A 118,593-nucleotide genomic window follows, 5' to 3' on the forward strand; every position below is an offset into this window, starting at 1 on the left:
TATAACTCTAATTCAAAGAATTATTTATATACAATATATCTTGGGGATATTCAAGTGTTGGTTTATGACCAAAATGTAGCTCACATGTAATTGTTTCTAACAAATTGTTCAAGGAATGTTGAAATTAAAACAAATTAAAAAATTAAAGGATAAAGCATAACAAGTTTGATAAGTTAATGGCAATAAAGTGACAATGACCTATAATTGAGAGAGTTAAAACATTTTTTTTATAATTGATGGATTCAAAAATTAGACCAAGACACTATTTCATATGTACACATGTTTATAATAATGTATTAAGCATGAGAATTTATCCGGTTCCTATCTTGCTCTTACATTTTCACCCTATTTTGTACCTATTTTTCCCGTCCCGATAAGAAATAGGGATGGGTTTTGCTTTCCCAACCCCGTTTTACTTAGCTTACCAAAATTACATTAATTAAATTCCTTTTAGCAACCCTAAAAAAGCATTAGATAAAAAAAAATAAAAATAAAAAAAAACAATGTATGTTTCAAACAAACTAAGCTTTTAACTAACTGAACAAAATGTTGAGGGGGAAAAATTGCATGTCCTTATCATAGTGTTGTAATAGCTTTCAAGTATGTTGTGGTTTCATTTTAATTTTATTTGATATTAAAAGCTTATAAGATACGATATAATTTTTTTTTAAACAAGAAAAAAGTATACTGTGAAGTGTCATCACGGTATCTGTCGGTTCAAGCTCTGAGGTAACCGGTTGTCTGCCTGATTTAATCTAATCCACAAGAAGAGACCCACCACCAAGACACCCAATAGAGCTCATCAACCACTCCTTAGCAGGACCAAGGTTCAATCGAAATATAACGCGAGGTCTCAGAAGAGAGTCACTGAAAAAATTCAACATTTTCACGCCCTTAGGGATCAAACTTGACTCACTACTATAAGAAGATAATGCCTTCACCATTGGGCTACCAACCTCCATGGTAAGTTACAATACAACTTTTAGTACACTCAGGGTGTGTTTGATTGGACGGACTGGAAAATAGGAGATTAGAATCCATTGGACTTGAGTCTTGGGACTGTAAATCCCCCGGACTATTTGGTCGGATTGGATATGTATCATGTGTTTGTTTTTTCATGGGATTAGATATCTGGATAGGACTATTTTCAGTGAATACAACGTTTGGTTGGACGGACTGGATATGATAAATGAACAAAAGACTATTTTACCCTTTTTCAATTGTTTACTAAGTAACAGAAATATTAAACATATCTTTAATATTTTAATTATTTTTAGTAAACATTAAACATACTAATGGTTAAATTTTGTTTAAAGATATTTAAACATACTAATATTGATAAAAAATTTTTGACTGGTACAGATTATTTTTATTTAAACAAATAAAAATTTATTGTTGAAATTAAACATACTAATGGTTAAATGTTTAAATTTTTATTTAAACAATTAACATTGAAATTATTTTGATGTACAGATTATGTTTAAACAATTAACAATTAACAATTAAATAAATGTTGATGTACATATTATGTTTAAACAATTAACAAATGTTGATGTAATTAACAATTAACAAATGTAAATGTAATCAAATGTTGACGAATTAAAACATAATTTAATAGATGTTAAATAAATATACATGTTGATGTACAGATGTTGAAATAATTTAATAAACATGTTGATGTACAAATGCTTAAATGTTTAAATAAAACATAATTTAAATAAATGAAATTATTTATTGTTGAAATTAAACATTTAACTGTTTAAATAAAACATCTATTAAAACATCTATTAAATTTAAATAATGAAATTAAATAAAACATAAACAAAATTTTAAAATAAAACATCAATAAAATATCTATAAAAAATTATTTAAAAAAATTAAATAAATAAAACATTAATAAAAAGTTAAATAAAATTATTTTATTTTTAAATTGAGACATTTAAATTTTATTAAATATAATACATAATTAAATAGTAGAGGGTCAAAATTGTCATTTTCCCATCTAATCCAAACAGTGATTAGTCCCTCCAAAACAATCCCACCCCCCAGGACAGGATAGTCCCCCATATGGGGGACATGGAGTCCGGCCGGACATGGAGTCCGCCGGATTAAAAAAAAAATCAAACGACGGATAAGGAACACTATTTGGATTGTAATCCAAATAGTGGATAGTCCCCTCCCAATCCCCCAATCAAACACGCCCTCAGGGTGCGTTTGTTTGGACGGACTGGATAAGGGGGGATTGTAATTCATTGGACTATTAGTCCTAGGATACATTGTCCCGGGACTATTTGGTTGGACTAAATTTGTATCCTATGTTTGTTTAGTCATGGGATAAAATGTTTGGATTGAACTATTTTTAATTATCCAATGTTTGTTTGGGATATTATGGAGTACGATAAATGTTCAAATGACTATTTTATCCTTTTCAATTATTTACTAAGTAATAGCAATATTAAACATAACTTTAATAGTTTAATTATTTTTAACTAGATTAAATAGAATTTTGTTTTATTCTATTTTTTGTACAATATTTTAATTTTTTAATTTATTATTTTCAATTAAATTAAATTTATAATTTATAATTTATATTTTTTATTTAATATATAATTTTAAATTAACGACAATAAAAAAATTTTATTTAATATATAAATTAAATTTTCAACAACACTAAAAAAACTTAATTTATAGGGCCATAATTTATAATTTATTATTTTTAAATAAATTTAATTTATAATTTATATTTTTTATTTAATATATAATTTTAAATTAACACTAAAAAAATAATTTAATTTAATATGTAAATTTAATTTTTTAACAACACTAAAAAAATTTAATTTATAAGGCCATAATTTATGATTTATTATTTTTAATTAAATTTAATTTATAATTTATAATTTATAATTTATAATTACAATTTTTTATTTAATATATAATTTGAAATTAACAACACTAAAAAAATAATTTATAAATGTTCAAAAGACTATTTTATCATTTTTTAATTGTTTGCTAAGTAATAACATGGAGGGTAAAATGGACAATTCACAAAATAATCTCATGGATACCAATCCTGTGGTTTCTATCCCACCCTCCCCCATGGGATAGGATAGTCTCATATTTGTGGGACTAATAATCCAGGGGGACTATTAATCTAGAATTAAGAAATGAAACAAACAATGGACTATTAGTCCGATGGAACTAATAGTCCAATCCCACCCTCTAATCCTTCAAAACAAACACACCCTCAGGGTAATTTGGGAACTTGGTAAAAAGTAATTTTTTAGCTTTTTTTCAAGTTCTTCCAAAAAAGTCACTAAAACAGTTAAAAAATCAAAAAATTAGTTTTTTACAAATTTCCCAAAACACCCTTCAAATGGAATGCGCACACAAAGCATATGGTTGATATAAAAAGAGGAAGTCTAACAGCAATTAGGTGCAAGGAAAGTATATATTATTTTCTTTTAGTGAGTGTATATAAATTGTTTATAAAAATATCAACTTAATTTAATAATCATAACATAATTTTTTGTATTATTTAAAATTAAATAAATGATAAGCATGATTTAAACCATGTTGTCTATTTATTTACAAATAAATACAATAAAATCATTGGGTACTATATAAAATTAATTTTATTTCTTTCATAGAAGATCTATTAATAGGAGCTTAAAAATTAAACGACACGTCATTAAATTGGACTATTTGATGACCGATCAAACCAGAACTCTTCAAATGAAGAGAAACCAATTTCATGTACTAATAAGTTTCTTGAAACAAAATAATGATCTATTATAAAGAAGTTCAGTAATTGTTTATTCATTTATTTTTATTTATTTATACTATTTAAAATGAAGTTCCTGTTAAAAAAAATTAATGTGTTGAGTAAACTAAACAAATTATAGAAAAATTTGAATGGTCTTTTTTAATTTTTTGTTAACGGGTACTTTTTGAAAACCAATATATTTAAAAATTAAAATGAATTAGTTAAAAAAATAACTTAAAAAGTGACAAACCAAACACAACTTAAAAGGAATGCATTTTTTTTTTTGGAAGGAAGGCATTGAGGGTGATATAAATCATTAAATTCTTGCATGCTAGGTGGTGCAAAGTATTGTATTGCATCCTAGCCAAGGCACGTGTGGATTCAGCACCACAACATGCAATTGCCCACTCTTGAAGCTCTGAGATTGCTTTTTTATTTTATTTTAATATTCTTATAAAGATTTCAAAATTAAGAAAATTGCAATTCAATGAAGCAATGACCAAAAAATTATATTTTTATGACAGTGTAATTTTTTTTTGTGTATATATGGTGCAAATTCATTTATGCTATTAGCGTAACTTTTCATGTGCGTCAAAGTTGTAACAAAAATATCCTTATTTGTAATGTAATTATTTTGTGACTTTTTCGTCTATTTGTAATTTGTTCTTAACAATTCATAATATTACTTAAAAATGATATTTTAGACATTTTGTATTGTTACATTAAATTTACGGAAGTGATTGAGACCCCCTTTCCCCATCACCTCACAAACACGTGGGAGTTAGTGATTGGAGAGAGAAAAAAAAAACTGGCCAATCATAAGCCAGAGGGGGTCGTGGGGGTGACCCCTGAGGGAGTCCGGATTATTTTTCATGATTAAAATATATATATTTTTTTAATGAATAAATTACAAATACATTTCATGAGGTTTGTTTAAAATATGAATTGCTCCCTGTGGTTTGACAAATTACAAATACCTCTCTGTCAGAATGTTTTATTTAACAAAATTAATTAAAAAAGTAAAATTTCTGACTATCCACCTATATAATAATAAAATTATCTGGATTATTAATTAAAATAAAATTTTAATATTATTAAAAATTGTTAATTAGCTTGATAATTTATTAATAAAATGACCTATTTGTTATGAAATTAAAAATTTTAAGGAACATAATATAATTTTTAGAATCACATGGGATAATTTATAATTTAAGTAAATCTCAGGGTGTGTATTTATAATTTACCCTTTTTTAATCTATTTTACTTAACAAAAACAAACAGATAGTTTAATTGAAAAAAAAAATCAAACAATCAAAGTTTAAATTGATAAAATTAAAATTTTATGATTTATTTTGTTGTAAGGTTTTAAATTTTTATTTTTTGTTTTTTTAATTTCCCAAAGAATAAAAATCGTCCTCTGTTTTGTTAGGACGCGTTTGGCTCAAGAAAGAGATATATGGCATTGGCTTCCCTACATACAACGTCCATTTTTTGGTAAATAACTTCCAACTTCCATTACAGGGACCAACTTTCATTTCGCTCTCTCTCTCTGTCTACAATAAACTCGGAGATCCACACGTTCCTTTCAACTATGATGTCCTCCAACAGATTCAATTTCATGGTAATCATTATTTCACAAACCCATATCATATATATATATATATATACGTTTCATACACCAAAAATGTCCTTCTTGTGCCTTTTCACCTTGAAAACAGATCAATTTTGTATAAAAAAATTGAAATTTGTTGTTTTTGATTGGTTATAAAACGTGGGTATTGTGTTGTTGGTTGATTGCGAACACGAGAACTGTGCTGTGAGTGTGTTTTGCGTGTTTTTGGTTTCTGGGTTTTGCTGAGCTTTCTCTCTATTCGCAGAGACGAGTTCTGGGTGTGTTTCAGTGTCGAGGAAGAGGAGGAGAGAGAGAGATTAGGGTTGTGATGGAGAGCACATTGAGGAATGGTGAATCGGTGGCTGACATGGAAGATAAATCTGGTGTTGGTGGTGGTGTTCTGGACGCGTATGGTGAGGATAGTGCCACGGAGGACCAGCTCGTCACCCCCTGGACTGTCACTATCGCTAGGTGATGATACTACAATTCAATAGTTAATGTAAATTTTTTTTTTTTGGTTGTTTTTTTGGCTTTATTTTTCACTGTTCTGATCTGCGTTTTGTTTGTTTTTCTCAATTTGAGGCTATTGCTAATGGGTTTTTCTTAATACACTATTTTGAAGAATGGGTTTGTGTTAGGTAGTGTGGATATGCTAACCATTCGGCTATCTCTTGTAACATTTTTTATCATGGTAAAAATTATAATAATTATGGATGTATCTTATTTTAAGGTGAATCACGTAAATATATATATATATATATATTGTGCGTATATGCATGTGATTTATCTTTCTTGTGCGTTTGTTTGTTTATGTGTTTCGTGATTTATCGATCCTGCTTAAGGGTTATGATTCCAGTTTGAGAGTTCAATGTATCTTCAATATACTCTGTCTTTTTGTAGCTATGTCTTTGTTTTGTAGTTAAGGGCCTCAGCTTTATATCTTTTATTTTTGTCTATTGTGCTGATTTTTGCTTTTGTTTTTGCTTAATTTAATTCTATTGTTTGATGAGCATTTGTCCTTCTCACATTGTTGTATCTTTATTTTACTAGTTTGTGAATGTGTGTATAAGGAAATTAATTCAATATCATTCTATAATTTTAGACGCTTAGGATAATTTTGAATTTCATCGTTTAGATCTGTCAATACAAGTGATATTTTGGCAAGTTGTTCATTATGTTCCATATTAGTTCTTATTTTTTTCTTTCCAAGTTTCTACCATTTCTGTAGAAACTATTTGTTCTGTTCTTGATGCCTTTTGCGTCCAAGTATTTCTTCGTCAGAGTTTTTATATATGTCATTTATTTTCTAAGATTAGTTCCTTTCCTTAATTTTAATCATGTCAGTCTAGAAATTTTAAAATGAGACACTTTTTCATAAATTCTTTTTCACCTACTTACGTTTATTTAGATCACATTCCTTTTTTATATTCCAATAAGTTTTATTAGTGATATAGTTACCAAAGTATCCCTAGTAATATTCATATTTATAATGTGGATATTTCGTGATGTAAATGTTCACGCCATCAATGTGAATGTTAACATGTGTGAATATTCACACTGCCAATGTAAACATTCACACGTTAATATGAATATTCACATTGTAAAATATGAATGTTCACATTATTAAAATGAGAATTAGGATTTGGTAGATCAAATATTTAAATAATAAGACTTATTGAAATACAAGAATATCTTATAAATTAATTGGGATACAAATACTTGAAAAAAGATTTTCTAATAAAACTCTCATTTAAATTTAGGTATATTTTAGCTTAAGATTTAGTTGTCATGGAAATCTTGATTCAGATTTGATTTAAAATGGCCAAAAAGATCATTCTTGAAACCATCATTTATCTTGATATTTTTGTTCCACAATAGATTCTATACCTGCATATTAAATATAAGTAGCCTATGTAACTGTGTATAAAAAGCCAATTATCTTACTCTATATTTTATTATTTTCTCTCTTTTCAAGATAATCTTGGTGTGGAGATCATCGAATCTATGGCTGCATTAGTATTGGGGAAATGTATCTAGTTAAATTCTTCTATATAATAAATCAAACGATAATGCTACGTAGCTCAAATTTTGTGGCTCAAAAGTGGCTCAAATGGCCAAAACGACGTCGTTTTGAGTACAAAACAACATAAAAATGGCCAAAACGACGTCGTTTTGGCCATTTGAGCCACTTTTGAGCCACAAAATTTGAGCTATGAGACATTTTCCTAAATCAAAATACTATTCTGACACATTTATATAAATCAAAATACTACTCTAGCACATTTATACAAATTTGTATAATATAATATAATGAACTGATTGACAAATTGATTATGTTAGATTAGAACTTGCAAAACACTCAGACATGCAACTTGTCTATTTATCTCTGGTCATTTAAGGCCATTGCAGTTCATTCATTAGATTTTCAAGAATTATACAGTCTTTCATGGTTTTATTTTTTTACTTCGAATGTTGTACTTTTTAACATTTTTAATATGCTAATTGTACTAAAACATTTATTTCTATAAGTTTGCTGATTGAGTTTTTATTTACTTGTGTGCAGTGGCTATACTTTGTTGCGCGATCCTCACCACAACAAAGGGCTTGCCTTCTCCGAGAAAGAGAGGGATGCCCACTACATACGCGGCCTACTACCCCCATCAATTTTAACTCAAGAGCTTCAGGTTACCTAATAAACATTGCCTTAATAGCTCAAGCTGAGTCTAATTTTGTTCACACGGCTGACAATGTCCGCATGTATTTTGATTGGTTCAAGTTTAACTGTGTGGAGCCTACAAGTTTAAGTAAAAAATATGGAGTCCATAGTTTTGGACCAATTAGAGTGTATTGTATTGTTTACAAACTCTGTCAATGTGTGAACAAATTCATTTTCTCTCAAGCTTTCTAATACTTTTGATTAAATCACTCCATGTTTACTAGCCCAAAAAAAAATACTCCATGTTTATGATTTTCCGAATCTGGTAATCAGGAGAAGAAAGTGATGCAAAATCTACGCAGTTATGATGTTCCACTGCATAGATATGTTGCCATGATGGATCTTCAGGAGAGAAATGAACGGCTATTTTTCAAGCTTCTCATTGATAATGTCGAAGAACTGCTCCCAATTGTGTACACCCCAGTAGTTGGTGAGGCTTGCCAGAAATACGGGAACGTTTTCAGGCGTCCTCAGGGTCTTTTCATCAGTTTGAAAGAGAAGTATGACCATCCAATACCTATTCAATTCCATACTCTTTTAGGAAAAAGTCTAGGATAACAGAAACTGATCACAGAATCGGACACAACCCTCTCATGTGAAAGGCTTGTATTCGGTTCTGTGATTGGTTTCTGTGCAAGTAGAAGAACTGCTCTGTTAATGGAAGTTAGATCAAATGTGTAATCTTTTTCATTTTTTCCCCTCCCTCCTCCTGCTTAGGCATGTTTTGGGCTGGGCATCCTTTGTTTTTATTTGAGTAGAACACACAACGGTAGTGACTATTGGCTGGGCATCCTTTGTTAATGGAAGTTAGATCAAATGTGCTATCTTTCTCATTTTTTCCCCTCCGTTCTCCTGCTTAGGCATGTTTTGGGCTGGGCATCCTTTGTTTTTATTTGAGTAGAACTCACAAGGTAGTGACTATTGGAGTTTGCAGAGGGAGGATTCTTGAAGTGCTGAAAAACTGGCCCGAGAAAAATATTCAAGTTATCGTTGTAACTGATGGTGAGAGAATTTTAGGACTTGGGGATCTCGGATGCCAGGTAAATGTGCCCTATCCCATTTGCTTAAATATTCATGATCAATCTTTGAATGATGAGTTTGAAAAACTTGTGTGTGTGTGTGTGTGTGTGTGATTGATTGAAACATTTGAATGTTGCAGGGAATGGGGATCCCTGTTGGTAAACTCTCTCTCTATACAGCACTTGGAGGAGTCCGTCCTTCAGCAGTAAGTGCTACTTAAAATTTTCATTTCTTTGTTTGATTAATCTTCAGTAATAGTTTTAGTTTGTCCTGTTATAGTTTAATGATTAGTGAATTCTTCGGATTTGGCTCAAATACTGCGAATAACTCCGAATGAACTTTCTATATGTGTATCAAATAATCAGGAATGACAGGATATGATTCATTTTGATTATCAAGACACAGTTTTCTTCATGGTATTTTGAGTGTAGATATTAACCATATGAATTCGTCGTATGCAGTGCTTGCCTATAACCCTTGATGTTGGCACGAACAATCAGAAGTTGCTGGACAATGAGTTTTATATTGGGCTCAGGCAAAAGAGGGCAAGAGGGCAGGTTTAACAATTATCTTTTCTTTTCTTCCCCCTTTCCTTTTTAGGCAATGTTACGTCTTATGTCTGTAGATTTTGTAATTTTCTGTCACATTGAGTTGGGTTTCATTATTGAAATTTAGGAATATTACGATTTTCTGCACGAGTTCATGTGTGCAGTTAAGCAGAACTATGGGGAAAAAATCCTCATACAGGTCAGTTTTCAGTACCGTCATATTTGAGTTTTGCTTATGTGCTTTATAATTCTTCTAATATTTTTAACCATAATATTCAGTTTGAAGATTTTGCAAACCACAGTGCATTTGAGCTTCTGGCAAAATATCGCACAACCCATCTGGTCTTTAATGATGACATACAGGTAGCATAGTGAGAGGTTTTGACACCTGGAAATTGTGTTTGTTTTGTGAGAGATTTTGTAACTTTGCTCAATTTCCTTCATTGCAGGGTACAGCAGTGGTGGTGCTAGCAGGGGTTGTTTCAGCTCTGAAATTAGTTGGTGGAACCTTAGCTGACCATACATTCTTGTTCTTGGGTGCTGGAGAGGTAAACTTCTTGTATCCTTAGCCTCAAGAGACGTAAACTGATGTCTTTGTTGATTAGGATGAAAGTAGTGTAAAATAAGGGTAAGAGAAGAAAATGAAAACTTTTTTGAGTTTGTTTAGCATGAAGTGCCGGAAACTACAAGTTACTTTCCTGTACAACACATATTAGCATGGTAATTAAATTTTAAATTTCTTGCAAAAACACAAGAAAATTTGAATTTATCCATATAATTAATATTTCAAATTTCTCACTTTTTCTAGCAAATTTTCCATCCTAATCAAATGCTTGTAAAAAGATATAGTTTCATTTCTATTTCTTTTCCTTTTCTTTCACTTCACTTTCTATGACTTTCACTTTCTACCATTTTCTTCTCTTTACTCAGTTTATATTACGTACTTTGTCACCTCCTTACCTGAGGGTTTACCTAGTTTAGACTTCATAGTCTGCAATATCTCTAAATCCACCATTTTCCTGCCTAGTATGAAGCATTTCTTATCATTTTTCATGATCATTTTCAGAGAGAAACGATACTATACATGCTTTTCTTTCCCCTAATTTGTCATTCTATTAACTAGTCTTCACAAATTGGACACCTGTTTTCTCGCTGTCGAGAAACTACATGTATTGACGTTTATGGACACATATACACACACGAGTGTGTGTGTGTGTGTGAACAATGTATTCATTATTTGTGACGCTATATCTAACTTTTCTCCCTTGGCAACTGAAGGCTGGAACTGGTATAGCGGAGCTTATAGCTCTCGAGATATCGAAAAAGGTATTAGCAGACTACACTATCTATCATCTCTTATTTTCTCAGCTAAGATTTCTGATCAGACTCTCAGACTGACCGTCATTTTGGCAGACAAGCACTCCAGTAGAGGAGACACGCAAAAAGATTTGGCTAGTGGATTCAAAGGTAATACGAATCTAATCTGAAATTCCTGCTAGCCAAACAACATTGTTAGTCTTTTGTTGCATCTGTCTGTGTTCTTTTTCTAGTTTTTTTTTCCCCAATTGGAATGTGTGCAAATTTTCTTTCAGGGACTGGTAGTCAGCTCTCGTGTGGAGTCCCTTCAACACTTCAAGCAACCTTGGGCTCATGACCATGAACCTGTTAAGGAACTCTTAGATGCTGTAAAGGTGAGAAAATGTTGACTTAAAAATTTCAGTGAAGATTTTTTCCTGTTAGCTCACTCTATTTTCTGCATCTCAGGCAATCAAGCCGACAGTGTTGATAGGAACGTCTGGAGTTGGGAAAACATTTACAAAGGAGGTCATCGAGGCCATGGCATCGTTCAACAAGGTCCTCTCTCTCTCTCCCTCTCACAAATATATGCATTGATGCACACCTAGCCATGTATAAGTATGTGTCATCTAATGAGAAGATTCTGACATTGATGTGGATGAATTGCGTGTAGAAACCTGTTATTCTTGCTCTGTCCAACCCAACATCACAGTCTGAGTGCACAGCTGAAGAAGCTTATACATGGAGCGAGGTAAGATGACATGCAACCTCGGCTTATTTATTATTTATTTAAATAATATGATAAATATTTTATTTATATATTAAATAATATAAAATGTGTTATATATGCATATTTAATATATAATTATATATGATAAGCTGAGCTTGATTATGGAGCCGAACTGTTTCTTCATTATCGAGCTTCAAGTTGAGCTTGAGCATGATTACTATAAATGAGTCAAGCTGAGCCAAACTGAGCTTGAGCTAGACTAATTTTCGAGCTCAATAAACAAATGAGACGAGCTCAAGCCTTGCAAAGCATGATTGGGCTCGGCTCGTTTGCAGCCCTAGTATACGAGTGCAATTGGTTGAATTGAGGTTTTGATGTGTCATACCCCATAAATCTTGAGCACCGTGTTTAAGATGAACTAAAAGAAACTTTCTTTCTGCTGCTCCATTATCTAAATCTGCAGGGTCGTGCAATTTTTGCTAGTGGAAGCCCATTTGACCCCGTTGAATATAATGGAAAAGTTTTTGTGCCCGGGCAGGTCCTAACTTGTCCCTGGAAATCTATTATTGTTATTTTGAATCATGGCTCTGTCCTTATATCTATTGGAGGCTCATTTCTACATGTGTCGTGCAGTCAAACAATGCATACATTTTCCCCGGATTGGGTTTGGGCTTGATCATGTCCGGTACAATTCGCGTGCACGAAGATATGCTTTTAGCAGCCTGTAAGTAGAAAAAATGATTTACAAAGCTATCTATTGAGTTGCATATGATATGACAAGTAAAACATCCTCACACATGGTTGTTAAGTCTTACAATTCACAATTCAATTTATACTATTGACGACAATATCCACACATAAAAACCATCAACTCTAGGAAATCTTAGGTATTGGAAAGTTGAGAAGCTCATTGTTGATACAGGCGTTGGCAAAGAATACCAATTTCTATTAGCGAAGAACAAACAGCGTGCATAATTTGACACAAAAACACAGGATTTGATTTTTTTTTTTCTTCAAATTTTTGGGCATGGGTTGGATTCAATTTACTTTGAATGGTTTACGGTTCAAGGTTTAGGGGTTTAACTACTTTTTAACTGTTTTACCTTCTCGAAACAGCGGAAGCGTTGGCGGCTCAAGTGACCGAGGAGAACTATGAAAAGGGACTAATCTTCCCACCCTTCACCAGTATCAGAAATATATCAGCTCAGATTGCTGCTAATGTAGCAGCCAAGTCATATGAACTAGGTTAGTACCTCTCTTAATGACTCAGTTGGATTTAGCAATTGCTTTTTTGGCAACTTTTTTTGTTGACTATTTTTCGTCTTCAGTAAAAATAAAAATAAAAATAAAAATTAACTTTTCAAAAAGCTTTCGACTTTTAAGTTCTACTAGACTAAACAGACCAAAAAAGTAAAAAGAATATTTTAAACACTCCACGAAAGGCAAAAAAAAAACCAAAAAAGTTTTTAAAAAATGGATTTTTAGTTGTTGCCAATGGCATGGAAAAAAACTCTCTGGTAATATTTATCAACTACACATGATTTTGTTTTTTATTTCTAGGTCTGGCTACTCATCTCCCTCGCCCCAGAAATCTTATCAAGTTTGCAGAGAGTTGCATGTACAGCCCAATCTACCGCAACTACCTCTGAGTTAGGGCATATGCACCGTGCTGTTCTTTAATCTGTCGTTGGCTTGTAGCTTTCTCCGATGGTAAAGTAGATATTTGTTTGCCGCCCGTGTGGCCATTCTTTCCACATGTCTTTCTCATTGCCAAATAGTATCAATTGTAGTAGATTAGGGGATACTGGTCTTGATATCAGGTCTCATGATGATTGTATTCATTTTTTATAGATCAAATTATAAGATGTTGTCATTGTTATAATGTCTTACATTCATATTTATGGAAGAATTTAATTGTTGTTACTGTCCAATACGTGTATGCTTTACACCTAGTTTCGGTCAGGGATGTTTGGCAAAACAGACTGCAGCTAAATCATAGCTGTAGAAAATTTAGAACCAACAAAAACTAACTCACTCACTCCATCTCATTTCTTTCCAAATTTGTCCAATTTTGAAAATTTTCAAAAACATATAATAATAATAATATAAAAGTGGATTTTTTTTGGAGATTAGCAAGGTAAAACAAACCTCCCATATTATTGGCAATTTCAAGGTTATGGGATTAATCATATCACTTCATTTAATGATAAAAACTAATCACTTCTTATTTTATGTTTATATTATACTATAGCTAATCAAACATAATACAAATATTTTTACAATATATGTATATATATATCATCCAATAATGTTAAAAAATCTGTAGCAGTTATCAAACAAGGTTTACGAGAGCTCTCCGTTTTATGATTAGGAAGTAGTGACTCTTTTGCTGATGCGTACGAAAGTAAATTAAATCTCTACAAACAAATCAATTTTTTTTGTTTGCATTAAAAACAAAACAATCCATTTATTTCAGCATAAAAATTTTATGATAAATATATTGCACATTTTCCTATACTCAGGGATGATTTGGATATGACTTATTTAATAATTTATTGACATATTACAAAAATACGCGAAAAAAAAATAAAGAAATGATGGTATAACTTATAACAAATAATAAATCAGTAATAAACAACTTATTTAGGTGATACCCAAACCAAACCACCCCTCAGTACAATGGAAAACAAAGAGTCAACAAAAAATTAATAAAAATAAAAATAAAAATAGAAAATAGAAAATTCCATGATCAATCAAGTCCTAATCCAAGTTTATTTGGACGAAAAAGCATTTCACCATTAAAATGTGAAAAGGGGAAAAAAAAATTCAGACAACCGTTACCAACACCAACGAGACCACCACCTCCACCATTCTCTCACACGTCGGCACCACTGCTTCCCCACCACCACCACTGCTTCAGGTCAAACAGTAAGTACACACAACCATTGAATCAAACAAATTAGTATCCAGGGAACAACCTAACAATGAAGGATCAGCTTCTGAACAGAATATACACGAACAAAGCCACGAGTTCAACCACTACTCCACATAAGCTAAGAAAATGAATGATGCTGGAAAAAAGGAAAATCCCGCACTCAAGTTTTAAGCCAAAAATAGCTTCTGATATATTAACAAATCCCAAAACTTCCACCACGTCTACTTCTCTAACATGTGATCTACACCTCTCGACAGATGAAAATGATTTTAATGAGAAATTGGTTATTACAATAAATGCAACTAGACATACACAGATCAACCTCACCAGAATAGGCAACTGACAGAGAATTGAGAAGGCATTTGAAAATTAAAAAGCTGTCATCAGCGCATGTCATCAGCAACTTGGGAACATCGAATGCCCCAAAATGATCTGGGTTTCAATTTCTTATTCGTAGCTGTAAAAAGCCACCCCATTTGGCTCTCACAAGTGCCGCAGTCCGCAATGGTCCATGCATACCTGCAAAACAAGTTTTTTTTTTTTTTCAAGTTACTTGACACTTCATAATAACCATGACACCAGAGCATTACACCACAAAGTTCCCCAAATATCTTTTTTTCAGCAATAATCAGCAAAGAATGAAAGAATAGAAGCAAAATCAAATGGAGAATAATAATCTTAATATCTCTCACAAATGCTGATCAAATTCTAAATATTCTCTGAAGTCCTTGACCATAATTTGTCATCAGCCACTTATATCCCAATTGTATCACAAATATCTGAATAGTTGCAATTTACTTGGGGATATTGGAAGCAATAACTAATAATTGGGCATATGCCCAAGAGTACTTGATGCAACATCTATTGCATGTTTAAACAAGTACGATAGGCTGTGGAAGCCTAACACAAAGTCTAAGGGTCCTATGTTCGTCAAGAAGCCTTTTTGGTCCAAAGAAAAGTGTCCATGATAGTGTTTAGTAGTTAAGGGTATTATGGTAACTTCAGTTTTGCTAGACATGAGTTGTAGGGTTACCTATGGGTTTTATTTTGGGTCAAGTTATTAAATGGGTCATTATATATGTGTTTTATTATATCTAAAATAATCTTAGTGATTAAAAGCTCAAGTTTCTTATTTTGAAATTGAAGTAGAATTAGAATTCATTAAAGTTTCCTATTATGATTGAAGTAGAATTAGAAGTCTTAGTTGGTATAAAATATTAGTAATTGCTAAATATTTTTAGTTCCTAAATTTGAGTGAAGTCCTTATAAAGTTATGAGAGTCTTTACCCTATAAATATGTGTAATCTCAATGATTCAAGGGAGAGTTAATATTATGAAAATTTGAGATTGTTTTTGTGTGATTGGCCTCCCTTGTGAGGGTGAAGCACCTCTTTCTCTTCGTCTTCTTCTTCTTCTTCTTCTTCTTCTTCTTCTATTCAGCAAGGTTACTGTTCATGTCATTGTTCACAGTGCTTAGAACAGCCACCCAACACTTGTGTTTTCATTTCCAAAACACTACCTTTTTACAAACCCTTAAACTCCTATTTTTAAATACTTTTACAGCTATAAACTCCCACCAAATCTAGCCCTGTAAGTCTATTGTTGCTGCTGCCAGTATACTTAACTCGGGCTCACTACTTGTAGGAAAGTAATTCTTATTCCTCATACATCAGTTTGGTATCAAAGCTTCAAAATCCTACTTTTATTCTCTACTGTTTTCGGTTTTTTTTTGACAAAGTTGTTTTATTGAATACCATAGTGACAAACGCTGAATTGAATTCCAAGTTCGAAGCCTCCTCAAAATATTATGAGGCTACCAAGGAAGATGTTGCAATGTTGGAGAGTGACGTTGCAATGTTACAAAGTGTCGTACCATCACTACAACTTTGGAAGAGATGAAAGTATTAATGGAGAGGTTGTCAACTGCTACCTTAGGCAAAAGACCTATTGTAGAAAGCACGGGTCAAGAATTTGGTGCCTCAAACATCTATGTTTCTTCATCCCCTAATCATCAACGAAGTTTTGAACAAATTCCTCCACAACCAGCACCAGCCCGCTTGCAAGAAAATCCTAGATTAGTGGATGTTGATAGAAGTGCTAAGCTTGAAGTTGGAGATTTTCATGGAGACAACAACCCGAAATTATTTCTTGATTAGTTGCATAGCCTAGAGAGTTTCTTTAGGTGGTATCGTTTGACGGATGAAAGAAAACTCTTCTTTGCATAGGCTAAATTGAAGGGGATAGCATGAGTTTGATGGGCAAAATACCAACAAACGCATTATGCTACCATTAGATCATGGGAAGATATGAAGATTGCAATGACTCAATACTTTGTACCAATAAACTACAAACGTGTCCACCTACAATTCGCACAATTGGTACAAGGAAGTATGTCTGTCAAGGAATACACCGGAAAATTCTATAATTTGACTACAAGATCGGAATTTCCATGGAACGAAGATGTGATGATTTCAATGTATTGACAAGGTTAAACTCACAAATCTCTTGTGGGCTAGCTGCTAGTCGACTTTATGCCATGACAGACGCGGTTCAAGTAGCTTACCAGATGGAAGAAGAATTAAAAAAGAAGACCTCCATGAGAGCTTCAACAAAAAATTTTACTCGGAGTGAAAGGACTTTCGTTGATGCAAGTTGAAGCAAGTCTATTGACAAGCCGCAAGGAAGTTCTTATGTTTCCAACAAGCCACCACGTCCTAGTGCCTCATCTTCGTCTCAGGCAAGTAGTAATTCTAATTCTTAAAAAAGATGTTTCACTTGTCATGGTTATGGTCATCTATCTTTCCAATGTCCCACAAAGTCAGTTGCTATGGTTGAAAGGGAAATTCCAAAAGAGGCAAAGGAGTCTAATAAATCACCACTTGAAGAAGAGGTTTGTGATCCACTTGATGCTAATTACGAGACAAGTTTTGATGATTTAGATGACTGGATGAGCATTATCCGTCCTCTTATGGTAACTACTAAACAAGTTTCCAAGAGTGATGAAGATCTTATCATAGAGAGAAAAATATTCAAATAAGAGTCAATTGCGAAGGGTAAATCTGTTCATTGGTGATTGATACATGGAGTTGTACTAATGTGGTATCCGAAGACACTGTTAAGAAGTTAGGGTTAATGATTGAGCCACATCCAAAGCCATATCATGTGGGTTGGATTAGTAACACAAAGTTAAAGGTTGACAAGCAATGTCCAGTCACATTCACCATTGGGAACCTTAAGGAGACAATCATGTGATGTTTTGCCACTCAAGCTTTGTCACATACTTTTGGGTAGAACATGGATATGGAATTGTGATGCACATCATGCCGAACGTGCCAACACCTACTCCTTTATTGATGGAAAAAGAAGTATACTCTTACTTGTGCTACAAATGAGCAAACATTGAAGTTGAAGAAGAGTTCTTTCCTGATTCAATGAATTTCTCCATGTGATGGCAATCTTAGACACGTTCCTAACTCATTGGAATCGAGTTCTTTTCAGAGGGGGAGAATTGATGCAACATCTATTGCATGGTTAAACAAGTACGATAGGCTGTGGAAGCCCAACACAGAGTCTAAGGGTCCTATGTTCATCAAGAAGCCTTTTTGGTCCAAAGAGAAGTGTCCATGGTAGTGTTTAGTAGTTAAGGGTATCATGGTAACTTCAGTTTTGCTAGACATGGGTTGTAAGGTTACCTATAGGTTTTATTTTAGGTCAAATTATTAAATGAGTCATTCTATATGTGTTTTATTATATTTAGAATAATCTTAGTGGTCAAAAGTCCAAATTTCCTATTTTGATATTGAAGTAAAATTAGAAGTCATTAAAGTTTCCTATTATGATTGAAGTAGAATTGGAAATCATAGTTGGTATATAATATTAGTAGTTGCTAAATGTTTTTAATTTATAAATTTGAGTAATAGTCCTTATAAAATTAGGAGAGTCTCTAGCCTACAAATATGTATGTAATCTCAATGATTCAAGGGAGAACAGTTAATATTATGAAAATTTGAGATTGTGTTTGTGTGATTAGCCTATCCCTGGTGAGGGTGAAGCACCTCTTCTTCTTCTTCTTCTTCTTCTATTTAGCAAAGTCGCTGTTCACTTCACTGTTCACACTGCTTAGAACAGCCACCCAACAGTCCCTAGAAACTTGTGTTTTCATTCACAAAACACTACCCTTTTACAAACCCTTGAACTCCTATTTTTTAAACACTTTTGTAGCTACAAGCTCCCACCAAATCTAGCCCTATGAGCTTATCGTTACTGCTGCCAGTATACTTAACTTGGGCTCACTACTTGTAGGAAAATAATCCCTACTCGTCCTACATCAGTACTTGATAGTTAAAAAATGATAATTTAAAGTTTCCAAATAATATGTGCTCAGGAGGCATGGGGCATCTACACAACCTCAAACTAAAAAATAACACAAACAACACACATTCAGATCAGCATTATATGAACAGTTCAAGATTGATCTAGCCTAACCAAAGGCGGTCTAAAAGGTCTCACAAGCGCCGAATCAGTCCACTATTATTTGAGATCACATTTGAAATAGAAACTGAGGTAACTTAACAAATCCAGCCGTGCCCTTATTTCTTGCATGCACTAACAGGTAATGCACAACTTTAAATGTTCTGTAAAGCAACAGGGGAGTTAATTGAAATCAATGTAAAATACAACTCACTGATACAAATTCTAATTGTCCTCTGAATTACCCCATAGTGCAGTTTCATTCTCCAAATATAAATGCCCAACTAAAAGCCTTTAATGAAAGCATCCAGAAACTAGAAGTAGGCTACCGGAAATGATCCCAATTATTTTTTAAGAATAATTACTTTTACATATATAAATAAATAAAATAAATAAATAAAACTAAAATTTTTAAGAGAAGGCAAAATAAATAAAACCTGCCCAGGTTTTTGGCATACCTTTTTCAACCTTAAATAAATATGGTAAAAAGTAGCATAAGTTATTCTCAAGAGTAGGTTCAGGGAAAAAATAGAGGTTAGTTAGATCCATACCCAGGGAACCAGCTGTATTCTTTAGTTGGACCTCCACGGAGCAACAAGCTATTTGCTTCATACAGCGTAATTATTTCATGGACATAGCCTTGTGGATTCACATAAGCACCCAGAGGACCTTCACTAGACATCACCAACATATCACTACGCTTCCCAATCACAGTCTACATGAGGGGAAAAAAGAAAAAGAAAAAAAATTAAAGAAATAAACAGCTGGGGAAAACATACATAAAGAAAGCGAGCTTTTATGTTACAAAACCTTGTATTACCTGACAATTTTTACACCGAACACGATCAAAACTCTCAAGTAACTCAATTTCCCGGCGCAGTCTATAAGAAATTCCATCAATTTCCAGAAGCTCCTGCCTCATGGATTCAGACACAGGAATTTTACTGGCAATATAAAATGAGAGAAGATCCGGTTTCTTCACAAATCCATCCATGCTTGGCGACCCAACAATCTGCTTCCACTTATCTGCAATATTTAGATAGAGAAACATTACTGATATCTGACAGAAAAAATAAAACAAAATAAAATACCATCAACATCCACACTAAATTAATGAACAAAACTGCAAAGAAGAAGAAATAATGTTCTCCAATATACAAATTCTGACTTTCTATATAGTCATCCCAGTTTCCCCTTGACCTAACTAAGAAATTATATGAAAGGTTATGAAAAGAGCTTCACTAATAACCGGGAATTATACAAATATATAGGAGTTTAACAAGCACGGACACTTTTAAGAAAGTGACGTATCCGTGTAGTGTCTATGTTGGACACCGACACTCTTTGGACACTTCCCCGACACCTGTTCGACACTCTTCAAAACATGTCCTATTTTTTAATTTTTTTTACAGACCCGGACACTTGAAGGACACACATTTCTATCACTTAAACACACGTGTCTATCAATTAGACATAGGTGAAACCAATTATAAGTTTGAACAAAACAACTTAAGATACAATAATAAAATAAAATCATATAAATTTATAAGAATTAGTATCATATTGTATTTTTTATTATCTTTGAATGATATATTCATATATATATATAACATATAATACATATATAAAATTATATATTTCATGTGTCCCCTACGTGTCGTGTCCATAGTTGTCAAATCGGGATTCGTATCGTGAATCGAAATGGTCTTGTACCGAATCGCGAATCGAATCGAATCGTGAATCGTAAAGATTCGGTCACTTTTTCTAAATTATTTAAAAACATATATCTGCACATTTAGATGTTAAATATATCTTATGAATATAAAATATTTAGACTTAAATCAATAAAAATGTTATTTTGAATAATAATCACGTAGTTTAATAGGTAAGAAGTTAACAAAGGTTCCTATGTAAGATCACTATATTACCTTTTTTCTTTTTTAGATATTTTTTATTAACCATTCTTAATAAAGATGTAATATCACCATCTTGCCTTTTTTCTTTTTTAGATATTTCTTATCAGCCATTCTTAATAAAGATAGTAACCAAATAGACAAACTATCAATTTCCAAAGTAACAATAATTAACAACAATGTTGATATTTTGACAATAAGTATATATACTTTTCTAAGTAACAGTGAGCAAATAATAAGAAGGAATTATTTAGAATCTTTTATTTCAAAGCCTAAAACATTTTAAAAAGTATAACTGACCTCACACATGTAATATTCAATTTAATAAAATAATAATAGATAATTCATAATGTGACTTTAATCTTAAACATCTTTAGAAGATATATTATGATTTTTTAAAAAGAAAAAAAATGGAAAGAAAGGTTAAAAATATGTTGAGTCTGATTGAATCTAACTGGATCTTATTAAAAACTCCATGATCACTAAAATAACAATAAATCATGTATATATGTTGGTTATTTTGGTATTAAACGCTATTAAAAGTTGTATTATGCCATTTTCACTAAAAAGATGGAGAAAAAAGAGTCAAAAATATGTCGTATACAATAATTTCAAAAATTGCATGAATCGTAAAAAGTGAATCGAATCGTGAATCGATTATGAATCATGCGATTCACTAGAGATTCACTTCCAAAATAGATTCACCCATAGATTCGTATCGATTTTGCAAAAATTGCGAATCGAATCGTGAATCGAATCGTGAATCGTAAGATTCTGATAACAAAGGTCGTGTCCTGCATTTTTTTAAAATTGGCGTGTCGGCATGTCCGTGTCTGTGCTTCTTAGGGAGTTTCAAGGGCTCGTCTCCATTATTGAAGTCACCAGGGATCAATGTCTTGAAACTATGTTTTAACACTAATGTTTCAGAGGTCTATAGAATGGCCAAAGGTGAATTATTGGAGCATCTTGTAATTTGGAATTCTATATATGAGATATAAGAAATTAGAAGTAAATCAAGATGTACAAAATGTGTTAGAATGTATTAGGAATGGTTGGATATATTAGGAATATTTCCTATTTCATCTTTATGTATATTTGGTATCTTTATTTTTGCCTTAGAGAGCTCTTGTATTTTGGCTAATGATCTAATATAAAAGGGGATGAGATAGGACTCATACCTCTAACTTTTCTTTTCTCAAAACTAACATGGTATCAGAACCTCTATAAAAATAAAGGAAAAAAAACCCTAGCCAAACACAGCACTTCCACCACAACACCGCCACCCCAGCCACAGCCCCCCTTCGGGCTTCGCCAACACTAGCGATCTTTCCTAGAGCTCCGACAGTCCCAGTCAAAGCCACCTAGGGCTCTGTCAGGCACAGTCGGCTCATCGGAGCCTTCCTTCTCCAGCCTAGGTCTGTCGGCTGGCTTGGCGACCAAAGGTATGCACTGACCTACCTCGTTCGTCTTCATCTCTTAGTCCTCGTACATCTCTCTCTGTCTTCGTCATACATCGTGATGTAAATCTTTCTTCTTAATCTCTCTTCTTCTTCTTAATCTCTCTGTCTGTCTTTGATTATCTGTCTGTCTTCGTAAACAACAACAAAAACAAAAACAAAAAAAAAATTGTTCGCTTTTCATTCGTTTAAATTCCTTGGTATATTTTCCCATCTTCCGGGTTTGTGATTCACCCAGTGTTTGTTTGTGAGGGTTCTGTCGCAAAGTCTTCATGGTCGAATTGACTAGTGAGTCAACCACTTCGCTGCTTGCTACACAGGGCGCGAGTCCTGTTTTGACTACTCCTATGACCGATTCTCTCCACCCTAGCCAGAATATCACCACCTCTCTCTTTAATGGTCAGAACTATCTAGCGTGGTCGCAGAGTTTGACTATATTTTTGAAGAGCAAAGGGAAGATGGGATATGTTGATGGGCAAGTTCAGACTCCCAGTATTACCATGCAGGGTATGATCAATGAGAGATTACTAATTCTCTTATCATAGGCTGGTTGATACACTCCATGGTTCCGGAGATTGGTGAGGGATACTTGTCTATAGACATAGCACAGGATATTTGAGAGGCTGTGGCTGCTACGTATTCCCGCAAAGACAATTTCTCACAGACTTTTGAGTTGCAACGCTCCATTAACTGATCAGTTCAGGGTGAGATGACTATTCTCCAATATTTTACTTTCCTTAGCAATGGGTGGAAGAGACTCGATCATCTTCAGGACTACAAGCCTGTCTGTCCCACAGATTCTGCTGGATACCAAAAATTTGTTGAACAAGTGCGGGTCTTCAAGTTTTTGGAAGGTTTGAATGGAGAGTTTAATCCTGTTCGGAGTCGTGTGCTTGGTATGGATGCGCTTCCTTCTCTCCAAGAAGCGTTTGCTTATGTGCAGAATGAAGAGAGTCGGTATTCTGCTATGCTTCCAACTGCCTCTTCTGATCGATCTGCCCTAATTTCTGCCCCCCACTGGAGATGGGGATCGTGGTTCCTGTCCTCATTCTGAGAAGGATACCCTTTTCTGTGATTTTTGTTGTCGCCCCTGCCACACTCATGAGACTTGTTGGAAGTTGCATGAGCAGCCATTTTGGGGTCGTGGCGACCATTCTAGTTCTCTAGAGGGTAGCTCCGGTCAGTCTCGAGGCCGATGGCCCAATGCCCGAGCCCATCATTCTGATACTGTTGAGCCACAGTCCACCGCTCCAGTTGATCCATCTACTGATATCTTTGGGTTTTCTACTTCTGAGTTGGAGGTTGCTCTTTGCTACTTGCTAGATTGTCAGACATCTAGTTCCTCTTCAGATAACATTACACATTCAGGTAACTTAGGGGTTGTTTGGGATGTTCTAAAAAAGTGCACTTTTTGACTTTTTATGAAATATGGGTTGGGTTTGAAGTTATGTGCTAAAGAGGTGATGTGATTTCAATAAGATGCTATGACTTAAATAGAATAGTGACTTTTTGACTTTTTGGCTTATTTAGGTTATGACAAACAAGGCCTTAGCGTCTTCTACAAGTGTTTTCCTCTCTCATCAAGCATTGCCTTGGATTATTGATTCTGATGCTTCTGACCACATATATGGGTCTTCTAATTTGTTATCTGCATATACCCCTTCTTCAGGACAGGATAAAGTTCATATTGCTAATGGTAGTATTTCTTCTGTGTCTGGAAAAAGTTTAATTCATGCCACTGCTTCTCTTCCTTTATCTTCCGTCCTACATGTTCTCAATTTTAGTGTTAATCTTTTATCTTTGAGTCGTATTACTCGGGACTTAAATTGTAGTATGACCTTTTTTCCCGATCATTGTCTGTTTCAGGACCTTATCACGAGGAAGATGATTGGCAGTGGTAGAAACGTGAATGGTCTCTATATCCTGGATCAAGCAGACAAGCTGGCTCATTCCACCATTCAATTACCATCTACCAAGGAAGACCTATGGTTGTGGCACCTTCGTCTAAGGCATCTATCTTTTTTGTTACTTAAACATCTTTTTCCTTCAGTTGTTTTGAAAAACAATGTTTCTGAGTTTCACTGTGAGTCATGTCAACTTGGAAAACAACACAGAGCTTCTTTTGCTCCTTCTATTAATAAAAGTTTAGTCCCTTTATTCATTCATTCCGATTTATAGGGTCCCTCTCGTTTTATGTCTTTAAAGGGTCAAAGATGGTTTGTTACCTTTATTAATGATTTGTTATAGGACCACCTGGGTATATCTTATGAAGGGCAAGGTTTTTTCTGTGTTTCAAAATTTTCATAAAATGATTTGCACTCAATTTGGGGCGGTTATCAAAATTCTGCGTTCTAATAATGGAGGGGAATACATTGACTCTAGTCGTGCCAGTTATATTGCCAGTTATGGTATTATTCACCAAACTTCTTATACCAATACCCTTCAACAGAATGGTGTTGCCGAACATAAAAACTGCCATTTTCTTGATATTACACGTCTGTCCTTTGAAATACGTGTTTCTCGATCCTATTAAAGGGAAGTTGTTCTCACTGCAGCCTTTCTCATCATTCGTTTACCTACCCAAGTTCTCCACAAACACATTCCTTTTCAGGTTTTGTTAGGGTCCTCCTCTTCTGGTTTCTCCATTCCTCCCAAAACTTTTGGGTGTGTATGCTTTGTTCATAACGATTCTCCTACCCATGGTAAGTTGGATCCTAGGTCTCTTCGGTGTGTCTTCCTGGGTTACTCTGCCACCCAAAAAGGCTACAAATGTTATCATCCACCCTCTCAAAAATGGTTTGTCTCTATGGATGTGTCGTTCTTTGAGTCTCAGTCCTACTTCCTGTCCTCACTGGTGTCCCAGTCATCCTTTCAGGGGGAACCTTAGTGTGAAGCGTTTCCTGTATCACTACCATCAGTGATTGACCAGGATATTAAGGGTGACTCAACTATTGAGACTATTGAGTCTGAATCTGAATCCACAGTAAAAGATGGCAAAGTGTATGTCAGGGACAAGAATAGAAAACAAATTACTTGGGTACAAGAGACCAATGCGGATTCTCCACTGCTATCTTCTCCTTTTGATGAGTGTCCAGAATCCTCTTTTGCTGATGAACCTCCAAGTAACTCTATTCTTTCTGATCTAGATGTTCCCATTGCTCATAGAAAGGGGGCTAGGTCTTGCACTCAACATCCTATTTCTCATTTTGTCTCCTATACTAATCTGTCTTCTTCCTATAAAGCTTTCCTGTCTAAAGTTTCTTCTATGAGTCTTCCTTCTCATTTTCAAGATACTCTTTCTACTCCTGAGTGGAAGCATGCCATGATGGAGGAGATGGGAGCTCTTGCAAAAAATGGCACTTGGGAATTGGCTGAGTTACCTAAGGGCAAACAACCTGTTGAATGTAAGTGGGTGTACATTGTGAAACACAAAGCCAATGGTTCAATTGAACGTTACAAGGCAAGATTGGTGGCCAAGGACTTTACTCAGACTTATAGAGTAGACTACCAGGGGACATTTGCACATGTTGCTAAGATGAACTCTGTTAAAGTCCTTCTCTCCCTTGCCTCTAATCTCGACTGGCCTCTCCATCAATTTGATGTGAAAAATGCTTTCCTCCATGGAGATCTGGAAGAAAAAGTGTACATGGACATTCCTCCAGGCTTTGAGGATGTCAAAACCAAAGGCAAGGTGTGCCGATTACGTGAGTCACTTTATGGTCTTAAGCAATCTCCTAAGGCTTGGTTTAAGAGGTTTACTCAGGCCATGCTGAGATATGGTTTCAAACATAGTCAAGCTGATCATAATTTGTTTGTGAAACACTCCTCACATGGTAAGACAACAACTCTTATTGTCTATGTGGATGATATTGTACTCACAGGGGACGATGTTGAGGAAATTCCTCAGTTAAAGGAGTATTTGGCTAATGAGTTTGAAATCAAAGACTTAGGCAGCTTGAAGTACTTTCTAGGGATTCAAGTCGCTTGGTCCAAAGATGGCATCTTCATTATGTCAACGGAAGTATGTACTTGATTTGCTAAAAGAAACGGGAATGCTTAGAAGTAAAGTCTGTGATACACCACTAGAGCCTGGATTAAAACTTGGTGAGGATCCAAACGGCGAGCCTATAGACAGGAGGAGATACTAGAGACTAGTGGGTAAGTTGATCTACTTATCCCATTCGCGTCCTGATATTGATATTGATATTGATATTGATATTGATATTGATATTGCAGTAAGTATGGTTAGTCAGTTTATGCATGCTCCACGTGCAACTCACTTAGAGGCGGTTATGCAGATTCTGAGGTACTTGAAATCTTCTCCGAGAAAGGGTCTCTATTTCTCAAAGCATGGCCATCTTAGTGTGGAGGCATATACAGATGCTGATTGGACTGGATCAGTCACTGATAGAAGATCCACCTTTGGCTATTGTACCTTTGTCGGAGAAAATCTAGTTACTTGGAGAAGCAAGAAACAAAATGTTGTTGCGAGGTCTAGTACAGAGCCAAGATGAAATGAAAGAAAACCAGGATTTAGTTGTCAATTGCCTATGACATCCATTCAACGATAAGCTCCTAAGATTCTTCAGTAGTCCAATAGAGAAAGGTAATTGTTTAATGGCTGTTCCATCTGCAAGAAGCTCTGTTAAGCTTTCCATATGTTCCGAGTGCTCTGGAAACTCCTCTAGTTTTGCGCAACCAGTGAGATTTAGATGTTCAACAGACTTCAACTTGTAGAGACTGTATTATTCTCACAGAGATAGCTTGGAAGATACTTGAGGTTCATGCAATCTTTCAAATTCAAGTAAACAAGTTTTTCTAAAAGTCTGATTGATTCGTAGAGCTCCACTAAACTTGTACAACGTTCAAGCCGTAATTCCTCAAGCAGGTGTGAGCTTTTATGGATTCGATTGTTCTTGCGGGACTTGGGGACTCATCAGACAGATTCTATGAGCCTATACTGTGACAATAAGGCCGCCATCAATATAGCCCACAATCTGGTTCAGCATGATAGGACCAAGTATGTGGAGATTGATCGGCATTTTATCAAGAAAAAGCTTACTAGTGGCACTATATGTACGCCATTTGTGCAGGTCTGGGAATCAACTGGCTGATGTTCTTACCAAAGGATTAGGGACTAAACCATTCTGTGACATTTTCAACAAGCGGGACTGAGAGATATCTTCGCACCCGCTTGAGGGAGAGTGTGAGAATGTATTAGGAATGGTAGGGTATATTAGGAATATTTCCTATTTCATCTTTATGTATATTTGGTATCTTTATTTCTGCCTTAGAGAGCTCCTGTATTTTGGTTAATGATCTAATATAAAAGGGGATGAGATAGTACTCATACCTCTAACTTTTCTCTTCTCAAAACTAACAAAATGTGCATTAAAAAATATAAAGAAGATCAAGAAAAAGAAAAAAAAAAAAAAAAAACTATTGCATACAATGATGCTTCCATTAATATCTACGTTCACCAAGTAAATTAAACAAAATAACACAGCACAGAACTCGGCCATTGTATAGTTCATAATCAATTGAAAAGAAAAGGACAAATACACAGAAACATTATCATTTCCAGATAAACACCAGATAAGACCACAAACTGATGGCACTGTACAATGATTATGAATTGCATAATTTCACAGCTCGCTTTGTGGTCTTTAGTCTTTACAGACACGCAAAATAATTCTTGTATCTAGGAGAACCGGATATCAAAGATATAAACTTCTTTATAACATTTTTGCATCTTCTTTAACAACTAATTTTTCTACAATGAAGGTGGGCAATATACCCGTAGCTAGCAGCAGTATTTGACTCAATGCATGTAACTAAGTAGAAAACATAATCAGTTCTAATTAAGGCAAAATCACATCCAAACCCAGTAATCACCTCAACAATAGCCCAGAAAGATTTATGCACTGGCAAAAGATTATTAATACACAGAGAAAAGAAGAAAAAAACAAAAATACCTGCTGCTTGCTGAGCAAGACAATATGAGTCATACAAACGGTAAACCCAACAAGGCCAGAAAGCTCTTGGCCCTTCACGCAACCTGCTTACAGAATCCTTTTTCCACCCATATCCTTTATGAGATTGTCTTCCTGAAGTCAACTTTTTCCCCATTGCCAGGCTATTATTTTCACTTCGTTTGCCACCTTCTGCATGCTCCTCATTTAATTGAGATTTTTCCAACTGGAATTCTGACTCACATGCATATTTCTCATCATCACTACTAGTTGCCATGTCAACCATATCATAACCATAACAGGAAACAACTGCAGACTGATGCAATCTCCTCTCTGTCAGTGAAAGCTCACATTCAAAACTTTCCTCTGATATTCCATCTGAATCATTGTCTTCATCTCCACGTCCACAGCGGTTAGCATTTGAAGTTTTCAGAGGTGGTTCTCGTAAATTCCTCAAAGGTGCCAGTTGTCCTACGGCATCTCGTGGAGTCCTCAAGGGCAAATCTTCCTGGATGATTTGGACCTCTCCATACGGCTAAACGGAAGAAAATCATACACAAAATCAGCATTTTACCATGCTAGTATAAAAAAAGAAACAATTACATAAACATATAAATTCAGCATTTAATTAAACTTACTGCCCCTTCCACATCAATCCACCGGCGTTTCAGACGAAAACGCTGTTGGCCACGGGTAACCACATTCAGTGAACCATCCTCTAACCGTCTGTATTGCCGAATCTAAAATTGAAAATGTAACTAGACAGTTAAGCCGTCAGAACTGAGGAGACCAAAAAAGGACGGTCCAATAGTAAATTGATACGTCATATATAAAAGAACATTCACATAGTTCAAGGGGAGATGCCTTCCCTGTATATAGCAGAATTTACACAGAATCAAAGAAATCAGAAACAATAAAATCTAAGATACATAGAGCAGTACAAGGGTGATATTGGTAGATCTCTTTTTTTATGCTAGAGGCAATAACATTTTCGATATATATGAATGAAGCATTTGCGTCTATAATTATATCCATTACAACAGAAATTTATCTATACAATGTCTGTTCAAAGATCTTCAATATCATTTTAGCAACATATGGTACATTTGGACAGCGGTAGACACTTTCCTCATCATTTCAGGGAAGGAATTATCATTCAGCTTCAGACGAACCCAATTTGTGATGTGTTCACCAACTTCCAAATTGATCTCATACAGGACGTAAATGAAAAAAATTACTCTAATAGTGAGGTAAGACATCAATTTATGGGTATACTATATGAGACTGGATTGAGCATTGTTGTTACAACACGCAGCCTTGAGTCAAGAAGCCTACCCAACATCTTTTTGGGGCATGACGCCTACCCCATAGAAATCACAACTTGAGTCACTTATCAGACAAAATCCCAAGTAAAGTACCCAAGAAGATAAAGCAATGACCATTTAGAGCCTTCATTTTTTTGATAATCAACAACAAAAACTTTATTGATAATTCAAAAAAAGCAAGCAAGGATGAGGCATCCTCTTACAAAAGGACAATGGTAATACAAAAAAAATACGAAAAAATGAAACCCGTAACAAGCTAAACCCTAGCAAAAGCCTACATATCACACACCGCCAACCAATCCCTAGCTAACAAAAAAAGTGGGACTCCCTTAAATAAAGAGCTCCCCGACACCCAAAATGAAGTTAAGTGACAAACATTATCCCACAAACAGCCCACATCCCGGAATTTATATTCAAACAACCTCGCATTTCTTTCCATCCATAGAACCTAAAAAGTTGCGAAGACGGCACAAGACCATAGCACTTTGGCTCTCTTAGATCCTCCGAAAGTGAAAAAATCAACTAGGAGTATATGCGCACTCCCTTTTGGGGCTACCCACATAACATTTTCACAGGCCAGTTAAAGAGGAGTTCTCTCACATAAAAGCAACTGTAATTTTATAAGAGAATGCTCCTAAGTCTTGACATGCTTAAAAAATGGCAGCATAAAATCATGCACTCTACATGGCAAACCGCAATAACAAACATTAAATTGTAAACCAACACAATATTTTACAAAAGGAGCAAGTTTTTGCAACTGAAGGTATATAACTCCTCTGTGAAATAACATAATTCAGCACAGGGATTCTACTTTGACACTAATAATCATTGTCCATTTTACTGTTAATTACATATTAAAAGAAATACATATGAATAAATACACCTTGCATCTTGAATTGAGTCTAACATTTGATAAGCATCTAACAAGACTGAATTTGATGTTGTCAATACTTTAGAGGTGCTAAAATTTTGTTCTAAACTAAGGCTCCGTTTGGGAAGAAAAAAGCCAGGCTTTTTTGGCTAAAATAGCCACAAAAAACAAAATAGGCTATTTTAGCCACAAAAAACAAAACATCAAATCCAATCCATAATCATTACAATCCTCTCTCACAAAAAAAGTCAAAAAAGCCAAAAAGCCCTTCCCAAACCAGGCTAAAATAGCCAAAAAGCCAACCCACTTCCCAAACGGAGGCTAAATATGCCCACATAAAAGCCATAAAACTTTATAACATAAAAATAAAATAAGCAGTAAAAGACCTGAGTGGCAGATTCTTGACTCATACCTCTGCAGTTGTCCCAACGGTTGCAAATCTCATCCTCCCATTATCAGGATCCCTATAAATCCGAACCTGAACAAAATTTTACAAGTAATGCTACTTTGAGATAAAAGGCTAGTCAAACAAATCCTGGGCACGGAGGAAATAACTATGAGCTGTCAATGAGTTCACATACCACACCAATGGTATAAGGAGAATCAACTTGGCACAAAGCTCTTTCAACAGCAGCTATAAAGTTAGGTTGTACAACTCTTAGAGGAAGGGTAGCCTCTGGAAACAGAACCCCTGGAAAAAAATTATAAAAATATATATATATATATATAAATTAATAAAAATAAAGAAAAGGAATTAAAGTAATGAAGATAAGACTGAGACAAAAGAAGCTACTTAAATTGTTCCTAAGCCATGCGCATATGATACTAGGTCAATAAGCTACACCAAGACCTGGGAATCACTGTCCCTCAACTCTATGGCATTTCATGCTACTTGGTTAAGCTAAATCTTGAATTCATGAACTCATAGGCCCATACAAGAGTCACAAACCTCTGGTTTTGAAGAACCAAATTAAAAAAGAAATCTATAATTAGGAACCACCACAACTCAAAATTCACATAAAATCTTGAAATATGCAAAGGGAAAAGGGTACTCACTGCTTGCTCTAACACTTGGGTTGTGAAGAAAATTGAAGTCATTTAAAAAATGATTTGTAATCTCTTTCTAGGCATTTAACTTTGCAGTGGTGTTTAAGAATTAAAAGAGTGTATTTAAGAAACTTAAAACTGACAGAATATTCATCAAATGCAATGATGGACCCCAACTTTCTTTAGTAGCCGCGACTACAGATTTTCACCTATATGCCATGTGAAATATAAGGAAACCATTCAAATTTACATAACGTAGTCTAAATATATACCTTCAAGATAGAATAGTGGCAGATTTGATATGGCACCACCGTCCAAGAAAGCCATCCTATGATGGGTCTCCTCAACCTCTGATACATGAAAACTAAAATATAAAACCTCCAATAGCTCAGATTGGCAAAGAGATGGAAAACAAGCAAAAGCCAGCACAGTACGCTTACCACCGAGGTATGTATGTAAGGATGCCAAACCGGTGTCAAAAGTAAAATCACCAGATGCTGAAGCCCCACCATGGCCACGGTTACTTTAATCCACAACATGATGTGCACAATGGCATGATCAGTCACAACCAAATCCACGAAAAGAATCACAACTTGTTTGAAAATGATAAAATAAAACCTCACCAGGCCTAGAACAATTATTTTAGCTTTGTGAGAAATTTATATTCTTTGAAACACCAAACAACATATAAGATACTAATATTTATATTTGGGATTTCAATTTCTCTTCTTTTTTTTTTCCGTCAGTCAACTCAACGCCCAAACTATTGACAGATTTTTTTGGTATAAGAGCAATCAAACTTTCAGTGACATGGTTAAATTAGGTGGTTCACAACTATAAAAAGTGTTTTTAAAACGAAACGGGCACCGAGGCGGCCTTGCACAAGACAACAAAGTGAGGTGATGATTTCAGCAAAGCAAGGCGAATGTTAAAAATATCTTTATAAAATAAATAACATCAACAAAACAAAATAATTTTAAAGAACATGATGCATCTAACATTCCAAATACTAATTATCCATAAAATACACACACACCCCAAAAAAAAAAAAAAAAACAGTCCAACATACCAAATGCTAATATTTGACAAAAAGCTATGACATCCAACAAAGATAACATTTTAACATTTAGAAACATAAATAAGCCAAAGAATTGATTGACTGCTCAGCATTAGCAAATAATTTCATTTCTAACAGTGGCTAAAATTTAGTTGCTCAACCAAAGCGGACAAAGAAAGTTCTTAGCTTTACCCAACGAAAAAAGTAAATAACTCAATATAAAATAAAAAACAGACTTGCAGTAATTCTAGGGTTAGCTAAATTGACAATGCTTTTAGGCTCCATTTGGATTGATGGATTTTAAATGAAGTGATTTTGAGGTGAAATTTTACAAAAGGAAATGATAGTTGAAAATATTAAATCTAACTTTGAACTATCCTCTTTAGTGATTAGTGCCTAATCCTTAAATTCAAATCTATAAATCTAGTCACAACCTTTGAGCAGAGAAGTGAGTGTAGGGATAACTTTAGGATTCGGGTACCGGAGCTAGATTTTGAATGTTTAAGATTGTTCATACCTGTAAAATCTCTACAATAGGTAACCAAGTTTGTGCCAAAGCCATATAAATTATGGGTGTTTCTTGCTTTTTTCCTTTGAATTATGCGTGTGAATTGTTGGTTAACTTCAACATGTCTTACACTGTTAAAGAAATGTGAAGAAACTCAAAGTTGATTCTCAATCGAGTGCGATTATGAAACCCTAAATTTCAAAAAAAAATAAACGAGCGACAATCAAATTGATTGTGTATGAAATGAACAATTAATGAATGATGAGGAATGATTTTACTTGGTATCATCGGCATCGGATGAGTCGGCAAGGTCATCGACTTCTTCAATCTGCAATTCCTCGGAATCGAGCTCACGAATTTGCTCCATTTGGTACCTCTCTCTCTGGAATAGATGATCATTATCATCGTCGTCCATTTTCTTCCTTTAATTTGGTCTTTGCTTTGCTTGCTACAATCTTCTATTCTCTACCTCAAAGCCCTATGCCCTATGTATTTATACGTTTTAGTTAAACTACCAATTAGGTCTAATAGTTTTAGTTAATTTTTATTAAATTCTATTAAAAATAAATTTTTATAAAATTATTATTAAAATTAATTTTTTAATAATTTTTTATATATATCACTAAAAATTAATAATTAATAATTTCTTTTAACATAAATTTTATAAATTATTATTAAAATTTATAATTGATAATATTTTTTATAATAAATATTTTTATAAAATTTATTAAATAATAAATTCACTTATTAACATTTATCCCTAATTATAATTTTTTTTTTTTTTGGGTTTCTATTTGGCGCTTGGGATACCCGCCATAAAAATGAAATGTGCAGAAGAGGCATGAACGTAAGTTATAACACGAAACCTCGAGGTGGTGCAGGAAAACTCTCATGCACCCGCGATGCAGGCGAATAGATTTGGGGCCTCTTTGTAAAAGGTTTGTTTTTAGTTCATCCCAAACAAATTCTAGTAACTTTTTTTTCTTTTTTTTGGTTTAAGAATTAAGACATTATTTAAGTCTCGTTTGTAAATAGAATTTATAGAATTTTTTTTAGTAATTTTTTAATTTTTTAATTAAAATATAATGTAAAAAAATTAGAGTTCCGTTTAATAAAATTTTGTAAATATAATTTAAGAGTATGAGTTATATTTCGAGTTTGTGAGTTATGAAATTATAATTTGAGTGTAAAAAATTTGTTTGGTTATGATTTTTTAATAGAGTGTTGAATTGAGTTTTAAAAATTTAATTTGACATGTGAAGTAAGAAAATTTGTTTGGTTATGAGTTTTGGAAAGAGTTTTCAAAACTTATTTCAAAGGGCAAATTACAAACACCCCTCGAGGTTTGGTAAAAATATAGATTCTCTTCTGAGATTTGAGAAATTACATCTCGCCCGTTGAGGTTTATATTTTCATAACAAATTGTCCCCTGAAGTTTTTATTTTCATACAGATTTCTCCCTAATTTCCCCTAATTTGTTATGAAAATTTGACCCTCAATGGGCAATTTGTAATTTCTCAAACCTCATGGAGGAATCTGTATTTTTATCAAACCTCGAGGGGTGTTTGTAATTTGCCCTAATTCAAATTGTTACAACTCATAACAAAACACACTAATTTCACACTATTGAAAATTCTAATCAACACTAATAACCAAACTCTTTTTAAAATTCAATTAAAAAAAAAATTATTATTAACAGAAAATAACATTAATCAAAATTTTAATTGAAAATACTACAAAGGAAATAATTTTTTTTTAAAATAAATATTCAAAAAATTTAAATCATAAATATTTAAATAATCTAAAAAATTTAATAAGTAAAAAATTAAAATAAAGGGCAAATTACAAACACCCCCACGAGGTTTGATAAAAATACAGATTCCCCCTGAGATTTGAGAAATTACAAATTACCCCTTGAGGGTCAAAATCATAACAAATTAGGAAAAATTAGGGGGAATCTGTATGAACATAAAAATCTCTGGGGACAATTTGTTATGAAAACATAAACCTCAGGGGGCGGGATGTAATTTCTCAATCCTCAGGGAAGAATCTGTATTTTCACCAAACCTCGAAGGGGTGTTTGTAATTTGCCCTAAAATAAATATTCAAAAAATTTAAATCGTAAAATTTAAATATTCAAAAAATTTAAATAATTTAAAATTTTAATATTTTAAATTTAAAAACAACTCTACACTTAAATCGTAACCAAACATATAAAACAAAACTCAATTAATAAATTATTTTTAAAACTCATAACCAAACACATAACTCGAAACTTCATACTACTTTCACAACTCTACACTCAAATCGTAATTAAATGCATAACAAAAAAATTAAAATATTTAAAAATATTTTTATAAAATAGAGTTTGAATTTATTTTTATAAAATATTTTAAAATTTTAAAAATTAAAATATTTAAAAATATTCAAAAAAATAAAAATTAAAAAAATCGTAACATATTTAAATATTAAAATATTTAAAATCTTAACAAAATTAAAATATTTAAAAAATTAAAATATTGATTTGAATTGAGTTTTGAAAAGTTTTTTAAATTATGTGTTTCGTTATGAGTTTCGAAAAGTAATAATTATGTTTTGAATTGAGTTTTGAAAAATGGATGTAGAATTATGATTTGCAAGCTCAAAACAAACACCACATTCAAATCAATTGCTGGAACTATAATTTGAGAGGCTTATCAAACAGAACCTAGTATGTGTCCGAACAATTTTTTGACTTTTTACACAAAAATATAAAAAGAAATAATATAAATAAAATGAGCATGAGTAAAATGACAATTTTGCCCTTCCAAAATTTGTTGTGCAAGCTGTGAGTGACTTTGCTGACAAGTAATGCAGAAACGGTACAAGTCACTTGACCAAGCCTCTTTTTATTCACTTGACCTCACTCTCTCTTATTTTCTAATAAAAAAAGATAAAAACTATTTTAATCTTTTTTATTTTAGTTTTTTATTTTATTTTCATAATATATATATATATAATTTTTAATACAATATTTTAATTTTATAAAATTAATATCATTGACAATATATCGTTAGAATGAGACTAATATTAAATATATTTAATAAAAAATTAAAATAAATAAAAACTAATTATTATGTTCAGTTATATTTTTAAATTATTATTTTTTAAATATAAAAATTAATTTGATGAAATAAACACACCAAAATTATATTTAAATTTATGTGTTTTCAAAAATCATTTGAAAACATAATAATTTGTGTGTTTATTTTATTAAATTAATTTTTATATTTAAAAAATAATAATTTGAAATGTGAGAAAGAGAGAAAAAAAAGTGTGTGTGTGAGTGAGGAAGAGAGAGAGTGTGTGTGTGACAGTGGTGTGCGTTTTGACATAAAGACCGGTCCGGACAGAAATATATAATTAAAAAAATGAAAATGAGGGGTAAAAAGGTAATTTCACCTCTGCTAAGGGCACAAATGACGTGATTGCAATATGGGATAGGTATGTAGGATAAAATTATAAACTTTTTAATTTTTTTAATAATTTTTTGACTTTTAAGTTGAAATAAATACTTGTCAACCGGGGTCTTAGTATGTCTTATATTATATTTTTTTAGGTCATATTACTTTCTTATTTTTTTTACACATATTTTCGTAAAGAGTAAAAAAATATATATTTATTTATAAGTTATTTAAGATAATCTAAATAAGTATATTTTTTGATTTTTTATAAAAAATATGTGTATAAAAATAAAGTATTGATGTGATTCAAATAAATATACTTATCTAAATAATTATTTAGTTTATGCCAAATAATACCTTAGATCATTTCAAAAACCCTCTAATTATTTTAATTGATTTTTAAATTTTTTATGAAAAACATTACAAAGAGCATAGAGAATGAGCATGAAAATTTGTTATCTTTATTCATTTTTATGCCTTAAACAAATCATTGCATTTTTCAATACACATAACCCTACTATGATGCCAACCACCCTAGCATTCCTAACTCTGACTTTATTTTTGACAATTGAATTATTTTTGATTCCTAACTCTGACTTCTTTTTTTGACAATTGAATTAAAAGTTAATATTTTTGATTTTTTAAATTATACTATCGCTTTATTTTTTTATATTTTTTTGAATTGAAAAAATTTTAAAAATTAATTTTTAATTTACTTTTTAAAATATACTTTTATCCACCACTACATGTCGCTACTAGGGGTGCTCAGCGAATATTTCAATCAACTCGAAACGGAACCGTCGCATTTTTTATAGATGCATAATGTGTAACAATTCAGATTTTTAATTATTCTGTAAAATTTATACTGATATTATTTAATCATAGTTAGGAAAATATACGATTTATTTTGTATTATTATGTGTAACTTTGTAAAATAATATAATTAATAAAAAAATTTAGGGGTCAAAGTATAAATAAATAATAATAAATGAATATATAAATCTAATTTGGCATTGGATTATCAAATATAAAATTATAATATAGTTGGGCTAAATTAAAGTTAAATATAGTAAATAAATAAATATAAAAGAAATAATAAATAAATAATAATATTGATAATAATAATAATAGGCAGGGCAGTAAAATATATAATTAATTTTCTGTTAATATATAATAGAACGTAATTTAATTAGAGATTAATTTATTTATATAATTATATTAGAAAATTTGATCAAAATATAATTATTTTTAATATTTATTAAAGATAAATATAAATTTAATCGAATCTGTCGGAAGATTCGCGTCTGACCCCGTGTTGGCCAAATGAAGCCTTTACCTCCCTATGGATGGGGAAGAGTTGATCAACTCGGCAAAAGAAAGAAAGAAAGAAATGAAGGAAAAGGAAAAGGAAAAAAATAGAGGAATGAGAAGGGAAATGAAGGAAGAAAAGGAATAAAAAAATAATGGAAATTGGAAGGGTTTTTGATAGTGGAAAAAAAGATTAAGGTATTAAAGTTAAGGTGAGTTATATTATATTTTGAGTCACTATAATATATTTTATGCATATTTTGACTTACCATAATTTATTTTATGTAAGTTGTATTTAATTTATTATATTAATACGAGTTATGTTTTATAAATATTTCAGTTACGTGGATTAATTTCTGAATTCTATTTGTTAAAATGAAACCCATAGATGTGATTGTTTATATTTTAAAGAATATTTGATTATAGCCTTATAAGCAATTATATTTTGTAAGTACCACCACGGGAGTCCCACGCCTTGGGGGACTTAAATAACCATCGATTTCTGTTTGGTCACTTTGTGGCCTTCTATTGTCATGGATCTATTGACCTTTGTTCTGTGCGGAACAAAGTGTTGTGCAGAGATAAGTGTTACACTATTGTGAGAACCACCTCCATAATCCGTACGAGTTACCTATTGAATCCGTATCTCTGTTCTGACTGTCACTTCTATGACCTGTATTCTATTCTGTTTGGTACCGTGGTTATAGTTATTTATTTACATAATCTTAATTTTGCTACTTAAATAATTATTTGTTCATACTAAGTTATCTTAAATATTTTAATTACATAACTATCTATGGTTATTTTGTGTCCCTTTATACTCTTTGTATAATATTTCTCACTCTGCCATGTACTTATAGCTGTTTACTAATTTTCAAGAAACAATATAATTCAGAAATAGCTTTTAGAAAGTTGGGTTGCGGAATAGACACACGCAACACTTTTATGATATTTTTTTTATATATAAATATTGGTCCTTTTTGTCAATAAATTTTGTAATAAAAATAGAAGTTCCAATGATTATTTTGGTACCCTCACTTAAATATTATTTTCGCTCGCATTTATTAATTTGTTCAAGAATTGGCCGAAGGTAACTTCGGTTACTGGCCATCACGATACCTAACTCTTAGGTACATGGTGTGGGTCATGACATAATGACGAGTGGATAGCTGTGGATTGATTTTTCCCAATCTGCCTAGTTTTGGATAGATTGTGGATTTGAGATTTCTTTGGCGGATCCGAACTATTAAACCGTGAGTATAGTAATTTGTAAGATTTGTATTTTCAATTTGCTTAAATATTCTGTTTGTGTTTTTAATTGAAAAATAATTTAGATATTCTGTTGTATTTTCAATTTAGAAATCCTTTTATCAAATGACAAGTGTTGATATTTGCTATTTTTGTATGATAAATATAAGGCTTCACTTTGTCATTTTTTTAAAAAAAAATCAAATTAAATAGTTTTTGAAAAAAAAAAAAGGTAATGAAATAGTTTTGATAATGCATAGTTTTCTTATAGGGTAAATTATAAACACACCCCTTAAGGTTTATTTAAATTACAGATTACTCCTCGTGGTTCTAGAAATTACATTATGTCCCATGAGGTTTTTAATTTTATAACAAATAGGTCCTTTTATTAATAATTTATCAAGTTGATTAATAATTTTTAATAATGTTAAATTTTTATTTCAATTAATAATTCAGATAATTTATTATTGTATAGGTGAACAATTAGAAATTTCACTTTTTTAATTAATTCTGTTAAACAAAAAATTATAATAGAGAGGTATTTGCAATTTTTCAAACCATATAGAACAATTCGTATTTTAAGCAAACTTTAGGGGATGTATTTGTAATTTACCCTTTCTTATATGTACTTATTATTGGTATTTAATAATTTACTTGATAATCTTTTGGTTATGCTGAGTTTAATTGTTATCTAAAAAAAATGTTGACAAGTTGTTATATTATGTTCAAAATTTGTAAAAGTTTAAAATGTCAAACTAATTCGCATTCATTTACCAATCCACTCAATCCGTATCCAGCAATCCAACAGACGAATACGGATTGATTTTGTCTAATCTACCAATCCGACCGACAAATAGCAAATTAAAGATTTCCCGACTACAACCGAACCACGAGCATCCTTAATCGCTACTGATTCTCATTCTTATAGTTCGTCGTCAGTGTTAAAGAAATATATATATATAATTATTTTATTTTATTTTTTTTTAAAAAAAGCAACAACGTGATCCTGTGTAATATATAGTCGATCTAGTTCTCAAAATTGATCAAGTTGATAAGGGAAAAATGAGCATCGATGATGGAATAGGAAATGAAAGGTGGCAAGATAAATAAAAATGGCTAATCTATTATAGTGACAACTACAATTAACTTAAAATAATGAATAAACGAATACATGATTTTCTTTGGGAAAAAATAGCCTAACATCCCCTTATAATTTTTAGTAATGGGAGATATTCATAATATTTTTTTTGTAATCTAAGATCTACTACCCACACTCATATATTACACCCACTCTCTCATTCTCTCTCCTCTCTCTCGTCATAGCCTCCTCATCCGCCTTCTACATCGCCGCCTCCTTTGCCACCGTGACTCTCTCTGAATTTAGAACGATAACAAAATTGAAGTAAATAATAATGGCTTATTCAATCTCATGATTTTTATCTCTGAATTCGATTTGCTCATCCAAATCTCGCATCATTTATTCTCTTTCTTCGAACTTTTCACTTGGGTTCCTTAATTTTCAAAGTCATGGCATCTCTGTCAATCATATTCAGCGAAACTAGGGGTTCATCTCTACAAAAAAAAACTTTGAGATTTATTTTGATAAATTTCTCTGACGCATTTTATTTTCATCATTGAGTCTGTACATTTTCAACTCGATTCATCTATATTCATAATTAGGGTTTCATCATCACCATCTCACTCTGGCAAATGTTTCTATTGTTGAACTAGTTTTTCTATGTATCTATAGTTTATCGCATTTTATAATATTCTTCAATTAATTAGGATTTCTATTTCGTAATAATATCCAAATTAATTAAGATTTCAATTGTATTTTGTATATTCTTGAAACTTGTTATGTGATTCTGTCTATAATTTTTTCCTACATCTGAATTTTCTTTGATAACATTAGATTCACTTTACTTTATGTACTTGTTTGATCTTGTTGAAACTAGTAGTTTGGTTGAGATGAATTTATCTGTAATTTCTTTGACATTAGTTTGGTTTAGATGAATTTTCTCAGGTATTTCAATTTATATTGCATGTTTGATTTTCACTAGTTAGTTTCCTCCCTATGATGAATTTTCTTTGGAATCTGAATTTTCTCTAACTACAATTATAATCACATTAACTTATGTGCCTTTATTGATTTTCTTTGACATCTGAATTTTTCCTAACCTATCAAACTATGTTGCTTGTTTGATTTTCACTAGTTAGCTGTCTCCTTGTGTATAATTTTCCTATTGAGATGGATTTTCTTTAGTATCACAATTTTTTCTGAACATATTAGATTCACTTTACTCTATGTGCTTGTTTGACCTTATTGAAGCTAGTAGTTTGGTTGAGATGGATTTTCTTTGCAGTTTCTTTTCCTTTTTAAGCTTGAGACTTTTGGAGTTTGTGTCTTCTTGATGTTAGTTGCCTCTTGGGCTTGGACTTTCTGTTTTGTTTGTGGTATTTTATGGTGTTTTGCTGCTGCCTTTAAATCTCAGCTCATAATTGCCAGTGACATAGACTTTTTGTTTTGTTTGGGGTGTTTGCCGTATTTTGTTGCTGTTGCGTTTTGATCTCAATATAACTAGAAGACTCAACAACTTTCTATTTTCTTGTGTGGTGCTTTAGGTATTTTGTAGCTACTGTGTTATGTCATTTCTAGACAATAAAAACATAAAGATGCCAACAGGAAATTCAGCATAAGAATAGAAAATTCAGCATTAAAGATGTCATATCCCTAATTATTATTTTTTTTTATAAAAAAGGATAAAATTACACACACAAGCACATAAGTAGACAGAGAAAATAAAGGAAGTCACAAAACGAAATTGGACTTTACTGTGATCAGAGAAAATACAGACGCCAGAGAAAATTCAACACAAGTAGACAACAAACCAGTAGAAATCAAATAAGTAACATATATTAACGGGAGTTTAATGTGGGTAAGGAAAATTCAAACGTCACAAAAAATTTGAGAGACAACTAGCAAGAGAAAATCAAGCAAGCCACAGATATAAAGGAAGTCCAACGTTTTCAAAGAAAATTAATCTAAAAGGGATATCTTAGTGATAGAAAAAATTCATCTCACAGGGAAAAATTACACATAAGGAGATAACTAATCAATGAAAATCAAACAAGTTGTTGGAAATGGTTATAAAATTCTGGATAAAACCAGAATTTTTTCCTAAGTTTGGTCTATTTTTTAGGTGGGCCCCGTGTGTCGATTTTCACGAGTTAAAGTGGTAACGCGTTCTATGTCGCGTTGTGATTCACGTGGTATATTTGGTTGCTCAAAACCATTACTGAGTGAATGGGAAATTGAAGCCAAAGTGTGCTCCATGGAAATGGAGTTTTGGTGGAAATTCCTTAAGATTGTAAAATGGCTTGTCCCACATTGATTTTGTAGGAAGTTTTAAATGGGTTTATAAGGCATGGGTTTCGTACTTGGGATGTACCCCAAAGGGTACCGAAGTGTTTTAGAGGGAGAGGTTATGGGCAAAATGGGCTAGACCCATTGGACCCAAAAATCACCACGCGCGCGCCGCTGCCGTCCGGGCGGGCTGGGCTTGAGAGCGGGTGTGTGGTTGGGTTGGGCTTGTTCTGCCCAATATTAATCTTTTTGGGCCAAAAGCGTTTGAATTTAATTTTATTTTTGGTAAAATAAAATCCAGAATTCAAAATTAAACTGGTTTGGTTTTACTGTACATCCAAACAGGGCCCTTCCCGTTTTTAAACCGGAATTAAACTAGTCCGGATTTACTGTACACCTAAACAGGGTCCTTCCCATTTTTGTTATCTGTTTATATTGTAATCCAAACAGATTCAAATATGTTTGAATTCAAAACCAACAGGTTTCATACCTGTTCAATTCAAAACCTACAGCCACCATTACATCGGTAAATAGGACAACCCTCATTTGGATTTAAGAACTCTAATTTCGTCCTTCATAATTCTGCAAATATTCTTTTCATATTGCTGCATTATTTTCTTCTGTGAGAGAGTATAAACACTTAGTGTGTTCGTTAGGCAAACAATTTGTAATGCTGCTATTGTTTATAGTAGATCATTTTATCTTGGGAGATAGACGTCCAAATTCTGAAATTACCATGGAGAGGACGAATCTGTCTTAAGGACACAGTGTCAAACACTAGATTTGATCAGATTATAATTCAAAAAAATTAAATCAAGTAAGTTATTTAATTTATTTTCAGTGTTATTATTATTTATTTAAATCAGATTTTAATTTTATTTTTGTAACAAAATAAAATCTGTTTTTATTTATTTATTTTTATTTCGAGTTTGATTTTTGTAATCAAACAAATTCTCTCATTTCCTTTATTTATTTATATTCTGGTTGTTGTTTAGTATACAACAGAATTTAATTTATTTAAATACAGTGAAGATTGTCCTACAATCTTAAGACAGAATCTTATTTTGTTTTTGGTATCTTCATTGTATTTAATTTTCTGTGTTTTCAAAGTAATATTCTGGTTGGAAAAACAAATAGTGATTTATGCAATTTGACAGGTAGTAGTAATATACTGTCTCTTTTCTTTGACAACTAGTAGTAATATACTGGTGTCATTAACAATTGCAGAATATTATTTGGTGTTACAGAAAATTATTTTGGTATTTTATTTTTCTAGTTTTAGTAACGTGGGAAATAAAATTATATTATTTTCTAATTTTAGTAACAAAGAAAATAAAATTATTTTGTGTTTTAATTTATTTTCCGGTTTTGGTGACTAGAAAATTATTTTGTGTTTTTTCTGATTTTTGTAATCAGATAGTTTTGTAGTATTTTATTTTCTACTAGTTTTGTAGCTACTGGGTTGCGCTTGGGCTTGGGCCCAGGTGCGTGGTGTGTGGTTGGGTTGGGCTTGTTCGGCCAAATATTAATCTTTTTGGGCAAAAAACATTTGAATTTAATTTTATTTTTGGTAAAATAAAATCCAAAATTCAAAATTAAACTGGTTTGGTTTTACTGTACATCCAAACAGGGCCTTTCCCGTTTTTAAACCGGAATTAAACTGGTCCAGATTTACTGTACACCCAAACAGGGCCCTTCCCATTTTTGTTATCTATTTGAATTGTAATCCAAACAGATTTAAATCTGTTTGAATTCAAAACCAACAGGTTTCATACATGTTCAATTCAAAACATACAATCACCATTGCATCTATAAATAGGACAGCCCTCATTTGGATTTAAGAACTCTAATTTCGTCCTTCATAATTCTGCAAATATTATTTTCATATTGCTGCATTATTTTCTTCTGTGAGAGAGTATAAACACTTAGTGTGTTCGTTAGGCAAACAATTTGTAATTTGCTATTGTTTATAGTAGATCATTTTATCCTGGGAGATAGACGTCCAAATTTTGAAAGCACCATGGAAATGACGAATCTGTCTTAAGGACACAGTGTCAAACACTGAACTTGATTAGATTATAATTCGAAGAAATAAAATCAAGTAAATTATTTAATTTATTTTCAGTGTTATTATTATTTATTTAAATCAAATTTTAATTTTGTTTTTGTAACAAAATAAAATTTGTTATTTATTTATTTATTTTTATTTCGAGTTTGATTTTTGTAATCAAACAAATTCTCTCATTTCCTTTATTTCTTTATATTTTGATTGTTGTTTAGTACACAACATAATTTAATTTATTTAAATACAATGAAGATTGCCCTACACAAGTAACCTGAACTAGTAACCTAATTGTGAGCAAATTAGAGAAATTTCAAACCAAAGAAATTTAAAAATATAGATAAAATTTGAAAACACTGAGAAATTGAACAAACTAGAGAAATTTCAAACGAGAAAAATTTCAAAACACAAACAAATTTCTCTCAATCAAAATTTATTTGTAAAAATTTGAGGGACCCCAACTACTATAAAAATATTTCATATCCTTTATATTATAAAATCTTAATATGAGGGCCCTTAAAAAAATTGTCATTTGCTTTGCACCACCATAAAAATACAAAGAAAAGTTAATGTTCAATTATAATTTTAAGAAATTAGTAAACATGAACATTTTTTTTTATAATTTTAAAATATTTATCATTTTTTAATTATTTTTTTCCAAAAAGCCCCTGCACAATTATTTGTCCAAAATTATTTATTTAGTGTTTAACAAAGTTCAAATCTCGAGGTTATTTTTCTAATTTTACTTGATTGGCCCTGTTTAGAAAGTTAGGTTTGAATTAAAATAGTTAATAAAGATAAAATAGGCTAAAAATAATCAAAAAGACAAAATATTATATCTAAGTTTGGGTGTAAATTTGGCCCGACTCAACTCGGCTCAGCCACTTAGGGCTTGGGTTCGGGCAGGCCTATGTCAGGTTGCGTGGGCTCCAGCCGAAATTCGAACCAGGCAGGACTGGGCCACATGCCAAAAAATTAGGGGTACTTTTGTATAGGTCATAATAAGTGGAGTTATTATCTAATAGGTCCTATGTGAAAAATTTGTCATAAAAAAAGTCACTAATTGTAAGTTTTAGCGACAGTTTATAAAAATCATGACAAAAAAAGTAACTAATTGTCAATTTTTAGCGACATATATAAAAATTTGTCACAAAAAATTATTTTTAGCGACAATTTTACAAAGATTTATTTTCAATAGGACTTAGTGGAAATTATATCCAACTATTAGAACCTATTGGTAGTTTACCCAAAAAATTAGGCATAGGCCTAGGAGAGATTCAGGCCTTGGGTTGGCTGGAGAGCTGGTCTTCGGGTTTTTTCTACCAAAATTTTATTTTTTTCCACTAAAAATGGCACTAGGTCTTGAGTGGGTTGATGGACCAGCTCGTGGGCCAGGCTTAAGGGCCGAATCGAGCTTTAAAATGACGGTTTAGGCCCAGGCTAAGGCCCAAAATCCAGGATGAGCTTGGGTCTAGGCTTAACCCAACCTAACCAGGACGGGCCCACCCTGGGCTGCTAGAAGACTTCGGGCCAACTATGTTTTCAAACACAACTTTTTTAGTCAAATTAAAATAGCAAACAAAAAAAAACCTAACTAAAATAACCTATTTTAAAAAAAAGTCAATGAAGTCAGCAACTACAATTTTCGACTCTATTTGTTTGTATTTTCAAATTAACTTTCAACCCGTGAACTCCCGCTTCACGTTTGGATATGACATTCAAAATATAATTCCACGTGTTAATTCAAATTACAGTTTGAAAACCCGTTTGGCAGCTTGTACTTCAGTTCTCCACTTTTAACGTTTCTGCCTTCTTTTCTCTTTTGATCTGAAAAGCTTCCATGTCCTTCTCCATCGTCTCTGAAAATTTCACGTGAACCTCATCTTTCTTTCTCTTTTGATCTGAAAAGTTTCCACGTCCTTCTCCATCGTCTCTGAAAAGTTAACATGAACCTCATATTTCTTCTCTGTATCACGTGAACCTCATATTTCTTCTCTGAAAAGCTTCCACTAAGTGGGAATTGGTGTGAGATAGGATGACCGGCCGGTTGTCCCGGTCCGACTTCCTAGTGTTCGACTATCTGAAGCTACTCTGAAGGTTCAGAAGGTTCAGGTTGTTTTTTATTTTTATTTTTTACTTTTTATTTCTTATCTATTATTTTTTTGTAATATTAATAATTTTTTAATAATATTACATCCGTATACTGAACAAATACTGAACAATCTGTTACGAATTTATTACTAAATTAATAACGTGTAATAAATGAGAAAAAAAATTGATAATGTTTTGCAAGGTTTATGTTATGATTTCTATTTTAAAATATTAAACTCAGTGTATTTATGTTAATTTTTATTAATATGTATTCTCAAAAGTTGTTGACTTTAACAAAATTTTAGGAAAAAAATAAAAAAATGTATTGTAGAAGATGTTTGTAGAGCCATAAAAAATGAATTGTTAGAAAATTTAAGGGCAAATTACAAACACCCCCCCGAAATTTGATAAAAATACAGATTCTCCCCTGAGGTTTGAGAAATTAAAAATTGCCCTCTGAGGGTCAAATTTTCATAACAAATTAGGGGAAATTAGGGGGGAATCTGTATGAAAATAAAAATCTCAGGGGGCAGTTTGTTATGAAAATATAAACCTCAGGGGGCGGGATGTAATTTCTCAAACTTCAGGGGGAAATCTATATTTTCACCAAATCTCGAGGGAGGTGTTTGTAATTTGCCCAAAATTTAATTGACACAAAATAATTGACATAGATTTATTTTAAAATGAAAAAATAATTTGAAAAAAAAAATTATTCAAACAAAAATTATTGAAAAAAAAATCAATTTTTAATTTCAGTATTTTAAAAATAGTTTGGTTATTACTGTTGAAAAAAAATACGGATATCAATATATGAGTTGTGTGTTTGATTATAAATTATTGATTGAATTTAAGTGTTGAAAACTATTTCCAAAACACATCACCAAACAAATTTTCTTATTTCACATGTTACATCAAACTTTCAAAACTTAATTCAAAATACATTTTCAAAACACATTTCAACACTCTACTTAAAAACCATAACTAAACAAATTTTCTACACTTAAATCATAATTCCACAACATACAAACTTAAAATACAACTTATACTCTCAAATTATATTTACAAAACTCTACCAAATAGGAGTGGTGATTCATCCCACTAATTTTTGGACCACTAATAGCTCTAATGAGCTTAAAAAATAAAAATAAAAACAAACTCAAGCCAAAACATCACATTATTTTGGTGGGGGCCACTGTGCCACATCATTAGTGATACTCTAGAACTCCTAATTTAGTGCTCTAAAACATTATTCACCAAATAATATCTTCGTCTTTCCCTAGTATGCTTACCATACGCAACCCGGAGAGATAGATCGTCTCAAGGTCTTGTTTGAGAAATAAGTATTTAAACTTTTTGATTATTTTAATTTGATAAAAATAATTATATTTTAAAAATTAATTGATTGTTTTTAAAAAATTAATTAATGATAATAAAAAATAATTATAAATTAAATATAATATTTTATTTTATTAATTATTTTAATTTATTAATTATTTTAATTTATTTTATATGAATTATTTTAGATCTCATTTATTAATTATATATTTTAGCTAAAAAATAAAAAAAATTATTATAAATTATTAAATCATTCTCTTTATTTTTTTATATAATATTTTATAAAAAGTTAGGTGGTGTTTGGTAGAGTTTTGTAAATATGATTTGAGAGTATAAGTTGTATTTTGAGTTTGTTAGTTTTGGAATTATGATTTGAATGTGGAAATTTGTTTGGTGAAAGAGTTTTGAATTAAGTGAAATTTTTTTGATGTGGCTATAATATTTGATACAAAACTTATAACTCATACCAAACATACAACTCAAAATTTTATTAAAACACATAATTTTTTTTTAAAATTCAAAAAATATTTTTTTTCGAATATATAAAAATTAACATATGTCAATTACAAAAAAAATAATAAAATAAATAAATAAATAAAATTTCACTGTTTCGATCAACCGGCCGACGACTGGTTAGGCCAAATTTAGAAATATTTTTTTAAAAATTACGCCTGAGACAGAATTTTTTGAAAAATTTTGAAAATGTAATTTAAGAATTCCTTCCAAACATGATATTTGGGGGCTTTTCCCAAAATAAGCCTCTTTTGCATTTTATTTCCCAAACTAGGCCAACTTCTGACGAAATTCCCAAACTAAGCTGAAGCGCCATTCCAATTCGCGCTTTTACTGTGAGGAGGTCGAAATTTGATGAACAATGTAATCGCTATTCCAATTCGCGAGTTTGATTAAGAAAACGCTGTTGCAAATAGCGCTTCTAAATAAAACGCTATTCTGAATATAGCTTCATTTCGGAATGCAGGTTTGTGAAGAAAACGCTATTACAAATAGTGCCTTCACTGTATATGTGACGAAAACGCTATTCGGAATAGCGCCTTTAGTACGCAGTACTGTTCTGAAGAAAACACTATTTCCAATAGCGTTTACACTGTACACCGCACCCAACTTTCATTTCTTTCCTCATTAGCAGATTATTTTTTTATTTTTTATTTTTTTTGTCTGTTGTCATTGTTTTGGTGATAATATGATTCATAAAATTGAAATTAGCTTTACTAAAGCTATTGTCATGTTAAAATATGTTTTTTTTTTCTTTTGTTTTTGAATGCAGGTTTACAATAAATTTTACATAATATGAGAAAAATCTCTTTTCATATATTAATTTTACATACTATTTTTCATATATATAATTTTAAAATCATATTCATTTAGATATTATTAAGCCAATCATGTTCATTTATTTGGCTTTACTGAAGCCATTCTCATGTTAAATTTTTTATTTTTTCTTTTGTCTTTGTTTTGATTTAGAAAATGTAATTAATAATTTTTTTTCGTCTTACTGAAGTTGTTTTCATGTAAATTTTTTTTTTGTTTATTGTTTTGTATTTGTTTTGGGTTAAAATGTGATAATGTAATTAATAATTTTTTTTTGGCTTTACTAAAGCCGTTTTCATGTAAATTTTTTTTTTCTTTTGTCTTTGTTTTGGGTTAGAAGGTGTTATTTAGAAAATTATTTTGGCTTTACGAAAGCCGTTTTCATTTAAACATACACATATATTTATTCTTTTGTCTTTGTTTTGGGTTAGAAGGTGAGAATGCAATTTAGAAAACCAGTTTAGTAAAGCCGTTTTGTACCCGTTTTCATTTAGAAAATTTATTTTTTTGTTTCGTCTTTGTTATGGGTTAGAATGTGATATGCATGCTCTACAGTCCGAAGCACACCCACACACTGTGCAGCTCGACGAGCAACGACGAAGGGTGAGACGCGAAGACCACCGCGGAGTAGGCCAAGAAGACGAAGGTCACAGCGAGAGCTCCTAAAATAAATTTTGTCAACAATTTTGTAATAATACTTAATACATAATATACGAAGTCACTAATTTACTAAATACTCATACAGGCATGAAAACAACATAACTGAAGTTGCAAATGTAATAGTTTCCAGTTACATAGGTAGTACAGACATAATTCTTCCATAAAAAGACATTCTGGACACCATGAACTGAACACACATTACATATATCCTGGACACCCTGAACTGAACACACAATACATAAACATAACAGTTAGACAGACAAACACCTAATTCATGACCTAATATTGCATATTAATAGCCGTAACATTTGACACACACAATACATAAACATAAACTTAAACATAAACATAACATAACATAACATAACAGTTATACTTACTCTAACACAGACATTACATATTAATGCAAGTTGTTATATTGCCGAAGTGTAGACATAAACACCTAATTCGCGCTTAAATCGGCAGGTGGCTCAGAGTCTGAACAATCCGAAAGCTCAGCATCAGAGACAAGATGAGGATCCTCCATGATACCCTTGATAGCCGCATCATTTGGTTCTGTTTTGTTCTTCTGGGCATTCTTCTTAACTATGTATAGCTGCATATCGCGGGCTAACCTACGGTTCATTTGAGAAATCTCACGTTGTAGTCTTTCACATAGTCGATCAACATTATCAGGATCTTCCTTTTGGATCTCAACAGAACGTGCTTTTGGCACCTTCAATCGATTTTCCCGACATAATCTTTCCATTTGGACTCGCTCTATAAATAGTGCGGGCCACTTTAGAAGTCTAGCGTTTGCTAAACCATATCCTGTTTGATTATCTAATGGTTCCTCCACCAAACCACATGGATCTCGATAGTACTTGGGCATGACAAAATGTCACTTCCCAAACCTATCATGATAAGCACAAGAGGCATCTAACGAAGCAAATGGTGTTTCATCTTCAACATCGCCACTTCCCCTTCCCCCTCCTCGTCGTGAACTGTCACCCCTTTGCAAGTTCCTACCACCTCTGCGATTCCCACTCCCTCCCATGAACCATGTAGCCATGCTAATTTTTTAAAGCAAATAAATGATAATTTCGTAGGGCGAAATGAGTTATAAGGTTGTGTCTTCAATTTTATTCGTTTATATAGTTGGTTATGAACGGCTTTAGAAAGATGCCTCTGCATGACAATCCGACATATATGAACAAGGTATGAGTTGTCACTAGACTGAAAAAACAGAGAAAAGCAAATACTGTGTACGAAGTCACGTGACTTGAGAATCCATGTACGTATACGGACAAAATAAGGGCATGCTGACTGTAAGGTAAATCAGTGAATTCACTGTTGCCATGTGACTTACTGAATTGAGAATCCCACATATATCAATAAGAGATGAGTTGTCACTGTAATAAAAAAATACATGACTTGACAATCCATCTGCATATACGGACAAAAAAAGGGCATGCTCACTATAAGGTAAAACAGTGAATTCACTGTTGCCATGTGACTTTCTGAATTGAGAATCCCAAATATATCAAGTAGAGATGACACTACAAGAAATTGCATTTTTCGCAACGCAACAAAATATGTTGGTAAAAGGGAAAATTCGTTGGCAAAGAGTTTTGCCGACACACAAAGCTACGTTGGCAACCCGTAGGCAAAAGTGAGTTGGCAAAAGTTTTTGCCGACGAAATTATCATTGCGTTGGTAAAAGTAATACCTTTAGCGATGAACATAGTCGTCGCTAAAAGCCTCCATCCATCGTCGGCAATTTACCTTGCGTTGGTAAAAGTCATTCAAATATGATAATTGTGTGGCACTTTTCGCGACACATATTTGCATGGGCAAAAAATATACTTTTAGCAACAACATATGCGTCGACAAAAGTAAACTTTTGGCGACACATTTACGTCAGTAAATGTTGCCATTTACCGACGATTTGTTTGTCGTTAAAGCTTTACTTTTGGCAACGACAAATTGGCATTGGCAAAAAATACACTTCTACCAACACAATATGAGTGGGGAAAAGAAACTTTTAGCGACACATTTACGTCGGTAAATGTTGCTATTTGCCAATGATTTGGTTGTCGATAAAGCTTTAGTTTTGGCAACGACAAATCAGCATTGGCAAAAAATACACTTTCACCAACACAATATGAGTGGGCAAAAATAAACTTTTGGCTACACATTTACCGACAAGTTATTTGTCGAGAAAGCTTTACTTTTTAACAACGACAAATTTGCAGCAGCAAAAATAATTGAAACTCATTTATAATTTTTTAAAAGATTTACAGTTTTACAAGAGGCATCCCTCAAGCACCACTATAACAAACTAATAACATTGATATGAAACCACACAAAATACCCCCTCCATACCCTTCCATCCAAAACACCAGTAGTTGCCCGAACTTACACCTAATGACAACCCCCATTAATGAAAACCTGATCTATTACAGACTGGACAAAAAGTCCTGCACCCTTCCAAACATCAACAACACCAGCAAACATCCAACAACAACACCGCAACACCTCATCGTAACAATCACCATCACAGCAGCATCACCACAGCATCTCAGCAACAGCAGCAACATCACAGCAGCACCAGAAGAATGGCAGATTAGTATAGCAGATCAGCAAACTGATTCAACACAGATCATCACCAGTTCAGAAAACCATTTCAACTCAGCAACCCAAACAAAATCATATAACCAAATCAGAATTAGATGCACTTGGTGGTGTTTCTTTTCCTCTAGTGTACTCACTAGTCTATCGAGAAATCTGAAAATTAGATGCACACTACAGTCAATACTTGATATTGTCACAACTGATTAGGAATAATAAGCATGGCATCATGAAACCAAAATACTAGTAATGTGCACGACTGGAGGGAGAGGGATAATCAAGCAAACTGCAGTTACTGGGCAAAAACCATTAAGATCAGGACAGAAAACTTCTGAATCGGTCATAACAATAGACAGTTGATTCCTAACAACAACCAAAAATGCAAAGACTTATTGGGATCGCACAAAATATGCATCAATCAAATACCAAAAGAAAAGTCATGTAAATATAATATAATTGTCATTTGTGAATTCTCATTTTTTATGTTATCATTTTTCAAGTTTTCAGAAACAAAAATAATAAAAAGTTCAAAAACATCCATTCTTTTCATATCATGTTTACATTAGCAGTTGCGGTAACAAATCAAACAAACACAGAAGATAAAAGGTACTATCCCATTAAACAAACGCAGACGATAACAGATGGTAGCCCCTATGTTTGGAATTTTAATCATCCAAGTAGCTCAAAAAATGGCAGAAAAAAAAGACTGAAGGTCATAAGAACATAATTATGACAGAAAACTGCATGGGCTTTGCTATTATGAATTACTTTCCAGAGATAATGTCGCAGATACAATACCTTAGGAGGAGCATACCTTTGCAGAATTTCCACCTTCTTCGGATCAATAGCAGAAATTACTTCATCTGTAACGAAAGTTACATTAAAAATAAAGGTAGCAAAACAGGGAAATTATTTTCCAAGTAAAAATAACATATGCACATCATTATAACTATTTATTAAGCATGTCCCAATGGTTAAGTGATAGAGGTAGACTATTTCAAGAAGTATAAATCACACGCAGAATTTTAAATTATATTTGCAACAGAACACACACACACACACACAAAGTCGTAATCCAACTAAGATAGCATATTCCTGTTTCTGTTCTACTTTGAAATCGAGTAATTTCACAACAAATTGCCCCAGATAAGACCAGTCATCAAATATTTATATGCAAAGTTAAGTAACAGTGGAGTGCTCCACAACATGAAAAGTACCAAGATATACAATTTCCTAATCTCTTTCTTAAATGCTATCACTACTACTTATCCCACAAATTTAGTAAACTTCAAGCAATCCCTCCCTTCTTACATACTTTGAGAAAAGACCAAACTCTTCAAGAGTGTATAAAACAATATTCCAAGCAAAACCAAATGTTGGGATAAAATAAATCTAAGAGATAAAGGACAAGTTCACATCATGTTGAGCTAAGAGCCCCTGAAACCATTTTTTCATATCAAATCAACCCATCTATTATCTTTTCAATTTCATTTAAAAATATAAAGAAAATGCTGAGCAAGCATGCAAACGCCTACGTGGGAGAGAGAGAATCCCCCAGTCACAATATTGTTGGGATATACTAGTATGGAAGGTGGTGTGGGTGCCTCCCTGATTGCAATAAGAGGATACTTTTGGGGTGGTGGGGGGGGGTTGCGGCTCCAACTAAAGTAGTTCCAAGTTGTTATGTACAAGTGAGATTCTCTAACAATGTTTGTATCACATGAACTCCACAAGAATTAAATTAGAGCTTCCCTAATGCAAGATTACCTAGATATTTCGGTTTGAATGATGGGAAAAAGGGGGGGGGGAGTTCAAAAGTATTCAAAGTGTTTGATTAGATTCTAGTGATACAAAGGGCTTTGAGAAGTTCCGTAGAAGAAGAATTCACAAAGTAAGAAAAAGAAAGGGAAAGAAATGAACCATAACCATGAATCATGACTGCTATCCCCATTCAAATCAACAAAAATTTCCGCAATCGTTCATTAACCAAGACAAAGCATTCATTGTATTTAAACCTCATCTTACATCAAAGGCACAAGCAAAGTTATGACCAGATGGAACTCAAATTTTGAAGAAATTATTTAAGTTAATAACAGGCTGGATTAAAGACTCACAACCCAGCTCAAGTTAGAATTTAAATTAAATAGAAACTTTTAGAAAATACACTCATAAGAATACTTAGTTTCAGCAAATAAACTTTTCCAGAATCCTAGACCAACACAAATAATAACTACCAACAATAGAGCAAGTAACAACACCTCATAATAAAATACTTACTTTTAACACCAATCAACATGTAGAATTACCAAGAAACTCTCAAATTAAAAACTAGTGAGGAAAAAAATCTCTATGAAGCATTAGTTCACAGGTCACTGCATCAATCATTATTTGTAATTAAGTGTGACAAAGCATAAGAAACCTTTAGTTTATGCAAGTGATGCACGATTTCCTAGTTTAAAACTCCAAAGAAACCATGAAACTGAACCAAAAAAGGAAAAGAAAAACAAAGTGTAGCATAAAAACCATTCCTAGTTTGGTATTAGCTACTTATAATTTGTCAGAAAGAAAATTTTCCAGCCAAATTTGCTGATCAATAACTAGCACAATCAGCAGCCTTGTGTTGAAGCAATATCACAAGCAAATGTAGTATATATCATGACCATAGAAATAAGCAAGTGTAGTATATACCAGCAATGACCACCGATTTGGGTCTCGCATGATAAATGGGAATATTTCAGAAGGTTGCATAGTTTCTGACAGCAATAAGTGATTTACTGCTTCCTCAAAATGCAAGTCAAACAGCAAGAGGAAACCCACTTGAGCATGAGATGGCTTCCTCAAAGTTCCTATATATGCTTACTTTGAAGCTCCTCCACCAAGGAGATGGCTTCCTCAAAGTTCTTCTTGCGCAACAGGTCTTTGATTTGTTGCTCCGACGGTACTTTCCTATAGCAAATAACCTGGCAATAACATAAAACAGTATGATTTTCCAAACATTCTACCACCCTAAGTACTAAATGTACTAATAACTAAAACTACAGGAAATACCCAACATAACTTATTTACCACGATGCCTCATTTTGAAAGTACAAGAGACCAGTATTGTGAACTTACAGGGCACAAGGATAAACAGCCAATATATAAACTGGTCTGCAAGTATAGTTAATCTAAACTAGATTGTTAGAGTTGTTAGTTTTTCATATTATTTTAAAGGTAGTTATGTAATCTCATATCGCACTAATATAAATACATTCTAAGGTGCAGAGTAGATGATAAAGCCCTAAACTTATTTCTCTGCTCTTCTTCTTCCTTCTTCTCTTCTTACTTAACCCTAATTTTCTTTCAGGTGATTTAACCCAATAACCTAAAAATACCAGTACATTCTGAGGTGTCAAATGAACAATGATGTCAGATTACCAATTTGCTAAAGGTAATAATCATGAAAATAAAGCATATATAGGAATTTAATCAAGAGAATTTCCACACTCACTTCTGAAAAGATGGTTTTCGCGGCTTCCACGGGTCATAAATTCATAAACAAGCAGCCGCTGATCATCTTCAATACAGTACCTGACAAGTTTAACAAGATTAGGATGGTGAAGCTGCCCAAGGAAGTCCACTTCAGCCTGTATACAATAAGAAAGTACAATTTAGTTACCTCCCATCATTTTTTTGCTTCTCACACACAACATCTTCTGAACAATCAATCTACTAACCCAAAGCAGATAACCTATTAACCACCCATTCTCTATGGAAGTCCAAACCAGGACCTGCAACCTCAGCTAGAGCTCCCAAAGCATGTGCAGTGAAGGCCCTGGATACATATCCAAAGGTGTTAGCAAAAAAAATAGGATTAAAAACTGTATTAGTTTACCAAAAATGGAGGTCTATATGCATATGAAAGAGGAGAATGGACCAGCTTGGGCAAGATATGAGGCAAAACAGCAGCAGTCCTGACACTGAAGTTAACATGCAAAGAAATTTAAGGACCACAAAACAGCTGAAAAACAACAAGAAATCCAGCATTTAATCTAAGAAGTGGAATATCTTACTTTAAGATTTGTTTGAGGCCATCAAGGGCAGTATTAGAGGTTTCATCATCCTCCAAAGCCTGCAAGAGTGTAGGGACAATCTCATCAATTGCTTGCAATCCGACACTCTACATTATGGCAATTTATTATACATTTTCTGCTCCAGAGTACCATGTTAAAAATAAAATCAAAATGACTAAAAAACATTAGGAAAGAGCACCTTGTAAAGTGTGCTGAATGCTAAGCCTGCCGACTCATGAACCTCGGGCATGCTATTAAAGAAATACAAGAAACATAATATAGCATACACCAAAGATTAGAGAGAAGTGGAATAGATTAAGTGAACCAGCAAATCAGAGCAATTGATCAACAAACCTATCACAAAGGGCTGTACGGATGGTAAGAATGAGCTCATCCATGAAACTCAACAACTGACTCTTACCAGCACTGGCCATCACTTCACTCAGACCAATATATACTCCCTGTTGGTGGAGAGAAAATTAGATTTGCGGACTAAAACAAAAATTTAAAAAGGATAGATTAATAGATATAAATCTAAATTGTTTTCTTTATCATTGTATCCTATGTTATTTTGTTCACACTTATAATGTCTTTTATATGTGCCTAAGTGATGGACACTTGTGTATACCAATTGTCCGAAGCATTTCCGGGTCTAGAAAGATCTGAGATGTCAGTGTCAACAAGGACATGCCACCCTCTTAGAAGTGTGTATGTGCTTCTTAGATCACTACCACAGTTTACATTGCCTATGCTACGCTATTAATTAAGATAAACAGTCATGATAAAAATAGTAATTTAAAACAACGCCAAGAATGTAAACAATAACAAGTGAAAAAAGAAAAAAGGAAAATGTTGCCAACATATATTTTTTCTGCAATAAGTCAACCAAATGTTGCCAAAACAAGAGCAACCTATTTGTCAGCCATGTCTTTAGAGATTCTCATCAAGCCCAGTGCAAACAAGAAAATAAGATCCACAAAGTAGAATTTAAAGGTCAAAAGCCTCACTTGTCTTCTGTTAGCATTAGGGTCTTTTAGCCCTCGTGATAAAATTGGAATGATTAAAGGCAGAACTCTTTCCCCAAGCTTTCTTAGAAGCTCACAAAGTGATCGTCCAGCAACCTGAAAATACAAGAGCAACTGAATTTATTATTTGGGACTGTACAAAACCCTATCATAGCTTAGAAAACACTACAAGAAGAATAGCAGACTTGTCTCCTTTCAGAGGATGATGATGCAAGAGAAGTAATTAAAGTATTCATCAAAACTGGCATTATTTCCTTCAGAGTCTTGGGAGTATTTGCAACTATGGTCTTCCACACATGTAATGCAGCCTGCACGAGAGAGATAGAGAGAGAGAGAGAGAGAGAGAGAGAGGAACACACTTACAGTCTACATGTCCAAAAACCAAAAGGCAGCAAAATATTAACAAACAAAGCAATCCATTATATTTACAGCAGCATTACCTGGCGCACTGTTAAGCTCACAACATAATACACCAGATCAGCAACCCCAGCAGTGCAGCTGCATAAGAGCAGCACAACAACAAACCCCATTAGCAGCAACACATTAGCAGCAACAAGAGAGGCTTCAACAGAGCAGAGAGACTCCATACAAACCCCATCAGTATAGCAGCATTAGCAATAGATTGCAACAAATCCCATCACAAGTTAAACCCCAACAGATCATGATGCACTAGACCAAAACAACACTACTAAACCAGAGAGGCAGCACAACAACATACCAATTTTAGCAATGACAGGTTATTATCATCTTTAACGGTGAAGCTGGCTGGTTCAGTCACCTCTACACGACCCCACTTGTCCACTGCAAGCCTCATTGACCCCTTGAACATGTCAATTTTAGCATTGTGCAATATTACAGTACCATCAGGCTTCATCAAGTCCACTGCATAAAAGGAAAGCCAAGAATTAAACTCAACAAACTTAATAGAAACTTTGCCCTAAGTTTAAGACCCGCATCAGAGAGGAAACTAAAGGGTGCAACCCAAAAAAATCAATGTTCAACAGGTATGATAGGCATGACAAACATTTAAAATTTAAAGCATGGGCCAAATTACAAAAAATCAGTGGTACCTGGGGGCCATCTGGTCGGCCTTTTTGTAACACCGTCTTCGAACTAACAACTTTCAGAATGAGATTATGTTCACCAGTGCCAGGTCGCAGCTGATCAACCTTATTGAACACTAGTTTCCTTATAGCAGACTTTGCTTCAGCCATTTGTAACACGTTAGACGATGAAGTAAATGTCTTTAATGCCTTCAGAAACCTGTAGTACCGGTTTCCCATTCACCAAGAGAGCCTCAACTACTACTCTGGTGGAAAGTGTGTCATAACCTAGAAATTCTGTGTCACAAATATTTTCAGCTAGATCTAAAAAAAACCTTTATATAACAAATAATAAAAACTAAACTGAACACATCATAACAATTAGTAATGTAACCAAATTAATATCAAATGCATTTCAATATCCCAAATTTTATTCAAATATCTAACAATACTAAACATAAGAATCCTAAAATGCGGGAATGAAGTGTGGTAAAGTCCATGATAGCATATGGAGGTGTATATATATGCTCTAATACTGTGATGTAAACCTTACAAGCTAACAATAAGGATTCAAATGTAATGCAGTCGAGTAGAGATTGACATGACAGCCATCATTTTTCCAAAGGAGAACATTCAGTTCTTCTCATCACAAACAAACAGAAAATTATAACATGCTCACCAATTCCATACCAGGATCACTTATGCCTGGTGTTCCTGCATCACAGATTTAGGCCACAATTTCACCCTGTTGCAATCTCTTCAGAACTGCTTGTTCTCTTTGAGACTTATTGAATTTATGATAACTTAGCTGAAAATCTAAAGCTTACCATTAGAAAGAGAATAAGAATGCCAAATATCAGTTAGCGTTATCAAACAAAATCGATAAACCTATTCCCAGTTCAATTCCTTCCCAGATCTAGTTCAAGAACCTGGAATTCCCTTAGGGTTCTCTAATTTTAGATTCAAGAATTTTCTTTTTTAATTTTTTATTTTATACAATCACAACTAAGTTAAAGGATCCTAATTTTTGTATCAGAACAACAATTGTTTTAGATTAACAAATTTAAAATATATATATATATATGTATGTATATATTGTGTTCAACCCATTAAAGAACCCAATTTCACAATACCCAATTGACATTGAACATATTTTTCCCAACTCAGATTCAAGAAGTTTATAAAAAAAAGAATAAATTCACAATCTAAAACAATACAGTCGCGTGCTTTCAAATTAATTCAAGAGCCTAGAGTTCCTTAAGGTTCTCTAATTTTACATAATTTTGGAGTTGCTCAATCAAAACCTTGATTTTTCAGTGAAAATCCCCAAATCAAAACCCTAGTTTGAATCTACAAACCTGATTGAATGGTGGAAGTGTTCTTCTTCGCGTGCGTTTGTCTCTTCCGTCTCCTCTCGGCCGTCTTCTCTCTCCACCGTTACTTCTCTTTCTTCGTTCTTTTCTTCTAGCTCAGAGCTCTATCTGTGTGTATTTTCTTTGTCCATCTTCTCCTTCTCACCCGTTGTTATGCCAGTTGGGGTTTGGATTTGGGATTTGGGGTCTGATAGAGAGAGAGAGTGAGGGTTTTGAAGAGTTTTTGCAGAGAGATGAAAAAAAGAGAGAGGAGGGTTTGGGATTTCGGGTCTGATGGAGAGAGAGGGTAGGGGTTTGAAGATTTTTTGCAGAGACATGAGGGTTCGAACCCTCTCTCTTCTCCCTCTCTTCTAGTTTTATCCGATGACAGCTTTCTATCTTCCTTAACCCAATTAGATTCCTTAACCCAATTAGAAGCCAAACAATTTGATAAAAAAAAAATTTCTAATATATTTTTGGTCATTGGCGCCAGATATATCTCATTTTGGCGCTTTTTTAATTTTCAGTCGAACCATTCACGACATAAATTATGTGTCGTAAAAAGTATAATATTTTAAACGGCTGGCATTTTGTACGTAGTAAAAAGTGTAATTTTTAACAATTGACTTTTGTATGTCGTGGAATATTCAATATTTTTAACGACTGCTGTATGCATGTGGTTTATAGTTAATGTATTAACGGCATGCCATATGTATGTCATAGAAATGTTTTATTATTTACGGCTAACATTTCAAGCAGTAAAAAAATCATCGTTATGAGTATTCATGACCTACGCATGAGTTGTCACTGTAATAAAAAAATCGAGCAAAAAATCGAGAAAACGAAAGTCTGTGCACCAAGTCACATGACTTGACAATCCATCTGCATATACAGACAAAATAAGGACATGCTCACTGTAAGGTAAATCAGTGAATTCACTGTTGCCATGTGACTTTCTGAATTGAGAGTCCCACATATATCAAGTAAAGCTGAGTTGTCACTGTAATAAAAAAATACATGACTTGACAATCCATCTGCATATACGGACAAAATAAGGGCATGCTCACTATAAGGTAAAGCAGTGAATTCATTGTTGCCATGTGACTTTCTGAATTGAGAATCGTAAATATATCAAGTAGAGATGAGTTGTCACTGTAATAAAAAAATCGAGCAAAAAATCGAGAAAACGAAAGCTTGTGCACCAAGTCACATGACTTGATAATCCATCTGCATATACAGACAAAATAAGGGCATGGAATTTGTGTGGTCGATTATTTTAAAAGTATCAATTTGTGTGTCATTAACATGGAAGCAATTCACTAAAATCTAAAGTTTGCATATTATGTGCCATTAAATATGATAACCAATTCAACGGAACCTATCGTTATGTACGCTATAACTAATATAGAAATCTTTTACAAAATCATTTTACGGTCTCAGTTACATAAGCTTAATAATGACCAGTAACATGTCGATAGTTTTCGTACATAAATAATTGCGAACAACAAGAATGAGAATTTTTTTTCCAAACCTTCAGTATTGATTTTGGCATATTTGACAAAACTTCATTACATTTATGGCATATTTGACAAAACTTCATTACATTTATAGCATATTTGACAAAACTTCATTATTGATTTTGTAAGGTTTTTTTTTCCAATAAAGTATACAATTTGTAAATTACGTACATCTAGTTCAGAAATTGTAAATGTACAAAATGCTCACATCAGTCAAACTATTAAAATCTTCAAATGGTAGAAGAACTATGTGATTTTAACTAAAATTTTGTAATAGACATTTTCAATCAAGTAGAGAATAAAAAACATAGGCCTATGTGGTATAGTTAAATGTTTTTGCATTGTCATTTAGTTTAATTTATTTGTTTAGTATGTTAGTTGTAAATTTTGGAGGGCCTATCAAACAATTACAATATATAACGAATTACAAAATAGAAATGATCTATTACAAATAAAAAATTATCTATTTAAATGTACGACATTGTTTACAAATAATGAATTACAAAAGAAAATAAAATTATCTATTACAAATAAAGAATTAAGAAATGATCTATTACAATATGTAAGTCATACATAGTCTTCATCGACCAACTCGTGCCGGACATGTTCGCCTGTCATGACCTGTCTGCTGGCACTGACTGCAACGAGCGGTGAAACGCCTATCTGATATGTCCATCTCATTCGGAATACGAGACATAGATGCACGACCCCGTTTAACTTCTCGCAGACGCAGTACATTAGGCATTAAGGTCCACTGCGGATCAGCTCAATAATCTTGATGCGGTATTGGATTGAATTTAGTTTCCCAAACCCTCATGTATATAGGAAGCCTATATACTAGATCAACGTACTCGAATGGATTGTCACCGCATTCAGACATTACAACGAGCATATGAGAACATAGATAATGTCGTATCTCATATTTCCCACAACTGGACGTGGGTTGATTCATCCGCACAATTTGTGTATTGTGACCTCGTCCATGGCGAAAAGATGTTTGCACCTCAAACACGTGGCGTGGCCTATCAGAAAATTGTAATAGAAATTAATCAAGTTCATGTTTTTAGGTGTACTTAACTTGACAACATAATAACAACAATTTAGTTTATATTACAAACTAACCTGTCATATGATATCAACCTAAAAGTATTTGCCCTTGCGATGCCATCCTCAATAGTTTTTTGCATATCTCTAGGGTATTGAAACTCATTTCGTACATCTATTTCAGCTTGGGCTCCCATCTCGTCAAAATATTTTACGAGCCGCCGAAATGTAAATTCAACCATAGCTGAGATAGGTAAGTTCCTTGCACCTTTCAAGACGCTATTGAAGCACTCTGCATCATTGCTGGTCAATACCCCCCACCGATGTCCATCGTCATACGAAAGGGCCCACTCCTCAGGATTCATCTTGTAAACCCAATTGATGGCTTCTTGGTCAATAGCCTGTATTTGTTGTAAGTAACCATTACACTTCCGTCGTTGATGAGCACTCCCTGCTTTCCATAGAAGTTGTTTGAGCTCCTTATTTTTGAACTTAGTGTTGAAGTTACTACAAACATGTCGAAGGCAGTGCCGATGATATCCAACAAATTGGAGCGAGGGATTCAGCCAATGCCGCCTCACAGCAGCTAAAATACTCTCAGTTCGATCAGATATCAAAGTCACTCCCTGTCGATCCATGACAATATGTTCCTTGATATTTGCAATGAAGAACGACCAAGACTCCAAACTCTCCCTGTCGACAACAGCGAATGCAAGCGGTAATATTTTGCCATTGGCAGTGACAATCGTTGCTACAAGCAACACACCAGTGTATTTCTCGTATAAGAATGTACCATCTATGGTTATAACAGGCCTACAATGTCTGAATCCATCGATGACGGGTTTGAAAGACCAGAAAACAAAGTGGAAGACGGGCATAATGGTTGTACTTCCGATATATTTGTGCTTCCATTGCACGATGGTGCCAGGATTAGATGTTTGTAATGCATACATGAATTTAGGCAACATCCTATATGATTCATCCCAATCCCCGAATACCATTCTAATTGCCTTTGCCCTTGCATGCCACGCCTTCTTGTATGATATACTATAGTTGATGGTCTTTTTTATATCTTCGATGACATTCTTAATGGGCATATCAGGTTCATTCTGCATACGACAAACAAATTATTTTGGTGTGAACACTTTAAACAAACAAATATATATATAAATGTAAACATTTATTTTGTATACTCACCGCAACTTGTCCCAAAAGATGAGAAGCAATGTAACTGGAGCTAATATTTGTGTGGTCCCTGTTCATTCGTGGGTATAAACAATGGTGAGGACCCCTATACTGCTTTATTTCAAAAAGACCATGTTTCCTACTAAGAGATGCACGCAACCACCATCTACAATCGTGTTTGCAAGCACACACCCAAACGTCTCGCTTGGAGGTTACGACTTTATACTCTCGATTATTTGTTGCATGGTACAATTTCACAGCATGTATCAGTTGCTTCTTATCAACAAAACCATCCATTTGTCCAACTCTGGATTTTCAGCATTCCATATTCGGTCACGGGGAACGACATCGCGGTTACTAATGTCAAAATCACAACCTATGTGAATGTTTTCATAAAAAGGGATTTCAGGTCTAGGTGGAATTGGGGCATTCTGAATATCAACGGGAGCGTCGGCATCATCTTCTTCATCATCATCATCATCTGATCCACCCAATAAATTTTCTTCATCACACATTTCATTCTCATCATTGTCTAGGGCGACATCAGGACCGTACATGTCACTGTCAGCAAACTGCACAGGATTAACTGTTTCAGCCATATTACCAGCAACTTCAACTGGAGTGGTATGATAACTGTAGGTGGGCACATCTTCGGTGTTATTGTGAAATTCAGTCTCGTATCCACCACGTGAACTTGATTCTCCACCATGGCCATAAAATGTCTGTTGTGTGTAGCCAGCTGCATAACATTCATTCGATTCATACATACGAGACTGAAACGCTGTCGTGTCAATCCCATGTGTCAGCAATGTAGTGAACGGATGAGAATCCATCTGTGTTATATTCGGAAGATTTTGTTCAACCTGTTTCTCAATGTACACTTCCAAACAATTTGGTGGTTGGAAACTTCCACCGATACTTAATACGGTGTTCAACGCCTCGTCGTCATTGATCAGTAATATTTTGTATTTGCTGGTTGCTTGCCACTGGCGATAAGGATATCTGCATTTGAAGATCAATCGGACTGTTTCCCCGTAACTTGCCACCTTGGACATAAACATCTCCTCCAAATTGCTAAGTGTGGTGCCAAGTTGCACCCCATATATCCCTTTCGGCTCAGCATCATATGATGCACCTTCATCGGGATCCCGAATTATGTTTCCCCCCAGTAGAAGATAATTGGAACAGTTGCCATATACTTGTTTCAATGAAACAGTAAACATTAAAATATGAGCAATATACATATATCGAAACAATGTCCATATAACCACAAGCATTATTATCAGCATAATAAAACAACCTTACCATTGCGGCAAGGGTCTCCCTATTACAATATGATCAATTTTTAAAAGCGACAATGCTACGTAGCTCAAATTTTGTGGCTCAAAAGTGGCTCAAATGGCCAAAACGACGTCGTTTTGAGTACAGAACAACATAAAAATGGCCAAAACGACGTCGTTTTGACCATTTGAGCCACTTTTGAGCCACAAAATTTGAGCTACGAGACATTTTCCTTTTAAAAGGCATTTACTGAAAATAAATAAATAAATAATAATAACTCTACAGAACTGTTAATTTATGCAACGATTTAATCGTACTTTGTATTCATTGGGATCCCGAATTAGTGCTTTGTATTCATAAAAGATGTGAGTCTAGGTATAGGGCTTATAAAATGTTTACCTTAAAAAAGGTTCATGTTTCTTTAATGGTAAATGAAAAACATTTAAAAACTTAAGAGATGAATATGATAGTGTAGATGAAACTAGAGAATATAGGTTTATCGTTGACTAAGGGAGTTTGAGGTGGAATTTGCACTGAAGAAGATGAAATCAGGTAATTTATTAGGATAAGATTGTTTCCTTATTGAGGGTTTGGAAATGTTTAGATAAGGAGGAGTTTGTCTTGATTGAAAAAATTATTTAATAAGATTCTAATGAGTACAAAAATGTTTGATGAGTGGAGAAAAAGTATTTTAGTACTTTATTTATAAAAATAATGGAGAGTTGAGTTCATACCCCTATTTGCCTTCGTCATGGATGAGTTCATACTTGGGAGAATATCTCATGGTGTGGGTTATTCATTGATGATATTGTTCTAGTTAATGAAACTAAGGAAGGAATCAACAAAAATATAATAATGACTTATAATTATATAAATCAAAATAAAAATTATAAAAACATAATGTTCAGATTTTCCTTTTCAATGGTGGCGGACAGTCACAAAGCAGAAGTGGTGATAAACCACTTCGTTTAATACCCATTTCAAAAACTTTTTATAATTTTCTTAAGTTTTGTGAGGAAATTTTAATTTCTACTATAATGTTATTATATGTATTACAAATTCAGCTCATTAAATTTTTAAAAATTTCTATGACAATATTATAAAATTAAATGTTAGTATTTTATAATGAAATTTCTTCAAATTATTCTAATATCAAAGTTAATATTTTTTATAAAAATTACTAATTTTATTGAATGTATATTAAAGATAATACATGATATAGCGGTTTGGTTTTATTTTTTTAATTATTTTTTGATTTTTTTGAAAAAATATAAATAAATTTGACAAAAATAAATTGTTTGGTTTGATTTGCAAATGGTTGTGAAAGAATGTGGCACCTCCCAAAATTACACTTTTTTGGTTGGTTAGCTTGGAGGGGCAGAGTGCAAAATGATCTTACATACAATTTACAAGTGAGTATGTGCTTATATGCAGACACCTGCAATAAGCTATGTCCTAAAGTATGGATTTCGATAGTTAACAACTAAGTGGAAACCTTTAGTTAAACTCAAATGAAAATAAATTCTAAGAATTTGTAATCATATTTTGGGTGTCTGACCCCAAATATAGTGAAATAAACCAAACGAAACTATACCAAAATATTATTATTTGAATAAAATAGAGTCAAAATTAAATATTTTGAGAGAACATGATATTTTCATTTATTATTTTGAAGTCAATAAAAATATTTATTTTTTAATAAACTAGAGTCAAAATTAAATGTTTTGAGAGAACATGATCTTTTCATTTATTATTTTGAAGTCAATAAAAAAATATTTTATTTAATAAAATAGAGTCAAAATTAAATATTTGAGAGAACATAATATGAATTTGAATGAGGAAAAATTCCAATTCATGAGTAACATAATATGAATTATCGGTTTATGAGTAACATAACTAATAGTTTGTTTGATATTTTTTTAATGCGGAAAAATTATTAGGTACTCTTGGAAAGTCATGCGTTTATGTTTTTCAGTAATCATCCATTGCCTTTAAGTAAAAATTGATTTATTGACCTCTTAATTTATAAATAATATGACTAAAAACTTGTTTGATATTATTTTTTTAATGATTTCTTTGACTTTTTTATAAGTTAAAAAAGTTAATATGAAATTGGGTTGCTTTTTATTTTTTATTTTTAACGGGTGATAAACATAATTTTTTTTTATCAATTTTAATTTTTTAAAAATCAATTTTCACAAAATAATGTTTTTTGGGTGAATACAAAATAAGGTAATATTCCTTACAGTGTACCATAATATCTATACAAGTGATTGGACTTACAGATTTTCGTAAGTCAGTATTATTTGGGTGAGTGGCAAATCGAAAATGAAATTTACCTACTTAGTTCTAGATTATGCCAACCAATTGATGTACAAACTGAATAAAAAATTCAATATACAACCATAAAGTGAACAATTCATGCTATGCATATTAGTAATTATGTGTAACAAATAAAGAATACTCTAACTGTATATATGATTAAAGCAAATTGACTTTAACACATCAACTTCATATATAACATATACAAAATGAAAAACATTATACAAATTCATAAATTTTATAAATTATTCTTAATAATTGATATATCATATACTAATAAAATTTTTAAAATTAAAGCATGAATTATGTCAATGATGTAATAGGTGTTATATTAGTAGTTAATTTTTTTTTTATAATACAAATTTATTAATATATATAACATTATCAATTTAAAATAGGGATAATTGGTGAACAGTCCACACTCATGGGGCCATATGTTATTTGGTTCATGAAAAATTCCAAATTCCAGTTCAAATAAACTCTTAGTTATGTTACTCATAAATATCTGAATTCATGAATTTCATAAAATGATTTTCAATTTTCAATTCTCAATTATATGAATTTCATAATATGACATTAACAATTATCAATTATATGAATTTCAATTTTTTTAATTTTATTCTTAGTTAAAAAAAATTACTTTTAAAACCCTAATTTCAAAACCTAATTTCCTTTTAATTCCTCTTAACAAGCAACAAATAAAATTTCCATTTCAACAAATATAGGTTGATTTATACACAATTCAAAATTCCCAAAAAAATATAGACATTTTGATTCACAAGCATAATTTCAAAATTCCAATTTCTGCTTTCAAATATCAAAATATAGACATTTTCATAATTCCAATTCAACAAATATATGTGAAGAAGATGATTTTGTGTATAGATCAAATATAGACATTTAGCTCAAAATGTCTATATTCCAATTCAACAAGTATGGTATCTAGCTCAAATATAGGTGAACAAATATTGGTGAAGAAGATGTCTATATTTTCTTCAGAAGATGATTTCGAAATATAGACATTTCAAATTATTCACAAACATAATTTCTGATTTCTGATTCAGAAGCAAAATTTCAAACCCTAACATTTTCACAACACTGATAAAAAACCCTAACACATTACAACCAACACATTTAATAATTGACATTTAAAACCGTAACATTCACATTTTCACAAACACACATTCACAAACACAATAAATAAATACATAAAATTCAGGAAAAAAGACAGAGCCATACCACGGAGACAGAGACAGAGAGTGAGACCAGCGGGAGAGCGAGAGCGACAGTGAGAGTTGAGCAGAGGGAGATCGAGAGAGAGAGAGTGAGAGAGATCGAGAGCAGAAGGAGATCGAGAGCTGAGGGTGAGAGAGCAGAGGGAGATCGAGAGCTGAGTGTGAGAAGTGTAAAAAACGTGGCTTGGGTGTGTTTTATGCTGTCTGAAAGCGTTATTAGAAATGGCGAGTTTGTAAGTGCACAGTGAAGGCGCTATTCAGAATAGCGTTTTCTTCACAAACCAAATGAAGCGCTATTTGCAACAGCGTTTTCTTAATCAAACTCGCTAATTGGAATAGCGATTACACTGTTCATCAAATTTCGACCTTCTCACAGTAAAAGTGTGAATCGAAATGGCGCTTCAGCTTATTTTAAAAATTTTGTCAGAAGTTGGCCTAATTTAAGAAATAAAATACAAAAGTGACTTATTTTGAGAAAAAGCCCTGATATTTGAATGTAGAATCATTAGAGCATCTCCAACGGTAGTAGGCATTTTACCTATCTAAATATTACTATAAAGTATATATTTTATTTTGCCTATTAACTGTTTTATGTTTTTACTCCAACCATGCTCTTTATTTTAGCTATTAATCCAAATACTATTAATTTTATAGAATGCCACGTCAACAACAAAGATGGAGGGAAATGATCCTAATGATTGAATACATTTTGCCTAGCGTTGAAGGCTAGCTACATGTAGCTAGTGAATATGAGTTGAGCCAAAATGCCTAATCATATGCCTAGTGCGTTGGAATTGAAAAAAGTGAATCACACTAGGCATTTTAACTAACAAGTATTATATGCCTAGTGCATTGGAGATGCTCTTATGTGTAGAATCATTATTTGGAAACGCAACCAAAAGATATTAAAATAGGCTTTTCTCAAACGAGGGATCAGTCTATCCATCCGAATAAAAGCTGCGGAACACGCTAAACCCTCAGCAGCGCTTTGGCTTGCTGTGCTACATCATCGTCATCATATCCCCAAACTCCCCAGCCCAACCAGAGTAAACAATGGGGCGCTCACTTCTCTCTCACTTCCTCATTCTCTCCAATTCTCCCCCTCGCTTCACCTCGTCACCGTACTCTCTCTCTCTCTCTCTCTCTCTCTAACTATTCAGTGTAGTACAATCTTGACAATTTAGCAGTAAATTTTCAGAATTTCAAGCAGGTCTTGCGGTATAGATGTGAGTAGATTATTGAGAACACACATAGCAATTCGTCATCCTCGGCTTCCAACTGGGCACAGCGGTGTTGCAGATTCTCGATGCTGTTGCAGCCTCTCAGCTTCGGAACCCACTGCCCCTGAGGCTTCTTCAAGTTCTGTAAAGTATTTTTCCGTCACTGTTTGGGCTGGTTTGTATTGGAATTTTGTTTACATTGCAGTTAAAATCTGGATTTTAACTTTACGTTTTTCTCTCATCTTAATGATAAAAAATCAGAGCTTGATTCTCATTATGTGATGGTGCTTCTCAAACTATTTGTTTATTTTTTTGCGGGTATATTTGAAATTTAGCATGCTGATATTTAAATCTATAATGGGTTCTACATAAGTTGCTTGTGCTCCTATTATGACAAATTGTGGCTGTATTCAAAAAAAGTTACTATCTTGTATACACGTATATTTATTTTTTGTTCTTATAATTTGGAAAAAAATTTCTCTTTTTTTTCGAAATTATGTTTTTATGCCTTAAAACTTTTTCTAGCCTAACCAATTTTTTATTACATATTCGGCTCAATATTATATGAACAGTTCCAGATTGATCTAGCCTAACCGAATTATTGTTTGTTGTAATCAATTTCTTTATTTACTCAATTCTACATCAGCACACTTTAGTTTTAAGTTGATAGTGATAAGGCTAATTGGTCCAAAAAGAGAAAAAAAATATTGGCAATAATCAGCCATATGCTTATGCATAATATTGATTATGTTTCATATTGATGCTTCCCCATATTTCATAACACTACTGTATAGCTCTTTACTATATGCTATATTTTGTTTTTGAATTTTTGATAATCTTTTTTGAAATTTTTTCCCATTTACAGGAAGAGGATAGTGTCTGGAGTTCAGCCAACAGGATCTATACACCTCGGCAATTATCTTGGTGCCATAAAAAATTGGGTTTCGTTGCAGGTTGTGTTAATTTTAAATTATATAAGATGTGTGTATTTTGACCAAAATTTGATAATGGTATCTGTTGTTCTATGAATGTAATGGTGTTATATTATGTTGTTGTTTTCACTTTTATTTTCTGAAGTGTAACAGTTCAAGCACCATTCTTCTTTGCTGGATTAGTAATCTTTTGGTGAACTCTTCTTCTTTGCACAGTTACACAACATTACTGCTAATTCATGTATGATAATAAGGGAATGCATGTGTTACTTGGGTGATGGTTATCACCCATATCAATAGAAGTGAGAATGGGTGTGGGAATTGAAAGTTTTGTAACTTAGTCATAATAACCTTAGCTGAAGTGCCCTCAATTGACCCTTTTTTTCCCCTCTGTATTTGGTGTGGGTGGGGCAATATCAAGTCTCTCTCATATCAGTAGTTAATGGTGCTTGACATTACATACATAAAATTTTGTGTCCTTAAACATATTCAATCTGTTAGTTGGACTGGTTGGATTGTCAGCTAGACCACTAAATTTGTTTCAGCTTTAAACCCGTGTGTGTAGGGCAACCCAGTTTGAATTGTGGACTTATTATTTTTGGTTTTTTCTTACCTATGTTTAACATTTTACATCAAGATAGGCCCATTTAGCTGACGGTTAGACTAGTTTCTACATGTCCATTCCCATCCATATATGGGCTTTGGTCCAGTTTCTTTGACATGTGAAGATGACCCCAAGATATCTTCAATTTTGAACGCATTATAGTGTCTTTTCACCTTAGGATATATGGTTATGTAACACTCATGAATGGAGACTTAAAAAAGCCTATTTGGATTCGTCCTCATATTTTTTGTTTGCATGCATATCATGGACGGTCATAAATGGTTGGTTGGTTATACAGTGCAACTTTGCATTATTGCTTCAAATATATTTCGAAAGTGGCTGACTCATCTCTGCTTACTAAATAGCTGCTAAATTGCTCCTTTGGATTGATGATATACCATATTTATGTGCATAAGCATGGGAAATGTGAAATAGGGGATGCTTTTCTGTTCTAATCTGTAGGATTCAATCTGCCACACTTTGTTTGAAGGGAAACTTGCCAGTGGAGGCATCAGCTATTAGTGGCCTAATTGATTTTTCTGCTAACATATGTTCTAGTTTTTTACTCTGAAGTTATCTGGTCTTTCTTGTTCTGGTTTGCTCCTTGCAGAATGCTTATGATACTCTCTTCTTCATCGTTGACCTGCATGCGGTATGTTTAGTTGTACCCCCTACTTTTTTTAATTTCATGTAATATTTCAATTAATTTTTCTCTTGGTGAATGTGGTGGTGCTTCCTGAGTTAGTTTACGAGCAGCTGGTTTGCACTTGTAATACTTGAAAGTATCATCAGTTTGGTAGATAACATTTTGATATATAAGGCATCCTCCGGATAATTTAAATCGAAGCAATTATCAGTTTGGTAGCTATCTCGATGTCACAATACCATTATGTAGCTTAATATATTCAAATGCGATAACGTGGCTAGGCTGCCATGCGATATTTGCAACTAAACTATAGAAGAATTTTCACAGGCTTTTGAACTTTGAGCATAGACTTGTAGGCTTATAATTAAATTAGCCAAGAGGATATGTTATGCTATTCATTTACCTGGACATTGTGAAACGTTACCTAAAGATGAAATCCAACTGTGAATCTGCCCTCAAATTATGTAATTGTCATAATATTTAATCATATTAGCATTGAAGAATCCTTCACCAAGTGAACAGGCTTTGTAACAAAATCTGAATTAAGGCACCGTATGACATGTATTAAAGAACATTAGGAGCATTATCACAATTTTGAATCTATTGTAAAAATTAATGTATTATTGATTGATTTATGTTGATTTAGATTACAATGATTCATGATTCCTATATATAGAAGAGGGTGAGTGTGTAGTAGGTAAGGAGTAGGTGAAGTGGAGGTGGTAGTGGTGTAGTGGGTTAGGTTTAGTGGAGTAGGTGAGGTGGTAGTGGTGTAGTGGGTTAGGTTTAGTGGAGTAGGTTTAAGTGGGTGAAGTAGGTGGAGAGTAGGTGGATTTTAACAGCCCCCCGCAAACTCAAGGGGGATAGGAACTAACCAACTTGAGTTTGGAGAGAGTAACAAAACAAGAAAATACATAAAAATAAAAGAGGATAAGAGACACTGTATGGTCGTGTCAGACCATTGGTGAAGACACTGGATGGTGGTGACATAACGTTGTAGAGGACACTGTATGGGGGTGTCATAACCATGTAGAGGACACTGTATGGTGGTGTCATAACGGTGTAGAGGACACTGGATGGCGGTGTCAGACCGATGTAGAAGACAGTTTATGGGGTCATGTCGGACCGTTGTAGAAGACAGTTTACGGGGTCATGTCGGACCGTTGTAGCAGATAATGTTGTGACAGTTTACGGAGTCTTGCTGGACCCTTGTAGAAACTAACCGGAATCAATGTCGGGACAGTTTACAGAGCCTTGTCGGACCCATGAAGTAGCTAACCGGAATCAATGTCGGGACAGTTTACAGAGTCTTGTCGGACCCATGAAGGAGCTAACCGGAATCAATGTCGGGACAGTTTACAGAGTCTTGTCGGACCCTTAAAAAGTCGCACCCTCAAAAGGTGTGCCCAATCTGTCAAAAGGCGTGCCATCAAAAAGGCGTGCCCAATCCATAAAAAGGCGTGCCATCAAAAGGCGCGCCCACTTCATCAAAAGACGTGCCCGACAGAAAGCGTCGAGCCATCAAAAGGGGCGCCTGACACGCGGCGATGCACGTGATTGACAAAGCGCGTGTCGGCCTCGTCGTCTCTGTCTTTATAAACCAAAGCGAAGTCCGAGGCTTGGAAGCATAACAAACCAGTTGAAACCTCTTCGTTCTCTGTAACATTCTGTAACCAACCCTTCTCTGAAACACTCAGCAACCCAAAAACATGGCTTCTTCTTCCCGTTCAGCTACCCAGAACATAGCCTCTTCTTCCCGTGGTCTGCTCACTCTCTTTCCCGACCTCAACGAGTCAACAAGAGAGATAACTGGTGCGGTGGCCTGTGAACCTCAACCAAACACCTCTGGTTTTGCTCCGTTGAACTTTCCGATGCGGTCGGTGGAGCAAAAAATGGCAGGGCAAACGGATATTGAAGCTAATCAGTATACATTGAAGTCCTGTGTTGAAACTATGACTGCGGTCACAAACTTGTCGCACCGGCTGCAGAGTAGAACAAATGAGGTGCAGCAGTTAAACGCCCAACTGGCTCTGCTCCAACGCATGTATAAGGATGCGCGAGCAGAGATAAGTGTGCTAAAGGCGGAAAATAAGGAGCTGAAGCGGAAGGCCACCGTTATGTTCCGATTTGGAGGTCCGCCATATGCTGTAGTGGAGGAGCAGGGTGGAGGCAACTTGCTTGGTGGTCTAGGAAGCACGGAGGCAACACCGTCAAGGGCCGTCCAGGACGGAGGCAAGAAAAAGAGACCAGCGGCAGAGTAGAGAAGAAAAAAAAATCCCGCCGGTGAATGTGGTTGTTTTGTTTGTTTGGTTTTTTTTTTTTTTTTTTTTTTTTTTGTGTGTGTGTGTGTGTGTGTAAAAGTGTGATCGGGGTTGTTCCCTGAGATAAATAAAATATGATTGGTTGTGCAAATTTGTAAATGGTTTGCAATGGTGTTTGTTTTTTTTTTTTTTTTTTTTTTTTAATAATAATAATAATAATAATAATAATAATAATAATAAAAAATAGGTATCATGGAGTGGGCGGTGATAAAAATATGATTTAGAAAAAAAGAGGAAGGTGGTGGAATGATGGGTCAAAAAGTAGAATAAAAGAGAAAAAAAAAAAGGTGCACATGAGTTGGTATGTCAAAAAGTAGAATAAAAACAAAAGTGCACATGGGTTGGAAAGTAACATGACCTCGTCAATTATTTGTCCATAACCAGTTCCTTTCTCCTTAAACCAGTATGGGATTTTTCTCTTGGTAAATATGATGTTATCATCGGGGAGACCCGGAAAAGCAAATGTCTCTGTAACATAGAACAAGAACCTGGGAATGTTGAGGCGAGCACCAAGGTCGGCAGTCCAGGGATGGAACATGTCGCTGACGATGCAATCAGGGCGGCGTCGTTTGAAATGATCGCCGATGACCTGCGATTTTGGACGCCGATCACGAGGTTGAGATTTTCCGGCGAGGAAAAGAAGCAGAAACTTCCGAGATCGCAGGATTCGCCTCTGATGGTGACGACGTAGGCGAATCGGACGGCGATGATGAGAACACTGAAGACAAAGAGTCGAACCAGAATGTTCCTCAGTAAGCTTGGCTTAGACTCCATAGCTCTCTGTATATACTAAATCTAGAGAGAGGGAGAGAGAGCCGTGGGTCTCCTTGTTTTGATGCCAGGAGAGTGTAAAAGAAATTGAGAGAGAGATGTGGAATTTGTGGCAGCGGAGTGAAGGAATGTGTGGAGGTCCGGCGGGCGGCCAAGGCGAGGCTGCCGCCCGCCGGTGAAGCAGAATTACTAGCTTCTTAACCTTGCTCTGATACCATGTAAAAATTAATGTATTATTGATTGATTTATGTTGATTTAGATTACAATGATTCATGATTCCTATATATAGAAGAGGGTGAGTGTGTAGTAGGTAAGGAGTAGGTGAAGTGGAGGTGGTAGTGGTGTAGTGGGTTAGGTTTAGTGGAGTAGGTTTAAGTGGGTGAAGTAGGTGGAGAGTAGGTGGATTTTAACATCTATGTCTGCATTTTTCTGCATTGATCTATTATTTGTTTCAGTCCTTGCACCTGTGTTTTATTGAGGAACCTTTCTATTAAAAGCTTTTGTGATATACATAAAAAAGTTGATAGTTATTTAAAGATCCATAAAAAAGTGGATGGTATGCCGTGGGAAGAGGTGGTTTTGGAGCATGTTTGACTTGTGAACTGAAGTATTTTTATTCTATTTTGTTTTTAATAATTTTTTCTTTTTGAATAAGAAGAAAATTGATTTGAGAAAATGTGATTTTTGTTGCACATGGGATTGTGATGCTTTTATTGGTGGACCTTTCATGTTTTTGTAAATTCCTTCCAAGCACCCTTTGTTTTTCCACTCGCAGATTACTCTACCATATGATGCAAAAGAATTATCTAGAGTAACAAAAGAAACGGCAGCTATTTATATGGCGTGTGGTGTTGACACCTCCAAGGTCTGGTTCACTTATTTGTCCTCTATTATGTTGTTACAGATTCTGAAAATAATGCTTGTTCATTTAATTCCCAAATGTGAATGGTTGACTTATTATTAACTTGTCTTAATCTGCACAGGCTTCTATCTTTGTACAGTCTCATGTTCGTGCTCATGTAGAATTGATGTGGTTACTGAGTTCTGCCACCCCAATTGGTTGGCTGAACAGAATGATTCAGTTTAAAGAAAAATCCCGCAAGGCGGTGCGTCTTTGCTGTATGCAGCTTTATCTTAACATTGTCTTATGTTAATTTTTGTTATATTACTTTCTTAAGAAATTCAATGGCCTCTTACGTGCAATTCCAAAACATGCAAGAGGGTCAAACTCGTCTCTTCCTTGGGCTAAGTCTTTGTTTCTTGAATGCTTTAATCAAGTTACTTCTGCAAGATCTGAATGATGCTTCTTTTCTGTTGTGAAATGTAATAAATTTATACTGAATTTTGGAGATGAAAAAAAGACTAATTTGCTCCGGGTTTTAATTGAAAGTGATTTTTGTAGCTCCTGTAGGAATTCATTTCATATGGCAATGCAACAGATTTTCAATATCAGAAATACACATTTTATTTCACTGTTTTAGAACCTCTGGTTTATACACACACATTCCTATTTTCTAATATTCTTTTGATGTTTAGACATCTGAAGATCAGCTAGAAATAACATGGTTGGAGTTTTGTAGTCAAATGTCTGGTGAACATCATACAAAAAGATTAGGTACAACGGATTAAGCATAAGGTACAAACCCCAGAACAATGTTTAGAGATTTCCTCCCTTTTTATCTTCTCAACCAAACAAAGAAAATAATTATAATTTCTTTCCTTTCTTTTCTTTTTTTTTTTTTTTCTTCTTCTTTTCTTTCTCTTCTTTTCTCCCTCTTTTTTTTCCCTGACCTACCAAACATAGCGAAAAATATACAACCTTACATACGAATGTTTGAGAATAGCAGTTCTCAGTATCAGAGTCTGCATTTTGTCTCTTTCACTATAGATGTCTCTTGCATATTGTTACTTTTTTCCTAGTGCCTTTACAGTTTACACAATGTTATATCTTTTAATTTCTTCAAATAAACTTTTGCTCTTTTATTTTGGTTTGTAGGGGGATGAAAATATTGGGGTTGGTCTATTGACTTATCCTGTCCTGATGGCCGCTGATATTCTTTTGTATCAGGTGGTTGTTTTATTTATTTATGCAGCATTAATTTGGTAGGACATACTTAAATTTCATGCCTTTATAAATGATGTCGTTTTGTACTCTTCTATTTCATTCGTAGACTTGCCAAAACAGATTAGTCATCCATTTTTGGATTACTTTATGGTTGTATTTGTTTAAGATTTAATTGAAATCTTTCGCTCTTGTAATTGTGACTAATTGATTTCACATGTTGATGACCATTACCTTGAACATGCATCATTCTTATATATTGCAGCATTTCTCTGCAGTCTGACTTCGTTCCAGTTGGTGAGGATCAGAAACAACATCTAGAGTTGACTAGAGAGCTGGCTGAGCGGGTTAATTATTCATATGGAGGAAGGAAGTGGAAGAAATTGGGAGGGTGAGAAGCATATTAGTTAGGATGGTCATTAAAATACTTTTTGGCTTGTTAATTATGCATCTCTGATTGGGAGCGGCTAAAAAGTCACATTTTTCCAAACTTTTTGTCTTTAGTGAATTTTTTTTTTAAAAAACTTTTCAGGTCCCCAGAAAAATTTTAAAATTATTATTATTTTTTGAAAAAATCCAAAAAAGTTCTCTAAAGAACCAAAAAAGCCAAAAAATGGACCTTTTTTTTTTGTTGTCATCAGTGGATTTTTTTTCAATTTTTTTTAATTGCTTTTCAGGCCCATCTAGTCTAGTTGAGCCTAAAAGTGTAAAGCTTTTTGAAAATTAAAAAAAAAGATCAATACAGATGAAAGAAAACAATTGCCAAACCCTTAACCGTTATTTTTTGGTAATAGTTAGTATTCTTATAATTATTGTTATTATTTGGTAATTTTGAATTAGAGAGTTCATTGTTTATTTCATTTTGTTAACAGGCGAGGTGGTGCAATTTTTAAGGTGGAATCTGTTCTTTGATTCGTGGTTGATACGCTTCACTTCAGCTAATTAAATATCATAACTAGTTAAGTCAATTTGACCTAAATTAGTTTGCTGATGTAGATTCCTGAGGCCCTCATTCCACCTGCTGGAGCCCGAGTGATGTCGCTCACTGACGGTCTTTCAAAGGTTTAAATTTACTTTTTGTAATTTTCTGTTTAATGTTAGCATAAACTTGTTTTTCCACCATTGTAGAACTCATATAATTCCAAAAAAGGATTAATTTTAAGGTTGTATAACATTGACATATATCTTGGTTTTTCACCACTTGTTTTGTCTGTTACTTGACCTCATATTTTGGCTATGTCATGTCACTATTTGCCTAGAGATTGGCAGTAGTTTGAGTTGAGGAGCCAGAGTTTTGACTATAAGAATAAGTGGTGTTCATGAAATCTTTCCTGTATGTAAAAAATGCAATGTATAAAAAGAAATAGAGAAATGTATTATTGATTGATGTATTGTGTTGTTGTGTATTACAAATGGTGAGTGGCTCATTATATAGGAGAGGGTGAGTGTAGTAGGTGAGGAGTAGGTGAGGAGTAGGTGGTGGTAGGTGATGGTAAATTGGTGGTCGGTGATGGTAAATTCTAACAGCCCCCCGCAAACTCAAGGAGGATAGAAACTAACCAACTTGAGTTTGAAAAGAGGAACAAAACAAGAAAATACATAAAAATAAAAAAGGATAGGAGACACTGTATGGTCGTGTCAGACCATTGGTGAAGACACTGAATGGTGGTGTCATAACGTTGTAGAGGACACTGTATGGGGGTGTCATAACGTTGTAGAGGAAACTGTATGGTGGTGTCATAACGGTGTAGAGGACACTGGATGGCGGTGTCAGACCGATGTAGAAGACAGTTTATGGGGTCATGTCGGACCGTTGTAGAAACTAACCGGAATCAATGTCGGGACAGTTTACAGAGTCTTGTCGGACCCTTGTAGAAACTAACCGGAATCTATGTCGGGACAGTTTACAGAGTCTTGTCGGACCCTTGTAGAAACTAACCGGAATCTATGTCGGGACAGTTTACAGAGTCTTGTCGGACCCTTAAAAAGTCGCACCCTCAAAAGGTGTGCCCAATCTTTCAAAAGGCGTGCCATCAAAAGGCGTGCCCAATCCATAAAAAGGCGTGCCATCAAAAGGCGTGCTCAATCCATAAAAAGGCGTGCCATCAAAAGGCGTGCCAAGTTGTCGGGCGTCAAGAGGCGCGCGATGCGCGTGGCTGCCTCGGCTATATAACCAAGACTGAACCTGAGGCTGAGGCAGAGGCTGAGACAAAAAACCTGCGAATTGCTCTGAAAAACTCTTCGTTGTGCTGAGAGAGATACACTGGTAACACTCTGTAAACACTCTGTAACCAACCCATCTCTGAAACACTCAGCAACCATAACATGGCCTCTTCTTCCCGTCCAGCTACCCAGAACATGGCCTCCTCTTCCCGTGGTCTGCTTACGCTCTTTCCAGAACTGAACGAGTCCACAAGAGAAATAACTGGTGCGGTGGCCAGTGAACCCCAACTAAACACTTCTGGGTTTGCTCCTTTGAACTTTCCGATGCGGTCGGTGGAGCAAAAAATGGCGGTGCAAACTGATATTGAGGCCAATCAGTATACTCTGAAGTCATGTGTGGAAACCATGACTGCGGTTACAAATTTGTCGAACCGGCTGCAGAGTAGGGCAAATGAGGTGCAGCAGTTAAACTCCCAGCTGGCTCTGCTCCAACGCATGTATAAGGATGCGCGAGCAGAGATAAGTGTGCTAAAGGCGGAAAATAAGGAGCTGAAGCGGAAGGCCACCGTGATGTTCCGATTTGGAGGTCCGCCATATGCTGCAGTAGAGGAGTATGGTGGAGTGATCGTGCCCAGTGGAGTGGGAAACACGGAGGCAACACCGTCAAGGACCGCGCAGGACGGAGGCAAGAAGAAGAGACCGGCAGCAGAGTAGAGAAGAAAAATCCCGCCTGTGGATGTGTTTGGTTGTATTTTTGGTTTTTGTTTTGTTTTGTTTTGTTGTTGTTGTTGTTTTTTTTTTTTTTTTTTTTTTTTTTGTGTGTGTGTTTTGTTTTGTTTTTTTTTTTTGTTTGTGTTGTTTTGTTTTGTTTTTTTTTTGTTTTGTTTGGTGTAAAAATGTGATCGGGGTTGATCCCTGAGATGAATAAAAGATGGGTGGTTGTGCAAATTGGTAAACGGGGTTGGGGTTTTGTTTGTTTGGTGGTCTTTTTTTTTTTTTTTTTTGTTGTTGTTGTTGTTGTTGTTGTTTTTTTTTTTTTTTTTTTTTTTAAAGAATATAATAAAAAGAGATATATATATATATATATAAAATAAAGAAAGTTGGGCGGTGGAAAATGTGATGATGGTGTTGGGTGGTGGAGAAAAGTGAGAATAGAAAAGTTTATATAAAATTGGGGTAGTGTTTTATAATAATGAAAATAAAGGTGAGATAGTGGATGTCGTGCATGTATGTGTGGTGGAAAAGTGAGGCATTCATCTTATTAAAATATAGAAAGTGGGAGTGTGTGGCAGAATAGTGGAGCAGTGTAGTGTGGGTATTGTTTATTTTAGTGTATTTGTTTATGTGTCAAAGCTGCCGAGAGAGTTTGTTTGTTTTTTTTTTTTTTTTTTTTTTTGGAAAGGGAAATATCGTGGGGCATGGGAAAGTGAAAGAAAAATAAAAAGAAATGAAAGAAATAATAAGAAGATGTGAGTGCGTAGGGAGTGGTGTTGTGTAAAGGGAAAAAGCTGGGGCATGTGGGTGGATTATTAGAGAGAGAGAAAGAGCTTGGTGCTTGTCGAATTTGGGGAGGATGAAGCACAGAAGCACCTCAGTTTAGCGGAAGTCAAGCCAATTGTTGCTCTGAATTTGCCGGAAATGGAGTTCATCAAATGGAGGTCTGTGGGTAGTGGTTGCATTCTTCAGTAACTTCGGTAGTTGCATTCTTTTGTCTCCTCTGTTGTTGCTAATGCTGCACCGGTCCCTGCAGAAGAGGCTCCAGAGGTGATGACAGATGCAGCTGAAGCAACGGATGCTGTCCCGGCAACGGAACCAGTGTCTGAAGAAAAGACACCAAGTGAAGTTGCAGTTGAGAAGAGTGAGGATTAGAGGATATATTGTCTATGAAGACAGCTGCTGGCTATAGCAAGGGTCTGACCCTTCTTCTCTTGGGTCAGAGGAACGAAGAAAAAAAAAAAAAAACCCAGTTGCGAAAGTGACCTTGGAAGTGTGGCAGGTGAGAGAGGGGTCCGAAGACGCTGCGGAGAGTGGAAGGTATGTGTAGAAAATTCCAGCGGGCAGCAAAGGCAAAGTTGCCGGCCGGCTGCCCGCCGGTGACAAAGAAATACAGGCTTAAATCTTATGCTCTGATACCATGTAAAAAATGCAATGTATAAAAAGAAATAGAGAAATGTATTATTGATTGATGTATTGTGTTGTTGTGTATTACAAATGGTGAGTGGCTCATTATATAGGAGAGGGTGAGTGTAGTAGGTGAGGAGTAGGTGGTGGTAGGTGATGGTAAATTGGTGGTCGGTGATGGTAAATTCTAACACTGTATTCTCATGACTGATTAAAAAATCAGGAAAATACAAACATGTGAGGACAAGATGTCCTCCACGAAAATGAAGACAATTCTTTTCTCCTCAGTTGCATGAAACAATCAATTCACAGTACCTTCTTTTCTCCTCTTGTGATGGGGCTTTAAATTTGGACTGAGAGGCTAGAAGGAATGTATTAGAAGAATATCTATTTCCTTGGGGAGAATAGTTTCTTCTCCAATAAGAAAATGTCTACTTTCTTGCTGTGTGCCAACTCCACTGGTGTATGCTTTTAGGTGATGTCTGAATATATTGTTGCACCAGACTTTTTTATTTTTATATCAATTTACACACTTTTTGTTTTGTTTTGTTTGTTTGTAGATGTCCAAGTCTGCACCTTCTGATCAGTCTCGAATTAATTTGCTTGATCCAAAAGATGTGAGTTGTATACGTATTGCCTTAATTTGCCTCTTCTCGTTGACTATTCTTCATAACTTATATTTTGTAGGATGATCGTTTTGTGCATCTATTCCATTAATCTGTACTCATTTTAACTAAATTCTTCTCACCTAGGAAACCAAGTTCTGGTTCCTGTCCAATTTGGTGTTGTCTACCATAATGTTTTCTTGATACATGACGTAAGTTTGTTTCTGTTCTGTAGGTAATAGCAAACAAGATAAAACGTTGCAAGACTGACTCATTTCCAGGGTTAGTACTTGCATTTTTTTTTCCTGATTTTGCTGAGCATTTATTTCTATGTTGTTATTCTGCATGCTAATTATCCTGCCCAGAATTTTTTTCTTTTTCTATTTGTCTACTCATTTCTTGCAAAATTACTTATTTCCATGAAGTGTGATAAGCCCCTTTCTCTTTCATCTGTAAATTATGCAGCCTGGAATTTGACAACCCTGACAGACCTGAATCCAACAACCTTCTTTCAATATATCAGGTCGTTACAGGCAGGACAAAACAGGTATTGGAGTTCACATCTATTATTTCATTAATAGCATCCGTACTTTAATTCTATTCTTGATGTTGCATCTATCCATATGTATAAATTGATTTGAAATTTTATTTGTTGGAATCTGGTGATTGTTTGAATGTGATGATCATTTCTACTTACAGTTTGGTTGGAACAGGATATTTAATTAACCTTATGTTATTTGAGCCAATTGTTAAATGAAGTAGCTACTAATGTAGCAATTCATGGAACATGATGTGATACTGTTCTCTTTTGGGACAGATATAAGCAATCTTTTTTTAAACCCCACATTGTTGCTCGTCGGATTCCAATCTGGATCAACTCATTGACATCTCTGTTAACATTAAACAAATGTGGCATTGATTAAAGGAGTAAGTCGTTTTTAAACGAATAAATTCACAAAGCCTAGTGGGTCCTGTCTTTTGGTTTGATTGTGCCGGTATGATTACAAAACTGAAGCTTGGTTCGTTGGGCAGGGGAAATATATAGATTTTGTTTATGCAATTGTGAACAGTAATTGCTTGATGTGACAAATTTTGTGTGGTTACGAGTGTGGAATATAATGAATGGATGTGTCAGAGAAACTTGTAATTGCTTTAATTGATAAGAAAATCTCCATGAAAATAGGCTTCTGCTGTCCATAAATATTTACGTCTGTCATGATTAAGTGTCATATCATCTTATTAGTGATATAGTCTCATGCTTGAATTCAATATATGGACCAGAAACGGTAGGGCATACAATTTTAATTAGAAATGAATTACTCATTATTCTAAAATTTTTGGTAATGTGTTTAGATTAGAATTCCTATCTGATCGCCTTTTCATTGAGGGCACTATGATATCAAATTATGACAACTTATTAGTAGTTATTATCCTCCTCTTAGCTTTTAACGTGCTTCAAGTGTGTACTGGACATTTTTCTATTACAGGAAGTTGCACAAGAATGCCAAGATATGAACTGGGGCACATTCAAGAACCTTCTTACGGATGCTTTGATTGATCATCTAGATCCCATCCAGGTTTTTCCTCCTAAATGTGATGCCTTCATGATTAGTTGTATACAATTGCTCATATACTATGTGGTTTTGAAGCATTTGAGGTGCATTCTTGTGCTGTGGCTGAGAGTCGGTTGTTTATAAACTTTTGGCTTGCCCAGAAGTTTTGGGCATTTATGGTTTGCTAAAGTAAATACACATGCCAAAATTGAGTCGAAAGTTCCAATTTCAGTACCATTCTTGTCTCTTATGGTTTGAGCTAGAAGGTGGTTTATTCACCCAAAAAAAAGCTAGAAGGTGGTGAATTTCAATAGCTCTCATGTGTAAGCTAATAGGTAAATAGGATTATTTTTGTGCAATAAACACGCTGACAAAGGTCCATGGATTTGTACGACTATCCATGGATTAGTACTCCATTCCAAAATGAGGGTATTACTTCCATTATTCCCTGCTCCACAATAGATGTTCACAATGAAAAAGTATAGGGTGCTTCTAAATACACACCCAAATACCCAATTTTGTTCTCCACACCACCAAATAAGGTTTTTTTTTTATGCAATGACAGAATCTATAAAAATTATTCAACCCCTAATCGAAATTTCTATTAAGGACAAAAATTACTTAAAAATAAAAGCAAAATTTCTTTGCTTATCCACTCAATCTCAAAGAAGTGAAGTCCCATTACATTTGTTCTACTAATGGACAAGCAAATTGTCATTTGGGAGCAATTCCAGCAGCAGAAAGGTGCATGCTTTAATGATTTTAAGAACAAATTTTTTTTTTTTGCTGGGTTTGAGTTTTGTTCGGCTAATCAGGCCGGAACATTATGTACATGTTCAGACTAACGGGCCAAACATTTTTGTTTGTTCTGCTAAATGTAGCCAAAGAGATCAATAATGTTTGACAATATGTGGCAGAACATTATTGATTTGATCAGCTCTTAGTAGTAGGAAACTTTCTCTTGGGTGACTTTTCTTATTTGGAAACTTGATTACACTCCTCTAAGTAAGAAACTCTCTCCAACAGAGATTGAACTTCTCAAACATACAAATCTCAAAGAAACAAAAGAAAAACAACCATACTTATTCTAATACTTTCTATTTACATAATATTTATATATACTTAACAAAGACAATTTGTGGTTGACGTCAATATCTAATATTTATTTATACTTTAATACATATATTACAACTAAGCAGAGAAAAATAGTTGTTAGAGTATAGTTGTATATTTAATGTATGAAATAAAATGTATTCCTGTAAGCATTTCCAACCTTAGAAACTAAAATATGCCCTCGCACCCCTGCCCTTGTTTTGGGGCTGTTTGGGAACTTAGGTTTGTGGCTTTTTTGGCTAAAATAGCCAATAAAGACAAAATAAGCTAAAATAGTCAATAAGGCAAAATCTCACATCCAAATCATAATCATTTTACTTTTTTTCTCACAATTATCAAATCAACTACCAAAAAAAAGCCAACTATCATCCCAAAAACAACTTTTTTAGCCAAGCTAAAACAGCCAAAAAGCCAATTAAAATAAGCCAAATTCCCAGTAACTAAGGTTTGACTACAGTTGGCCAAACATTAGTGGACTCTTGAAGTTGGGAAAATACATAACAAAGAAAGGAAAGAACATAGCAATTTTATTTCTTAAATAACATTAAATAAACAATTTTTTAAAAATGATAATAGAAATTCTTAAATTATAGGCATTGAAGCAATAGTAGGGATTAATATTTATCAAAATAAAAATAAAAATAAAAAGTAGGGATTTATTTGTCGATTGATGTGTCGCTTTTTGAGACTCACTATCATCGTCTTCTTCTTTGGCTAGTAGCCGGGAACTTGGATAGATCATCCTCTTCCTCTTGCTTTTTTCTCTATTAACTTTTGGACTCTCAATTGGAGTGCATCAAGAGCAATTTCCATGTTTTTGAGCTTGAGTTTAAAGATCGTTGACAGTTTGACTAAGCACTTATAAAGACTCGTGAATTGGAGTGAGCTGAGATTCAATATACGTAGCAATTGTATCAATTGGTGGAGTCATATGTTGTATGGTTGATATTTAATGTGAGTGAATAACACAAGTGTAGGGAATTTATAGGCGCAACCAACGTTAAACATATCTGGAATGTGAAAAGACACATCACTTCATACGTCAGATTTGTCTATTCTTAAATTATATATATATATAAATATGTCCCAACTCAATATTATCCAGGAATACTAATTAAGTTGGCATAAGTTGGCTACTTGTATCTTTGAACCACAATGTGAATAAAGACTCACAGATTCAAAAAATAATTGACTGAACAATCTACATATGTTCAACCTTAATTAGCCGACATTATTGGAATGTTCGGACTTGGTTGGCCGAACAATTGGCCAAGATCTACCAAACAACCTAGTTTTATTCGACAAACTAGGTCGGCGAACCAATGTCAGTGTCAAATAGAGCTTCATCTTCCTATTTCCAACTGATATAGCTTTGCCTCAAACCACTTCCAAATAACTCCAGATCATATAAAACCACTCTTAAATGTTTGATGATGGGCATCATCGTGAGGGATCATGAGGGTTGTGTAGAGAAAAAAAAAAAAGGAAAAAGAAAAAAAGGAAGAGATTTTTAAATCTTTATGGTGGACGTAAAGAGACGGTAGATATGGAGAGAAAAATTGGGTGTGTTTAGAAGCACCCAAAAGTCAAAGCAATTATTCTTTTACTTTTCCTATTTTGGCTCTTATAACAAAATATTTTACAAATACTATACATGCAAAGCAATCATTTTTTTAGCTTTGTTAAGGACAATTTTGGATTAGTAATGCCAAAACATGACATTCATTTTTGGATGGAGGGGGTACTATGATGTGAATGCACCCAAAAAGCTACATTTATTATTTACTTTCCAATGAATTAGTCTGAGTTCCACTCAATTTTTGAAATGATAATAATGGAGGCCAAGTTAATTTTGGTTACAGCATGCAATCTTAGTCTGAGTTGAACTATGATCTGACGACTGATTGGTGAAATTTGACAGGGTCTTTCGCACTCCTGGCATGTGTAAATTTTTGTGGAACTTCACATTGTTGCTTATTTTTTATTGAACTCATTGTTTCACATTAGAAGTCGAAAGTGAGGAGACAAATTGCATTTTCACCATATTTGTTAAACTTCAAGTAGTCATGTTTGTCCAGTTGTAATTAATTTTGCATCTACTTGTGTATAGTATTTGATTGTTATACATGTAAAGCAATGGTTATACTTTTGCAGTTGGGTGTCAGTATACTTTATGATCATCACTATCTTCATGCATATAAGGATTGAGCTTCTTATTTAATGTACTAGTACTGCTTTAAAATATAAAATTATAGTCATTCAGGTTTTTGACATTTTCGAGCTAGATTCTGAGAAATGGAGCAAGCTCAATGAACTTGCATGAGCTTAGCTTGTCTTTGCTCATCCTTCTTTGCTAGTTGGTTCTGATTTTCACTTGGATATTTATTAATGGTGTCCCCATCATCAATTCTGGCTTCATACTTTTTTGCAGCTTCGATACGAGGAAATTATATCTGATGCAGGTTATTTGGATAGAGTTTTGGCAGAGGGTGCCAGGAAAGCTGCAGGTATAGCAGACGTTACTGTCAATAATGTCTACCAGGCAATGGGATTCTTGAGGAGATGAGTAGAATTTATGCTGCAGGAAGAGCTTATGTGAAAAGTCACTGAGAGAGCGACCCAAAAGTTTACTTTTAGATGATTTATTGTTCCCCACAAGTTTCCAGATTATACCCATGAGCACATTATTGATGATGAGGGAAAAGATGCAAATTATTGGAGAGGCCCACATTCTGTGATGCGGTTACGCTGACACATCGCTTTCCAGATAGGTCTATTCTTATATTCATTAATTTTTTACTGGTTTTGGTGGATTGAAATTTCACTATATAATCTAATATATACTCATTTTGTTTTTTGTTTGTTTGATTGAGTGCTACCTAGTATTAGAAAACACTTTTTTTCTTTTTTTTGTTTCAATTGATGAGAATGTTTTTGTGGCTGCAAATATAAATCTTCTTGGCTTGTCGCCCAAATGATTATTTCTTATGGTTGGTGATTGCCGTTTTGTCAGTATAGTTGCACTATTATTGTATGGAATACGCACTATATTTTGCATGAAACAGATCTAGTTGTTGTGTAGTGTTTTGCTCCTTGCAGTATGTTTAACAATGTTCAGATTAAAAGGTTTTCCTCAAGTAATTGTTAACAATACATTGCAAGTGTTTGTAGTTCATAGATTGATCTCCTTCAAATTTTCTGATCTGGATGAAGAATTTCTTTCACTAGTTGAACTTTTAGTCTCCGTTTGGATGGATGGATGTATTTCAAATAAAAATATAGGATATTAAGATATTATAGGTAAATTGAAAAATTAAAGGGGAAAACAAATTAGAGAGAGACGAGAAGTATTTTATTTTATTAGGATTCTTGCATAACTAAAACCCTTAGTATGAAAGATTTCAGATAGCTACTTTTACATTATTATTTCAAATCCATCATAACAAAACTCTTAAATTCAATCTTGAAATTCATAAATGACCTATCAAATTTAAATTTGAGCTATTCGGATGGTTCCAAAATCATTTACTATCAAATCCATAAATCAAAACACAACCTTAGAGAGTTCCAACATCACTTTATTTAGTTAAATAGGCATACCCTGTGTACAAACATGTTTTTGCTCTGCCTGGTCATTAATATGCCAACACTTCATGTCTCGTATGAAGATTTGATGAAGGCATTCATAATGATCATATACCATGTGCTCTGCTAGATGTAGATATACAAATATACGATGTTTTGGTGCGAAACATCTTAAATTTTGCTCTATCTCCAAACCCTCTTTTATCTTTTTGAAATGTATGTCATAAAAAGAACCTCATAGTATGCAGAAAAACTCTTGAAATTGGATTTAATATTACTAGGGTTTATCATGTCCACGGTGGGTGGCTTATCAGTATAGGAGAAAGTGATGGAAAAGAAAGAATATCCATTTCTCCAATGAAAGGAAAAAGCACTTACAATCATATTCTGATCCCATCCCATATCACCCACCCACCCACAGCTTTTGTTTCTTTTACAAAGGAGGTAAGTGACCACCCATTTGTGAAAACCACAGCAGAGACACAACAAGATGTCAATGGCACTCTGAAACCTCTCTCTCTCTCTTGTGGGTGGCAATGGAATAAAGGGAGCATCTTGCCTGACCTCTTCTCTATTTTAACATTTTGCTGGAATTTCTGAGAGATGGACAGAGAGACCTGACAAGGACCACTGTGTCTGCTAATCCGAAGGTAATGCACTCATTTCAATCATGATTGAGATTGGCTTAGGTCATGATTTCTGTTTCTCTGTTTCATTTGGCTTATCTTCTATTTATTCTCCACTGGTACTCACTGAAATGAGCACAATTTTGGAAGCATGACATGTTTATTTGTGTTTGCAATGGACCATGAGAGAGACTGGCATGCTTTTAATAGGGTTCATTTGCTATTTTACTCAATTGATGGGTTATGGACAGTCATTGCTTAATCATTTTGATCTGCTGCAAAGGTGGCTAATTTGTGTTGTTGGATTGGTTAATGCCCCTGGACAAAACTCGAACAGGATATACCCTTGATGCTTGGACAGGTTGTTGATTTGTTAAAATTTTTGGGAAAACTGCATTTAAATAGAAAACATTAAAAATAATTAAATTTTCACGAAAATGCAAGATGCTAGTTACTATTAGGTTAGTATGTGGCATGCACCTTCAAAAGTTATGATTCAATCACAATGTGATTGTTGACCACATTGAAGTGGTTGAATTACAACCATTACAGTGTTGTAATTTAAATACATTGAGTTACAAATTTCATTCACATTGAATTATAACTTTTGAGGGTATGCAACATGAGGGTTTTTTGGTATTGATAATATGCTATGGTGGAGGATCTACTTCTCCCCTCTGTTTATACTCTTTCTTTATTTTTGGTGCCTACTTGGTACAAAGGTGATTAAAAATTGGAGAGAGCTTTAACTTAATTTTTTTTTTCTTTCTAAATTTCCAAAAAAAAGAAAAAAAAAAAGAAAGAAGAAACAAATAATTTTTTTGCTTTATTTTGATATATTACATAAAATTCAACAATGGCTAATATCATCAAACTTTTAACATAAATATTCTGTTTACCTTTTAATTACTTGAAATGCTAAATCAACATTGGCCAATATCATTAACTGTTTGCAAAAACATTTTCCTTTTGATTACTTGAAAGATTGGAAATCTACTTCACTTTCACTTTCACTTTCACTTTCACTTTCACTTAAAAATTTTATTCGCAGTGAGATATTGTAAGCACAGATTTGTCATGGCACGGGGGATCATGGTGTAGTCACGTGCGTTAAGCCAATGGCATTGGCCAGGCATGTGCCGTCTCACTGCAAAAAAGGGTTGACCTAAGTGGAATAAATTTGCATAAGCAATTCTCAAAACTTCAAAACTTTTAGCTCCATAGTACACAAGGGAGGCTTTCACTAGTGTGTAATACTCTGGTTATGAGATGATTCAATGCCTTAACTAAAGCAATTGACTTTTGCAAAAAAATAAAATAATTGACTTTTGAAAAAAAGAATTGGAGTAGAAGAATAAATAGACAGAAGATGCGAAAATGATGAAATGGGATCCTTGCCACCTTTTTCAATCACTAGCCACCTTTGATCTCTGATTGCACGGCTCTTCAGGACCATAACTGGTATATCAAGATCTCCCCTGTTTTCTAAGAAAACTAATCACCATGTGGCTGTAGTGGCGGCTCAACTTATAGGCAAATTCGCATCTTGCCTGGGCCCAATAGAAATTTTTTTGAAAAAATTTCTTCTCAAATTTCTTAATTACTTAAAGGCTTAAGACTTGAGGCTTTATTTTGATGTTTGTCTTGGGGTCGTAAAAAAATTTGAACTACTACTCGCTGTATGAGTTGGCAAAGCACCGGGTTAGCCCTTTAATTTATTTTTTTTAAAAAAAAATTCGTCTTCTTAAAGTAGGAATGGCAATGGGGGCAATGGGGTAGATATTAATTCCCCATTCCCCTATAATAAATTTTTGGAAGCTTTTTTGATAAATTCATTTTCTAAGAGCTTTATTCCATCCAACCCATATTCTTTTTGACTATTCCATTAGGTCCAATTTGAGATAAGAAGACCAAAATACCCTTTTCATCTACTTATGTTCCACTTAGTTCACATTATTTTCTTATATTTCAATAAGTCCTATGGGTGACATAATTACCAAATACCCTTAATGTAAATGTTCACACCGTCAACGTAAATGTTCATATCGTCAATGTGTAGAGGCCCGGCCCATGTCGATCCTCGTGGGTGCCCGGAAAAATTCGAGTCGGGCCGGGCCGGCCCACAGGCCAAAAAAATAGGCCCGGCTCGGCCTGTTGATAATATGAATATTCACATTGACAAGTTAACATTCACATTGATAGGAGTGTAAAATTGGCCTGCGGCCCGTGGGCGGCCCGAAACCAGCCCACCCCCCGGGGCGGGCCCGGACTGGCCCGTTCACAATGTGAATATTCACATTGACATATTAACATTAACAATAACATTGACAAGAGTGTAAAATTGGCCCATGACCCGTGGGCAGCCCGAAGCCCGGGCTCGGGTCGGGGCGGGCCCGGCTTGGCCCGGCCCGGCCCGTTGACAATGTGAATATTCACATTGATATGTTAACATTCACATTGATAGGAGCGTAAAATTAGCCCGCGGCCTGTGGCCGGCCCGAAACCCGCCCGCGACTCGTAGGCTGCCCTAGGCGGGCCCGGCCCGACCCGTTGATAATGTGAATATTCACATTGACATGTTAACGTTCACATTGATAAGAGTATAAAATTAGCCCGCGCCCCGTGGCTGCTCGAAACTAGCCCACGGCCCGTGGGCGGCCCGGGGTAGGCCCGGCCCGACCTGTTGACAATGTGAATATTCACATTGACATGTTAACATTCACATTGATAAGAGTGTAAAATTGACTCGCGTCCCATGGGCGGCACGAAGCCCGTGGGCGGCGCGGGGTGAGCCCGGTCCGGCCCGTTGACAATGTGAATATTCACATTGACATATTAACATTCACATTGATAGGAGTGTAAAATTGGCCCGTGGCCCGTGGGCGGCCCGAAACCCGCCCTCTGCCCAGGGCGGGCCCGGCCCGGCTCGTTGACAATGTGAATATTCACATTGACATTTTAACATCAACATTGATAAGAGTGTAAAATTGGCCCGTGACCCGTGAGCAGCCCGAAGCCCGGGCCCACCCCGGCCCGTTGACAACGTGAATATTCACATTGACATATTAACATTCACATTGATAAGAGTGTAACATTAGCCCATGCCCCGTGGCTGCCCGAAATACGCCCACGGCCCGTGGGCGGCCCGAGACAGGCCCGGCCTAGCCTGTTGACAATGTGAATATTCACATTGACATGTTAACATTCACATTGATAAGAGTGCAAAATTGACTCGCGTCCCACGGGCGGCCTAAAGCCCGTTGGCGGCCCGGGTTTGGGTCCGGGCCTACCCTGGGCCGCGGGCGAGCTTCGGGCAGCGGACAAATTTTACACTCCTATCAATGTTAATGTTAACATGTCAATGTGAATATTCACATTGTCATGGGTCGGGCCAAGCCCGCCTCGGGCTGCGATCAGGCTTCGAGTCGCCCACGAGCTGCGGGCCAATTTTACACTCCTATCAATGTGAATGTTAACATGTCAATGTGAATATTCACATTGCCAACGAGCCGGGCCCGCCCCGACCTGAGGTCAGGCTTCGGGCTGCACACGGGTCACGGGCCAATTGTACACATTTATCAATGTGAATGTTAACATGTCAATGTGAATATTCACATTGTCAATAGGCCGGGCCGGGCCCGCCCCGGGCCACCCACGGGCCGTGGGCGGGTTTCGGGCAGCCACGGGGCGCGGACTAATTTTACACTCCTATCAATGTGCATGTTAACATGTCAATATGAATATTCACATTGTCACGAGTCGGGCCAAGCCCGCCTCGAGTTACGGTCGGGCTTCGGGCCGTCCACGGGCTGCGGGCCAATTTTACACTCTTATCAATGTGAATGTTAACATGTCAATGTGAATATTTACATTGTCAACAGGCCGGGCCGGGCCGGGCCCGCTCCGGGCGGCGGGCGGACTTTTGGCCGTCCATGGGCCGCGGGCCAATTTTATACTCTTATCAATGTGAATGTTAACATGTCAATGTGAATATTCACATTGTCAACGGGCCGGACCGGGCCCGCCCCGGGCCGCCCATGGGCCCCCGGCCGGGTTTCGCGCCACCACGGGACGGGGGCCAATTTTACACTCATATTAATGTGAATGTTAACATGTCAATGTAAATATTCACATTGTCAACAGGCCGGGCTGGGTTGGCCCGCCCTGGACTGCTATCCAGTTTTATACTCTTATCAATGTGAATGTTAACATGTCAATGTGAACATTCACATTGTCAACAGGCAGGGCCGGGCCCGCCCACGGCCCGTGGGCGGGTTTCGGGCAGCCATGAGGTGCGGGCTAATTTTACACTCCTATCAATGTGAATGTTAACATGTCAATGTGAATATTCACATTGTCAACGGGCCGTGCCGAGCCCGCCCCGGGCTGCGGGCGTGCTTTTGGCCGCCCATGGGCCGCGGCCCAATTTTATACTCTTGTCAATGTGAATGTTAACATGTCAATGTGAATATTCACATTGTCAATGGGCCGGACCGGGCCCGCCCCGGGCCGCGGGCGAGTTTCGCACCGTCACGGGACGGGGGCCAATTTTACACTCCTATTAATGTGAATGTTAACATGTCAATGTGAATATTCACATTGTCAACGGGACGGGCCGGGTCGGGTCCGCCCTGGGCTGCTGTCCAGTTTTATACTCTTATCAATGTGAATGTTAACATGTCAATGTGAACATTCACATTGTCAACAGGCCGGGCCGGGCCCGCCCACGGGCCGTGGGCGGGTTTTGGGTAGCCACGAGGCGCGGGCTAATTTTATACTCCTATCAATGTGAATGTTAACATATCAATGTGAATATTCACATTGTCAACGGGCCGGGCCGGGCCCGTCCCGGGCCACGGGCGGGCTTTTGGCCGCCCATGGGCCGCGGCCCAATTTTATGCTCTTATCAATGTGAATGTTAACATGTCAATGTGAATGTTAACATGTCAATGTGAATATTCACATTGTTGAAGGGCCGGACCGGGACCGCCCCGGGCCGGCCATGGGTCGCGGGTGGGTTTCACACCGCCACAGGACGGGGGTCAATTTTACACTTCTATTAATGTGAATGTTAATATGTCAATGTGAATATTCACATTGTCAACGGGCCGGGCCCGCCCCGGCTCGAGGCCGGGTTTCGAGCCGCCCACGGGCCAATTTTACGTTCCTACCAATGTGAATTTTAAAATATGAATGTTCACATCATTAAATTGTTGATCGTTCAAAAAATATTTATAAGGGTATCAAAATTAAATATAAGGGTATAAGTATCCAAGAAAATAGTGTAAATCAAGAAAATGGACTTTATGGAATAAACTATACATACATGGGACTAAATAGGTTAAAAAATTCCTTCATGGACTTCTTGGATTAAAACACTTCTAAATTGGACTTATCAATAAAAATCCCTAAATTTTTTTCATTCCCCATGGATACCACCCTCCCCATTTTTTAATGGGTATAGATTTTTCTCAACCCACTTTAATCCCCATTTTTATTTTTTATATTTAATGTTAACAATCACTTTTTTTTTTTTTTTAAAGGTTCACAACAAAAACTAAATATACCTTCAATCTTTTTTCTTTCTTTTTTAATATATTTAATGTTAACAAATTTTTTTTTTTAAGATTCACAACAAAAGTTAAATATACCTTCAATCTTTTTTCTTTCTTTTTTAATATATTTAATGTTAACAACTTATTTATTTATTTATTTATTATTCTTTTAAGGTTCACAATAAAAGCTAAATATACATTCAATATTATTTTATTTTATTTGGTTCAACAACAAAATCAAATACACATTAATTAATTAAAAAGTTTGTTTTATAATAATCAAATATATAATTTTGAGACAATCAAATAAGTTTTAGTAATTGAAAAAAAAAATGTGGAAGAACGTGGAAGATTAAAAAAAAATTACAACCATCGCTCTCTCTCTCACTCTCACTCTCACTCTCTCCCCTACATGTTATAAGAACCTGATTACAATGTTATAAGAGTCTGTTTGAAGAAATAAAATGTGAAAGAACCTGTTTGAAGAAAGTGTTATAAGACTCATATTAAATTGCATCAGGGCATAAACAAGGAATTGTTTGTTGATTTCTTAGTTACGGACATTTTAGACATTAAACCATCTTTCTCTTAGCAAATTTGAACCATTCATTTTAATTTATCCAAAATCTAATTATACCTTTAACAAATCCGAACCACTCATTTTAAGATATCAATGCATTACCACACCCAATCCATCCTCCATTTTCTTCTTTTAGTCCCCCACGAATTTTATTGTTTGTTACTTTTAAAAAACAAAAAATGTTTTTTCAATTAAATTTTTACTAATTTCACAATACCATCACCACTATTCTCACTTTCACTGTCACACTACCATCACCACAGCCACTACCATCATCACTGCCGCCATCACTCCACCACTATGTAACAATCTCTACTTTCACATTCATTCCATCACCACCACCACCAAATATAAAAAAATATATTTTTAATTTTTTTTATAAAAAATATTTTTCATTAAAAAATATTTTCTATCTAAATAAATGAAGCATAACATTGGAAAACAAGCTGATTTCAGTTAAATCTGTTTATAACTAAGAAAAATTCTTTTAATTAAAAAAAAATTATTTAATAAGACTTTGTATCCCCTTTTTGTTTTTCTAGCAAATAAATCTTTGTACCCATCATTTCTAACCAATCACGACTCATGCTTGTTTTGATTCTCTACAATTTTCTTATTTTCAAATACATTCATATATATATATATATATATGTTGTATAAATTGTGTGATAACATAAAACAAATAGATTCATACTCGTTAATTGAAATTTCAGAACAAGCAAACCATTCTGAAAATTACAATACATAACAAAATAAAATAACATAAAAAAGCAAACCAAAACCTACACTAAACAGTGTCCTTAATTTTTTTAAATAAATTTAAAAAATTCTAGATATGCATGAAATTTGACAAGAATAATGTGACAATATTAATTAATGTGTATTTGATTTTATTGTTAAGCCAAATAAAATAAAAATCAAATCAAATAAGATTGAATGTATATTTAACTTTGGTTGTGAATCTTAAAAAAAAAAAAAAAAGATTGTGAACCTTAAAAAAAAAACAAAAGAAAAAAGATTGAATGTATATTTAGCTTTGGTTGTGAATCTTAAAAATTAAAAAAAAAAATGGTTGTGAACCTTAAAAATTAAAAAAAAAAAAAGGATTGGAGGTATATTTAGCTTTGGTTGTGGATCGGAAAAAAAAAAAAATTGGTTGTGAACTTGAAAAAATAAATAAATAAAAAAAAGAAAAAAGGTTGAATGTATATTTAGTTTTGGTTGTGAATCTTACAAAAAAAAAAAAAAAATGGGGAAATTAGTGGGTACCCATCCCCAATCCATCTCCTGTAGATATTTAAAGAATATCATTTACCCTACCCAATGGATAAGAAAAAGAGGAGAAAACCATGTATTTGGGTTAGGTCTCCATGAATACCCACTGGGTAGGTTATCTATTGCCATCCCTATCTTAAAGGCTCCAATATCTGAAAATCGCATCTTGCCTATGGCCAATTAGAAAATTTTCAAAAAAAAATCTTCTCAAGTATCTCAATTGTTTAAACACTTGGCACTTCTCATTTGAATGTTATAGCCTGAGTCCTTGAATGAGTTGGCAAAGCAAGTGTCGTAGCATGGACAACCCTTTGTAAGCTTCACTAGTGTTCTCCACTTTCTTTGGCGATCCATGATGTGCAGAATGATTATTTGAAACTATAAAAATAAAAAAAAAAAGTATAAAATGCATGATAAATGAAGGAAGATATTATTTGAGATGGAATTTATCTCGAACATGTGAATGAGATTACTTCACATATTCAATTGGATTCATAATTATGTGATTTTCATTCTTTCTCTAGATTCCGGCCATCCACATATTGCTTAAGGTTGAAAGGTCGATGAGTGGGATAAGGTTGCCCCATTGTCTACCCCTTCACTGTTGGGCCTAATAATAATTTTTTTTTTTTAAAAAAAAAAAAAGGGGAATGTCAACACAAGTGTGAGCCTAAAATCTTGTGGTGTGATAATTTCAAAATCTACAATTTTTCTTTTTGTCTTGTGCATAGATTTATATTATTTCACTATTTTTGCTTTAATAATCTAAACCCTCTTCTTAAAACTAAACGTGTTATTAGTTTTATTTACGACTTATCCAACTAATTCTTAATGAATGTAAGAATCAGAAACTTCTGCAGAAATAAAGCGTGCATATTTAGAAGCTCCCAAATGAACCTCATCTGCCTCCTAGGTAAGATTCCATTAGAGCCCTTGCACTTGTTAACCTAAAAAGTAAGTTTTATTTTATTTTATTTTTACCAAGCTAAATAAAGAGTAAGGGAAAAATTGACACAATAGAGTATAGAACAATAAGGCACAGTCCGTCTTTTGTTTTGTATGTTCGTCTTTTGTTTTGTACAGTTCTGCAGGAGCCTGGGACTTACCCCTTATATTCTTGTAATTTTTCTGTTTTAATTTATGACTTATTTATCCAAAAATAAAAAAAATAATAAAAAATAAGGCACAATCCAAAAGTTACCTCCAAAAGAGCCAGAGCATTTCTTTTTAGTGCTTTGAGAAGGACGTTTAGGAAATTATCTTACAATTGGATCGATGTAAAACTATAGACACAAGATCTTTTTTGACACGTACACCCTTGGTTTTCATTTTATTTTTTGATGGTCTCTCTCTCCTATATATACCATGCAAAACATGGCTATATGGGATATAAGTAGTGAGTAGCATATGAGCCCCTTTCAGCCCTATAAAGAGGAGATTGCATAGTAACATTTTCTTTCTAGTTTCTCTCACACTTTACCACTTCCCAAACATGGACAGAAACCAGTTGCAGCGACAGGTTGCCTACATGAGGAAGTCGCTCTTTGATCAGGTTAGTACTCTCTTCTTTGATGTGAATAATTAAGTTGGCCAAATTGGAATTGCAAATGAAATTCCCATTTGAACTTTGACTCTAAAATTCATTTGTATTGAATTTGCATGCAACTGTGCACAAAGTGTTTGTTTTTTTTTGTAATCTGCATGGGTAGCCCTGTGGCAGAAGGGTTGAACAGGGGAGCTCAATTATAGAATAATTCCTAGAGGTTTCACAGAATGCAAAAATACTCAGGTTTAACTGACACTCATAATTTGCGGGTGATTATGTATATCTAGAGTTTATTCATAAGACCTTGTACTATATGACAAAGTGAGCCAATTGGAGTCGTCGTTCATTAAATTTTTAGTTTTTTTTTTTTCCTTCAAAATTAAGGTTATCTTTGGTTATTTTCATCAACCAAATATTTGTGAAAAACATATATATGTACAAAGCAAAAATGTTCAGAATCTTTTGGAAAGAAAGCTAAAGATATGAACTCTTATTTTTGAAGCATGGACAGAACTCAGAAGCAACCAAAGCGAAGTCCTACTATTTTAGTTCCACATTCCACTCACTGCATCTCAAAATGGTCTGCTAAACAAGTTCCCATCACCAAAATATCAAAAAAAGGAAAAAAAGGGAATCCAACAACCTGCTATATTCGTCAGTATTTTACAACCAAAAAACACAATGCAATGATGGGACCCGCAAACCGCATTTTTCGGTTCGCACAATGTGAGAAAAATAACAGAAAACAGTTATCGAAATAGATCATTTTGAAAATTATAACATGTCAAAATATGAGTTTGACATTGTCGAAATGGCAAAACCACTAAAGTGGTATCATGCTGTGAGGTGATAGTTCATTTAATGAGTCATTTTCAAAAAAAATTGACATCTTATGCATTTGCTATATATATTCATAAAATATATACATATATTCATAAAATAGACAAGTCAAGTTGGTAACAAGTGTTTTTATATTTTGTGCAGTAACCATCTTCAATTCTTTTTTTCTTTACTGTGTCTAAAGACATGTAAAATTATGTGGCATTGTAGGGATACCTCGATGAGCAATTTATTCAGCTAGAGGATTTGCAGGATGATGCTAACCCAAATTTCGTAGAGGAAATTGTCACATTGTTTTACAGTGATTCTGCTAGACTGATCCGCAACATTGATCAAGGACTGTAAGTAGCTAAAAACCAACAACGCAAAAGTGAAAAGAACACTCACTTATCTATAACTGATTTCCTTTGTGTATGTAAATTTATTATTGTTTTCATCACAAACTTTCTCACAATAACCGTGGTACTACTAGTAGTAGTAATGTTCATATGAACAACAACAATGGACAATAACAGTAACAATGATTAAAATTACTAACAAAAACAACAACTATTATAACTAGAATTTTTATTGATCGATGCAGGGAGAACAATCCTCCTGATTTTGATAGGCTGGATGATTACATGCACCAATACAAGGGCAGCTGCTCAAGGTAATGTATAGAAAAACACAATCATGAAATTTCTTCTTAAGCCTAGGAAGCGCAATGCTACACAGATATGAATAATACACAGATATGAATAAAATTGTGGCACAAATTAATGCTATTACAGATACGAATAGATTTGTCGCACAAATTAACATCCTTTACAAAGATAACTCGTCTCATCATGTTCTTGATCATTTAAGAGCAAGAAGAACAAAGCGAAGTTAATAACGATTTGAATCCTAATTTAAAGTTGTCATTTGACAACTGCCCCAAAAACTAAAGCTGCTATTCGGGTTTTTATTGTGTTCATTAATTCACAAAAAATAATATTGTATCTTTTTAAATGACAAATGTACCCTTCAAAAATAGCAACAAGGGTTTATACCCATTACCATCATTACTTCTATTTTGTTGTATTATTGGACTGGAATAATATATAAGGCAATTCCTCTGCAGTATTGGAGCTAAAAAGGTGAAGAGTGAATGCACACAGTTCAGGGAATACTGCAGGGCTGGGAATGCTGAAGGGTGATCATTTATATATCTGTTTGTTCTCATTATTTATGTTATATAGTAACTAGTGTTGCACTTATTTGATGGAAAAATTGTTTCATTAATCTCATTAATGGAATTTTGAATTTTTGCAAAAACCCTTATCACAAAGTTTTCTTGTCTGGCAAAACGACTATTCTTATAGCTGATTTTGATTCAACAAATAACATTATACATAAATATATTTCAAATCTTGAACTCTTAGAGAGAGGGACAACTTATTAATTATATTCTCAATACGTCCCTTTGCATGTGACCCTACTCTCCTCTATAGGCGGGCCAAACATTGCAAGTATTTTTTGATTATCAGGGTACTATATTGAATTATTAATTATAGGCCCGGCCCTGAGATTTTTGGGGTCCAAAGTCAATAATCAATTAATAAATATCACTAAATCATTTAAGGCCCTTTACATTTTTTTTTCATTCAACAAATTTTTTTTTGAAGGCAACGGACAAAAAATTTGTGTCAAAATCACAAAAAATGCTTAGTATTACATTACAACAACGAATAAGTATCACTTGATTCTCGCTTTTCTTGTATTTTTAGAAGCAAATAAATCAATCATATTTACTCTGAATTTTCAAAAATTCATTAGTGCTCTGTTGTGCAGCTTCTCACAAATTTTTGAAAAAATTGAATTAAGAGTTAGGGTTAGGAATTAGATAGGGAGATAGCATGGGCCCTTTTAATTTTGAATGGGCCTTTTAATTTTTTAATAATTTAATTTATTTTAAGTTAGTTTGGGCCTTCTTTAATTTTTTTTGGACTTAAAACATATCTAATATATTATATTAAACTATAACAGAAGGGCCTCCTTTTTTTTGGTCTATCTTGAGGGGCCCTAAGCCATAACTTGGTGGGCCTATGCCTAGGGCCGGCCCTGATTAATTACCAACTCATCTAGAAGTTTAAGTTGTTATGAAGAGAGTTTTTTTTCTTATTATTTATATCCTCTACATGCAGACATAACAGCTTGTATTTTTGTTCTTCTTGTATTTGGCAGATGCATGAGGACATTCCAACAAGTGAAGCAAGAGCACACTACCCTCAGGAGGAAGCTTGAAACTTATTTTCAGGTCTGTCTCTCTCTCATGCATGTTTGTAATGGCTAAGTCCTCTTGCTTATTGTTTCCAATTTTTTTTCAGATGGCAAGACAAGCCTATACTTGATCAGCATGTACCATGTAATAAAGATTGCAGACAAGATCTTGAGGACAAGGATTGGTGATCATATAATATATATATATTTGTACTACATAAATGCAGAAGTTGGGGGTTATTAAATAACAACAAAGGACTTGGTAGATCTTATCATATGCTGTAGGTGCCCATATATATATATTATATATGTTTTGGTTGTATAAATATTAATGCAAGTAATGCAACTTTAGCCCTTCTATTAAATACTTTTTACAACAACTTTAACTTTTCACATTCTGAAGTATTTCATTCCCACTAATGACTCTTTTGATTGACTTTGTAATCAAGAAGTCTTTTGTTGTCGTCAAATGTTTATTTGGTTGGTTGGATTGGCCCCTATGAGCTTAGTTTAGGCACGTTAAATCTTCACTTTTAACAACACGAGATCTGTTGTTTCAAATAAGATATGTATTTCTTGTCTCATGTATCGTCATATAATTTGATTTTTAATAAGTTTTTACTTAAAAAAAATCATATTCTTGCAAGTGACAGGACAAAAGATATGCATATTTTTTTGGGACAGATGATCGCAACCCACTTCTAAACATATTATCCTAATTGTGGTTCAAATTTAGACACTAATGTTTTGATAAGGTTGACACACTAGCTTAATCATTGACCATTAACTTGATAAAGATCCATTTTGGGTGCTATCAACCTACCCTGTTCCCTAACTACAAGCACAAACTGAAAAGATTTTTCTTGACAGGAGACTTCAACATGGTATATACTCCCGATTTGGGATTCTGTACAATAATTCTAGTTTTCAATAATTGTTCAATGTTAGTTTAGGAGCCCAACCTTGTGCATAAAGTTTGAGGATAGATTTGTTTTATAACACTTATAAACATTGGATCATGTGGAAATTTTGAGGTACAAAAATCTCGAAACATAATCTAATAATAATGAGTGTTTTGAGATAAAAGACAAAATGATTTGAGAAGATAAAATCCGATTGGATTTTCAAGAGTCAAATTTGCACAGCCCAACATTTAAACATGGGTCGCGCTAATGGCAGTACATTGGACTGTATTAAGAGATATAAAATGACAAAAAAAGAAAGAAAAAGAAAAGGTTAGAATCACAATACAACTTTTACACATCTTTAAATATTTTTACATTTTTATTACATTTTTTTTTACACATTCGTCAATATTAATGACAATACAAAAGCAAGCATAGACTAAAATCTGTTTAGTCAAGGACATAATTAAGGACAATTTATTGAGGTACCAACCAGATCATAACCAATGCAGCTTATGAAGTATTTCTAAGCTTAAGCCTAATAATAAATTATGACAACAAAAACAGTTGAAATTGAAAATTTCTCTAAAGAGAAGAGACATGGCAAACTACATATATGGTACCTTTTGGCAAGGACAAGAGCAAGGTCAGATCCTTTGTTCAAATTCTTTCATGTCTCCTATCTTAAGCCTCTTCTGTACTACATGATTTTGGTTGGATTGCACAATAAAGTAGGGTTTTTGAATCGAAGAGATCCAGACACAGAATTTCCTATTGAATCAGACCACTTTTCCTTAAGGCAACTCTAATGAATGAATCATAGGTAATAGGTGCAAGTAGTGCAAGTTGCCATTTGTAAACAATGGACATGCTAGAAAAGAATAAAACAAAAAGACACAAAAAAATTATTTTCCACAAGAATTTTCTGACAAACTCTAATATAAAGTCAAGGAATTATATGTGATGACTAGATGTCCTTTACCTATGTTTCTTATGCCTTTAATAATCACACTCATCATCATTATTAATTCTAAAATGGACAAAATCTATGGTATATTCACTTGTGAATTCTTAATCATAATAACAAATATTTTCAACTTAGAAGTTAGCGCCATGAAATTAGTGTGTACAGTTCACATTATTTAGGATATCAACAAGAAATATCTTTATCACAGTCATTATTAATCATAATTATGCATGATATTCTAATTATGAGAGAGATTAGAGAAATAGAGAGATCTCATATTTTCAATTTTTTTGTCTTTCTATCCTAATGCATTTCTAGTCATAAGATCATGTAAAAATCTCAAGATATGATCTTACAACTGGGAATGAATTGGAACAGAAAAACAGAGAAAATTCAGAATATAAGATCCTATGAGAGAGAGAGAGAAAAGATGGTTGGCTGTTTTGTAGGGAAAATGGCCATGATCACAGCAATCAAGAACTGAATTGAAAAAAAAAAAGCAAAAAGAGAAGAAAGCAAAAAGGACAGAAAAAAAGAGGTCTTAAAAAGTGAAGTGGGACATGTTCTATCAACTCAATGACCCTTAAAGATAAATTTATAAGTGGGAGTGTTAGGCCCTCCACTCAAAGATAAAAAATTATTAGTTATTTTTAGAATATCATTCATTTGGTATTCTTTTAATTGTTAAAAATTTATAGTATATATTAAATAAATCTTTATTTATCTTTTAACTACTTAACAAAAAGATAAATCAGCTTATCTCATGCATAAAACTTTTTGCTACATAATTTGTTGGGAAGATTACCCAATAAATACAAAATGTGCTCTTAGAATTACACCATAATGATGATTTGATATGTGTACTCATATGTTCATTGAACACTTCTAGTCATGCATTTCCCTCTAAAACAAATGAGAAAAAGCTCAATGCACTATGGAACAAAAGCAAGCTTCCCACCCACCCATCAATACTCTCATGTCATGGGTGATGCAATCTGGATGCTTATGTTTGGATATTAAATTTGTAAATAGAGAAAAAAAAAAAATTAAAATAGTCTAAAGTGAAGAATTAATGCAAGAGTTATCAAAATAAGATGAAAAATGATATATAGGGTGAAAATTGACTTGAAACTTATTGGCGTGACATATATGAATTAATCAATGTTTGTCACTTCAATCAGTTTCAAGTTGACATTTTGTCCGAAAAACACGACTCCAATAATAAATAAAAATGCAAAGGATTGTGTTCATTTGCTTTTCCATGTCGTATTGACTAAATGATTTAAATCTCTTTGGTTATGGTGCATTGGTCTCATGTAGCTCTACTACATAGTCCACAATGTTTTACTACAGTTGATTTGGTGATTCAATAACGTGTTAGTAGTATAAATTCATTTTCTTCTCTCTTTTTGTTTTTGTTTTTGTATTTGACTTTATCAGAATTGTTCAAGAATTTGTTTTTTAAGTGAGGTTGAATTGATACTGAAGCTCTTTCTCTTTTCAATGAAAAGGAGCTTTCTCAACAAACTTGAGTTCAAGCTGCTCATGAGTAGCTCCATTCATTCCTGGTCTACATGCGTACACTAAAGTGGCGGTTGACCTCAATATAGCCTTACAAATCTATCTCACAGTGGAAATGTCAAAATTTTATGAATGGAAAGTAAGCTCGTACTCAGGCATTAAAAGCACGAGTTTTCTAAACAGATTTGTATCATAAATGCTATTTACTCATTTTTTTTCAAAGGATTAAATTTATTGTGTATATGTAAACTCAAGTATAGAATGGGTCATTTGTGCATTTCAATTTTAGGAACTTTACTGGATATTTTTTTCCTTTTTTTCTGAGTACGTAGCATTGTTGTATTTGTATTCAAGAACTAAGACGCCCAGTCAATAGGCACATTCTCTTGATTGAAAAATTCCATTAGCATATTACAGGGTTTACTTGGCAAATGGGACCAATCCTAGTGAACTACAAGTCCTCCAAGTCCAATGACCAAAACCAATGTGGTATATTGTACACATTTTTTGGGTGGCACATATAAAGTCAACCATTTGAGTCTGACTGTAACTTAGGGTTTTTAAAAAGATTGTATCCAGTGAACAAGCTCTCACTTCATAGAAAAAGTTAAAAAAAAAGTTATAAGTAGAAAACCTTGCCTCAAATTTTACAAAGAGAGTGATTCTTGTTATTTGAATTGGCCCTGCAACAACATAGCATATTAGCCCTTCCTGTCAAAAGTGATAAATAATTAGGATGGTGAGACACAATTTTCTTTAATATTTTACATCAATAGTCTCGTAATTAAGCTAGTGGCCGTGTTCCATTACAGCTCTTAACAAAAAATAATAAGTGAGCAATACTTTACAATTAAAACTACAATAACCAAATTGAAATAAAAAGAAAAAGAAAATTACAGAGAATAGAATTTGCCCTTAGCAAAAAAAGCATAGAGTGGTCATCTAAGTTTGACAAAGTTTTGAAGAGCCCTTCATCATTGTTAGCCTTGGAAGTGAACCACAATGGCATTTCCACTTGGGCCCCAATGGTGGAGGTGTATGTGTATCCCAAGTGAAATTTCCACTAGGGCTTAGGTGCTTTCACTTTTACATTGGACATGCAATTGGTGATATACCCACTCAGGCATGCATTGTGGGGAGTGGTTTTCTGAGAAAATGAAAGTTGATGGAGGGGTGTCCTACAAGGAAAGATAGACATCTTGTCCAATTTAGAGTTATTCAAGTGAGGGACATCTAAATTAGGGAAATGAAATGCTAGATTCTTTGTGAAAGAAACTATCTTTGTAATTGGTGTTTCTCTTGAACATCAACAAAAGAAATAGCGTTCTTGATTTTTTACATGAAAGGCCACTTACGAGTTGTGCTTCTCAATGGCCTTGTTCACAAGAAAATTTCAAAGAGAATAACATTGAAAAAAATGAAAAGAAAAGAAAAGAATATGAGTAATGCATGATGTACAAGCACGACAAAACATACAAAAAATTTATGTAGCATAATACGACTAAGCCTATCACTTCAAAATAAAGAAGATGGGTTTTTACCTAGCTTAAGTCTGTACCTTGGGTAGGTTGGTAGGTTGGCCCAACCCAAATGAGGCTTAGGCTAGGCCTGAGCCAAGGGTTTGAAGCTCATCCTGCCTTGTTGGCTTAAGAGGTAGCCTTCCCCATAAAAAATATGAAACAGCTCACAAGCTTGTTGGGCATGGCTTGAATTTTGACCCTTTGGAATAAGCCCGCGAGCTCATCCGTTGGCCAATGAGAGGTTTCTCGTTGACCAGCTCATAAGCCCGTTGGGCATGGCTTAGGTGCAGGATTTTGCCTCACAGCTCAACTCAACCCGACATAAAAAAGCTCGCTGAGTTTACCTTACAAATGAACTTAGATGCTATTTTCACGAACCTTACCAACTTGACCCGATGTAGACCCTTAACTTGGCAGGGTCAAAGCCAGCCCATTGGTTCATATATTTATAGATAGATCATGTTAACGCAACAGTAAAGCAACGGCATATGGTTCTACAGATCAATTTACCTTTATTATTCTCAATTTATAAACACACTAAGTGGTTTAGTACTCTTAAGTGGTTTAGTTTAACCCCATTGACAAAGCATACTCGATTTTTTTTTTCTTTACAAAAATAATCAAAGGGACACGCGTGAAGCTTTGATTTCAAACCAACGAGGCCAGTAGAACTGAATGTAAGTTAGTGCTCAATGGGTCTATTCAATCAATTCTTGTAACCCTACTTTGTATGCGACATTTTTTCATAATAAAAAAGAAAAAAAAAAGAAAGTAAAAGGTCTTGCCATCTTGGATAAATATATATATATAAAACAATAAACTATGGGTTGCTTTTCCTTTTTTCTTTTTGTTAAGTTCAAAAAATAAAAATAAAAATTGAGTGTGATCAAAGTAGCCCTTACTTGTTAGAGAGCAAAACATAGAGAGCTTAAACAGATCTATCAAAGTGAGGTATCACGACAGATGCTTTTTCAAAATGGACTTGAGTTATAATTTGAACATAATTTTATTGAAAATAAAGTGGCAAGAACCATTGGTCCAAAATTAATATAAGCTAAAGTTTCACTCGAAGCATCGTCTTAAGAATACCAACTCATGTCCGCCAAATTACTTAGGAGTAAGGCCCACCACCAAACCACCTGGCTTGGGCGGCATGTGGCTTTTTGTTTGCTTTTCTCTCTCTCTTATTATTATTATTTTTTAATTTTTGAGTAATGTTATATGTAAATAAATTTCTAAAGCAATTTTCTTATGATTAGACATGAAAGTAATTAGGTTCACATTAATAAATATATGTGGGATCCAAATAATAAAAAATAATATATATATATATATATATATGAGATAAAGAATTGGTTTATCTATAACATTATCTATTGTTTATTTTACTCTAATGAATAAAAGATCTCAATCTTGGGGTGTGAATGACCCCCCAAGACTTGGTCATCAACCATGTAATATATGTGACAAAAAGATTCCCATGTTTGCGTACTAAGTTATGTTTACATATGTAATTTGCAAACCCTTTCTTGCGTGGCTTTGAGCTAAGAAAAGATGGGAAAAGAGACAAAGGGGAAAAAGGGAAAAAGAGCCCACTTTCTATAAATCCAAACACATTCAATTCAACACAAGACATAAAACTACGCACACATATATATACCATTACACCTCTCTCTTTCTCTCCTTGTCCATCACTTGGTTCTCTTTTCTGGGTTTCATTTTCCTGGAAAAGAAAGTTATTAGTCCAAGCTGAGAAAATGAAGTACAAGTAGTGCTTCTCCTGATTTAAGTTTGTGGTGAAGGTATATCATATGTACAACTTTCTCTCTTTGTTTGTTTTCCCATCATTTAGTTTTCTAAAATGATAATTGGGAATTTGTTATTTTCCAGGGAAATCTCTTTTTTACGTCAAAGTTGCTTCTTCTTCTTTCATTTTCTTTTCCGGGAAAATAATGGAGGAACAAAAGCTGGAGCTGAGGCTTGGTCCTCCAGGAGATCATGACAGTGCTCTTCTAACTCTTGGTTACAACAGCAATAATAATAGTTGTGGAATCAAAAGAGGTTTAGAAAGCACTCTTCTTGAAGTGAAAACTGGAGGAGAGAGAAATTGGCTGACAAACAATAAGTCTACAGGTTCCACAAATACAGAGAAAAGGTTATATCTTGCTTTCCTTAATTTATACTCTTTTTGGCAATCCCTTTTTTCAGTCTTTAGAATATTATTTTTGCTATATATACATAAGACTTTAGATTAAATTATGTCAAAAGTCCTTAAACTTCGTATATATATATATTTTTTTGATTAAAGGGTGGTTTGGGATGATCTAAATAAGTGCACTTTTTGACTTTTTATGAAATATGTGTTTGGTATGGGTTGGATTTGAAATAATGTGTTATAGAGGTGATGTGACTTAAATAGGATAGTGACTTTTTGATTTTTTTAAATCATGCCAAACAAGGCCTAAGTCTTACGTTAAATTTTTATCCAATTTAAGTTCTCTAACTTCTCAAATCGATTCTACGTACATCTTTTGTTACATTCTGCCCACCTTTTGCTATTAAATAGATTATATAGAACCCATTGAAGGTGTAAAGTAGTTATTATATATATATATATATATATATATGTGGGGAAGTATTTTGCGAATGACGTCACGTGGCTAAGATAACTCCAAGATGTTGGCTAACGTGTCACGTGGATGAGTCATGTTTGTCGAGGTGATCACAGCATTGCCGAGATGTTCTACAATAATGCCGGAATCTCGAGATATTTGGATAAGTGGCAAGAGTCCTATAACAAAAGAGGCTCACAATCTGGATAGAGATAAGACTCATGAGGAGTTTAACCCTATCTAGCCGAGAGTCCAAGATGAGCATCGAGCTTGAGTCCAACGAAGTAAGGCTTGTAGGGACTAGGTCACTGCTGGTTATAAAAGTAAGGTACTCTCGTGGGTCTCGTGGTAGGTTCTTACTTGTGAGTTTAAGTACTGTTTTGATATCTGTGAGAGATAAGATTTACTGACTTGATCGTCGGAATGCCCCAGGTGGACGAACCACCGCGGTATTCTCATCTTCTTGTTGGCAAGTAATTGGCTCAATCTATCTTGCCAGGTAGTTGGCTCAATCTATCTTGCCCGTTCTTTCTAGTGAAGTTCCATGTTTAGTTGTGTGGTCGGAAATCAACATCTACAATATATATATTTAATCATATCAAAACAAACATAACAAAAACAATTCCATAGACCATCACCCTCCCTTCACTAACATATATTTCTGAGGTTGATAATGGGTTTTTTATTTTTATACCAGGAGAAAAGTGTTTTGGGGTTAATTTATTAATTTATCATTTAGGTTGGTCCCATATGATATATCATTGCCAAAAGTAGAAGAAATGTAACAGGAGGGCTAATTCGGAACGATTTGGAAAGTTGAAGGGCTTTATTTTCAGCAAATTTTTTTGTTTAGGAACTTAATTGAAAGAAGTGCAAATTTCAAGGGCTTTTGATATAATTTACTCTAAACTTTAATGCCATTTTTGTAGCACTACTCTAACAAAAATGTGTTCTATTTTTCAAATTGGAATTTTTTTTTTCCCAACATTTTTACTCATGAAAATTAAACTAAAAATGGCAGAATTGCGGTGGCTCCAGTTGTCGGGTGGCCTCCAATTGGCTCTTTTAGGAAGAACCTTGCAACCAGCAGCTCTCCAAAGGCAGCATTTGAATCACCAAATGAGGTTTCAAACGTTTTATTAAGTGAAAATGTTGAAAATCCTGGGAACAGCTTGTTTGTGAAAGTCAAAATGGACGGAGTACCCATTGGAAGAAAAATAGACCTCAAAGCATATAATAACTATGAAACACTTTCCTCTGCTGTGGATGAACTGTTCAGATCTCTTCTGGCAGGTATTATTACTTCCATACAAACTCAAATTTTAGATATTGGATTTTTTGTGAATTGGCAAAAATACCCTTATGTAACCTTTCAAGAAATATTAACTAAGATACATTTTTGTCAATTACCGTTTTCTTTAGCACATATCCTCTCCAGTCAATTGGAAAGGAGCCGAACCCTTTCCTTTAAGATGAAAATCCATTTATGAGAATATATTGATTACTAAAAGGTGTTTGAAGGAAATTTTGATACGAGCAAATTGTGATGATTCTTTTCTCTTGAATGAAGGAAATATATGATCGTGGTGTTAGTAGTAAGTACAGATTTTTGAACAATGTTGTTGCTGAATTATCACTCTATAGATTTGAACCTTCATATGCTTATCATCATCATCATCTTCATCTTCTTCCTTCTAGCACAAATGCATCATTCTGTCAATTTAGAGGGAGAAGAAACGGTGGAAACGAAAGGCATAAGTGGATTATCCGAAGGGAATGGGGAATACACCCTAGTTTATGAGGATAATGAAGGAGACAGGATGCTTGCTGGGGATGTTCCATGGCAGTAAGCATTTTACCTCTCTCTCTCTCTCTCTCTCTCTCTCTCTCTCGCATGGGAGCCCTTATTCTTTTTTTAAAGCGTAAAATCAACAGAAGCTTGACGTGTGTTTGATGTGGGCAAGGTGTTTCCAAAATACTACGAACTCAAAAGAAAGTTACAAAAATATACATATAATGCAGTGTTGGTAGAATGAATGGGCTGGCAGCATTGCATAGTGTGTATTCTGCTAGAAATGTGAATGTGTTTGTCGACTTACTGCAGGCTAGTTTTGGATGATGCAGTCCCAATCCTAGTCTGTTATTTTATATGAATATGTATATTTTCATCATTAATTTTAGGACATGTTTTGTGCAGCATGTTTGTGTCCACGGTGAAGAGGCTTCGTGTGCTGAAAACATCTGAACTTTCATCTGTGCGAGGTAAATTTTTTATTATTTTAATTTTAAATTTTTTGTCTTACTAAACAATGTATAGCTTTAGATCAATGATTTGAGTTTTGGATCTTATCAGTAAACAGCAAGAAGCTTGGACAGGCACAATCTGGTTCCGAAACAAAGGCATGAAGACAAAAGTGAATTCAAAGTACAAAAATCTCCATCCTCTAAAGTCCCTGCCTTTGGGATATTCACATTTTAATAATATATATTATTATTGCATCACTCTCTAGATGCAAAAAACAAAAAAAACAAAAAAAAGTAACTTTGTTTGTACTCTCTCCTCTTTCTTTGTAGACAGTTTCCTTATCCTTGTCATTTTCAATTGTTAGACCTTTGCTTTTGTAATATATTGGTGAGTGTTTTTAATGCCATCAATCGCGAATTCGAGCCTCCTCATCTTTGCTGGAGGTATGCTTGTGGAAGCGCCGGGGTTCATCCTAGTTTTTACCCTATACATCCTAGGTTGTACCCTATACGGGTGCGTCCAAAGGTGTTGGAGAGGTTCCCAGTCATAAAAATAAATAAATAAATAAACCCCCCACGAATGCCAACAGTAGCATGACATGGATAGTAAGAAAAATAATGCCACCACATGAATTTTACCAATTTTTTTTTCAACTTCTTACAAGGATCATCATCACAACAAACATGTGTACACACGTGGTGCATATCAACCAATAGAGGAAACTACACAAAAACACAGGAAACAGAGTATGTGAAGCAGTGTTCAACTTAACTCATCTCCTGCCAGCTGGGGATTAAAAATTCCAACATGTTTAAAATCTCAATATGTATCAGCCAATATTTAAATCGCTGGTGTCGACAGCATCTTTTTCCAACAAAATTTTCCGGGATTAGAAGAGAACACGCAGATTAAATCAGGCAGACCTTGTTACTAGTATCAATTCCTGGTGCTTTGCTTCCACTAGTTGGTCCTAGCTTGTGTAGTCAGACTCAGACACCTAACTAGACACACACAGAGTGAGAGATCAAATAAAAAGCAAACCAAAGTTTTCCATTCAAGGGGGAAAGAAGCCATTATGAGTTTCACATAGTATCCATGTTACAATGATTTAAAAAACTGCCACTGATTCCTATCTTTGAAGACATGGATATTGGGGGTGAAATTGATGAAAACAGACACTAGACAATTCCACGGCAATGGCTGTGCTGGAAAACAAACACACACTTCTCACAGAATAAGGATTTATAGAATGCTACATATTGATATATACTTCTGCATCCAGGAAGATTGGTGCAGGGAATCAAGGTACAAACCCAATATCCTTAAAGTATTCATGCTCAAGAGCACTTCTAGCTGTAATTCTTCTGCTTGGATCCAAACAAAGCATTTTCTGCAAAACAAACACACAAATGTGTTAGTAACAGGAGCACTAAGATTGCAGCAAATGCTCTTTAAATACTGTGTAACATATGCATTTATTCATTAGCAAATCTAAAAAGTAGTGATTGAGCTCAAATATTATTTATCCATTTGCCTCTTAACATGTTCTTTACTGAGATACACTCAAGCTATGTTTGGATCTTGGATTAGTGGAGTAGAAATAAGGGGGGGGGGGGGGGGGGGGGGGGAAATTATGAGTAAAGAAAATAATGTATAGGCTAAAAGTTTCTCTTTTTTGGTTTGAGTTTAGGAAAATGAGAAGAAATTCAATATATATTTGGCTGGTTACCTATAAAAAATGACTATGTACAAGTAATTCAATTTCCCTTTACTTTTCCCTCAATGAATCTGGGATTCAAACACAGCCTTAGTAAACAAAACAAAAGATCCATTTTAAACAAATGTAAGCATTAACTTACACTAAGAAGATCCACACCAACTGAGTCAAGATTTGGGACCACAGAAGCCAGGTCCTGCAAAGTAGAGGATTCACCATTTAAATTCCGGTATTCAATAACAAGAAACGTTAAAGGAGCGAAATGTCCAAAATCCAATCACCTTTGACGGCCACTTTGGAAAGGCAGATTTAAAATCAGGCAAAGAAGTCACTCCAGGCCATGTATCCTCATTTGGAGTACCCAAGACTCTTCACAGGAAGAAGTAAACATACATCAGTAAAAAAGAGAACTAAATCGAAGAAAATTACCTGCAGCTCCTCCACTAAAGCAAGGTTACTGATATCTTCAGTTATAATATTAATTAAACTTTTTCTGATAATTATATATTTTCTTAAAAATAATTACATTGTCAGGATATAATTTCAAAGCAATGCATACAGATGTACGAGCTGTGAGTTCATAAAAAATTTATAAAGAGCAAAAATGTTGTCAGGAGCTGTAGACCTGAAAATTTTGAATAGTTCATCAATCTCAGAGTCACCAGGAAACAATGGTCGCTGGTTCACCATCTCAGCAAATATACAACCCACTGACCACACATCAACAGGAGTAGAATAGTGACGGGATCCAAGCAGTATTTCTGGTGCCCTGTACCATAGAGTCACCACCTGAAAAGAGAAACTGATGAGCAATAGATATGCAAATTGTTAGATTACCAATTGTCCAAAAAGCATAAGCTATTAGGAAATAGGCCCAACATTGTACATCAAGCTATCCCAACACAATAATATATCAACTTGAAAGGCATGTCATTGAAAGTTTTATTCCTTCATATGAACTTTACAACTACAACTTGCAGCTTGGTATGATCATATTAGCGCATCTAGGAGATATGTATACTTCTTAGAGTCACTCAAAAACAAACAAACTACCATTACAAGCATTTTAAGTTGTTCACAGGATCCATGACTTCTGAAATTGAGAAGTGAAACAACCTCAAACCAGTCCAGTTACAAAACAGCCCCATGAATTTTTACCCTAAATTGTCATATCATTTTCATTCTCATGGATTTTGCCTTCTTACTATTGAAGGAAAATAAAAATAAAAAATTAATTCATGGACTGCAGTCGTCACATTATGAGGCTTTTTTTAAGATGTAAAAAATAGGGAAAAAAATCACATAAAGAGAAAAGTATAGGTTGCAGAGAGAGAGAGAGAGAGAGAGAGAGAGAGAGAGAAAATAACATGGAGATCATATTTATTAACAATTAAAACATAGTGGGAGAAACTAAGTCCAAGCCTCATATTACCTCATGCGTAAATGTCCTAACAGGAATACCAAATGCTCTAGCCAATCCAAAATCTGCAAGTTTTAGTGCATTCGTCCTGCGATCTATCAGCAGGTTCTGAGGTTTCAGGTCTCTATGGAGAACCCTGTGCGAATGACAATAAGCAATACCACGAAGAATTTGGTACAGAAACATCTGCAAATTGAAGAGGGCAACCAAATAATATTTAATTTTCAGTAGCCTGATTAGGTACTGTCACAATCTTCAATGCAATCAGATATGAAGAATGCAATCAATTTAAATTTGTCAAATGCATGTGTTTCCAAAATTCCAAAGGAATTCAATGAAAATAAGGGGAATTCATTGAAGATTTACAATACCAGAATTCTTTCTCTCTTTGCTTCTTACCATTTTTGATCCCAGGGTTCTAGGGAGAGAACCAAGTTAATTGCTAATAAAACAACTAAAATCACTTACAATCTGGATATCACTATGAAATAAACTAATATGATGTCGGCACCCAGATCTCTATTAGCTCTCTATTGCAAGTCTCTGGATACGTTGAACTAAAACTCCAGGGTTACATCTATAAAGGAAATTTCAGAAATTGTGTGTGTGTGTGTGTGTGTGTTTTCTTTTACATACAATTGCTTGCAAATCTTGAAGCCACAGTATGCACCAACCTCCAAAAGGCAGGAAGATCTCACTCACTTTTATCAGCCGTGGATCCTTAGAGAACTCGGGACATGAATCCATGTGTTTCTTCAAATCCAAGTCCAGGTACTCAAAAACCAGATACAAACGCTTTTCACTGTGCACAACATCCTGTAACCTGTAACCCAAAAATTTATCAAAAATTTTAGTACAGACATATTCATAACAATATTGAAGAAGGGTTCAACAATATAATCAAAAATAGAAAATCAACATTGATTTTCATTAGATGTTTTCCAGCAGGCTCAGCGCTGCAATGCATTCAACCAAAATCCTACTATTTCAATGAATCTATCCATCCCAAACACACCAGCAAGTATGCATGTCAGAAACCAATTCAGAACTCCATCTTGTAACTCTCTTTTATCCTTTTTTTTTTTTTTTTTTAAATGCTGGCAAAAAACATGCGCTCAGATATGCATGCACAACAATAGCTACTACAAAAGGGATTTTGCTGTGCAAATAATAAAATCATGTTGCTGCTCCTATCCTATGCCATTCTTTTCCTGAGGATACTACCTATTCTCATCCAAACTCAATTTTCCTAAAATTATTGGCACACGTCTGTTTTAACCTTTCAAATAAGGATGCAATTTCTGCTGGTTAACTTGCAAAGTTGTCAAAAAAAAAAAAAAAATCATTTTCCTTATCTTTAGCCTTTATGATACATAAATGTATTGAAGAAATGAAACAAAGTGGTGAAATAAAATACACCTAAAATAAAAAGGACAAGTGAATCCTGTCATCGAAGATGAAAGGTTTAATTTAAGGCCAATGACACACTGTCTCAAATCAACAGAAATATGTTGCAACTTGCATCATCCAAGACTAGGATACTCTTTCATAGTTTTGGTCATGCACAAGGAAAAAAACAATCCGAAGTTCACATACATTCAGGCTATTTAATGGCTAACTCCTGTGACATGGTTCTGTCAACATAAACAAAGAATTCACCCCATTTTCCACACTGGGATCTTGCTTGCCACACTCTTAAATTTATTAGGAAAACATTTGATGGTAACATACCTGACAATGTTTCCATGCTGCATCTCCTTCAATAGAGAAATTTCTCTAATTGCTGTGCTTGGTACGCCCTCATCTTCTTGCTCCAATCGGATCTTCTTCAAAGCTATGGTTTCATTGGTTACACGGTCACGAGCCTTATAGACCACGCCATAGGTTCCTTCACCAATCTTCTCAACTTTTTCATACTACAATGTTCACAAACATCACATTCTAATGCGAGATGACAATAACTAAATAAAAGGAATGCAAAGTCTTTTACCTGGTCCATCTTACCCACGTCAAACGGACCCACCACTGGAGGAAAAGCTCTAAAGCCAAGTAGAGAGGCAACACAGAAGAAGAAAAGAAGTTTTAGAAAACCATACGGCTAACAAATCATATAAGGTGCACAATCAAATGATAATGCACCAAAAAAAAATAAATACAAATAAGCAACAGAGAATTGGACACGAGCAGTCCCAAACATAAAACACAATCAAGAAGTAGCAGACAAACACTCCTTTGCAATAATCCAGTAATACAGGAGTCTATCATTTATTTCCAGAAGAAAAATAACCATAGACCTAGCAAAAGAAAACAAGATGACAGTGGTTGTCTTCAATTCTTTTCCACTTTAAAATCGAACCAATCCATGCCAAAATCCAGGGACTTATTACTCACACTAATTATTTTCTCTTTACCACTTCAATTTCCACCATAAAAGTATCTCTCTCTCTCTCTCTCTCTCTCTCTCTCTCTCTCTCTCTCTCCATGCTTCGGTACTAGCTGCTTACAAAGGAAAATTATAACTTGTTATCCATTTTTGCCACAACTGGCATTTCCATAATTTGGAGTTTTTAATCGACATCCAACAGAGACCAGTACAAAAATCCTGATTGGATCAAACACATTTGTTTCAAGCAAATTACTGTAAATACTTGTAAGTTGTACATCAAACCAAACAGCAAAAACACTAAAATTTACAAAATGCACATGCGATGTTGATCTTTCAATACATCAATGTCAATTGAACAAGCTCCTCACTGCTGATTACCACCACACAAGCTATAAATGCATGAAAAAAAGTGCTAATGATACGTATATAGGGAGCGAACTCTACCGATTTCAGTTCTGATCTCTGTAAAAACACTACAATGGCAACATAATCAGATCTCGTAAATCACACATCCATAGAAAGCAGATCTCTAACATTTTCAGAGCAATGTGAAGTAAAAGAGAGACGATTGCGAAAGAAAGGATTTACCTGGAAAATGGATGAGAGAGTGAGTGGGTTAGAGATGTTCCGATGATGATGATGATGATGATGAGTGAAAGACAGAGAGAGAAAAACACATTTTTTTTATCTTTTCTTTTTAATGTATTGATGATGATCAGTTGGGAAACCCTAACCCTAACAACTCAGCCACACGCATACACACATCCTCACACTCACTTGTTCACTTCATCTGTCTGGGTCAACCATTGGTTACTACTTACTTACTGCCACTGCGAGCAGTTCTTACCGCTCTTTTTTATCACTCATCACGATGCTTTTATTTTATTTATTTATTTAATTATTTTATATTATTTTTAGTGAATCTTATATTTATGGCTATGGCCCTGTTTGGTACAGCTTAATTTCAGCTTATTTCAGCTTTCAGTTTAATTTAAGCTATTTTGATGTGTTTAGTTTAGCTTATAGCTTATAGCTTATAGCTTTGTGGAAGTCAGAAAACAGCTTATTCTTTGAGTGGGGTAGGAGATGCTTTAAGAATAAGCTGGAAATCAGCTTAAGCTGAAAGTTATAAACTATAAGCTGTTTAGGCATAAGCTATAAGCACTTTCCCACAGCTCTACCAAACAGGGCCTATATCTGGAGGAATGAATTATTTTGTTTTTCAAGAATTTTAAAATGGAATTTTTGATAAAACTTATCTTTTGAGCCTTTTTATTAGGATAAATGATAATTCAACCAATTTTCTTTCAAAAAAAATCCTTGAGTAGGAGATGCCTGCCTCAATAAGGACATTATATAATTTTTTTTATGACAATATTGCCCTTCTATATATATATATATATATATATATATATATGTATTATATATTTGAAATCTGTGCTCATGTATAATATATGGATCTGCAACAATTTGCAAAATTAGGAACAAAATCAATGAAGACGATCTCCAAATCTGAAGATGTCGCAGCCGTCAATAATAGACGATCTCGTTGCCGACGATCAACACTCTCAATTAAACGAGAGTTTCATTGAGATTTGTGAGTGTTGATCGAGTTTTAGAGGTTTTTCTTCTTATTCAGGTATGTTGATTTGTTGATTAATTATTTTTTGTTTGTTTGTTTGTTTTTGTTTTTGATTTATTTTTGTCGTGTTTGATCTGATTTCGTTTGACAGAATCAGAATAAAATTTTACTCTGGTTCTATTGCTTTGTTTTTTGTTTGAGAGAATGAGAGTAAAATTTTACTCTAGTATGTGCTATGTTTTTGTTTGAGAGAATGAGAGTAAAATTTTACTCTAATATATGCTCTGTTTTTGTTTGATAGAATGAGAGTAAAATTTTACTCCGGTGTTAGAATGACAGTAAAATTTTACTCTGGTATTTTATACTTCTGTTATTTGTGTTTGGGACTTGTAGTGACAGTAAAATTTTACTTTGATTGAAAGTAATTTTTACTATTAATTGATTATAGATTTGTAAAGTGGTTCCACCTTCTATGTTGTTATGCAAGTATGGTGATCGTACCATTGTGTTCAAGGTTGTGTCAAACTGTACATTGAAGGATTTAATTGATTTCTTAAGTTGTAAATTGAAGAAGTTTGACAGTAGTGGTTGTATACTGTTATCGTACTGT

General features: G+C 34.2%; 6 protein-coding genes and 1 long non-coding RNA gene across 10 annotated transcripts; 4 read left to right on the top strand and 3 right to left on the bottom strand.

The window, feature by feature from the left end:
- The first annotated feature begins 5,192 nt into the window (after nucleotides 1–5,192).
- LOC114261363 (NADP-dependent malic enzyme) lies at nucleotides 5,193–13,616 on the top strand. 2 transcript variants are annotated; one of them, XM_028201638.2, is made up of 19 exons: nucleotides 5,193–5,384; nucleotides 5,641–5,846; nucleotides 7,939–8,059; nucleotides 8,365–8,591; nucleotides 9,026–9,131; nucleotides 9,251–9,316; nucleotides 9,573–9,668; nucleotides 9,787–9,858; nucleotides 9,939–10,022; nucleotides 10,109–10,207; nucleotides 10,938–10,985; nucleotides 11,073–11,126; nucleotides 11,252–11,350; nucleotides 11,424–11,513; nucleotides 11,629–11,706; nucleotides 12,149–12,223; nucleotides 12,319–12,409; nucleotides 12,802–12,930; nucleotides 13,246–13,616. In XM_028201638.2, exons 1-19 carry the CDS (start codon nucleotides 5,355–5,357, stop codon nucleotides 13,332–13,334), a joined length of 1,860 nt encoding a protein of 619 aa, XP_028057439.2. In that variant the 5' UTR covers nucleotides 5,193–5,354; the 3' UTR covers nucleotides 13,335–13,616. The 2 variants fall into 2 exon arrangements, with proteins under 2 accessions (XP_028057439.2, XP_028057440.2); XM_028201639.2 differs by lacking the exon at nucleotides 12,149–12,223 and having other exon boundaries at nucleotides 5,198–5,384.
- A 1,169-nt stretch (nucleotides 13,617–14,785) lies between these two features.
- LOC114280517 (ATP-dependent protease La (LON) domain protein) lies at nucleotides 14,786–34,063 on the bottom strand. The gene is made up of 10 exons (XM_082901714.1): nucleotides 33,519–34,063; nucleotides 32,116–32,198; nucleotides 31,948–32,025; nucleotides 31,210–31,319; nucleotides 31,041–31,106; nucleotides 29,071–29,172; nucleotides 28,436–28,967; nucleotides 19,911–20,116; nucleotides 19,642–19,805; nucleotides 14,786–15,139 (listed from the first exon to the last, which is right to left on the bottom strand). Exons 1-10 carry the CDS (start codon nucleotides 33,653–33,655, stop codon nucleotides 15,004–15,006), a joined length of 1,614 nt encoding a protein of 537 aa, XP_082757840.1. The 5' UTR covers nucleotides 33,656–34,063; the 3' UTR covers nucleotides 14,786–15,003.
- An 18,724-nt stretch (nucleotides 34,064–52,787) lies between these two features.
- On the bottom strand, nucleotides 52,788–55,511 carry LOC114297151 (uncharacterized). Its single transcript, XR_003641420.2, has 3 exons — nucleotides 55,379–55,511; nucleotides 53,505–53,553; nucleotides 52,788–52,846 (listed from the first exon to the last, which is right to left on the bottom strand). It is a non-coding gene; the product is annotated as an uncharacterized LOC114297151 (long non-coding RNA).
- Nucleotides 55,512–69,630: 14,119 nt separating this feature from the next.
- Nucleotides 69,631–87,832, top strand: OVA4 (Nucleotidylyl transferase superfamily protein). Of its 2 annotated transcripts, none has more exons than XM_028222897.2 (15): nucleotides 69,631–69,867; nucleotides 69,945–70,115; nucleotides 70,832–70,919; nucleotides 72,113–72,154; nucleotides 76,016–76,105; nucleotides 76,224–76,346; nucleotides 77,237–77,308; nucleotides 77,581–77,693; nucleotides 78,175–78,196; nucleotides 78,299–78,364; nucleotides 82,147–82,203; nucleotides 82,427–82,473; nucleotides 82,657–82,738; nucleotides 83,679–83,768; nucleotides 87,289–87,832. In XM_028222897.2, the coding sequence occupies exons 1-15, from the start codon at nucleotides 69,800–69,802 to the stop codon at nucleotides 87,421–87,423; spliced, it is 1,266 nt and encodes a 421-aa protein (XP_028078698.1). In that variant the 5' UTR covers nucleotides 69,631–69,799; the 3' UTR covers nucleotides 87,424–87,832. The 2 variants fall into 2 exon arrangements, with proteins under 2 accessions (XP_028078698.1, XP_028078699.1); XM_028222898.2 differs by having other exon boundaries at nucleotides 69,676–69,867; nucleotides 69,957–70,115.
- A 10,016-nt stretch (nucleotides 87,833–97,848) lies between these two features.
- Nucleotides 97,849–101,475, top strand: LOC114280519 (histidine-containing phosphotransfer protein 4). Its single transcript, XM_028222899.2, has 6 exons — nucleotides 97,849–98,030; nucleotides 99,075–99,205; nucleotides 99,448–99,516; nucleotides 99,970–100,041; nucleotides 101,073–101,145; nucleotides 101,216–101,475. The coding sequence occupies exons 1-6, from the start codon at nucleotides 97,971–97,973 to the stop codon at nucleotides 101,237–101,239; spliced, it is 429 nt and encodes a 142-aa protein (XP_028078700.1). The 5' UTR covers nucleotides 97,849–97,970; the 3' UTR covers nucleotides 101,240–101,475.
- A 6,036-nt stretch (nucleotides 101,476–107,511) lies between these two features.
- LOC114280521 (auxin-responsive protein IAA26) lies at nucleotides 107,512–111,288 on the top strand. Its single transcript, XM_028222902.2, has 6 exons — nucleotides 107,512–107,823; nucleotides 107,912–108,176; nucleotides 109,655–109,926; nucleotides 110,332–110,479; nucleotides 110,831–110,895; nucleotides 110,987–111,288. The coding sequence occupies exons 2-6, from the start codon at nucleotides 107,974–107,976 to the stop codon at nucleotides 111,037–111,039; spliced, it is 741 nt and encodes a 246-aa protein (XP_028078703.2). The 5' UTR covers nucleotides 107,512–107,823; nucleotides 107,912–107,973; the 3' UTR covers nucleotides 111,040–111,288.
- Nucleotides 111,289–111,907: 619 nt separating this feature from the next.
- On the bottom strand, nucleotides 111,908–117,274 carry LOC114280522 (cell division control protein 2 homolog A). 2 transcript variants are annotated; one of them, XM_028222903.2, is made up of 9 exons: nucleotides 116,990–117,274; nucleotides 116,006–116,054; nucleotides 115,747–115,931; nucleotides 114,718–114,838; nucleotides 114,028–114,201; nucleotides 113,221–113,384; nucleotides 112,877–112,964; nucleotides 112,738–112,791; nucleotides 111,908–112,268 (listed from the first exon to the last, which is right to left on the bottom strand). In XM_028222903.2, the coding sequence occupies exons 2-9, from the start codon at nucleotides 116,012–116,014 to the stop codon at nucleotides 112,179–112,181; spliced, it is 885 nt and encodes a 294-aa protein (XP_028078704.1). In that variant the 5' UTR covers nucleotides 116,015–116,054; nucleotides 116,990–117,274; the 3' UTR covers nucleotides 111,908–112,178. The 2 variants fall into 2 exon arrangements, with proteins under 2 accessions (XP_028078704.1, XP_028078705.1); XM_028222904.2 differs by lacking the exon at nucleotides 116,990–117,274 and adding an exon at nucleotides 116,846–116,967.
- Nucleotides 117,275–118,593: the final 1,319 nt, after the last annotated feature.

Source organism: Camellia sinensis, chromosome 13, assembly GCF_055761805.1.
Source record: "Camellia sinensis isolate YWXY chromosome 13, ASM5576180v1, whole genome shotgun sequence".
Taxonomy (NCBI): domain Eukaryota; kingdom Viridiplantae; phylum Streptophyta; class Magnoliopsida; order Ericales; family Theaceae; genus Camellia; species Camellia sinensis.

Coding starts and splice junctions, on each gene's coding strand:
- LOC114280517 (XM_082901714.1), bottom strand. CDS start 33,655: ATGGACGACGATGATAATGATCATCTATTCCAGAGAGAGAGGTACCAA. Junction 29,173..31,040: donor CCGTTGGGACAACTGCAGAG/GTATGAGTCAAG, acceptor TTTCAATTTTAG/ATTCGGCAATACAGACGGTT. Junction 15,140..19,641: donor GAATACAGCTGGTTCCCTGG/GTATGGATCTAA, acceptor CTTGTTTTGCAG/GTATGCATGGACCATTGCGG.
- OVA4 (XM_028222897.2), top strand. CDS start 69,800: ATGGGGCGCTCACTTCTCTCTCACTTCCTCATTCTCTCCAATTCTCCC. Junction 78,197..78,298: donor GAGGTGGTGCAATTTTTAAG/GTGGAATCTGTT, acceptor TTGCTGATGTAG/ATTCCTGAGGCCCTCATTCC. Junction 78,365..82,146: donor TCACTGACGGTCTTTCAAAG/GTTTAAATTTAC, acceptor GTTTGTTTGTAG/ATGTCCAAGTCTGCACCTTC.
- LOC114261363 (XM_028201638.2), top strand. CDS start 5,355: ATGATGTCCTCCAACAGATTCAATTTCATG. Junction 5,385..5,640: donor CCAACAGATTCAATTTCATG/GTAATCATTATT, acceptor CTCTATTCGCAG/AGACGAGTTCTGGGTGTGTT. Junction 9,317..9,572: donor GAGGAGTCCGTCCTTCAGCA/GTAAGTGCTACT, acceptor CGTCGTATGCAG/TGCTTGCCTATAACCCTTGA.
- LOC114280522 (XM_028222903.2), bottom strand. Junction 113,385..114,027: donor TTAGGACATTTACGCATGAG/GTAATATGAGGC, acceptor TTCTCTTTTCAG/GTGGTGACTCTATGGTACAG. Junction 112,792..112,876: donor TTCCAAAGTGGCCGTCAAAG/GTGATTGGATTT, acceptor TCTACTTTGCAG/GACCTGGCTTCTGTGGTCCC.
- LOC114280521 (XM_028222902.2), top strand. CDS start 107,974: ATGGAGGAACAAAAGCTGGAGCTGAGGCTTGGTCCTCCAGGAGATCAT. Junction 108,177..109,654: donor TCCACAAATACAGAGAAAAG/GTTATATCTTGC, acceptor TAAAAATGGCAG/AATTGCGGTGGCTCCAGTTG. Junction 110,896..110,986: donor TGAACTTTCATCTGTGCGAG/GTAAATTTTTTA, acceptor GGATCTTATCAG/TAAACAGCAAGAAGCTTGGA.
- LOC114280519 (XM_028222899.2), top strand. CDS start 97,971: ATGGACAGAAACCAGTTGCAGCGACAGGTTGCCTACATGAGGAAGTCG. Junction 98,031..99,074: donor GGAAGTCGCTCTTTGATCAG/GTTAGTACTCTC, acceptor GTGGCATTGTAG/GGATACCTCGATGAGCAATT. Junction 100,042..101,072: donor AGGGCTGGGAATGCTGAAGG/GTGATCATTTAT, acceptor TGTATTTGGCAG/ATGCATGAGGACATTCCAAC.